Raw genomic sequence first — 143215 nt, 5'->3', positions numbered from 1 at the left:
CGCAGCCTCTACGCGGGCAAAAGTCTGCGCCGCTGTGCTGGAGTTTGCCCCACCAGGGCAGAGACTTGCAGGCTATGGTCAATGAAACAGACGCTTTCTACAAAAGTCCATTGTATTTTCTACAATTTGGTATTTCCACATGGGAAAAATCTATAAGTATGGTAAACCTGAACACTTTTTCCTGAAAGGCTGCAAATCTAATATTAATACTTTCCTTAGCAGATTTATATTTTAAATATTTTTTTAAATCGAATTTTAAATGCAAATTTTAAAACCCACTGAATCAGCTAGCTTTGGCTGCAATGCCAAAAGCCGGCGATGCAGTAAGTGCTCTCACTGCATCTATTTTTCTTCCACAGAACCCTTTAACACCACGCAGTTGTAAAAGCTGAGGGAGCTTATGCCAGGTCATGATGTGGAGACAGGCTCTCCCAGGGAAACTCCCAGCACTGACATTTCAGCAACAGGGCTTTCAGATATGTCAACTTGAGAGGAGAATTAAGAGATCCAGATATCATGACTGTGCATGAGATCATCCTGGGGGACAAATTCAGGTTTTGTAGTTACGTTCCTGATGCCTATGCACACTCCCCTGTGCTCTGTCAGCTGAACACAGCAACATCACATATCCTGAAGAACCAGTAAATGGAGAAAAAACGCACACAAAAATGCATATTTTTAAAAAATTATTTTCCAAGATAAACCTCCTGTGTTTCATTATTCCGAAAGCAGTTGCATTTTTTGGAGGGGTTTGAAATGAATGAAACAAAAAGCCAGAACTTCTGATTTGAAGGTGAATAATAAAGCATTGCAAGAACTTGCCAGTATGCTATTGGAGGCACAGTGAAACACTGCACGAAAGTCACTGTGCTCATATCGTACCTCAGAGGAGTGTTCAGTAAGTTTTGGCATCTTTTGATGTTTGCAAATACTGTAGCACAAAGTGTTGTCTGATCTTTTAAATTCTAGTTTTCCAAGCAGCAAGCCTTGAAAAGACCAAGCCAAATAAAGCAGGTGGCTTTTGTTGTTGAAAGTCTCGGGTGACTTTTTAGCCTAATTTTAGAATTAACAAGAGTTTCTGATTCTGCTGATGCCAAGGAGTTAAATGCAGCACTCAGGAAGTATTGCAGTTTCTCTGTCCCGCTGGAACTTGGTGCTACATACATACAACACCACCACACACTACGCTGTCCTGCACCGGTCCAGCTCCAGTCCAATGGGTCTCACAGTCAGTCCTGGTGTAGCCTGGCCCCTTTTCCTCACATGATGTATCTGAACACTCACCTTTCAACTTAATGCAAGAAAAATTAGTCTCATTAGGCTAATTGGGTTATTTCTGAAGTCAGAACAGGACATTCATTTTGAAGGCAACATAATTTGTAGGGTTTTTTTTCCCCTAAAAATTTCAATGGTGTTCATTAAAAAGAGACCGAAATTCTACCTTAAGCAAAAGCGTAAGACAAGGCACAGGAGGACACAGCCTACTTTTGGCCAAGCAGATGGAGGTCCCTAGAAGTTTCCTGAAGAACAAACATAGCACTGAGGTCTTAACCTTGCACATTTTACAGAAGCCACGTCTGCATGTGTTGACCCAATGGCTCGTTTCTCATGCTGCCCACTTACAGACAACAGCTTGTGTGCTGGGGCCTCCTGTATCTTTACCAGCTATGAAATAAAAACAACCAGGGGGCTTTAGAATAAGCTTGTTCTGCAGGTTGGCTGCTTTGCACAAGACTTTGCTATCAGGTTTAGTTTATAAATTGGCTCAGTTCACCACGTAAACCAATTTTTACAGTTCAGTCACCACATTTCCAGTAGAGCTTCCCTCCTCATTCACCTTAAAGACCAATGCATCAGAGCATATGACCTGGGCTAAACATTAGGGGGAAAAAAAAAAAAAGCTTTCCAGGCTAAGGGACAAGTGGGCACTGTGACAGATTGCCCGAGGAGGCTCCCACAAGCAGGTTAGACACATATTTGTCAGGTAAAACTAACACTGAGTTCACCCTGCCCAGAAGCAGGACAGACTAGATGCCCAGACAAGGTCTCTTCCCGTCCTCTCGTGTATTCTGTGTGTGTTCTTTGACAGCAGCAGGGCAAAAGGGTTTGCTTACAAAACGTTCTCAGGAATAAAACTGTTAGATGTCTAAGAGCATCTCTAAGGAAATTATTAAAAGGAAACAAGCTTCTTCTGACAGCTGATTAGACATCAGAAAAATTGAAATCCTACTCACTGCCACTACCAAAACTACGATATTTTTATTTAATTTACAAAGTAAGGGAGATACAAGCTTCTGCTCTTCCAAACATCACTGGCCCTCTGTAGAATAAAGATAGCTTCTGGTACAGGAGAAAAGTCACGACCCATTCCTGGTCCTTGTTCACTGCTCATTGCCATAACCTATTGCACAGATGTGATGGATTTTTGAACATAAGATCTATTATGTTTCCTGCCAGAAGCTCAAATGTGTACAGGCTTTCAAAACACCTTGCCAGGCAGTTACTTTTTATACTGATGCAGTATTTGCCAGCAGTCGCTGCCAAGCATTAGCTTGAGTCTTACCACTAAGTTGGGGAGTTAGCACTGCTAATTAAATTCTTCATATTATCTGAAAGATCATCCTCCCCACCATCCCAGAGCAAAATGCAAGCAGTTCTCACACACGAGAACCTACCCCAAGGGAAATGAGTTGGAATTTGTGATACACAAGGCAGAACTGGCATCACCTTTTCTGCCCCCGTCTTGCACCCAGCCCAGTCCCACAGAGCATTTGTTCTGCAAAATACTGCTGGACTAGAGCTGCCTTATTGCCCCACAGGGGAACTGAGAACCTTATTTCTCCACCCTGGAGACCCTGTACTTACACACTTGGACTTTCGAGCCCAAGCTCTCTCAGCATGACCTTGGGAACGAAGATGGCACCGTCTCATTCTGCCTTGCGCCCGCCAGACGCTGCAGAACATCACAAAATGCAAGGGAGGTTCTTCCCTTCCACAGCCAAAGCCAAAAGAGCCATTTGATAATTAACCACCCGGATTGAGCCAGACAAGCCATGACGATGAAGGTGAAGATCGCTGTGCTATCTCACACAGCCTGCACCCCGTGGGGTGGCCGGGAGGAGGTCGGGGCTGACCCCAGCCCTTGCTCGCAGGCACAGCAGCAGATGCGCTGGGCTTCCCCATGGTCTCCCCCTTGCCTGGCAGATGCTGGCCTCTCTGGGAAAGCGCTAAATGGATTCTGCTGAATCACTGCAGCAGATGGTTCGTAACACCACCTGGATTGCACCAAAAAAAAAAAAAAAAAAAAGAGAGATAAGGAAGGTTGGGGAACAGAGAGTACCTAGTGTGTGGACTGAGTTCTCCCCAGGGAGAAGTAACCTGTGGATAAGGTAATTTGAACTTCTGTTTCCCCAAATTCCTATGTCACTGAGACTGATAACATCTTTTTCATGGCAATTTTGTCCTGAGGTCTACAACGTATATTGCTTCAAAACACCTTGGGATGCCAGGGCTCACCCTCTGGCACTGGTAAATGCTGGCAGCACCAGCCTTCATCCCTGCCTGCGCCAAACTCCACTCACTGGGGCTGGGCACGTACCAGGCTGATGCACAGACAAGGCCCAAGAATATTAACAGGGGATTTGGGTGGGAGGGTGAGTTTGGTTTTGTTTGTTTTTTAAAAACCAGGTTGGCAAGTATTTTTCTTTACAGCAACAGATGATTTTGATAGGGCAGAGGAGCCAGCTGTGTACAGAAGCATGCAGCTGCGCGAGAGGGAACAACAAACAGGAAACAGGTAACAATAACCAACGCGTTTGCTCGCTCTCCTCCTGTTAAACAGCATTCGTGATTTTTTGTTTGTTTGTTTAATCAGGAAGAAAAGAGCCAGGCAGGAGGAGAGCAGAGGGCTACGGCACACACACAGAGGGTGCACACTCAGAAAGGGCTTGGCATCCTTCTGCAGCAGCTCATACCCACATCTAAGTAAGAAACCAGGATCCCTCCGTCCTGTCGTTACAAAAGACACCTTGCTGCACAAAGTTGCTCAATCTGCGGCACTTCCAGCCAGGTCCTTCCCGGCACAAAACATGAAGTCATTTGAGACAAAATGTTCTCTAGGCAGGTCACTCACAGCCCCGCTCACGATTCCTCCTCCTCCTCCTCCCCCCAGGACAAAGCATCTTCACACACCAACTGTACTGTAGGCTCAACTTCGTTTCACTTGAGCCCAGCTTTGTCCTACATAGGCTGTTTTTGCTGGGTCACACCTGCCATCGATTTCCTCAGATAACAGCTGCTGTTTCATGTTCTGCTGTTCACCTTCCTCAGCAAAACAGCACACAAAGATACTCACAGGCAAGCGAAGCTCAGGGTGGCACAATGCAACCCTGAGCTCCAGTAGAAGCTGATGGTGACAGTAATACCAACAAGCTGTGGGAGACAAAGATCCCTCTACCCCAACTACTTCTCATGACGGACCTCGCTCATTAACATGTTTGGAGGCTTATTTCACCTGCAAGAGTCTAATTCTAAGTCAATTCGCAGAGTGCTTCCCACAATATAGGATCCAACAGCACTGGGCACCTCACATGGGACATCCCTTTGGGTTAGCATTACCTTTCTTCAGTGCTTGGGAGGTACCCTGTCCAAACCTACACCCCACCACCTAAGCTGGGAAGAAGCCATTCCTCCATGGTCTCCAGCTGCATGGTTGCATTTGGTGACACATGGCCAAATGCACGCAGACATCCGCAGCCACTCCTGTGCATACCAAGGCCAGACCACCTCCAGAAGGCACCTAATGCTTTAAAACAAAAGCTAAAAACAAATAAAAATGTTTCACAACACTCATCCCAAGTATAACCAGGCCTTGCAAGGGCAGCAGGAACCCAAGCTGCTGGCATTGGTAAGACTGATCCTTGCCAACCTAAGGAGCCCATTACGTGCTGTACTCCTGAAAGATGACAGCCCTTTCAGCCTGGGGTTAGGACAGCAGATGCCCCAAGGGGTCATTCCCCTTCCCATAGGGAAGGGCAGGATTGGGCCCAGTGTACCCATGAGCTGGCCAGAGGGACCCCATTGCTTACTCAGTACATACGCACCCCACACCCCCTTCATTACCAGTATCCTCTTAGTGGCCTGGTTTCTCCTCAAAGCTTTTTATATTTCACATTCCTAAGATTTAATTATGTTATCAGAACAACAGGCATCAGGATTTGGAGTGCCAGAATTCACATTAGCAATTGCTATCAACAAAGAAAATGGGCACAGCATGCCCATGCCAGAGTAGATGTGGGCTGCTCTCAATCTACTCACAGTTATTTATAGCCTGTTTGCAAGCCATCCACCTCCCAGGTTTAGCTTCCAGCTTGCTTCTTTCTGAGTAACCCCTCCCTCAAACAAAAGCCTTTTGCATCCCTGTTCCTGGATACATTTAGTTGGTTTTGGGTAGGGGAAACACCTTTGAATCTTCTTCCATACATCCACAACAAGCAGGAAAGACTGAAAACAGACTACCACAAATATGCAGCTGCAGGGACATCCACCCCCACCAATGGTAGAAATAAAAATAAATAAATACCGTTTCTAACACTTCACCCCATTGGAACAGGACCATGGCCCCCCTCCAGCAGCTCTCTGCCTTCCCCACAGATGAGGATGGAGGCAGCAGCTCCACAAGGCAGGACACATGCTCCAACGCAAAAAATACCTGCCTGTTTTGAGATGATTGCAAAGCAGCAGCTACATGATAGCAGGAGAGACAGTTGTGCCTCCACACCAGCATTAACTGTAATTTGCCCATCCCTCAACCAGCACCGTTTCAATGCCGTCTGATTCTGCCAGGATCCTTCGCCTCCAAATAATTAAGAAATATAAGACGCAATGCACGTAGTACAGGTGCAAATCTACCCACCAGCTTATTTTCCTCCCCTGAGCAGCAGCTTGGCATGCGCAGCTCACACCTTCTTCCTCCTAATCCCAGCTCCTGCTAAACCCAACCCAAGTTTTAAGAAGGACATTAGCAGGAGTTGGGTCAGACCTCAGCTCTCCCAAGCCTGGGAGAGATTCAGTGCTTAAGAGAACCCCTTCATGCAAGTTCACCGACGTGGCTGTGGTCAGGCATCAGGCTGGGCTGGCCCTAAGCTGGTCCAGGGCATCAGAGGCTAAGAGTTCATTTAAACCTTCTTGACACCCTGGTTAAAATGCAGAAGTGCTGCAGGGTTTAGTCCTGCCCACTAACGAAACGCCCGGTCAGGCTCTGACGGAGGCACGGCAGCTCCTCACATGTCTAAAGCTCCACGTGGCCCTGAAAACAAAAGAATTATTAGAGTATATAATAATAACCATTAAAAAGCAGCATAGCCACCTGCAAGAGATTAATAATAAAATAATTATTAATAATAAAAAACCCAAACACCACACCCCTTCCACTAAAGGGAGGAGGAGGAAGAGGCTCAAGCTTACAACTCTAGCACATTTTATTTTCTGCAAATTTATAAAGACAACAATCCTAGTCACGATTGTCACATTGTACAGCACATACCAATACAGTTGCAAACAGAACTCCACGCAAAACTAAGCACTAACAGTAGCCTGAATCACTCTTCCTGCGATTGTCGTATCTAGACTAACAGTATTACACTAACACTGAAGAAAAAATAGTTCACTATAAAACAGTGATAGAACGTTTTTATAAAATATATTCCATTCCAATAGCTTTTCTACATACTGTATACTATAAAACTCTCCCACAAAAATTAGTGTCTTTAAATATACATATTTAATCTGAACTGCACCAAGATTAAAAACAATTAAAAATATCTATTTTTTTTTTGTACATTAACTTCACAGTATTTGTTTGTAGTAGAAGACAAATCCAGTGTTTAAAATGCAGAGCAGGACTATCCCCTACAGAGACAGCAACCGCCCCACGGTGAAATAGGTTTTAAAGAGACGAGCGTAAGTGTGCAATGTTTTCAGTACTTCTCCGTAGAGTCACGAACCATTTTGAAAACATGCTCTGAGCTATTGCAACTTAAAAATAAAGAGAGACACACAGAGAGACAGCCAAAAAAAAGTCACCTTAAGAACAAAAATAAGTGCAAACATTTTTTTTTACTTTAGAAATTCAAGCTATGAGGAGCAGGAACACAAATACCAGACTATGAGAACAGCGTGTTCATGGTGTAGTCAAGAATGAGAAAGTCTTTTTTTGTTGTTGTTTTTTTAAAAAAAAACCTTTTGCCCCACATTTACCGCAGTACAGAGCATGCTCATAGCATCAGTTTAATGAATTATCTCTATACTAAGATCAAACACAAACTTGTTTCAACTTTTCCCTGCTCCATACACTAATGATGTTCTTATGGCACATCCTATTTTATGATCTTAAAAAAAAAACCCAAAAACAAACAAAAAAATTACAAAACAAAAACCCCAGTAATTGAAGACTGAAATGCAAAAAAAAGTGTCACAAGAACGCAAAATTAAGATTACCAGCTTCAGTAATGCTGACTCTACTTTAAACTCTTTACATGTTGTTCAACATGCAAAACCCATTGTTATAAAATTTAAAGTGAAGTGTAAATTAACTAGTTTTGAAATAGATTAACAGTAATAATTCCACTTCAAAAAAAAAATCTAATAAATACTATATCAAGTATCTTCAGGAGAACAAAAATAACTTAATTTTAGTAGAAAGAAAAATAACTTAATTTTAGTAGATTTTGTTCAGTGCTATTTCCAATCACAGCAAAAAGAAACAAAAAAAAAAGGAAGAAAAAACTGATTAAGTAAAATAAGACCACAGTACCAAAGCCACTTATATTCAAGATACAGTACTCTCCCACAACTTTCATATGTAACAGGTTCAGCAAAAATATTTTACAGTCGGAAAATTAGACCGAAAACAAAAAACCTCAAAACTATAAATAGAAGTAAAATTTCACATTACATGTACATTCATAGTTTAAGAGATGAATAATAAGAGGATGCTGTAACAAGTAGATCCTGATTTTCCTAAAAGAGGAGGAACTTATTTAAAAAACAGAAATCCCATATTATTTATGTAGGTAGTGCTCAGTTTTTGGACCAGAGGGGAAAGGCATTGGGAATTTTTTTCTTCATAAGATGAATTACAGTATTTTAAGCACAACTTGCACAACTTTAAAAAACAATCTAACTCAGTGCTTCAAATTAATTTTAAAATAAACACTTAAGTTTCATAAAACAACTCCAGGAGTGTCAGGAAAGCTGGTGAAGCAATGTTAACGCAGCAGAATGACATGCAAAACCCTCACATATTATTATTATTATTATATTTCAGTCTTGTGTACATGTACCATGAATGGGTAATTTGACTGGAAGGGAATAATCTGATATTTACTGACATGCACAGACCAAAGGATGCTCTATTAGGCAAGTAATTGAGTTATTTGGAGTAAAACTTGTTATAGTTACAGGCAGCCTCAGTTTACAAACAAACTAAAACAACACCTAGAAATTCCCCCAAACCCCTGAAAAGGTAGGACATGGGGAAAAAGTTGGGCCACGTTTTCCCTCCAGCAGTTTATCTTCATCCTGCCCCTTTAAAACACCAACAATTGCACAGAATTTGGTCCAGAGGGAATTACCAACTTCATAGAGAATAAAATAAAATTCCAAGCTGCTGATTTTAGCGCAACAGCAAACATTCTGGACCAGATAGCAGGGTATCTCCTAACACATGTCGCATGAGTTATAAGACTGTCCAGGAGCCTGGTATCAAGGGGGGGTTATTTAGTTGTTTAGGGCTGCTGCCATCCCCCCGCCAAGCGGGACAGGATCAGCCGCTGGGCATCAATATGGTCACGAAGATACTAATGTATCTCTTGACTTTTCATATGTCCTACCACACATTCTTCAACAATTCAGGAGTGAACACAGCGCAGACAGAAAGAGTTTTTCCATCTGCATTTCATGCTCAAAAGCAGCTTTTCAGTAGGTCAGCCCACACATGAGGATGGATGTGAAGGGAAAATTTAAGTCAAGTCCCAAGGCAAGAACTTCTCATTCAGATTTCAGGACCGTTTGCAGAACTATTCTAACATTAAAAAAAAAAAAAAGAGTAAGAAATGACCAGTACCAAAGATGCAGCCAGGAATCCTCAACCCCTTTTACAACCAGGACTAATTTAAGGGCTTGTCTAGGCCTAGAAAATAAGAGTACGGCCGCTTGCTCTGCGATATGCAGACAAGTTTCTCTACACTGAAATGTATTTAAATCATAGTTCATCTCTTCGGATGTTTCTATGCAACACACAGAGAGCATTAGGGGAGCTTAATGGAATCCAAATTTTTCTCCGGAATCCGCTGATAATATTTTTTGAAACTGAAAGAAATAAAATAAACACCAACCCTGACCATGAAGCACATACTTCCAGCATGAAAACAGACGCTAAATCACTGCAGAATTACTTAGATCATTTCACATTAATAATGTAACATGGGTGCGCAAGAGAAGACCTAAAGGACAGGGCCGAGAAGGGAGGACAACAGGGGAAGTGAGGAGATGGGGAGGTGGAAGAATTGCATTAAAAGGCCTCTGGAGTGTATACCTCTGCATCTTTTTAAGATTGTATACCTGAAGTGAATATCAACAAAATAAAATAAAGGAGGGCGGGGAAATAAAATTCAGATGCTGCCTTATTTTCCTGGTTTGTCTTAAAATGGGGGGGGGAGGGGGGAATAAAAATAAAAAAAAATGAAGCGTCTCAAACAACCAAGGACTTTACAAGGCCACAATGAAATTTGCGGATGTGTCTGTACAAATCCCCAGACTGCGTGAAGCGTCTCTCGCACCACTTGCACCCGTGGGGTTTCTCCCTGGTGTGCACCACCGCGTGGCGGCTGAGGTTGTGGGAATACTGGAAGCTCTTGCCGCACTGGCCGCAGGTGTAGGGCTTCTCCCCCGAATGAGTCCTCTCGTGCCTCTTTAACGTGTACATGCAAGAAAAAGTCTTTCCGCAGAGGGTACAAGTGGGGACAGACCCATCGGGGGACAAGCGGGTCCGGGAGCCGTCCTTGTCACGGAAGTGAGAGCTCAGGTGCAGCTGAAGGATGTGGGGGCTCGGGAACACCTTGCTGCAGAGCGGGCAAATGCAGATATGCCCAGGAGGCACGAGGACACCCGAGGAGGAGATGTCCGAGGAATCCATGTCGTCCTCGCTCTCATCTCGCTCTTGATCTATATCCTCCTCTCGGGCATGAGAGCTGCCATTCCCCGCGAACATGTGTCCTAACCCTGTCACTAGGCTTTTGGCTGAATTCCCAAAATGCTGACTCTCCGGACTCCTGGCTTCGCCGTCCTCCTGATCTGACAGCAAGTCTTGTTCATCTTTAACAAGTGGCTCGGTACCCTGCTGCTGGCTGTCGGAAGCCAGCTGTCCAAAGACATAGGAGGGGTGTAAGGAATCTCTCCCCGGCACGGGCTTGAAAGACAAATCCAGCGCACAGTCCACATCACTCGAAGCCAGGGGATGGTTAACAGACCTTTGGGACAAAGGTCCTGTGGAACTATTGACATTAGCCTTTGTTTTTCCAGCTGCTGCAGCGCACGGTTCTGCCTCTGTCGGCACAGAGCTGACACTTATATGATCAGAGGACCAGGCAGGGTGACTGCTGACCTTTTCTTTGCCTGCTGCTCTCTCATATTCTGCAACGCTGAATTTTTGTTTGTTTCCTGGGTCAAACTCGTGGACCAGGGGCACTCCGGCGTCTAGAAAATGCTCCGCTTTCTCCAAACCAGCCGCCTCATCATTAATCTTCTCTTCCAAACATAATTCTTTATCTTTCAACTTGCCCTTGCAGACTTTCACAATGTCATACATGTGAAGGTAGCTAGCCGCAGCCAGCACATCTTCCACCGGGAGACTGTTGAATTCCAGCTTTCCCTCGTACATGAATTCGAGCAGCAGGCTGAAGGCAGGGGCTGTGACAATGTCACTGTTCAGATGCACAATATCCCTTTTGTCTAACTGGTCCCTGTAGAAAAGATGGAAGTACATACTGCAAGAGGCGAGAACGGCTCTGTGAGCTCTGAATTGAGCTTCTCCAACTAAAACAGTACAGTCACACAGGAAGCCCTGGTGACGCTGCTGACTCAGACACTGCAGCAACTGGCGGCTATGGTCTGGAAACTCCATTCTTCCTTCATAACCTGTTCAAAACAGGAAAAACTTGAATGCTACTGTAAACTAAAGCCTCCTAGCAGCTGTAACAAACAGATCGGCTTTTTGGTAACACAAGCCAAAGAAACAGCCTTGGAGATAACATTTACTGTTAATTGTCTGTAATAGTTTTATGAGGGGGGGGGGGGGGGGGGCCGGGGGGAGAGGCAGAAAAAAACCCCAACACAACACAACATGCTTCTCATCCTTTCGCACCTGCTCCGAACAGGAAAAACTTGATTGTAAGTAAACAAAAGCTAGTAAAGCAGCAGCCCCTCCAACCTTTGTTTCTCCCACTAAGCACTTTAGTAAAATTAAGAGGTGGAAAGCTCACACATACACAAACGCAAAAAAAAAAAAAGCATAAACTCCCAGGCTGTCTTCCCAGCAATGCTAACTCAGGGCATCTTCTAATAAAGCATATTACCCACGTCACACACATACACACATGCACATTTAAACTTTATCCTCAGTCGTTATGCACCGAATCACAACAAAACAGCCGCGGCTGGCGCTGGGGAAGCGGCGTTTTTTGCAGGAAAGGAGCAGGGTGGGGAGGGAGCAGGGTGGGGAGAAGCGGCCCCGCATGCGGGAAAGGGGGCAATGGGAGGGGGGTGGAAATAAAGGGAAAAAGTTTCCCTTGAAGTTATTAAAAGCCAAGGAGGAATATAAGCGGCGTAAGGACAGGAAGAGGGCAGGGCTGAGGCTGCAGCCGGCTACCTGCCGCGGCCGGGCGCTTACCTTCCCGCGGGGCGCGGCGGAGCCGGCCGCGGGCGCGGAGCCGGGCGGGCAGGAGGGAGCGCGGGTGCGAGTGCGAGCGAGGCGCGGCGGAAGGGAGGGCGAGAGGCGGGAGGGAGAGAGGGAGGGAAGGAGGAGTGCTCGGTTTGCTAATTACACCGCAAGCTGGAGAGTCAGCTGCTCTGACTTCACTGCGATGGAAATGCTACCTCCAGCTGTGCGCCTTTTAATGCCATATGTTACTCCAAATCTCGCTACCAGCCAACCACAGCTTGCTGCCTTTTAAAGTTCCAGCAGCCCCATTTATAGCCCGCGATTAAATCCCTCAAACTTGCCCCGAGCCCGCCCCCCCCACATACTCCCCCCCACCCCGGACCCCACCTCCCTCTGCAAAGTTGCTCCCCGCAGCCCGCCGCGGTGACCTTCGCCGGCGCCCGGCTCCGCGCAGCGCTGGGTGGGGGGTGTTACCGCGGAGCCGCTTTTCGGAGCACCCCCCCACACCCCCCTAGCTTTGCAGCCGTGCTCCCCAACTTTGCAAGGAGGACTTTGCCGGGGGGGAAGGCAGCGGTGGTGGCTTTGACCCTCCCGGCCGCCCCACCGCGTACTTACCGTCTTGCGGCGGCGGGGCTCGGCGTCCGCATGTGCGCGGCGCTCCGCGGGTGCGGCGCGGGGCCGGCGGCGCGGCGGTGTTGTGGAGCAGGTTGTTAGCCGGCCGCTCTCGCGATACTTTCCCTCCGAGCCGCGGGTGTGAGTGTGTGTGCGTGTGTGTGTCCCCGTCTGGTGCACACAATAGCCCCCGCCGCCCCGGCCAGCCCCGCCGGCGGCGGCCGGTGCGCACTGCCGGCTGCGCCCTCCCCCCCGTCCTTCTCCTCCTCCCCTTCCTCCTCCTCCTCCCCTCCTGGCCGCTGCATTGGCAGCGCCGCCGTCCCGCTTCCAACTCCGCTGCGCCGCCGCGGAGAGGGCGCGCACGCCCGCCCGCTGCAGCCCGACGTGCCGCGGATGGGCGACGGGGTGGGCTGCCCAGCGGGTGGCAGAGCTGCCTCCGCACCCGCGGAGGGCCAGAGGGAAACGGGAGGGGAGCGTGGCAGCGGGAGTTGCGCGGCGCCTGCCCCGCGGCAGGGATGGGGCGAGAAGTGAGGCGCTCTCCCGGATTTATCTTTGGTTGCGTGTCAGCTGATAAATACCAGATGCCTACGGATTTTTCAAGATGACCTTTTCGATAGTTAATTTGAATTTTAAATTTTAATTAGCTGTAATCCCATCAAAAGTGAGCGCCTTTCGGGGTGGGGGGAGCGTAGAAGCGCGTAGCCGGAGTTCCCACCGCAGCGCTCCGGGTCAGACCCGGCCGCTGCCGAAATCTGCTGCAAAACTCCGGCTGCTGCAGTCCTGGGTGCTCCCATCGCCCCGCTGGAAGGGGGAATATCGCTGCCATGGAGTGTCCCGGGAGCCCCCGGGCTGCAGCGGCGCCAGGAGAGTAGGCAGAGGTGACCGCAGGGGTGAAGCGTTGGATTTGGGTACAGGGTCCAGGTTGATGTTTAGGGGCTTTGGTGCCCTTGAAAACAAAAAAGGTTGAGTTTGAGAGTGCTATTAGGGTTGGGTGAGTGGAGGGAGGAGTGGAGCACTGGGGTCACCTCAGAGCTCCTGTGCAGACACCACCCTGCAATGGTGCTGATTCTGGTCTCCAGCCGGTGCTTTAGGGTCCAACAAGTAAAGCAGGGAACTCCTTTCTCTTCCTTTCTCTAGGCTGCCTTGTCTAGATTAGAATATCTGCAGGATAGCAACTTTCAAATCTTTTTATTTAAATGTGTGTCTTTTCCAATGCACAATGATAGCATTAGCACCTTAAAACATCACTTTTATTGCTTGCTATATTTGTTTCTAGTTTAACCCAGTCCATTGGTATTTTATGTGTAGGTTTTGTCACAGAAGTCAGGGTCTACATTGCCGACGCTGCTTTTCTTTCATGGAACTCAACTATTTAACTCCATTGCAGTGAATGCCAGGATATTTTGGTGTTTTTTGATCATTAATGACTGCATTGTCACAAAGCTCTTCTCTAGTATTTGGTAATAAGTGTTCAAATCGGGAAGCTCCAGCCGAGAATGTGGAGCTACCCAGCTCCAGCGAAAGAGTTAAAGGTCCTGGGGTTAAATCTGTCACCATTCAGTAAAGCCTAGAGCTTTATCTATTTGCCCACAATCACAGACATGACTGGGGAACAGGAGCTCTCTGTCCTTTTGAAGACTTATCCCACAGTTGCAGCCTGTGGGAGCCAGGCTCTACCAAAAGTGGAGCAATTTCTTCCCCAAAGTGCAAGTGCAGTTTTCATTAAGTTACTCTGTGAATGTGTTGACTTCTAGAGTTTTGCTGTCTTTGTACACTGGAAATGTTAGGCAGTCTCTTATATGAATTATGGTGCTTGGCAGAAATAATTTATTTTGTGTAATTAATTGTTATTTTTTTCCCCCTCCCCTTTAATAATAAGAGGAGAAATAATAAGATGAAAGATGTTTTAATTCTTGTTTGGGTTCTGTAAGTTAGGAATAATTGTCTACAATCTAGCAGTATCTTAGTTTTAGCAAATCAATTATAATTTTACAGTAAGTCTATGGTCATTACTGAGTTTGAAATGTCAGAAAATGCAACAGCATTCTCATTTTCTCTAGGTATCCATTTTGTGCAATGTTCGCTTGCTGTTTAAAAACTCAGAAATACTATACTTGCTTTCACACCAAGGCAACGATGGGTACAATACAGGTGTTGTACTGATTTAACTACGGTTGTATAAAATACTGGTAGTACAACTCTCTAATGTAAACAAGCCCGAAGTGATTACTGGAGGCAAGGCAACAGGAAGAACTGCCCCAGAAACTATTCCGAGAGCTCCTGCGTTGCTGAAGGCCCTCGGGAAAGCACAACGTGGTAAGTAAACCGTCTGCTTTCATCGCTCTGGCCCCCGAGCCCTTTGCAGACAGGAGGCTCCCCCACCACAAGCCCAGAAGAGGCTCCATTTTCAGTCCTTCCCCGAGGGAAGGGAGCCAGGCAGCAGCTGCTTGGCTGATAGGAAACTCTCCGACCAGTGTCCGTGCTTTGGGGAGATCACGACCATCACGCTGCCAAACATGAAGGCAGCTGAACGCGAATGGGGACTAATGAAAGACATTGGGAGCCACCATGTTGGGCATCCTTCTATGGCCACGTGCATTCCTGGGCCCAGCTAAAACTCTTTTGGCTGCCAGCAAGCCTTTTGCTGTGGAGCCTTCTGGAGTTGAACAGAAAGCCTGGATTTAGGGCAGGGAGAGCAAAAACCAGTGGTGCTGGCAGGGCTCTCATTTGCCAAGCAAGGCTAGCCCTGCTCCTGGTTGTTTATGCTGCCTGGAGACCAGCCAAAGCCCGCAGAAATTAGTAGAAAAACCTACTGGATCAGGTCCATAAAGCTTGAGGACTCTCTTCCACTCCTACCCCTTTGATCCAACAAGAGTATATATTTACTGAGTGGGGCCTCTCTAGCCCTCTTTGTTGGCCAAATGCAGAAGTGGTAACAACAGGTTTTTCATGTGATTTAATAGTTTTTCTCTCTCACTGCATTGGGCAGAAGCCTCTTTGTGTTTGTTTCTACGTGATTTCAATGCTTTTATGTTCCTTTTTTTTTTTTTTTTTTCTGTAGGGCATCTTGTTTGTGGTATCCAGTCACATTTCAGAGGGAGAATCAAGGCCAGAGATTGATACTTGCAGAATTGAAGATATTTTCAGTGCATTGATCATAGTGAGGTTTACTTGTAGAAGTTCTTCCACGCTTTTCTAAAGGTTGATTTATCCCATGCAGACAGCAGCAGGCATTAGAAAGACTGAATGCTTCATTCCCTCCACTGAAACAAGGAGGAATTTAACCCCAAATGATGCTGAGCCCTGTAGTGTTAAGAGAAGGAGCTACCATTCATGTCCATGAATCTTCCCGAATTTGCAATCTACTCCAGCAGTTACCCTGCAGTCAAATCCAAGGTCAGCATTTTCGGGGTTGCTCTGTTTGTAGTCAAGTCATAAAAGTGGGCATGACCTTCCCAAAGATCTTTTCAAGCACGCCATCTAAGACTCAAGGAAGCATTAACTTGCACTATTGCCATTCCAGACATTAATCAGAGCATATATTGCAGACGGTCTCCTGAGTAGTGTGCTTATGTGAGTCGTATTTGTTTTATGGCCATCCTGCTGATTTCTCCCTGATAATGAGACCCTGTGTGTGCTGGAGTATTTGTGAGTCTATACTGTAGCAGCTAGGGCCGTTGTCAAATCATCCTCACAAATGGGTAGGCTCATAGCACTAAGCCGCATATTTAAATTACATATTAACTTGTATTTGCTGTAACACAGCTATCAATAGGGAAACACCAATCTAGTGACATGCATTAAGAGCACAAAGGACTCTGCGGAGGTACCACTGTGGCACAGGTCACATGTGACTCTGCAGCAAGAGCTTGGAACATCCCTGTCCGAACCAGCCAGGCATTTAATATCACACCTGTACTTGTCAGCAGCTGGGAGACAGCCTCCTCTCAGTTATTCATCTTCCATAGTTTCACTCAGCTTGCCTAACCCTCAACTTCTGCTTGTTTTTGTTACAATCTGCCGTGTTCTGGATTTCTAGAAATGGTAAATGAAGGGACGTTTTCAGCTGAAAATAAAAAATATTGGGGTTTTTTCCATGAAGGGAACATACTTCTTGGTTTGCAGTGGTGAAGGAAATTTGCATTTGGCACTGAGAAAGCACACTGTTCTTTCAGAGGTTGTTTTTCCCTCTTTTACCTTTGCTTATCACCCTGGCAGCCATATTGTAATGTTGTTTGTGTTTTATTGCACACCTTCAGAATACAATATAAATTTACTTTAAAAGAATCTAATACAATAAAGCAAGTTATTTCCTTTTTAGTACTTGTTTTATCTACGTATCAATTCTCAGGAAGGAAATTTGAGACCCGACATTATAAATTAGCAGGGGTATAGAAGTTTGTAGCAGGATATGTAGAGAATGACAATGAAACACTGTAAATAAGTGTGGACAGTGAGAGACAAAATTGGTGTCTGCTTTGGGACCAGGCGTGAGATTTATCAACCCAGGCAAAACTCTTTAAATCAGAAGCTTATGTATTCTCAGATAAGCTGAGCAACACTGGTAGGGTCTAGTGCAGAGTTACTATTTGCTTATTAAACAAGAGGTTCTTAATTGGCGTTGCTCTATTTGTAAGCGAATAATACACCATATTAACAATGCACTTTTTTAGTAACTCCCAGAAGAAAAGAGGGCTAAATACTGTAGAAGTGTTTTGCTAGATTAGGACTGGAAAATCTCACAATGGAAATACTTGCTAAGCAAAAATATCATCTAAAATCAAGGGCTTCATACTAGTGATGTTCTGGTGCCAGTTTAGCAGCAGTTCTTCAGAAAATGTTTTGTTCAGGATAAATTTATTTTACCTCCAACTATTACTCTGAGCTTTGTAAGGCAGAGACTTGGTGTCCCTATCCCACTGTCTGCAAAAGGTTTCTCAAGCAGGATCTGTTCCTCTCTTGGGACTTGTGGGCTTGGCTGAACGTATTCATAGAACAAGTGTTGTGATCTTTATTAGATAAAGTGGCAATCTCAGGGCATAAAAGACTCTATCTTTTCCCATGTGTGTGGCCTATAATCTCAGTCTTCTCTTGATTTTTTGCCTTTCCATTGGGGTTTCCAAATTAACCCAGCATAAGCAAATATAAACAAGAATAAGCACTGCAGGTATGAGTTAAAAAAATAAAATCTCAAACATTTCACTTTTCTTCATTTCCCATACAAAAACCTTCAAGTGCTACACAGTTCACACTATCGTTGCTACAATCTCTTTATTCTTAGCCTAAATGATGCCCACTTCTGCCCTCTTGAACCCATCCAGAAAGCTGCAGCAATCACCTCTATTATTTCTTTATCCTTTTATCAGCCACTGAATCAAAACCTACCTCCAAGACCCTCTGTAATTTGGAGCGCTTGCAGTGATGTCATCTCGCTCCCTTTGCTACCCTCCTTGGGCATTTTTCGCTCACTCCTGTATCCTTCCTGTGCTGTCCTTTGGGACTAGAACTGCCTCCATGGCTCAGGGAGCCATATTTCTTCCATTACAATCAGTCTTTCTGTCTCCAGATGCAGAAACTACCAATTTTGAACATATTAGGTCCCTTCAGCATATATATTATAAATATCTCAAGGGTGGGTGTCAAAAGGATGGGATCAGATTCTTTTCAGTGGTGCCCAACAATAGGGTGAGGGGCAATGGGCACAGACTGAAGCACAGGAGGTTCCATCTGAATGCGAGGAGAAAATTCTTTACTTCGAGGTGCCAGAGCCCTGGAACAGGCTGCCCAGAGAGGTTGTGGACCTGCCTGGACGCATGCCTGTGTGATCTGCTCTGGTGAACCTGCTTTAGCAGGTGGGTTGGACTAGATGATCTCAAAGGTCCCTTCCAACCCCAACCATTCTGTGATCCGGCATGGGCACCTGTCCTCCTCTTGGCCATGCCTCAACCCTTCTTTGGTGTCACTATTAGTCTAGTTGGAGAAGCTGGGATGAAGATTTTGGGAGAAGTGGCACTGGGTGGGAAGGATTTTGGGGTGAGCCTGGGAGCTCTGTGCAGAGAGAGGCTGGGCTCGGTGTGCTCCCAACTCCTTGGGGAACCTGGGTGCCAAACCTGCACCTCTGAGAGCAGTCCAGCCTCAGGCAGTGAAGAGAAAAATGAGGGACTGGGGATGGGGAGAATAAGACAGATCATTTTTCTAGTCAAAAAGGGCTGCTCTAGCCTTGGGGCTGTATAGTAGCCACGACACTGGTCGCTCCACTTCCCTCTGATGTATTCCAGGTGGAGGGGAAGTCCAGAAAATGTCATGTAAGAAATGCAAATAAAAATATGTTTCTAGACTTCCTTCTCTTATGTGCTGTCTGCCAAAATGTTTGCTCCCCTCCTTTACTGTTTTGCCTATGGATGTGTTTTATGCTTTTATCTTTCTCCTCTGGTAAAAGAAGAAGTACTTGCTGGGAGTTTACATAACTTGCCTTTTACTGCTCTGGAAATGAATGTGGAATTTTGGTCTTAATTACACTCTCAGTAGAAGTCCTGTTTTAATGAATCACTGGAATATGTGAATAACATAAGCTTCAGAATATGGCCACAGAGCTGGATACTTAAAGCTGGTCACCTGGCTGGGTCTATGGGGAGATGAGCACTTAGCACCCAGGTGAAGATGGAGTAAGGAGGGACTCCCCGAAACCTCAGTAGGTTTGAATTTAGCTGCACGTAGACCTGTGGAAGAGTTTTGATTTCAGAGCCTGTACTTGTGTACTGAACTCTTTGCTCCTGCATCACAGTTTCACTGTGGAATGAAGTGACAGACTTCACAGCTTCGGGTATTCAGGCTGCAGTTTGAGATCCAGGCTATTGCATTACTGAGTTCATCCTGCAACGCAGCAAGGAGCCTGAGCTCCACCCGCACCCATGGAGGAGAAGGTTTTTAGTAGTTTGCTCTTGGAAACAAAATGGTGTGGTAGTGATATCAGAAAAAAGTGCAAAACCTTGGGAAAAAATACCGGCTCGTTAAGACGTACTCCTGATGCTTTTGCAAAGTGTCAGTCTTGTCTGGCAAACCTGGTGACACGTAATAAAGAGCATTTGGAAAAAAAGGCTTCCAAAAGACACTCAGCACTGTGCTTGGCTGGAGGTCAGCCTGGGCCGGTTAATGAGTGAAAGGAAACAACCTGAAATGGCAATCACCTGCCAGGCGCCCGTGGGGGTCACATGTACAATGTCACCTGGTCAAAGCAGGGTGGGGTAGATGGACCACTGTTGTGGAAATGTTGTTGGTGACAGTGTTGTCCATTTGGTATACAAAGGGGTTTCGCAGAAGTTGACACAAAGGCTAAATGTTCCTTTGCAGAAAACAAAAAATGGACTAAACTACAAGTAAAACTTGTAGGAGAGTTGCAGAAGAAGTAGCAGTCAGCCAAAACGCTGTGGTTTTTGTATCTCCCTTAGTTTGGCTGAGCTTCAAGACCCAGACTTGAGGATGTGACTGGATGGTCCATTTGGCTGCGTGACTGTAGGACCTTGGTTTGTATAGTCAGTATCGTACACAAAGTGATGTAATGCTGGTCATGTCTGCCTTTAATTCCATAGTCCAAAAGGCTAAGTACTTATTTTCAGCCGAGTGAAGCAGACATAGCCTCCAGTTCAAGTCCAGAGCAACGTTCAAACTACATCTTGGTGACTGGGATACTCTCGGGCTCTCTGCTGTGTCTTAGGGATGAAGATGGGGGAGGATTTGTGACTACACATGTTTAGACCAGACTTATAAGAAGGCAGGGAAAGAAAATAAAAGCAAAACAGAGGTCCTTTTAAGATCATTTATGGGGGAAAAATAATTTTGTTTTTTTCTTTGATTATTGGGAGTTACACCTGAACTCTCCCAGCTCTTCTGCATTTGATGCAGAAGCAGTATCGAGAAGAGTGGCTTTGATGCAGAAACTGAAATCCAAACAATCTCTGTCTCCTAACTAGGAGATCAGATTATTGATTTAACTCATGTCTACAGGTAAGATGGGCAAATGTAGAGAGATGTATATAGAGCAGAGATTGGAAAGAAAGAAATTGCAACTTAAATAGTGTTTGAAATGATAGGGAACTCTGGGGAAATAGGCAAAACCTGAAGAGCAGCAAAAGGATAAGAATGGTGAAGTTCTCTAGAGAGGATGAAAAAAGTACATTTTATTTACTGGAAAAATAAGATGGGTAAAGGCTAAATCCCACAATCCCTTACTCATGCAAGGAATCCTGTTGACTTAACTGCTTGTGTAAAAGTATTTCTGTGGGTAAAGGATTTGTTGGCCTGTGTCCAAAATCGGGTTAAGGTTGATGTTTTCACAGAGACAGCAGTCTTTCATATGCCACCCTATGTAGTAAACGACAATCATGGGACACATTTTACTGGATGCACCAAATAAATAAAGAAGAAAAACCCTTTGCCTAAGTGTGTGGGAGGTTCGGGGTGACAGGGGGGTGACAGGGAGCTGACAGGAAGGTGACTCAGTGAACCAGGAGCCGGGTCGGTGGTTACGACTCTGCCGGGGCCGAGCGCGGACCCTCTGCCGGAGAAGGCAGCTGCCAGCACAAACTCGCACAAGTTGTTTTGGCGCCTGGCCTAGAACAACATGGGGCTGTTTTTTCCCTTTTGTGCTCAATTCCGTTGCACTGGAACAATGTAAGATTTTTAATTTTATACACTCAAAGAAGAATACAACCTTTTAATTTATTTTTTTTTCTCCCCTGTACTTATCTTTGCATGTGGCAATGTTATAAAGCCAGGCCAGCAAATATTTTTTTTCGGTGACAAGTTCTCATGCAAAGGCTGCAAGGGGCATCCATGAGTGACCAGAGCACCTGTAATAGTCACAGGCGGAAGAGAAAACCCGTGATGTGCTGCCCGCACCTTTAACTTTCTGCAGTGGGTTCTTCAGCTGTGGCTGCCAGGTCCAGTTGATGTGGAAAGAGCAACAGAGAAACAAGCAGAGCAGGAGGGGGAGGTTTTAGGTGCTTAAAGCCCAAATGACAAATGAGACAGAGAATCAAAGAATCATAGAATAGTTTGGGTTGGAAGGGACCTTCAAAGCTCATCCAGTCCAACCCCTGCCATGAGCAGGGACATCTTCACCCAGATCAGGTTGCTCAGAGCCCCGTCCAACCTGGCCTGGGATGTCTCCAGGGATGGGACATCCACCACCTCTCTGGGCAACCTTTAGCAGTATTCTACCACCCTCATTGTACAAACAGTTCTTCCTCATGTCTAGCCTGAATAATGAATAAAGGGGAGAATCCTGTCCCCCCTGTGCTGTATTCTTGGCACCAACAACTCAACCAAGTTGCAAATCTTGCACTTGTCCAGGTGTGCCTGGGTGGAGATGAGTGACTCTGGTCATGCACAACACTTCCCACATCTTCAACTGATTCTCGCATGTTCACTTTCATGTAATTAAGAATCAGCTTCAAAACTGCAAGTATGTGTGCAAAAGAAGATCATACCCTCTAAAACTTCATTTTAAAAAAAATGTAAGATTGTTAAGTGGTTATAAAAAATAAACAAGACAGATAGTAAGGGAATATAGACCAAAGGTGTTAAAATGGAGTTTGGTATTGGCATTTAAGTCTTGAATATATGGTCATCATTGGTGAATTTGGTAGAGTAGTGATGACTTGGAATGGTTACAGTTCTTCATGCCCAGCAGCACCAGGCAGGGCTCCACTCTGCCTACATGAACCCGCTCCAAGGAAGCAGGAGGAAGAATTGCTCATCACCTTCATCCTTCTCCAGGTCTTTGCAGAAGGCTCCATGAACATGCACAGTCCTGGTGTCATTGAGGCTTAACACTGGGCAGGTGCTCCCTGGATCGGGACCTAAATGGTTAATTTTCAAGTGGCTTCTTAGAGCAGATGTTCCCATGTGTATCCCCTCCTTCCCTCTTCTGACACATTTCCTACGCAAACAGCAGATTGCATTGCTGCTGTCCTTTTGATCTGTGGGAGGGGGAGGAAAATCCCACACAAATGATATTAGTTCTCTTTTCAGGCAGGCTGGTGATGGTGCATGGCGGGCATGTGCCACCCTCCCACCTCTCCCTGCCCAGATGTCTTTTCTGGGACTTTCTTCTTTAGCCTCTGCCCACTTCTGGAGCTGCTTTTAAGGCTGCTTACCTTACAGCCTGGAAAGAAAGAGGATCTAAGGTGGGGCAAATTGTGAAAAAATTATGATTCCAAAACATTGGTGTCTGTCTGAACACATAGAGAGGCTGGTGAACAGGCTGAGCCATCTGCTGCCACACTGCTGGTGCTCATGTGGTGCCTGGCACTTGTATATCTGCGCTCCTCGCGGGCACTGATGGACCAAGCCATGCTGCTTGGGTGAGGCTTAAGACCTTCCCAGACAGGAGACTGTCTTTGAGCTTGTGTCTGGGACCATTCCTGATCCCAAACTTCTGCTCAGACCGGTGGGATGTCGACCTGCACGCCCATGTAGCTTCAGGGTGGTCACAGAGGGACAACAGAGCACTCATAGCCTCGGTGTGAGGCAGCTCAGGGAGGGATGGCAGGAGCCTGCAGGATCCCATGAGCATGCGGAGATCAGTCCTTCCCTCTTTCTTCCAGGGCAGGAACCAGGGACAGCAGATAAAGTTGGCAAGACAGCAGGTTCAGGATTAATTAAAGGGTATGATTCTTTATGGGATTGTAGTTGGCAGAGTATATTCAGGGTGCCAAGACTGCATGGGTCTGAAAGACCACAAGAAGATTTCATGGTCCATAAATTCACCAAAAGCTGTTAAACACAATGCGCTGGGTTTGGCTTGGAAAGCCATGCAGTGTGAAGAATATTCTGGGGAAGTATTACTGTTTGCTCACCATCCTTACATTCATCCCTCCATATCACTGGTGTTCTTAGTTAGCAAGAACACACCAGAGTAAGAGTATCTTTGGTCTGTCCCGGGGTGGTCTTATTTACATTATTATCTCTAGATTGAGACAGGGAAGAAAGCCTGGTTTTGCTCTGCTAATGGCTTCAGTTGCAGAAGTCGTGTGTTGGAGCTGATGGGGGTAGATGTGGTGGCCACCAGTTTTTCTAGCATCGTCCTCCTTGTTCCATCCTGTGACTTGACTGGTGTGAAAATGCAAACAGTTCTGCCTGAGCTCTTTCATGGAAAGATCAGACATGGTTGTTCAGGAAGAGTCTTGGGACAACTGGGATGCTCAAAGCTGCTGCTGTCAGTGGCCTTGCCACAGCAGCCAGGTGGATGCACCAACACGAGGCAGGACATGTGTGAACCAGCCTAACGCTCAGCTGGATGCTGCTGAGAAATCTCAACATAGCCAGTGGAATTTTGGAAATTGGATCTTTTTCTTCATTTAATTTTGTCATCTTTCCCTGCTTTAGCATTATTCTCATATCTAACCCTGAGCAGTGGGCTTATAGTATCAGGGCTCTCTCCTGTTGGCTTTGGAGGCTTCTATAACAAACACTTGATTATTACGAGAATGATGTTTCTTGAGGCAGGGGGTGCAAAGTCTCAAACGTGACACTGTGACCAGCCAAAACAGCAAGCCAGGGAGTGACTTATTTAGATGATCTAAATAACAAATTCTTTCAAACCAAAAACAATTCCAAAGAAACTTGACAAATTTGCAGATGTTATTCATATAGAAGGAGAGTCAAATATCATCAAATAACCCACTAAGCCTGACTTGTTCACTGGCTTAGAGAGGATATCCTAGGCTTCGTGCTTTATTTCACTTGGTTTCTTGATCTTGTAACCAGAACCAGGCAGTTCGCAGCAGTCAGCCCGCATGTTCAATTCAGCTCCATTTTCTGCAGTTAAAATTGTTAAAATTGCTCACGAGTATGTAATGAACTGCTCTCTGTGTGGCATTTCTGCAGAGGGATGAAGTGCAGGTGGATGCTGGTGGGTTTGTGCAGCGGGGTGTACCGGGCAGGGTGGGTGCAGCGATGTGGGCTGACGCTGGTACCTCAGTTTCCCCAAATATCTGTCCCCAGCACAGGGCACTGGCAGCAAGCAGCGATGCTCCCAGGCGAGCCCGGCCTTTTGCAGCAAACGGGCAAAAAATACACATAGCAGCAACAGGCAGCAGTGGGCAAAGAACAGACTTATTACACTCCTGGAAAGAAAAGTGTAGGTTGTTTTATTTTCATAGTGTTTCAAATGCAGCAGCTTTTCCGGTTGTGTTTGTGGTATTTCTTAGATGGCAATTTTCTGATATCCTTGGATTTACCCAATTTCTGATGCTCAATGTTTCCCCTTGACTCCAGGGGAAAAAAAAAAAAGAAGCCTGCCCAGTTCTTTGTCTTCCCCATTCACATTTTCTCGTTATTTCTCCATTGCAACTTATCAAGTGAGCTCTCGTTTCAAAAAGTACGGGGGTAGAAAAGCTAGATTTTGCTGTACTTTCCTTTCCCTGTAACTTTTCTGAAGTTGATGAAATTATGTGAAGTTAGAGACTGAAAAAGAAAAGCAGTCAGGAAAATAGGGACAAATGAATCCTCCCACTCCTCACCCTGGCATCTCCCCAACATCTTTCATTTTAATTTGTTCAGCAATAACAACAATAGGAAACAGAATTATTTATCAAGTAATCAAATGTCCTTTGTGAATGCTCAAAAAAAGTGATTATTTTAGTTTATTTCCATAAGTATTTGGCTTTTTTGCTATACATTCTGAGGGCTATTCAAAAGGGGAGTTGTTTTTTGGGAGCACACATTTAGTTGAAAGGACACCACAGTTGCCTCAAGCAAATTCATTTCAAATTCAGATGAAATAAGGTGAGGAAGGGGGAAAAATGGGAGAAGTTAAAAATAAAACCCTTGTAGAAAAGCAGGTTATGGCAGGTGCTCAGGCTGAATACAGGAGACAAGGATTCACCCGAAAGCACAGAAAGACCTGGGTCTCTATGGACCATGCAGATACACTTGCTCTTATATCTTATCCTGTCCATCAGACCATGTTCTCTCTACGATATCAGCAAAAGCTGAAAGCAATTTCTTTCTCTGTGCTTTTCTCAAAGCTGCTGGCATGCCTTGCTCCCACCTCACAGCTGGCCCATCGTATGGTCCAAGTTCTCCTTCCCAGCTGCTTCTACAGGTTGTCCCAGGAGTGTTGCTAGAACTCAGGGCTTAGGTGTTTGTCCTTCACGTCAGGAAACCATATGATGCATTTCAGCATTTAAAAATATAATTTTATCAGTTTCATTGCCTTGTGTGTAATATATATTTATGAAGTGTGTGTCCATATGATTTCTACCAGTGAGCTTCTAACCCTGTGGCAGCCCTAAGGCTTAGTAGACTTACACACAGCAAGACTCAAATTCTTTCCTTTTAACATCAAATCATTTGTTATTGTGTGATTTATTCAAAGGCTGCAGCATGGAAAGTAAGAAATGCCCATTGTTGCCAAAAATATAGCAATAAGTGGAGCTTAATCTTGTAAACATGCACAAGTAAAGTTACTTACATATCTAAGTCTTTAGTCTATGCAGCCATTTGAATGGAAACTCCTCAGCCTGAACGTGCATCTGTACAGTATTTAACATGACGGGTTTGAGCCAGCCTGGGGTCTTTGTGCTAAATATATAATTATTATTATAATGAGAGTATTAATGATTTGTTTGTGTGCTGTTCTTACATCCAGTGCCAAATATTCCACAGAATGTGTATCTGGGAAGAATTTAGCCCTTCGTATTTTATATCTGTAATAATCCATGACTGAGTTGCTGGATTCCATCTCATTTGTATATGCCATATTTTTTTCCAGAACATCTGTTTAAACCCACACTGGATAGCTGCCAGATTAGTGGAAAGGATATGGTATAAAGAAGACTTTTGTTTCCTCCAAGCAAGGAAAAAAAACAAGTTACAAGTCGGTGCATATTGCGAGAAGAAGCAACTTTTTCTCTCCAGAAGCAGATGTCCTGTAGTGTTTGAAAATGAAATGTTTTTGTGTCTCGCAGGCAAAGGTTTTGTGCTTCAACAATATTGATTGTCAGTTAGTACAGGCTGTCAGCCTGCCGTGGTTAACCTACCAGTTGTTGGAGAGACAATCATGAGCAATTAAGAATCACATTTTGCAGTTACAAATGCATCCATATTGCCACTTTATTCAAAATCCTTTTTTTCTTCATGTTGGAAAGTACATTGGTGAGAGAGAAGGAGTTTTCTTTCTTCCCCCTGCCAAACATATTTTCATTGCTGGCCAAATTAAGAGAGATATATATTGCTCATAACCTTGCTGCAGTTTCTTGATTAAAATCTTACGTGCAGCACTCCTTTCAACATCAATCTATAATAATAAGGAGGGAACACATGGCATTGCATGTCTTTGTGTTGTGCCTTAGACAGAAAGCACCAGGGAAGAAGCATCAGGGAAAGATTCAGCTGCAGAACAAGCAGTCGTGCAATGAGAAACGGACCATTCTTCACAAGGACGGACCTTTGTGATTTGAAATGGGGAAAAAGATAGGAAGATTAAAAGCAAGAAGAGCCGAAGGCTTCGCAGCTGAAGTTACAGCAGTGCTGGTTTTGCTGCGATGATGGGAGCAACCGATAGAAGCCAAGTGCTGAAATCAACCTGTTACACCAAGAAAAACAGCCCACGTGAGATGAAACACATAGTGCTACACAATTGCAAAATCAGCAGTGCCTGGAAAGCTTGTGTCTCTTGTCACCTCTTTGCCAGGCACCTTCCAAGGCTTTGGTAGCTGGTGGCCTTTTAGAGGTAAATATCAGGGACACTGGGTCTGGGCACTCTCTCTCTCCAGGCACTGCGCAGATGATGTTGCCACAAACTGCATTCATGCAGTCACCTTGGCTGGTGATTTTGGTCCAAACACTTGGGAACCATCTCAGAACCATGAGGAATTTACCTAAAGACAAATCCTGCCTCTTTTTCCACAACTTTTCCAGACCAAAGCGTTCCCTAAAAGCAACAAGAATCCATCAGTTCTTCCACACCACTTATAGCCTCCAAAGAGGTTTCTGACCATCAGATGTCTCTTTCCATGGGATTTCTCAGCAACGCCTCCCACACCTCTGCCACCCACCTCTCATGAAATCCATGTGTGGTCTGGATCCATAGTGCTCAGGAGAATGGGACTGGGAGCAGCACCAGCAGGTTCCCTGGTGGGAACATGCCCCTTGCAGAACACATGAGGTTCTGCCTTACACACAGGGAAGGCAAGTGAATGTCCAGTCCTAAGCAAAACTACATGCATCATACAGAGATTGCCAAGAGCAGCTAGTAGAAAATGTCAGCACACCCTTCACAATTAAGAGGCTCAGAACAACAAGTCTGTGAACCTGTCCACGGAAAGGATTTCATTCCCACCTGTCCATCCCATCCTCATTATAAAAACCCCAGAGTTTGAGCAACATCAAAACAGACCAGGTTGAGTCCCACAGTGCTGCCTTGGCATTGCAGCACTGATGATTAATCAAGCAAAATCTTCATGATATGGGGTCTCAGCACAAGTATTTCAAAAATTATCAACAATTTGGGGCAGCAGTACCAGCACATGAAATGTGCTGAAAATGGGGAATCACAAGAAAAAAGGGAAATCATGTAGCTGAATAATACTGAGAAATCATGTCCCACGCACAAATGTACACACGTTCCGATACCAAGGCTGGTATGACTATAAAAGTGAAGAGTTTCACCTTTAGTAAGACTTTGTCAATTCCAAACTTCAATAAGAGGGATTTCTGTGCAGTGGCTCTCTCTGACCATCTTCACCTCTCCTCTGTACAAAACACAAGTTTGTGGTTTCACAATCACATTTTCCTATTTTTAAAACATGTTTTCTCTGCCGTGCTGCTTTGTGAGAAAGACACTGAAACTGCAAGAGAAACTGTCTCAATGGAGGAAGCTGAAATGGCTTCGCGTATGACATGCGAACAACAGAACGAAGTAAACATTGACAAAAATAGAAAGCAGTGCTTTATTTTCTCTCTGATCTTTCATTTTCAGGGGATATTTGTGATTATGGAGATCTTCCAACATTTCTGGCAAATGGGAAATTTTTAAACAACTGATATAATGGAGAGCTTAGGTGTTAGCATGCAATGCAACAATATCTTATTCTTACTGACAGCAGGATACAAAGATTTCTTTCATTTAGGTCTCTTCCTGAAGCTAGCAAGAACAATGGATAAATGTCTTTAAATGGACTGCAGATCTTTGCATTACGCTCAAAAACTGAATGTTCTGTCCCTCTGATCCTTCTGGGATTAAACATTCAAAAAAACAAAACATGATTTTCCCCTCTCTGCCGTTTTTTTGAGTTGAGGAGAAGTTTTCTATCAAGCGATTCAAGCTGTGGAAAATGTCAAATACCCTGAGCACCTTACTATGATTTATGATCCCCAAAATCTTGATCCTGATACTGGAGATTAGAAACTTGGATCCGTATTGAGAAAATGACTTGGTTTTACACTAATCTCGATGACACTGTTGACACTGACATTAAGCAAACATACTAGGGTGTAATTACATTTTACACTCTTCTATGAAATATTCATGTAGTAATAACAAATACATATATGCAATCATACAATATCATAATCATAAGCTGCGGTCAAATACATCTGATATTTGCAATGCTTATAGCTTGTTCATATAAATAAATATTCATTAGAACTGAAACTAATTACTGCATGGTCGATGACAGCTGAGAATATTAAGCACCGCTACTGAATTATGCCTTCAAAGGCAATTTGGAAATGACATTCATTTTCAAGTTGTGGGTTAGTTTATTTGTCCAGCTATGATAATATTTTTTCCAATGGGAAAAATAATGTTTATACTAATTGTCATGAGAATGTCTAAGCATTTTCTGTGACTCGTAATCAAATTAGGGAGCTGCGAGTGTCTGTAAGTACACCAATGTTAGTCTATTTTCATATTTAAAATTGGCCTTTCCCACAGCTCATTCAAGTTTATGTTCTAGCCACATGTCCCACAGATAAACAGATGCTCTATATAAAGAGTTAGATCATATTCTGAATGAGTGAGGAACATATGTCATCATTAAGGGAAGCTTCAGTGCCAATGCTGGCATTAAGGTAGAGGAAAGAAAACAAGGAAGAACTTGAAATAGAGCAACATAATCCCAAGGAAGTTGTCAAAACCAGAAGAGAGGTTATTTGCACTAAGAGTTGGCAAGAAAATCTTGTTCAGCAGTTTTTGCTGAAAAACAAAAGAATAGCAAGAGGAATTTTTGATTTTTAATTAAAAAAACTTCCTCTGTTGTTGGTAGTTTTGGGCTGAAACCAAAAATTATGTTTGTTCATATTTTTTTACCTCAATGTGTAAAAACCTTAAGTTTTGTTTGGAAAGAGCTTTTTGTGAGGGACTTAAGGTATCCGGTTTTTCGATGAAAACAATGACAAAAGGAGTAAAACTTAAATTTCTCAAGAATATTTCTCTTTGATGGAAATATTTTTTTTTTGGTAAGAAATTTTCATTCAAGTGTTTTATTCACATGCCACTGATGAAAGAAGGATATCCACATATTGCTGATAATAGATCTTTGCTGTGTGAATCAAACTAGATGACATTGTTTTTATTGCTACTGTTGTGTTCTATACTTCATAAGCAGAGACTGGAAAGACGGTTCATGCCCAAGAGATCATTGTAATCTAAATGTACATCTTTATTAATAAAATTTACAGAATCAGGTTTTTTTTAATTGCATGCATTAATATTGTTCAGAGAAAAATACTGTGCATGCACACACACAATTTTAGTTCCCAGGATTTGGGAAAACTGTAAATGAAAAATCATGCTAAAATTAAAAAAAAAAAAAGCAAATGTCTTCACCAATTTATCTGCAAATTGGTCATAGCAAGTGAGCACAGGACTAACACAGAAAACCTGGAGGACACCAAACAGCTCCCTGAAGTACCAGAAGAGGGAGGGGAGCCCTTGATGAGCAGAGGACAGACCATGGATGCAATTAGAGGGTTTATGTAGGATGTTGTTTCAGGTGATGGTTGGTTTCCAAAACCACACACTTTCTAAGATACATATGAAGGAGCATTCCATACATCTGGAATATTGTGTCCAGTTCTGGGCCCCTCAGTTCCAGAAGGACAGGGAACTGCTGGAGAGGGTCCAGCACAGAGCAACGAAGATGCTGAAGGGAGTGGAGCATCTCCTTTATGAGGAAAGGCTGAGGGAGCTGGGTCTCTTTAGCTTGGAGAAGAAGATGCTGAGGGGTGACCTCATTAATGTTTATAAATATATATAAAGGGTGACTGTCACGAGGATGGAGCCAGGCTCTTCTCGATGACAACCAATGATAGGACAAAGGGTAATGGGTTCAAACTGGAACACAAAAGGTTCCACTTAAATTTGAGAAGAAAATTATTCACAATGAGGGTGACAGAACACTGGACCAGGCTGCCCAGGGAGGTCGTGGAGTCTCCTACTCTGGAGACATTCAAAACCTGCCTGGACACCTTCCTGTGGAACCACATCTGGGTGTTCCTGCTCTGTCAGGGGGATTGGACTGCATGATCATTCGAGGTCCCTTCCAAACCCTGACATTCTGTGATTCTGTGAAGGTGCAGTGAATAATAATGCACAAAGCACTGGAAGGACAGAGCTGCTGTTACATGAATTTTTCTCTCTAAATTCCTTTAAAAAGTGTTTATTTCTTGGATGAAATCCACAAGAACTGGGGGATCCAAGGGTGGGAAGGGTGAAATTATCTCGAGGAAAGGAAATGACTCATTTCCCTGCTATCAGTGTAACATGGTGGGGAGCCTCTGGCTGGGGGTACCTTCTGCATCTGCACATTGTGCACCAGCTCCTGAGGAGCTGCTGCATTTAGCAAATGCCTTTGGCTCCCGGTTGCATCGGTCAGTAGCAGCGTGTAAAGATTTGGCAGTACATGGCCGGATCTGTGTGAGACTTGGCTGCCTGCATCATCTTTTTATGCACTTAATTTGAGAAATGAGTACACGACAGAAATTTCTGATGGCTTTGATGTGACAGAAAACATCCACTGCTCTGTAAACTGAAAACACCCTATAAAGCCCCAGATCCAGGTGTAGTCCTATAAGAAGGAAATACTCACCTGGCAGTCTGGATTTGGAAAAGAACTTTACTGGGGAAGCTGTCAGAAGGTTTTATTTGGAGCAGGATCATTCACATCAACAAGCTTTGGGCTGTTTCTTGTCCATGGTTGTGCAACCGCCCTTCTGCCCAGGTCTTCAGCGCTGCCACTAAACAAGACACACACTGACCAGCCATTGCCAAGGGGTCCAGAATGTTTGGGAGTGAGGGAAAGGGGTAGCCTGGTCCAGGTGGTCCACTTTAGCTGTCTTCTCTAAGTCGTCGTGTCCATCAGCATCTGCTCTGCATCGCTTGGATGGGCAGGTCTCCTGAGGTTGACTGGCAGGAAGGCAGAGCTGTGCTTTGCTGAACGCAGTCAGTGGGTGCTGGCAGCTGGTTGGTGATAGGGTACGTCCGTACCTCATTCCAGCTATTTTGTTTATGTGACAGTTTGTGGAAAACATCTGGCACAGCATCTGAGTGACACGTCACCAGCTACAGAAAGCTGAGAAAAATCAAAGCAGCCACTAGGGATAACAAAATGTGGTTTTATGCATCTTAAGCCTCATTCTGTTTTCTCAGTCACCAGACTCGAGCCAGGAGGAATTCAGCTACAGTCACTGAAGGACAGGCTACTAAAGATAGCATGAACTTTGGTTAAAATGTTCCTGCCTGGTGAGACGATCCCTGAACCAGGCCATCCAGGTTCCCCTACTTGCACCATCACTGATTTTATGTGCGATCCTGGGCCAGTCATTTTGCTTTCCCTCACTGCAATTTTTCTCTAAATGATGGAAACAAAAGGGTGCTTTGGTCATGCATGTTGGTATCTGCCAATGCAGTCTAGAAGAGATAAATGTAATCGCAGCTATTCTGACTCCATCAATGATTGTACATAACTTTTGGTGACCATCCAACAGCCATAGGTAAAACAGGACTAGGAGCTGGAAGGTAAAAGGTTTTCAGTTCAGCCTGAATGTGTAGAGCATGTTTTTAGGGCAGGTGGTGAAGCACTACGATAGCTTACCAATGACCATGGTGGATTCTCCATGCAGAATATCTGCAGGTGATCTGTGTGGTTTTTTGACATTAAAAATTGAGGTTCTATAGGACTAGAAATGCGTTTAAACATTCAGTTTTCTTTCATCTAGCACCTAATGTCCTCACTACTATAAATTAAAGATAATACTGTTATGTGAGAGAAACCCGGGTCTCTGCAGGGCTCAGGTACACGATCCAGTTACTGCGAGTGAACAAGCTCCCTCATGTCAGCTGAGATGTGGTAACTCTGTGGGTACTTGCTCCTACAAGCAATAACAATAGCTCCCTACAGCAACTGTGCGCTATTTCAGTGTTGCTTTCCCCACCACAAGAAGTGCCATACCATTGCCTTTACCAGAGATGAAGCGTGCGTGTGGTTACAACAGTTGCCCATCTTGGGCTGACAAGCGCTGGCTTGTTGAATGGCAGTAACTCAATCGAATGTCTGAGCACTAATATTGAAACTCCACTGAAAACGAGAAGACCTTTTTAGAGATTCTTAGGACGTGGTAAAAGTGGATGTGGTTGCATGACAGAGAACTTCAAACAGGTAGCCCACAATCTTCTCCCCAAGTGTACGTGAAGCTTCATAACCAGTCACTGCTGCTGTGATTCAAACCTGCTGCTTAAAATACTCTCTGCTGTTGGAATACACCAAAACAGCCCTTCTCCTACAACCAGCCCCCATACAGAACAATCTAAAGGCAAAGGAATTGACAAAAAGAGTGGTTTTGGAAATAATTAGGTCAATTAGAATGTAACAAGGAGAGTGGTCTAGACACAGACAGCATTCAAATGAGCAACAAGCTGCTCCATTTGGGTTCTTCACCTATTTAATCATCAATTCATCTATGTGAATTCCTAGCAAGTTAGAGAATTTGCTAATTTAATGTACCCTGAAGGTGGTGACTAAATTATGTATCAATGTCACTGATGCCTGCTCTGTCTAAGAGAGACGCAGCCAGGCTCTTCAGAGAGGGGCTTTGGGGTCACATGTTCTCCAAGGATCACATAAAATACAAGTGTTTTAGAAAGGTCTGTAGGGTTAAAAAAGTCACTTTGGTTCTGCATTAGCCAATCTGAATTTCAATTTAACTTTCCCCACCCCAAACTGAAGTCTCTGCACAAAGCATCTAATGAAGTAAATTTAATTCTCAACATGTCCTCTACTCCAGAGTTGCAGGTGCCATCTTTGAAGCCAAAGGTGATGAACAGTAATCACTTTTATAAGTGATATAGAATAAGCAGATCTAAAAGTGGGAGATGATACAGGAAACCATAGTGTCCTCTTATATGGTATGATAAGAAACTAATCCTGTGGCTTGTATAGCACTTCTCCCAGGCCATACAAGATGACATCAGTCTCTCCTAGAGGGACTAACCCTTACCTGGGTGAAACCGGCTCCTGTGGAAAGCCTGCACAAGAGTTATCCTTCACTCAGGCTGCTCCTCTAATTGCAACTGGCACAGAAAAAATCTGTTCTGGCTTTATCACTGACGCCCTGCCAGAAACCAAAGTGTCCTTCCTCCAGGGCTCAGACGTGATCCTCTCATGTCCTTCTTCAGGACTGACACAGAATTCAGTGGGATTGAAATCAAGCTCCAAAGGAAACAAGTGGGTAGTGTGTCTCTGAAAGGGATCTTTGCAGAAAACATGGCTGGGGAGGGAATGGAAGATGAGGAAGCTGGGTGTGGAACAAATCTGGGAGGAAAACAAAAGTGGGGTTTTTGAAAAGTCTAATTTCATGATGCACAACCTGCATGTTTTACCCTCTTTCCCATTCACTTTCATTGTAGACTCAGCAGTTTGAGGAAGCCCCTACTGTGTAGTCAGTAACAGACTGAGGGTTCAATCTTGGACTCTGCCTAGAGCAAAAAATATTATATTATTTGTCACATCAAATAGCTCTTCCTAAACATCCCCTAGAAAAGGGCAGGCTCCTGTCTGGCAAGACCAAGCTGACAGTCCCAGAGATCCTTTCAGGTGTGGTGGATGGAGTGGTACCTCTACAGGTAAGAGGCAGCATCGCTCCAAGGTGAGGTGTGCTTTGTCAGCACACCGTCATCTGCAGGGGTTTCTGAGAGGTTACGTGGTGACTTGAAAACAGGCCTGCTGTCAAAGGGTTCAGATGCTTCTGAGTGGTATTCAAATGCCTAGAGATATAGGGATGGGTGCAGCCTTGGCAAGATTTTAAAAGCAAGATAAGGAGAAATGAATAATTAGGCATCTGAGTGGAGCTGAAAATTCATGTCTCTCCTCAGGACTGGTGAGCTGCTTTGGCTAAAATAAGATGTAATTTGAATTTTTGCCAGTTGCCTGTATTAAATTGAACCCTTTTTTTTTTTTTTCTTCCCCTGTTAAGATCAGAGATGGCTTTGTTCAATGTTGGAGCACGTCAGAAATTCTTCTGGGAGCCTTGGAAGTCTAAGTGAGGGAGGATGGAGAAGGAGTTACCATACTGCTGCATTTGGTACCAGGTGCAACTGGGCGAATGTTGTTTCCAGATCTGGGTCTGTGATTCCGCAAGGATTTTGGTAACTTAAAGAGGCTGCATAGAAGCAGGTACCCACCTCGGTCCCCCTCCATGTCTATCTTAGGACATTTTGCTTGGTTGAATACAAACTCCAAAGAGTTCACTCTACTCACTCCAGGGCTGGCTGCTTGCAGAGAGATTGGCCTTTCAGCTGAGCACCGCTCACAGCCACCACCTTTCTTCCATAGCTACTTGCTGGCTTTAAAATACTTGTTCCCTTCCCAGATGGGCCCAGGGAGCTGGCTGGCCCCAGGCCCTCGGGGATGTAGAAGGTTTCAGGCACCACCGCTTCAGCCCAGAGCAGAGCCAGGAGAAGGGTTACAAGAAGAACTCCCTTTGACCTCAGCAGCAATAAATTACTACAGCAAATATATGCTAATGTGGCCAGATCTGAAATGAAAATAAAGGCATTTGTTCAGCATTCCTTCACTTTACAGAGCCTGATTGAAGAGTTTGGTCACATGGCAGGAAATAAGGTCTTTTAACAGAAGCTCATTCGTATTTTAAACTGGTCACATGCCTTTTCATTTGTCTTCTCTGACATGAATCTCCTCTTCCTTCATCTTTATTTACATTGATCTGTTTTCATATTTTGCTTTGAACTGCAAGAAGACTTTTATCTACTAGCCAGTTTGAAAGGGCGGCAGAGGCATCCCCACTGACCTCCTGTTTGCCTTGTGCCCAAGAAGAATAATTTTTCATAAGAAAGGAGCCCTATAGCAGTCGCATTGACATGATGCGTTTTATGCTGACTGGTGAAGATCAAGTCTAGAAAGAACCTGTAGCATGCTGGTGTTTGGACTCTTCCATTTGCTCTGCAGTCAGGCACACGTCAAATACATCCCACGTCACATCATGGACCAGAGCAAAAGGTTTTCATCTGAAACGGTGGGACTCATAGCTAATGTTATCAAAAGTGTTGCATAGTGATGCCACTGTAACAAACACAGATTTCTATTGAAAGAACATCTATCATGCTCAGAAGGATAGCAGCGTTTGTAAGAGCATGCAGTGTATAATGAGAATTTCATCATGCAGAGTGAGGAGATGTGTTGACGGCTACAAAGCAATAGATTTAATTCATATCTGAGAATAATTTACTCTTCAGCTTTCCTCCACACTACTTACTACACCCAAACAGCTTGTATGAGCTATTGACGGGCAGAAATTGTCAGGGAGTTATGGCTTTTTAAGATCTGACTTTCTCAGCAGTTGCAAATGCAAGAGCAGAATGCTGATTAGCTCTAAGATGACATATGCATAAAAAAAAAGGACCCCAAGAATATAATAATTCAAGGCTACTTGAAATGAAATGTGCTTTTGAAAACATTACGCAAATAGTGATTTGGGGAGTCTGAGCCCTGAGCCAAAAGCCAGGCTGGATGCATTTCCAGGGAATATGCAGTTAGTACCTCAACCATGATTACAATGAGCATTTTTGACTATTGCTAAGTATAAACAGCAATCTGAGCTGTGTGGGTCAACGTGGTGACTCAGCAGTCAAAGTTACTTCAGCCTGCTGCAGTCAGAGGGCTGCAGTTTGGTTTCCAGCACCACGTTTAGGATTTCCAGGGGAAGAGAAGATGAGTCAGGGAATTAGAGCAACCTTGCATTACTTAGCTAGTGCTTGTGGCTTGATCAATGGCACTGGGAAGGCTCTGCTGTAGGGAACCCCTGCAACAGTGTCACAGTGTGCTCGCTGTTACGCAGCGCTGTGGAAGATGTCAGATGAGGGGGGGAAATAGGGGAGAGAAGGAAAAAAATATATGGTCAACAAATAGTGTCAGAATTTACTGTAGCATCACATAGCAGATGATATTTACCTTACCGTGCATGAACTGATGCACGCTCTATCACAGCTGTGATGTAAGCAGGCACAAAACTTTATATCCTGTGGCTCAATAATACTGCTGTTTTCAAGGTACAGCCAATCGCCAGTAAACTGGAATGCACACAAAACCCACAGCGTTCCTAGAGCAGGAGTGTGTTCTCACCGGTCAGCTGCAACATCAGGCGGGTAATTAACCAATGCCTGGATAAAATGAGCAAAGTCTTGTTTATCAATCAACATACTATTAACTAGCTTATGTGTCAATTTTAATTGAAGTGATTTGTATTCATAATGGTTGTCTGTGCAAGTTGTGTGGCATACCTGCAGGGATCTGTGCTTGCTCCTGGGCTTAACTTTTGGCAAATATTCTAACCTAGGAAATGTCTACACAATTTCAAAATACTAATATTTTGAGAGATAACTAGCTGTGTAACTAATGGCTATTTATGAATAGAACCTATACATGGAAAACCATCACCTAACAACTACGTCTGAAATAAAAATAGAGTAACTGTTATATAAGAAACGGTCTAGCTGAAGCCATGTCATAAAAAAGCTCCAATGACACACATAAGGGGGGTAACATTATTTGCAAATTATAATAATAGCTTTCCACATCTGTTCTCATGAAGAGGGAAAGCTGTGTGGCTGCTGGTGTTTTATTTAAGGTTTGAAGCCATCCATATTGATTTACATTTTGTAAAAAAATCTATGACTCTCTTCATTTTACCTTTTCTTACTTTGTTAAAGGCAATGCTGTAGCTCAGGTTACTCTGCGGTTGTCACCATCCCAGGATCAGGTTGAGCTTCTTCTGGAACTGAATTGTCCCAGGTGTGCTTTCAATTTAAAAATTACTCTATGAGGACAAATATTAGGGCAATCACAGCTGCTCCTGTGCTATGGAACATGATTGTTATTCTATCATTTACGGGATTACCAGGGCTCCCTGGTGCTGTGTGGTGTTCTGGCACCTCACAAGAGGCAACATCTGCCCCAAGGAACCTGTAATCAAAAACCAGAGAAGGGGCTGGGGGAAGGGAATTAATCAAGGATTGACTTTCTCTGCATTAAATACAGGAGTGTCTGAGGCATGGAGATTAAATGACTTGGCTAGGTTGTGCAGAGGGTCTATAAAAGAATTGGGAATTGAAAGTAGCCCTCTTCCATCTAAATTTAGACATGTTGAGTCATCAGTCAATAACAAGACTGATTTCCATGGCAGTAGCGTTTGGAGGCTTTAATCAGGTTTCATGTCCTATTATGCTGGGTATTGTGTAAATGTAGAATAGCAGATACTCTCTGCAGGCATGTCCTTAAACAGATCCCCACTGATTTCAGTAGAGCTCTACAGGTCCAGAAGGATACCCTGGGGAGGATCTGATTTTCTAAATGGGGATGAGATGCAGCAGGTGGGAGTAAAACCTGCAGGATTTATAGGGAACAGATTATAGGTAATGGGATCACAGGGAGGCCTGTGTAAGGTATGCAGTGTAACAACTTTGCTGATCACTTGTTTTATTTTGGAAGAGGGTAAATGAGCAAGGGAAAATCAAACTTTTTCAGTGGAAGTCTGGTACCTATATGCTTTAAAGTATCCGAGTAATGGTGTTTACAGAATTGCAAACTTTTGCTGCCCAAGAATAAATCAGAAACACTTAAAACAACTGCAGCAAAGCTCTTTTCCATTTTTTCACGTAAGAAGTCTTTAGCGAAAAGTAACGTCTTTGCTGACTTAAAAGATGGGATGGTGAAAAGTAAATGGAAAATAAAGATGCTATAATGGGAAAAACCGTGAGCACATTTGGAGGACATCTGCTGAGATGTTATCAGTGGAGAAAGAGCCCTGCCATTTGGTGACATCATTTTCTACAACTTCCAGCCTGTCCTGGCAGGCTCAGGGGCTGCAGCGGGAACACTGTGCAAGAGCCAGGCTGGATGCGGCAGGAAAATACAGCCGGACTAATTCCCTCCAGGCTGGCAAGGAGTGTCTGGCCAAGGCGAAGCCGCTCCTCCAGCTGAATGCAGATGGCAAGGCTGAGGGCAGTGAAGACCACAAGGCAGGCCAACAGGTTGATTTCTTTCACAGTTGCCTTTATTATCTTAACATCGAGTGTGTGTGTTAGGCAAGCGCCAAGAAGCTCCTGCAGAGACTGTGCTTGGCACTGGACATGGATGTGCCGAGGGGCAGGTCCTGTCCCACCAGCCCCGAAGGGATGGTCGCATCCAGATTTGCACAGGCTCCTGGTGGACCCAGCTTACTGCATGAGCTGTTCTGTTCAAGGCTGGGATGGGAACTTCAGCAGACAGGCAACGTTATGTGCTGAAGATGGCGAGAGGTGGGGTAGGAAGGGCAACCAAATGGGTACTTGTTATATCAACACACATGCAGAGTTTTTTAGCCTGAATTTTGCAGTGTTTGTGCATGTGCTTGATTCTTACTCCTAGTATCATCTTAAACTTCTTCCTGATATCTTCTTAACTTCTAGACACCATCAGCTCATGTAGCAGCAGTGTTGTCAATGCCTGTGTCTACATGAGCATGTTAGACTGGACCAGGAATGTGCTTTCGAAGCAAATCTCATGCTGCTTTATTGTGCTTTGGTTCGTATCGTGGTCTGCTCTGGGGGTGCATGAACTTCCAGTGAACCTAAAGCAGTGAGATCCTTCAGACCAGTTCACATGAGCTCTGGCCACCACTGGGCATGCAGTGGGCATCCATGAGACCCTGTTGCAGCCAGGTCCTTGACACCAGCCGTATTACTCCAGAAAACCTCTCCTCCAGGGCCAGGACTGCTCGGGCAGACCCAGCACGTCTCAGCTAGTTGTCCACAGGAAACTTCAGGCCTTGGGGAGAGCAAGAAAGCTTGGGCTTGGAGGGGAGCCCTGCCCCTCAGAGCAAGGTGGGCACAGCTCACTCTGGCCACAGGGTGCAACAGTCACAAGCCTGTCTGTAGGCACAGCTAACAAAACCAGTGTAGATATAGACAAAGGCCAGTAAAAGCACTTGAAAGTTTTGTGACAATGAGAAGTCAGGCAGAAAAAGAGACCTCAGTGATTTCACTAAGGGCAAGCAGTAGTATGAGCTCAAACCTGATTAGACATCAAAGAATTACAGGAGAGAGATGCTCTAGCAGCCAAAACAAAACCTTGATATATTTAAAAAAATATATTATTATATATGTGTATATAATTTGTAAATTATTACCAGGGCTGTCCTTTCATAGGACTGCTTCTTGTATTATAAATCAAGCAGAAGCTTCTCTCTCTTGTTGCTCCATAGGCCATTGCTTTTTGGTTGGTGTCTGCATGACTGCAGAAATACGGATGCAGTGGGGCGCTTAAGTAAAAAAAGCACTGAAGATAGGAATTTATCTTTTCTCTCTTTTCCTGCTTTTCTTCATGGTAGTGTCACCCCCTTTACGTATGAGGTGTGAATACAGGTGAAGACATCACTAAGTGCAATTTTATGGCTGCAGTAGTCAGAGGGTCAGACCAGAATGATGCTGAAGAGGCCTTTTCTGCCCTTAAAAGTTTCCCAACTACACAATTTTGAGGAGGTAATTCAAAGGGTTGCAGATTTTCATGTGCATGCAGATACCATTAAAAATGGACTAAAGAAATTAAAAGCAATCCCTGCTCTTCTAGCATCAATATACAAATAATAAAAAAATCTGTCAGTCCATATGTATATACATTTTGAAGGATCTAGGAAGCCCCTGTCACCATAACACCTAAAACTTTGACCTCTTGATTACAGCTCTTGATCTCAAGGAACGTGCAGACATCATGAGGAGGACTGACCTACTCTGTGCTGGCTTCCACCTGGAGCTCGCTGCAGCCAAGGCCGAGAACCCATCGCTGTGCCCGTGTCCAACAGTACAGCCTCTGCTCCTTTCACCTTGCCATGTGGGGATCTGCAGGGGTAACCAACCACTGAAACTGCACCCAAGTTCATATGCCCACATTGTACTTAACTCTGTAATTTTAGGTGAAGAGCATAATCAGCATTGGGTATGAGAGCTGGGAATGCAACAGGAACCTGAAAGTTTTTACCTTTGTTTTAATATGTGTATATAACTTCAGTATTTCTGTCCCAGTAGCTGAAGATGTCCCTGCTCGCTGCAGGAGGGATGGTCTAGATGACCTTTACAGGTCCCTTCCCACCCAAACTATTCTATGGTTCTATAAGATCACAGAATCATAGAATCACAGAATCAGAATAATTTTGGTTGGAAGAGACCCTCAAGATCATCAAGCCCAACCATAACCTAACTCTGGCACTAAATCATGTCCCTAAGCACCTTGCCTATGCACCTTTTAAACACCTCCAGGGATGACAACTCCGACACTTCTCTGGGCAGCCTGCTCCAGTACTTCACAACCATCTCTGTGAAGAATTTTTTCCTAATATCCAATCTAAACCTTCCCTGGTGCAACCTGAGGCCATTTCCTCTTGTCCTAGCACCTGCTACTTGGGAGAAAAGCCCAGCCCCCTCCATGCTACAAGCTCGTTTCAGATAGTTGCAGACAGCGATAAGGCCTCTCCTCAGCCTCCTTTTCTCCAGGCTGAACAGCCCCAGCTCCCTCAGCCGCTCCTCATAAAATCATGGTGTTTCCTCACACAGATCATTGGAATTTCAGCATTTTCAGGTATCTTCCCAGAAGTTAGAACTCATGACATGTTACTTCATAAGCAAGGGGGTAAAAGCAGGGGTCTGAAGTGGACTTCAGACACTTCAGATCAATGACTGTGTCTTCTGACATGTCTCTACAGTACCTAATGGTGCCTGGTCCAGACTGGGACGTGCAGTTATTACTGTAACAACAAAAGCAACTGCGGTGGTATATGGGACAGAAGTGATATATTTGCTATTTTTGTATGCTCTACACCTAACTAGTGTGTTTTCTGTACAAACCGATTAGGTTCCTGCTCATGTACCAAATTCCCCACAGGGTGTTTGCTGCCCCGTGTCACAGCTCTCATTATTCCTGGTGAAGACGACTGTACAGCTCTCACTTTGGAGTTTGTCAACACCATCCACGACTCAGCCAGAAAAGCTTTTTGCAGGACCGTGAAGCGTGACTTCTTCCTCCAGCTGGAGAAACCACGCTGCCATCCCAGGGCTGTCCAGCTTGGGTACCCTGGTGACCAGGAACAGGGGCTGGAAACTAAACCTCGGTCTCCTGTCCTACCTTTCCCAGGGCTTTTAGCCAGCCATTGGGAAAAGAAGCTTCAGCGCTTCACTTAGTCTTGTAGGAAATTCATTTCAGAAGTACAAAAAAATCCATACCTTTATTTATTCACAAGATGGATTTCTAAATAGCAAAATTACAGTGTTTCAGTGTGATTGTTATTTTTTTCCAGATAACATGCCATTGTTTTGCTAATGAGAATTACACCTTCAAATGTTGGATTGGTTCAATTTTAGAAGCACAACTATGTTTCTTATATTTGGCCCTGTGAAATGCACTTTTAACTTGTATTTTTACTGAGCTAGATTTTTGTCTGAGATCAAACCTGAGTTGTTTGTTTAAAAGCTGTTAATACCTAGACTGAGATGCTAGCTCTGTAATTCCAGGATGTCATATAGTCTTTTTATTTGAGTACAGTCCACCTTTTAAAAAGAGAGGAAGAAATTCACTGTTGGCCCATAAAAGTGCTCTCATTATTTGCAATTATGGAAGTTACCTGGGGATTACCTCAATAATTCCACTTCATCTTACCATCCTAGTCTTTCTTCCTATGTCTGACTGGACAAGAATGATTTTTATCTAAAGCTGCATAATTTTAGTGTTTTAAAATAACTTTAAAAAGTTACATCAAATTATATGTTACCTATATATATTTTTAAAAATGAATGAGAACAGGAGTGCCTGCTCCTCTGGTGTGGTATTGACACATTGTCTGGCAATCAATCATCCTTTGCCGCTAACCCCTCCGTTCAGTATTTTTTGGTATTATAATACTGAGGGATAGTTGATGCAACTTATCCTGAAGCACTTAATAAACTAGAGTCAACAGATGTGAAATTTGAGGAAGCGCTCAGGGAAATCTAGGGACTTCCCTGAAAATTAGCGTTTATAGACTATAATCCCATTAATGATAACTGAGTGATAAAACCCACATTGTTTGCATTTGTAACAATTCCTGAGTGATTCCATTGTTCTCAGAGAAAAAAAGAAAAAAAAAAGCCTGCTTTTGTTCATTGTTGGTACAAAGTCACTCTTGTTTTTGTACACCAGGGACTTCCTACTTTACCTGGGTATTTTTATCCACAGCATTTTGCTGTGTTTGAGAGGTAAGCCCTTACTCCAGACTCCGAATTGCACTTCCCCCTCAGATTTAGGGATCGTCAGATCTGGATCGGGATCCAAACTTTCTAGTTTGGGCCTGTCTTTCATCATGGTAAATCAACAGTCAGCAAATCTAAACAATCTGTTCGTGCTAAATTTTTTTTTTTTTTAATTGTGCTTCCCTTCAAGCAAATAACGGAGCTTTATTTTCTTCTCTTCAGGACAGAAAACTGTTTATTGTATGACCTTATTTTTTTAAACTGCTGCTTCATTTGCAGGGGGAAGTCCTAAAGACCTCGCTCACCACGCAGCCTGGGAGCTTATCAATCAGGGCAGGGTTTGGCAGGAAGGGAAGAAAGCTCTTCTGCAATCAGATCTATTACCAGAGATCCCCCTACCTAGACAGAAATGTCTTACAGCCAATAAACTCCTGTACTTACATTCACTCTTTATTCCTACTAGGTTTACTGCAGGCTGTAGACTCAAAAGTAGTTAATAAACAAATATTCTTCTGTTTTTTTTTTTTTGCTAAGTTCGATACATGTCTTCTGAGCTGCCTGCAAGCTTTGCACACTGTCGATTAATTGAATTTTAAATATATCTTTAATGCCTACCAACGTTTTAATCTACACTAAATATTCTGTATGTAATGCACAGTAGGCCGAAACATGATCACAAACCCAGATTTTTCCTTTCCATTACCTTTGCATCTTAGTTCTCACAGCCATTTTATTCTGCCCTGATATTAACGGAAATCTTTCCACTGACTGCAGCAGGTGAGGATCTGACCCTCAACTGGGTAACTGGACGCGTACCACAGGGTCTGCTTAAGCCACTAAGTTGCCGGAAGGGTACATTTCAAAAATGGTACTGAAATGTGCGCCATTATACCTAAAGGAGAGCCATAGAAAACACCACGCTGGTGTAGCAGCTCTGCCATGAGGAACTGGTCTGCTCCATGGTGGGAAGGGGGATCTTGCTCCTTCTCCATGCAGCATGAAGAAGAGTGAAGCCTTTCCCCCTCTGCCTCATCACTGGTTCCTCTAGCACACTGGTATACCCAAAATCCAGTGATGCTCAGGAGCCCTCATTACAGGTATGTTTAGACAGACCTAGGTGATCAAAATGGAAGAGGAAAGTGAATTTCACTAAACATGTATAATCACTCAAATGATGTGACAGAAAAGCCTCTTATCAAATAGGTTTGCTACTCGTGTAAAGGTAGTTGTATTCCCCAGCTTTATTACTGTAAATGCATTTTATGCACCTTTATGTTTGTAACGGTGCAAAACTGCGTGAAGATGTACTGTTTTCAGAATTCCAGCTTGCTTCTGATTGCAGAAATGCAATAATCGGTGAACACATTTCTGAAGAAATCCAATCAGTTCTTACAGCTCAGTTAGCATTTATGGCCCTGTCAATTAGAAAATAAACAAACCCCCTTAATGACCAAAGAGAGCAAATTTTGATACTGGATGCACGCAGAAATAATAAATCGGTCAAAGGCTTTTCCACATCGCCTTTCTAAGCAGAATGGCTGTTTAAAAATCTCACAAAATATTGCCATGCTGTAAGGAACAGTTCAAGTGATTCCTTGTTGCCAGAGCAGGACAAAGCAGCGTCCATCCCCACCACCTCAGCCCCTTTGTCACCCTGAGTGCCCAGGGAATTGCTTCCCCATCCCACATCTCACAGCCCACCGTGGAGGGATATTGCAATATCCTCCAAGGTACCATGACACCGAATTATTTTATCAATCGGTATTTCCCAGGGTGAGTGGACTGGCACCCCTCGCTTCCAGGGAAGCTCGCTGGTGGCACCTCAAGAGGTTTACGGGGGCTTGGCTCTTCCCAGAGGTTGAAACACCAGGGGCTGCCCCTGCCCTACGGTGAGGTCGAGCCCCCGTTTTTTGGGGCAAATCATCCACACTCCGGCCAACAGGATCCTGACAATGGGGACTTCCCGCAGAGCTGAGTGAGGTGAGGCCACTTCATCTCGGGGCACCGTGTCCCAATCGCCCGGGTCAAGGGCCGCAACAGCGCCGGGAAGGCGACCCCGCCGCCGGGCTGCCCGGGGCCAGGCCAGGCCGCGCCGGGGGCCCGGAAACGCGGCCCTCGGGGCCGGGGGCCGGCCCGGCGCGGGGCGGAGGGGGGCGGCTGGAGGGCCGCGCTGGCGGGCGCTGCCCCGTCGCGGGGACGGGAGCTGTGAGGGCGGCGAGGCGGGGCCGGGCAGCGAGGCCCCGGCGGCGGGCGGCGAACCCTCCCCCGGGGAGCGACGCGGAACGGGGCGGCCCCTCGGCACGGCGGGGCGGGCGGGAAGCGGCGCGGCGGCGGTAGGACCCGGTGGCCGCTCCCCGGAGGATGTGAGCGAGCGCCGCGGAGACGCGTGTGGGACGAGCCCGGCCCCGGCTGCGGGAGCTCGGCCCGGTGGCACGGGGGGAGGCGGCGGCGCCGGCGGAGGGGCTGCTGAGCGAGGCGAGGGACGGCCCCCCCTCTCGGCCGGAGGCAGGGCGGCGGCAGGAGCGAGGCGGAGCGGCGGGGAAGGCAGGCCGGCAGCCGGAGCGGGCGTGTGAGCCCCATGGGCCGAGCGCCTGCGAGAGGGGGAGGAGGAGCCGCCCCACCGCCCGCCGCCCGGGGATGGTGAGGAGGCGCCGGCTGCCGGGAGCCCAGTGAGGCCTTCGCTCGGCACCCGCCGGAGAATCCGCCTCGCTAGCCTCCCCCTTCCCCCTGCTCACTCGCTGGGTCGCTCCCCCCTTCCCTCCCCTTCCCCTGCCTCCAGCCCCGGCTCCCTTCTCCTGCCGCCGCCACCCTCCCATCACCTCCTCCCCGGCCTCCAGCCATGTAAGTGACCCGCTCCCCCGGCTGGGAAGGGCTGGGGGAAGGAAGCGCCGGGGCCGGGGCCTGCTCCGCTCGGCCGCGCCGTTCCCGCCGCATTGTGCGGGGCCGGGAGGGGAAGGAGCGGGGCGGGCGCCCTCCGCCTTCCCCGGGCGGCGGCCGCTGACCCGCCTAGGCCGCGGCGCCGGGCGGGGGGCTGCCCCGCCGCTTTCCCTGGGCACGGCCGGGCTGCGGAGCCCCGGGGCAGCCGGGCGGGGTGGGGGGGGTGAGGGGGGCCGGGCTGCGGGCGGCCTCGGCCGGCGTCCTGCCGTCGGGCCCGGGGCGGACAGGAAGCAGTTGGCTCCCCCGGGATGCGGTGGATGAGAGGGCGGCGGGGCGGGGGGCTCCTCCGGCGGCTCTCGGGCCTGACCCCGCCTCGCTGTCCTCGGGGCCGCGGATCGTCCAGCGCCGGCGGGGCCCGGGACGTGCCCGAGCATCCCCCCGGGGAAACAGGGGTGGCGGGGAGGGGGCGGGGGAGGGAGAGATGTTTCTAAAACTGTGGTGAATAAAGTAGCCAAGTGCCTCTGCTTCTTCTCCCACCTCACCCGCCCCCATTTTCTCCCCTTGTCTTCTGTAGCCGCGTTGTTCAGCCCAGCTCCGCTTTACGGACCACGAAGTGTTTGCCGATGGGGGTGTGATTATCTCCGTGGGCATTTGGCGTGTGTAGGTGGCTGTGCAGCGTTTGTGGACTTGATTTTTTTCTTTTTTCTTTTTTTTTTTTTTTCCTAGTCGTGTTTTGCAGAGCTGTAGGGAGCTGTCTGCAGATGCCCCCTACCCTACCACCCCCCCACCCCCCCCGCCAGGGCTTCCTGGAGACTTCTAGGACTTTTGCTTCTGTTTCTTTGTAAAACACCTAATTGTAATCGAGTATATGAACAGGGTGGGAGTTTATTTTACTGACAGTATGCAACTGATGCTAATGCAGTTTGCACCTTATTGGTATCCCACCGCTCCTCCCACCCCCCTGGGAAAAGCATTTAGCTGTTTTGCTTTGTTTTCCTACCACCTCTAACATATAAGAAGCAAATCCCTGATTTGCTCTTGTTTGTTTGATTTATACCACAGGAGGGATGTACATTTCAGAATACAGTTATAAAGGGAAGTTACTAACACTTAATTTAGAAGAATATTTGTTTACAGGTAAATAGATTTGACATACTGCATGACTAGTAATTACTTTTATGTAGTAGTTAATTTCCTGATGACAGCCACAACATTTGTCTGAGTTAATAGATTTAAAGACACTGTGAAACTACCTTTGATTTTTTTTAAATAGGAGGGTTCTTATTGTGTGTGATGTTTACAGAACTGTCTTTGGTGTGCAGCAGTGGTAAATCAAATTTAAGAATTAATCCAGTGTCTGCAAGTAACTTGCAGCTCTGGCATTCACTTGCCAGCTTATAAAATGGCCTGTAAGGGACTACATTAAGAATTAAATAGGTTCACAACTGACTTGATTTGTTTGGGGACAGAACAAAACTTCTGTTATAAATACTGTAAAATGGAATTTGATTAAATGCATCCCAAGTTGGTACAGAAGTTCTGAGCAGCACAGTTCTTAAATTATATGAGGAGAGACTGTAAAAGGACTTGTTCTTGTATGGGGACATAAAGAGGATTTTGTCTGGCCTATGTCTGACAGAGAGGATATGAAGAAGTCTCTTTTCTGCCATCAGTGAGTTTTGAAATAAGCAGCATAGTTTGTCCTATCAAACTATAGTTGTGGTTGCAGCTTGGGCAGCTGGATGTCGTAACTCTGGCCCCTCACTGGAACAATATTAACCTCCTGTCCATTGATCAGCAAAGACAAGAGAACGCAAGTGTTTCAAATGACAGTTTTGTGAACGTAGGTTAGGCTAACAGATCGAAAGAAAAGTGGATGTGGCTTTAGAGATTTTTATTCTCCACTACGCGTTTTACCCATACCTTTTAGTATCAGGGAAGCGTTTCCATGAAATAGCAGTTTAGATGCGGTGTCATTCTATGCAGTACATGCGGTAGCAAACACTAGTGACCACGCCTAACTCGTGGCCCACACTGCGTTTTTGTAAACTAAGCCAAGATGCTGTAACAAGCTGGTCCTTCTAAGCTTTCTTGAAAGCTGTCTGCCCAGATTTGGTAACTGGGTCACGGTGCGGAGCTACTGTGGGCTTAGAGAGCCTTGAACGCGTTGGAACCGCTGCTGCTCCCGCAAAACACCCATGGCAGGATTTGCATAATGCAGGAGATGCACTTCACTGGTCAGAGCCTGGTGGGACACCTATCTGTACGCTCCACTTGAAATGCTGGCTGGAGCCCAACTTTGTTTTGTCTGTGCTGCTCAGGTGCAATTGGCTGTTGGCTCTGAGCAGATCTGGGATCTGCTGCGAGAAGAGAGCTTACGTCGCTCATGATATCCCATGTAATGGGCCTAAACAGGCACCCCCTGCCCCGCTCCAGTTCCTCTGTGTCTCATCTACTCTTCCGACAGTATCATGTGTTCAGGGGCAGCTGGATCCTTTTTTGCTCGGTCCTGCTGTTGTGCGTTATGAGAACATGTAAGGGTGCGCAGCACAATTGGGGCTCAGCGTGTCCGGGGAGCGTTGTGGCTGTGCCACACCAGGGCAGTGGGCATCGGTAACTGGCGGTGCAAGGGGCACAGTGTTAGTCCAGGAGTGTGCTTTGCTGTAACCTGCTTTCTGAGCTGGGCCAACCGGTACAGCCTGGACACAGTTTAACATGCCAGGTAAGGCAGCAGCAGGACTGCGGTTGGCGGGTCTGATCTTCCTTCAGTCTCTTGCTTAGTCTCCTTCATAAAGATGAGGTGATTACCATAGATGCTCCTGCATCCTGTAAGCTTACATTTCAGCTTCAGCCTTACAGAAGAATTCCTTTTCCTCCTGCTCTGCTTTAGGATGCGAGTAGAAACAAATGTAAAATTTCATCTTTGAAAGAGGGCAAGGAGGACAGATTCAGCTCTTGATTTTGTGAAAGAAGGTGAGCATAATAAATGTAAGAGGAGAGAAGGAGCTCTAACGCGACTCTCCAAAATACATAGAAGATGGTTCTGCTCCACCTTCTGTTGGATGGTTGGTTTGACTGACTCCTTAAAGTACATTTCACTGCTGCACTGCCTAGGGAAGTGAATTACCTCATTATTTTGAAGAAGTTGTTAACCTTTAAGGAATTAATATGCGCGTAAAACCAGCATCACCGTGATACAATGCTGATGTCACACCATTCATGATTTACTGTGCTTGAGCCACATGAGGAGTACTTTGGTATTGAAAAAGGTATTACAGAAATGCGTATTAAAAAACAAGCAAACAGAAGGCTAAGAGAAAGATGGGGTTGTTTAGCTTTTGACAGTGCTCAGTCATGTGCAGACACAGGCTGGAGCAGCCAGGTCATGCTTACCTCAGATGCCCTCTGTTCACTGGGAACCATTCCTAGATGGCCATAAATGAGGACTGTATTTTTTTTTTCCCCCCCTCTAAGGATTTTATGGAAAAGGAACTTTCTCTGGTTTACGCATCTTCAGTAGTACATTGACCTATAGTTAGCTTGCTCTTCTATTCCGAGAAATTACTCTTACTTGCTGCCACTGTCTTCAATAGCGTCTTTTACTAAATAAGATATACTAGGCACAGCTTGAGCGTGTGTTTTAAAATAAACCAGGTAGAGCGGGTTTGCTGCTGTTGGAGCTGTGTCTGTGAACATCTTGTTGGACAGTGAGAAGGGATCCCCAGCTCTTCGCAGCATGAACTAAAAATAGCTTAAGATCCCCCTTATGAAATAAGCTTTCTGGCATAGCTGACTGAAGGACTGAGGTGGAGCCCATGCTGCAGGCTGGTGTCAGGGAATGTTCAGTGTTTTCCCGCTTTGTTGTCCCATACTGCCCAGTCTTCTGTGCGTGGCTCCTTTATAATACCCCCTTTATAATACCTCTCCTTGAAGGAGATAGGTGGGTAAAGACATCCCTGATATCAGGGCTGTAGTAGCAGATGGGGAGTGTTTCTTTGGTTGAAATTGTAGGGAAAAGGCAATCCAAACCTTTTGAACGCTGCAGAGTAGAAAAAGTTGTTCCTCTGAACTTTGGATTCCTTTGTTGATCTGCTTTGTTGGGCTGTATTGTCATTCAAATTCAGATTATGGGATGACAGTTCAGCCGATGAAAAGCAGGAGGTTGCCAAGTGGCAATCTTGGCAAGCGTTAACCCAGAAAAACCTGGAGTAAGTTAGCTGCAGATCGCAGAATTTTGGGCCTTCGCACTATTTTCTGTTTTTAATAACAGGATTGTCCTTTTACAGACTACTTCAGCTCATAGCTTCCTTTTTTACATGTGGCTATTGAAAAGGATATTGATCGTTCAGTGCAGCTAAATTGTTGAATTCAAGCCGCAGAGGTAGATTACACGGTCTGTTATGGCACAGTGTTAGAAGCGTTAACTTTCACACTGGGTGTTGCATTTCCAGATGTAAGCTGTGGTAACTTAGGGGTTTTGTTCAACACTTTGCAAATTGCTCGATGCTTAAATGCAGCCTCTAAATAAGGTCTAATCTCCTCTCAATATAGACAAGTTAGTCTAGCTTGCATGACTGTTGTGCATGCCCTTTTGAAAGGTGAACAAAAACCTGCCATGTTCATCAAGTTCTGTCCTAACTGGTCTGGATCTAAAAGAGTTTGTTTCAGGATAACTCTGACAGCTGTGCATTACTGGTCTCTATTCTGCAGCATATGGTGTTCTCCTATTTATTTATGAAATTAAGGAATTTTTACATGTCTCTTGTTCCAGTGTCATTTTTCGTGTGTTTTCCCTTCCTCAGGCAAATGTCGTATCTGTTTCTTGGAGTTCATAATTACAACCACTGAGATATGGCAGATTTGTAATTTGTGGAAACAACAACAACAACAGCTTGTTTCTGGGGAAAAAAACTAGAAAAGTGTTACTGGAAAAGCTGAGGAGTAGTGATAAAGAGTGAAAGTTCATAGGCAAAGTATCGAGGGAGCGGCCTCTGTTCTCCCCATCCATTTCTGCTTGCAGTGATGGAACTTGCTCAGATTTGGCCTCCTTGCTTTGAAGGCTGCCTGTTTCAGAGCGCTGGTGAGGTACGGTGCAGAGTCCCCTGTCCCTGCTGGGGTTGCAGTTCTAGGTTGGATTAATTGTGACCACCTGTTCTTCCAGCCAGGATTGTGTTTTAGTGAGTTATGGGGAATTAGTTGCTTTTTAATCTGGTTTCTGATGGATGGCTATCACCTGCGTGTTCAGAGGTAGCTGATGCAGGTGTGCCAAATGCATGCAGAGATGGTATATATTTGTTAGGAAGGAATGTGGCATCTGTGTGGTTGGAAAGAGGCTCCAGTAAAAGCCACGTCTTTGGTGGTGAGTTACAAATGCTACTGCGTTCTGTTTTATTAAAATTCTTGGTTATTGCTGGGAGTTTGTCACCAATTCCATGTTTTGATCACCCAAGTAATACTAAATTGCATGGCGGCATGGACACTTTGGAGAGCACAGAAGTCATTAAAGAAAAACAAACAGAGAACATTTGTACCACAAGCAGAAAAACAATCAGATTCAATTTAGAAAAAATAATAAAAGCTAATGCATTAGGGAAGAGATTACTTTCATTGAGGGAGAGAAATGCGAATAACATTTCTGTGGTAGTCAGCCATGAGCTCGACACATTTTCAATAAGATACGGCAATTTTGAGCTATTTAGATAGGGACTGCATGTCATAAAGCTGAGAGGTGAAAATCCTTATTTGTGCTTAGGTGTAATTCATTGCAAGAAAGACAGCAGCAAACTGTGGTGCGTTCAGGGAAGTGCAATAAAATTGATCAGGGTGCTATAAGGACTGATTTAGTATAATAGAAAGGAATGTGAGCTTATCTGAGATTCTTTGTATGCCTCTAAGGAGAGGCAGAAATTATAAATACCCAAGGCAGAGGAGACACTTTTTGGGTGAGTCAAGATCCAAGTGGGATTAACAGGATGATGCTTAAGCTATGAAAATTTGAAGGAGAGAATTAGGAATTTTTACTGTTAGAGGTATATTTTTAAGATGCATTGTGTTGATAGATGGCTATACATTGACCTGTAAAGAAACCTTCCAGAAGACGTTTTGGAAATCTTCTTACCAGGAAGAATTTAAACCTAGACTTTGTGAATCTCTGCATTTTTATTGTGGTGAAGAGTGAGGTGGTGTTGCAGAGATGGTGGTCTTCTGAGCAAGGTCTTGCATTCACTTCTGATCCAGACAGTGTCTGATGACGTGAGTCTTCCACAATCAAGCTGCTCAGTGAAGAAGCAGGACCTTAGCAAGCATGTGTTTTGGCACCTCTACCCGCCAAGATATAAAAATCCTTGTGAAAAGCAAAGCCCTCATTTAGGATTTGTAATAATAATGTAAAAAAACCCCAAACCAACAACCCAGCAATGAAAGCTACTCCCTGTTGTATCCTTTACTGTACATGTGTGACATGCTTCAAAATGATGGTGCACTCTTCTTTTGATCCTTTTAGAAACAGCTGAGAAGGAGAAAAACGGAAAAAAATCCCCCGTTCCTTTTGTGGAACCTTCTGCGGGAGTTCGGAATTTCAACAGAGTGATCTTTTGGTATAAACTGCTTTTTCAAGAGACATTCCTGCCATTATGAATGAAGTAGCAATAGTGAAGGAAGGGTGGCTTCACAAACGAGGTAAGTGTCTCTTCCCTCCAGGACAGTAGATTGGCTTTCTCTCTCCGGGTGATCTGTCCTTTAATAACCTATCTTCAAATAGTCTGTTACTTTTCCATTCATGCTAATGGGAAACGGCATACGAAGAGCGTGCGAGACTTTCTCTAGGTTTGAGAAAAGGCACATAAAAGGGTTTTCTTTGGATGTGTGTGTTCACCGAAAACTGTGTCAACTGCTTTGAAAATGATGATAAAGATAGCAACTGAAGGAGATGCTACTTGTAGTGTTAAAAGTTAAACTGTAGCAAATAATTTTATTGGTAGGTCTGTAGCTTTTCTTTTTATGTTACAAGGTAGAATTGTCTTGGAGTGAATCGTCATTTGAATGGTGAAAAATATGCCTGTATGTTGTGCACAAGGCTGTGCTCTTGCAGAGACTTGCTGGAGAATGTGCTGGTTTGTTTGTGTCTGAGCCGCTCTTGGTACCAGTGTCCTAGACAGGAAGAATCGCCTGGAGTTCGTGCAATCTCTGCATTTCTGTCTTACCACTAATGACACTTGATTTTTATAAAAAGTCTTGACTGGGTGGCAAAACTGAAATAGTATAGTTATGTGTACTGTTATGCTTTTTTCATTCTTAAGTGTTTTATTCCCAAAACATTGGGTTTGTTCTTTTTGGGGGGGTTAGGAGGGTGTTTGTTTTCAAGTACTACGGCTTTGCTCCTATAAGGTACTTGACTTGCCTGTTTCTTTGTATTCTACTATTGTTTCTTGGAAAGGAGAGAGCAGCATTAGGTACTTTCCATAATATCGTCATTTTTTTGGACCAAAACCAGAGTCTTTGTGCTCCAGCACGAGGGAAGCTCACATGGTTCTACAGACTCAGGATTTTTCTAGAGAGTTTGCAACAACTCGCCTGAAGGTGCAAAAGTGTAGCAAACTTATTTGTTGAAGAAAGTGGAAATAAGTTATCATAACCTTGATAAAGGCTGATGGTTCCACAACAATAAGAAATTTCTAAGAATTTAAAAAACTTTTATAATCTGTGTTTTGAAAAGGTGGAAACATACATTTCTAACAGCTGGATATACAGCTTAGTTTAGCTTGATGCTTGATGTAAAAATGTTTTGATAAAGTTATTTAAATATTTTTTTTTCCTAGTTTGAGTTAGAGGTGCCTTTCCACTTATTGTCTTAAATAACTCATTCAATAATTCTGGTGTACCAAGGCTACCTTGTTCTGATAAAGTCTTTGAGAATTATGCTGTGTTTGGATAAAACAGGAGGATTATGCTTCCCTGTCCCATTTATGAATCTGGAAACTCTAAAAACACCTTTTTGATGTGAGGTTTTAAATGATGGTTTTAGGCCGAGTTGTTTTGTGGTTTTTTTTCTTTAACTGTCTATTGTTACAATTCTTTCTGTGCTTACCTGTAATTTAAAAAAGAAAAACAAACCCAACAACCTGTTTTATTATTTCGGGGACAAACATTTATTTTAAAAAATAAAAAAAATGGAATTGTATTGTCAGGATGATTCAGAGGCAGATGTGTCTGAAACTTTAAACCAATCATATTTTCTTTCAAGTTTGTATTTATACTTGGGAACTGAGTTTTCGTTGTTTCTAGGATTGCAATAAAGCTACTCTGAAGTAAGGAAACCTCTGGAGGAGCTCTTAGTAAAAGATGCCCTGATCTCCTGATCTTTTTTTTTTAATTACCTTAGAGAAACAGATTATTATCTCTGACGGTTTGCTGATAGTATTATGATGAGATTATCTGCTGAACACATTTCCACTTCCAAAATGTTACTCTGCATATTCTGCATATTTGAGACTGCAAATTTGTGCCCAAACTGTTAAACCCATCTTGGCGTTTTTTGTATGCCAGGTTTCCTAATCTTTTTAACCTGTTCCCCAGTGCCTTTTTGCCTTCTCGGTATGTGTGGTGACACCTATTTCATTCCACTACATTGACTTTGCAACTGTTAGCTTGGCATTGTCCATACGAGGAGGGTTTTAGAAAGCGGTGCCATCTCCTTGGTTTGCCAGCTTGTCTGCTCCGTTACTCTCTTGGTTTTTGTAGCTGTTTTGGGATCAGTTGACAACGTTATTTTGACTGGGGGTGCTCATGGGGGGAGCTGATCCACTTGTGTGCTTGTGTGTTTTGTAAAGGATTTCTTTTTTTAATCGTCTACATTTATTGCCAGACCCTATCAGTTTGCTGGCTCTGCAAGATCAAGTGCTTCAACCACAGGATGTTTCCAAAACTGATGTCTGATACTGAGCTTCTGAAGTTAAGGCATAAACAGTAATTACTGCAGGGAGGGACTGCTAGAGGAGGATTTTAGATATAGAAAATGTGTATTGTTTGTCTTTTGGATCATTTATAAAACTGAACGTTGCACTGCATGTGTTGTTTAAAGATCCTAGGGCTTTCCACATGCAAATATTTTAAGTAGCAACTGGCCGGAATCCAGATTGGGCAATGATGTTCTCTCTACCTAACGTTCCCTCTGTAGCTTTGGCTGGATCTGGTGTCTCTTGGTTCACGTCCTGAGCAGTTGAACAGTGTGGCTGTATGCAGTTAAACAGTTGCTACATCTCACCCAGCAGTGGCTTAATTTTGGAGGTTTTAATGATTTGTGTAGGTATAAATCAGGCTGTGAAGTGCTCTGGAGCCCTTCTGGATGGCAGGTGTATATAAGTGTAAAGCCATCATTAGCAGTAGCAGGTGTTTTGGCCTGGCAGGGAAATAGCAGGGCTTTCTAGAATTGTGGGGTTGTTTTCTTCTGTCAGTGTGCTTTACATTTCTGGTTTTGTTTCCAAGATTAAAAACACAAATGGAGAAACGAAATTAAACATCGCTGCCTGGCCGAGAGCTCTTGGCAGTTCTGTAAGTCAGTTGCTTAAAGGAAGCGCTACTTCCAGTAGCGCAGATGTTTGTTTGTGCAGGGGCCAGAGTCATCTCTATGACATGTCTAACCTCAACCGGGCAGAAATAGAAGAATTCATGAATGAACTTTTTTTGTTTTCCTCCTCCCTCTTCCCCATTGGCAATGCTTGGTGCTGTTACTTTAGTCACAGTGAGGAGACAGACTTTTGTGTGAAGACAAAAACAGTAGTTAAAATACTAACCGCTCTTGGGATAACTGCGTGGCTGAAATGTTCTGACATGGATGTAGAAAACATGAAGAAACTCTGACTGGATGTTGGTGATTGTATGTGTATGGCCAGAATATGTAGTCCCTGATTGTGTTACATTGAAGGTTTGTTTAGTGGGAATGGATGGGGAAAAAGGGGCGATGCAAAGGTGCTGTACTTGTGACTGAGTATGTGAGGGAAAGAGAAAATCATCTGCCTAAATCACTGCTTGTTGAGTTCCAAGATTACAGATTATCTGGATGTATTTCATGAGTATCCTTTTTGTCATGTGTTGTGAAACTTTTTGGATAAAAGAAGTACACTCAAGTATATTTTATTTATTTACTAATCCATTCTCAAGATTTCATTGGATTTCTTGCATCTTTCTGCCTGGCCCCTGTTTATAAAGGTCCTTCTATTGTCTTCAGTCTTCATCCTGTTTTTTTTTTTTTTTTAAGTCTTCTGCGAGGCTAACAAAGAGGGGGATTGTGCGTTTTGATACTCTGTCATCTCTGTCTTCCCTAGCGTGTCCGGTTTTCTTATTACCGCATAAACTTGTATAGAAAAGGAGTCTTTTGGAGGCAGGGAAAGAGGGGGATGGAAAAATGTACACTGACATTTCAAAAAGGAAATAGAAATCTCAATTTTTCACTCTGAAAACTCTGAAGCAATTACAAGCAGTAGGAGGGACTTCTGTGTTCAGCCGTTAATATTTAGCAGCAAATGTTGAGCTACTTTTTGCTTTTGGTTTTAAATAGTACATAAACACCTCACAGTAATTTTAAGCATGAAAACCAAACCAGAACATGTCTTCCACATGTTAGTTTGTGTGTACTTTAGGCAGGTAAAACTATTTGACTGGTTTGGAGGCTGGCTGCCCAGCTGATCAAAATTACTAGAGGTCCTTAAATGAGAAACTATACAAATTATATGAAAAACTATACAAAAGATACTTATTCCACTTCTGGAAATACTACTTTTTTTTTGTTAAAAATTATTTCTATGATGAAATGGAGTATTCCATGGTGATTTGTCTTCCTGTAACTTCATTGCATAAAATGAATGCAGGTTCCATATGTAAAATACGAGCCAGGAATTAAATGCCTACTGTTTCTCTTTTAAATTTCTCTAGCAGAATAGCACTGCTGGTGAACTTTAGCTTTGTTGTTCTGAGCACAGGTTCATACTTTCAGTATTCTGCTATTATGAATCAAAACAGGATCTTGCAAGGTATGACCAGAAGTTAACTTTTTTTTTAGCCAGTGGGTCTCCTGTGTTACTGTTCTTCACTTTTTTTCTTCTCTGTTTTCTATTCTCACCATGTTACCTACCTCTGTGTGTGTGTGTGTTTTATTTTGGAGTGGTTTGGATTTTTTTTACCTTGGCTTCTGTCTGTCCCTGGGATGTAGCCGTGCACTTTCTTGATGACCTGTGTAACCAGAACCTTTGAGGTTCAGCTTAGTTCAAGGCTTGTCTGGCTTTCATGGTATTTCAAAGGAGTGGCTGTGGCTCTTGATACAAAGGATCCTAAGACACATCTGAACTCCGAAGATGCCGGCTATAGAGGTCACAGCTGCTTCAGAGGAAAAGCTGAGGGGAAGAGGAAAGGTAAGAAACAAAATAGGGGCTGAACAGAGAGGGGAAATAAATAAGAGGGAAATAAGCTGATGCTACTTCCAGAGCTGAAGGGCTGGGTTTATACGGAAATCTGTTGCTCTTCTTATTGGAAACAAAAGATAAGCTGTGTCAGTTTGTGGTTTGTGTGTCTCTTTTTCAACACAAGGGGCAATAGTTTTGCAACGCTAGCTCTCGGTTGCTTTCATTTTGCTCGCGCTGTTCTGGGAAAAGGGGACTGGGGAGGAACCAGGAAATCGTCGGCCAATAAATCTGACCTTGGTGGTAGGCAAGATGCTAGAGACATTAAGAAAGGATGAGATCACAAAACATCTGGAGAAATATGAGCTGATAATGGCTAGTCAGCTAGACTTTTGGAGGGTAAATCTCATCTGATGGAATTATTTGTGGAGAGATCATAGGAAACAGGCTGGATCCAGTGTACTGTAAAAAGTCTACTTTGGATGATGGGGTAGTCAGATGCTGAGAATTACCTAGTACAGTGTAACTATACTGGACTACATCTTCGAAAGACCTAGCACAGCCTAGACATTGCTCATCTTCGACTCAGCAGACTACTTAAGTCTTTGACCACCTTTGTCGCTTGCCAGTGTCCTTCTAGAAAAACCTTTCTTCCAGAATATTTTTTTCATGTAGGAAAACCCATTCTTTAAGCCACAACTTCAAAGTTTTGAAGGGTGAAGTCCAAATGTTTCTTTTTTTCAGTAAAAATTACTCCCAAAAAATCTTTATTCCAACATTTTCCGCCACCTTTCTTGCAAAACACTTTCAGTTCTTTAGAGAAGTCATGCTAGGTCAGCTGTTTTTCTCTATAAACTGTCTGGAACTTATATGCAAGTGACACCCAACACACTTGTGCTTTGAATGGCAAAGAGGAAGAGCTCAGATGTTGATGCCCACATTATTTGTGTCAGTCTTGGAAGTTTACTTTCATATTCTGTTTTATTGTACATCAGAAGCGAAACAAACTAGGTCTCAATTTTATCTCTGAAAGTGGGGTAGCATCATAAATTACTGTTACTTGTTGTTAAAAGAGATCTGAGAATGAGGGATCTAGGACGTTGCGAGCCCTGTTAAAGTGAGCCTGGGAATGCTTGATACAGTGGATCATGCAGAAACTGCCTGCATTAGCTTTCATCCTCTCTTCCACGGTTCCTTCAAAAAGGAAAAGGTAGGCCTGTGCAAAAAAAAAAAAAAAAGCTGTCCACGTGTGGTTTTCTGTTCTTTTTTTTTTCTTCTGTCAGTAGACATATTGAGAAGTCATCAGGTTTGAATTTAGGAAGAAAGAAGTACTAAGGGAATATGCTATTTTGAGGTAAAGAGAGATCAAGAGAGTAAAGCTTGCTCGTTCTTGTGGGAATGCTTTTAGGTGAGGTGCTGTGCCGTGCGTTTTAAATTCGGCACCTTGTCCTTGCTTGAAAACGTCCTTCCCTGCAGCCCCTGTGTGGATGCCAGAAGGTTCCTTCCCGGCCCGCATTCCCTGCTGACACTCGCCCTGTTCCAGCACCCTCCGTCTCACCCCTGGCCTGCGCCTGCAGCTTCCCCTCCCTAAAGTTGCTCTGTGTTTGACCCTCTTAGCCCTCAGCTTCACCATCTGAAAAAGCTGGGGAGGGCTTTGCTCTTGGAGCAGTACGTGGTGACATGTAGTGTATCTCCATCTATCCGCTTTTTACGTGAGACTAATAATGCTCTTAAAAATTAGGGTAGTTGTTGGTCTCAGACTCATTCAGGAAACAAACCTCAATATGTGGTGGAAAAGGGATTTGCTTAACTTTTGCACATTTAATTCCAATACATTGTAAAAAATTCCTGTCAGCCTTGCTTTTTTTTTTTTTTCCTTTTGCATATTGAAGTAACTGATTTACTAATAGAAAAAAAAGACTTCAATCTTATTTTAAAAGTCATGTCTCATGGGGGGAAGACAGAGGAAGGATTATTATTTTCAGATGTATTATGTTGCAGGTACAATGTGCCTCTTAAAGGGGGAACAAAAACCAGGAAACTATGTGAGGAAAGAGGAAGAAAAAGAATGGAGAAAGAATAGCACCATATTAGGTGTGAAGTAGTGTGCTTCTGTGAGAAATATTTACTGCAACTGAAAGGGGGAAATAATGAAGACCGGCTTTGAGTGCAGTTGAAAGCATGTTACGGAACTCTGGGATTATTGTCCTACCTCTTAAAGTCGAGCCAAAAATGTGAAAAAGATAGCTCGTCAAACAATGTTGTGAAATTTGTCAATTTATTCAAAAGTGCATGGTCATATTTGAGGACACCCGAGTTAAACAATCATCACAGACTATGGGCAAGTCAGTTAGTGTTTTCCTGAGTGTCTTGGGTAAGTCGGGAGAGCGTGTTTTGAAGTGCTGTCCAAAGCCCAAGCCTTTGGTGAACCGCACGTAGAAATCCACTCTGGAGTCAGTGGTTCTGTGAATGACTTGCAGTGTTTTTTTGTGCTAATATTGAGACTGAACACAGCTTCTGAACCATTTATGAGCCTGTCAAATCAATCTCCTGTGCCTGTGCTTTACTAATGTACTCTTCATGAGTAGCACAGAACATGGATGCCAGAAAAGTGTGTTTTGTGTTGGTTGTGAACCATGGCCTTCGTAGGAGATACCTGTTTTGGGAGGGAGCTTCAGGCCTAGAATGCTTTGAGTTGGAAGAGACCTTTAAAGATAATTTGGTTCCAACCCCCTTTCCCTGCCCAGGGACATCTTTCACTAGATCAGGTTGCTCAAAGCTCCATCTAACCTGGCCTTGAACACTTCCAGGGATGGGGTATCCACAGCTTCTCTGGGCAGCCCATTCCAGGACCTCACCACCCTCAAAATATAGGATTTATTTCTTCTATATGTGTAGTTATAATTGACTCTCTGATAGTTTAAAACCATTAAGTGTTGTCCTGTCTCTGTAGGCCCTGGTAAAAAGCCTCTCTCAGTCTTAATATAAGCCCTCGGTATATATTGAAAGGCCGCAATGAAGTCTCCATGTTGCCTTCTCTTCTCCAAGCTAAACAGCCCCAACTCTCCCAGCCTTTCCTCATAGGAGAGCTCTTCAAGGCAAGTGCTAGTGTGGAAGTCTAACTCATGAGGCTGACACTGGTTTCTTGAGTGGACTTCAGGGCTGCTCACACCAATTGCTGCTAATTCTCAAATGCTAAATGCAGCCCTTGTGTGTGTGGTGTCTTTATAAATCAGTTCGCACCTGTACAAGTCAGAAGATTTTGAAAGTTTTGCCCCTTTTTCTTTCTGAAGCAGGGGAGCTTGCTGATCCTCACCATGTAGAGAAAAACCGGAAAACACAACCTGAGCACCTTCTGCACCATTTAGACTAAGAAAAAGGGCTGTTTAATTACTTTTAATGACAAATCTGAAAAAAAAAAACAAAACAGAGGATTTAAAATAATTTATAATGTATGTTTTTATTTTTTCTGAGCTCTTAGCCTTAGCAGTATACCCTGCTGTTTCTGCAATTGTGTCAAAGGATCTGGGGATCAAGAAATGCATCCTGACTACCCTTCAGAAAGCAAGTGATATGAAAGAGCAACTTTCACGTTTTCTGGAGCTTTGCAGTCAGAGTCTAAGTTACAACCTTGAACAAACCTGTTAAGCTGTTCAAAATCCATTGCCAGGCCTCTTCATAGGTGCAAAATGAGAATACTACCTTTTGTTTGCTGGTTGCTTCTCAGGGGCCTCTGGACATGGCTGTGTGGACTGGTGTGTTCTCGTGTGTCGTACGTATCCCTGCGCCTGTCTGTGGTCCGCAAGCCTTCTATAAATAGCAGTCAGTTAACTAACTAGAAGTGTTTTCTCTCTAATGTAGATTTTCAGGGGTTTTGCTGTTTGTTTTCTTGTTTTTTTGTTTGTTTGTGTGTGGGGTTTTTTTGTTTGTTTTTTGTTTTGTTTTTTTATTTTTAACTTTTGATCATGCAATCTCCTTCCCCCTCTGTTCTCATGAAGTATAAATTAAATTTTGGGAACATGAAGAGAAGGCGTTTATTTCTTAATTCAAGACTTGACTTATATGTGCAGTTTTATAGGTTTAGCCATACTATATGTTTATTATTCCACTGCAAGCTTATTCATGGAGCAGACTAGAATCCAGTTGTGATAATCTGTGGTGACAGTGCTTGTTGTAAGGAAGTATTTTAATAGGTGGAAATTGATTTCTGGACATGAAGGGATATGAATCCTTTGCCACTATAAATTTAGTAATAAAGTCATTCTGTGAAAAGTGTTCTTTGTGCTGCTCTGGCAGTGTCTTGAGAAGACCATGCTATAGATGGGGAGGTTGAGTGCCACTAATCATCATGGATTTTTCTTCAGTAGTTTTTAAAAAAAGAAATCTTGCGTTTTTACATGGTTGTTAATATAAAGATGTTTTTTTGGCTTTAATACTGCTTTTGGGGATACTTTCCAGACTGTGAATGAGTAGGATAGTAGTTGACTTTTTCAACTTGAAATTTTCTTTGTATCAGAGATCATTGTAGTTCTGGGTCTTCTTTTCTGGTAGAGATACGTTTTTGCTACAGCATTTGAAGGTGTATAACTGATGTATCTCCTGGTGTGGAAATTGAAGTTGCCTTGTTACTCGCATGAATGGAAAAGTATTTATTCTAAATAAGAATTAGGGAAAAATTACTTTTTCATACATGGAAAATCACGACAAACTTGCCAGCAACAGCCTTCGGACTTGCAGAGATATTGCCTATTGAACACTATTGTGACAGCTTCTTTCTGTCATTTTCGCTGTGAAGTTCAAGATGTCTTGATCTGAGAGATGGGGAGATAGTTAAATTACATCATCATGGAAGAATACCAGCATAGTTAGCTTTAAAGCCATTCAAGACTGCATTGGCACCCCTTTGTTATACAGTGTAGCTGAAAACGAACTGCAGCAATAATGAACCAATCCATCTAAATCACAGCAGCTGAACAACTGACTGTTCTATCTCAAAATGCAAATGCCTTGTGCAGAATGAATTTAATTGTAAATGTTTGCTTAGTAGGGAATATGAGCCTTTTAGTTTGCGACAATAATCATGAATACAAAGACCCACAGAATTTTAGGGTTTACATAGCTTGTCCCTGTTCTCATAACAATATTTCAAAGTCAGATTTTTAAAATTTGTCTTTTTTCTAGCCGGTGAATAGAAGTCTAATGCTCAATCTCTAAGTGGTGTTTCAAAAACTGAAAGATGAATTTAGACCTATGTGTTTAGATCAGGCAGAATTTTCTGTTGTATTTCTTTTAAATCTGTGTTAGGGCTTTTATAGAGCTTCAGATAATAAGAGGGAAAAATGCTGACTTTCAGAGCTTGGATTTGTTTTTGCTCTGCAGAAATGCCAAGTGTAACTTAAGAGTATTAACATTTTCTGTGAGATTCTAGTAAGGTGCCTCTGAAACAAAGAAAAGGGTAAAAAGCTCAAACCTCCCACCTCTATATTAAAATCTCCATTCTTTTTTAAATTCTTGAAATCTGGCTGCTGAATGCAACTCGGGAGAATGAAACTCTGTCACCGATTTGAATGAATTCAAATAGAACATCATTGCCGTTTTATAGCAAGGCAAGGAAAAAGCTCTCAGAACTTCACTAGCAAAAAGAGGGAAAGCAGAAATACCTGCCCCCAGGCTGCTCCTAGGAATCAGTCTGTGTAAGGAAAGACAGGTAAAACTTCGAAAACACATATACACACACAGAAAGTGTGCATGTTTATTATTCTCTTGGCATTTTGTGTGCTCTTTAATAGCCTTCACGTGTGGATTAGTCCTTCTGGAAAAAAAAAAGCAACCAAGCCCCCTGAAGAATAGGCCTTTGTGACACTGGACAAGTTTACTGCGCCAAAGTTATGGTAAGAATTTGTAAATTTTGGCTGCTAGAGTACTTCCTTCCCCTGCTGTGTTTTAAATGTTGGAAACTTGTTAAGTGTGGATAGAGGGTGTTTTTTGGTTGTGTGTGTTTTTTTGTTTTGTTTTTTTCTTTTTTAGATGACAATGCAAACATTCATTTCACAAACTAAACCACCCATTCACATGACGCTGCCGGCTGTATATAAACACCCTGTTGATCTTGTTCTGCAGAAATCTTTGGGCTTCCTGAGTCATACAGAAATGCTCCGCTGCTCTTTTTGGGGCTGTGCTGTGGACTTGGGCTGTGTATGCTCAGATGTAGTTTGCAAAATTAATGTCCGTGAAAAAAATGCTTTTACTTGGAACAGGGCCCTCAAAGCCAGGATGTTTTTCTACGTCTCTTTTTCTCTGTGTGTTTAAAATACTTCATTCTGCTGTCTTGCGAATGGTTTTTGTTTTGCCTGTACTCCAAGGATAAAGCTGAACCTGTTAGTGAGATGTTTAGTATTTCTTAGTTGCAAAACCATCTTCCTCTTACATATGTTGTTTCTTCATGCAGATCTTATGTTGGATGTTTTAGTTTGTGGTAGGCAAACCAGCTGGGGCTGAGCGAGCCCTGCAGAGCACTGGGGGCCAAGAGGATGCCGATACCTGCCCTGCCAGGTGCCTTCCCGGTGGCCTGGGACATGGTGACGAGCTGTGCAACACAGTTGACTTCACAGGGGTTTTCTGTAGTAACCAAAGGCAGAATTTGAGTCCAAGGCTAAACTGTCATGGTGACAAAATATTTAGAAAACATTTTCTTGCTCGAAACAAAAGCTTGGATTGTGCAACACGAAGTACCGTCCCAGTGTAATAAACAACGTTGTGCCTTTTTTAAAGGGTTCTGTGTGTTCCCTGACCATCAGCTCTTGCCAGATTCAGTGTGTTCAGGTATAACGAGGCAGTTTTCCTCTGCACTGTTGGTTTTACAAGCTGGGTCAATTCTCCCCTTTTACACAGTGGGATTGCAAAAATGGAGCAGCCAAATCTGACCTCATGTTTTGAACATGGTGGACAGTCCTTTTAAAGACAGATGCTATGGAGCAGCTTCTGCAGCCATGGTTGCTCAGATGCATTAAGAGCAGTCGCTTTAAACTTTTAACTTGCCGTTCGTGTAGACTGATCTGATCCAGAAGGAGCTCTAAGACTAGACTTGGTGATCGCTTTTTTTGGGTTAGAACATGCTGTCCTTGTTACAATAGGAACCTTTCGTGCTGTAGGTGTTTCATCTTTCCATAGTAACTGCTATAACTTTTTTTTCTTTTAATGCATGAGGTTTTGAGATGTCCTGGCCTTCCTGATATCTACCCTCTGACTTAAAAGGAAGCCGGAGGCCTAAAGTGGCTGTATTAGATTGTTCATTGGGAATAATATAAAATGATTTTAAGATGAGCAAACCTGTGAAAACTGAGTGAAGACTACTAGCCAGCTGTGTACAATTTAGTTCAGCATAACTGTGCCATTTGGAGTTAATGCATTTTTTTCCCCAGTCTAGTCTGTCTTCTTCCTGGGTAATATGCATTGTAATTTCAGAGAAAAGCATGATTTTACATGTATACCGCCCTCTCTGCTTAGAGCAACAGGTGGTCAAATTTCTTTCTGAAATAGGAATTTCTCTCAACTCTACAGCAATTCTTGTTGTTTGCGGAGACTGTATTTTTCGGTCTTCAAAAAAGTGAGTGTTTTCAAAGTTGCTGTAGTTGTTGGAGTATACTGTTGTTCATGAAAATGGAAAACAAAAGCAAAACATGGAGGGAGGGAATATGCGTTTCTAAGGTTTGCATCATCTTGCATCTTTGTATGCTTGGCATGTAACCTTGTCCCATTCAGAGCGCTGCTCTGAACCGGGCAGAGCTCATTCTTTGGGCTGTGGCTTTGTTGCTGTCTACTGGTTCCTCTGTTGCATTGAGCTGCAAAACCAGCTGCTTTTGCTTTTCATACCTATTCTTACCATCTCTAATTTGCTGTTAAGATGTTAACTTCTGCCTCCAGTTAGCTTAGCATGTCTCTATACCAAGACTACAGCATGGGGACAAGCAACCACTTCTGTGCTTTCTCTTGTGCTGCCCTTTCGCACTCGGGAAATGGTCCCTGTAAACAGCTGCAGAACTGCTTTATTATCCTCTGTAAAACCTCTCACTCCTTGTGTTGCTTATAAAAGGCCTTGACGGCCTTACAGTGCATGTGTACTGAGGCTGCCATTCGCTGCGGTGCCCAGTATCACTCCCCTTTTTTCATGTGTCTGTCTGGCCTTCTGTTGTCCCCGTCCTACGACAGTAAAATCTGTGGAACAGGGACTGTCACATTATTCTGTTTGTACAGCAGGTGGTCCAGGTTCAGATGTGTATCTGAAATTGCAGTATTCTGCAGTAGTACAAATCATTATCACCTAGAAAGCTGTATCTAGAGCAGGTGAAAAAAAAACAGATCAGATTTACTGATTCATGCATTTCTAAGGGGGTTTTTTTGGTGGGGTTTTTGTGGTCTCTTTTTTTTTTTTTTTGAGGGGGTTTCTTTGTGTTTATTCTCTGACAGGTTAGTGGCAGAAATGTGCAAAAATCGGTATATATGAAGTTTTCTTCCCACTCTAGGGAATCTTCCTCCCTGTGGGCAGAGGAAAGCTTTCTTCTCAGCACCAACTCCAGTCTGTTAGGAGCAGGCTACTTCACAACAGCTCGTGTTGGTGTCTTGGAGAGGTTTGTTTACTGCCTCTACTAAACTGGGTGTAATTATGGCCAAACCTCATGTTTCTGGAGACTCTTCAGGCACCATTTTAGACGTGGAATGATACAGAGCAGGATGTGTGTGGTTGTAGATACATGTTCATGTTTCAGAGGCCATGCATACCTTTTTGGCCAGGTACAATCCTGTGCTATTTCTCTCATCATTCATGTGGTGAAATAAAACATGGAGGAACACAGAATTCATGTCTTCTTTTTTATGCCCAGTACACACACAGAATATTTACTGATATTCATCTCCTTGCTGACTCTTACGATACTCAGCCCAGTTACTGGAGACAAGGAGATTAAAATGAAGACACATGGCCAAGCAGACTTGAGGTTTTGTTCCTCAAATTTGATTTGAAAGTTGCAGTTTGATAAAGTTGCATTCATTCTGGGTTTTGCCTTTGTATTTTTATAATTCTCCTGAATTACCTACAAATACTATTAGTGTTAGGATTTCTTTTGTAGGGTTTTGAATGGCCCTGCTTTGAGTGGACGATTAGACCAGATCACCTCTAACGGCTCCTTTCAACATAAAGTATTCAGTGATTTTATGATTCTTGATGGTTTGATACTGGGAATCTCATGAAAAGCTCAGCCTGATTTTTGGAGGAGAATAACCACCCCATTTGTAGAAGTGTTTGGTTTTAGTTTTGATATTCCTTGTGATAGCTGTCAAACAGAAAATAAATAGCAGTTCCTCTGTTGTCAACAGGCCTTTTCATTTTTCAGTGTTGACTGATCTGTTCAAATACAGAAGTTGGAATTTTTCAAGGAAAAGGTTCAAAACATGCAATAATAAACAAACCTTGCTAATTTACTCTTGTTAGTGCTCCGAGTCTCTGCTTTGGAGCCAAAAGTTGCTTTTTACTTTAATCACAAGAATGTCTGGTTTACTCAGATCGCTGTGTAGCTGTGAAGCTGTGAAGCTGCAGGGAGTTTTGCTTTCTTTTGTTTGTTTGTTTGGCCCTTGTTGCTGTGAGGCTCGCTGTCAGAGAGTAGAAAACCTCGTCCCAGCCTTTCTCCTTCACCGTTTTGTAGCCCTGGTGGAAAAGAAGGGTGAGAAATGCGGGTAGCAGCATGTGTGGTGGGGCTAGAGCTTTTCTTTCTGGTCCTCTCCGAGCAAGACTTCAGTTATTTTGTATCACTGATGGCAGTTTAATTTGATGCCTTGATGGTCACCTTCAGCAACAGCTGGTTGGCTACAGCTCCTTGAGACTGAACATGGCAGAAATGTGCTTTAGCTTCGGTGGCTGAAGTTCAGCAATAGCCTCTTGTAAAAGTAGAGGCCCTGGCCATAAAGTCCAGCTTATTGGCAGCATTTGACAGGATAGTCTACTGATAGTAGAGGCGACCTGGAAGCTGAACATGGCTGATCTGGTGCCCTCAGCTCGCACTGACTCACAAACTTCTTCCTTTGTCTGAATCAGCGTAGTGACTGTGTCCTCCATCAAAGCCCATTTGTGCTGGTTTGGTAGCCCTTTGTCATCCTCTGACCATTACCATTACCTTTTGGAGTCAGACTCGATAAACCAGGTGATCTGTGTGGTAGTGGATCTCCATGGTTTGTTCCAGGGTAATAATCACCTCAAAGAGTTTATACTAAATACTGCTTTATGAATGCCCTTAAGTTGTAGAAGCTTGTTTCACAACTGGTGCTCTGGGTGGCTGCAACTGGAGTCCCAAAGGACAGAGTAAATTTTGGACCTGATGTGACATGTTACTTCGAAACGAAAGTCTTTGAGAGCAGTGTTGAAGTCTGGGTCAGCCAGAAATAGGAAACCTTGAGCAATCTCCAGCCTCTGGAATTTGTTTTATCTGAGACAAGATAGTTGTGTGAAGTCTGGAGTCAAGGTCTCCATATGAAACTACATCAGATCTGTGTTTAGATCTGTGTCTGAAATGAGATAATTGTAGTCCAAAGGGATTTTAAAAAATTTCTTATTACTTTATAACCTAAAATATCCAGAACAGGGAGCTTCTTGAAGGGTACATGTCTAATACCACCTTCGAATTAGAACTTTCACATATTATTTTAAAATTGTACTTATGACCTGCAATTGATTGAGTTTTTTTAATTAATTTTTCTGCTTTGAAAACTTGATAAGTCTTCCTTCTTTTTCCCAGAATACCAGGATAGTGCTAACTATTGCAGAAATTGTTTTCTTTGTTCAGATTTGCGTTTCTAGATGCAAACAACACCTGCGTCTGATACCCTGTTCCATTTTTGCTGGACCACCTGTTAACAAAAAGTGTAGATATTCCCCGTTCTTTGTTGCTCAGGGAAGGCAGGTAGGTCAAACCAAAGGCAGAGCATCTAGAAGCTGAAGAAAGTGGCTGGTGTCTTAGAGGTACTGTCCTGGAACTGAGAATCGAAGCCAGTCCTCCCCAGCTCTGCCACAAACTTCCTCCTACATGATTGTCTCGGATAAGGTTATTTTTATCTCTCTGTGCCCCAGTTCCCTATCTGTAAAATGGTGATAACAGCACTTCCCTACTTCACAGGGATGTTGTGAGGACAAATGCGGCTCAGGCTGTGGTGCTCTTGGATACTGCGGTAACTGGGGCCATAGATGGAAGAAGGGAAATGTTCTGCGTAAAAGCTTTCTGTTCTTTGAGCCCAGCTGTAGGTTACAGCACTGATGTGAGGATGGTTTCCACTGAAATCATGGCTTGACTTGTGCCATGTCTTTTCCCCAAGTGTTTCCTTTCTCACTACTGTGTGCACACCAGCAAAGCACTTAAGGTCCTTGCTAAGTGCAGTTGTTTGCATCCTTGGCTAAAGGCTCCAAGAGCCTGGGTGAGACTTGCTACTCCCGTGTTTGCTGGCATGGGCTGCTCACAGTGACTGAGTAGAGAATGTGCTTCTGGCAGCAGCCACCCAGTGTATTTCACAGACTCACTCAGGCCCTGGAAGTAGTTAAAAATACGTATGAATGGATCTTCACTTCTGAAATTCAAACTACTGTAGCAGTTACTCTGAACAAGCCTGACCAGAAGAAAGCAATTGTCCTTGACACAACTGGTTAATTTTCATAGAAACCACATCCTTTGTGTTGCCACTGACAACATAACATTCCTTAACGTTTGATTTCAAGTGGTGCTTTATTACCCAGCTGTACATGCAAAGATGTTTTCTTCGGAAGAGTTTCTGTCCAAAGACACCACAGAAGGGTGCAAACCTCTTTCCGTTTCAATGTGGACTTTGTAGTGTTTGTTTATATATAGGACAAGCAGGTAAGAGACAGGAAATCTATCTGCTTAACATTTACATTGTCTCATGTCCAAAGGGAAGGCTGTGGTGAGTTGAATATTTGTTCAATCAAATCTTGCTCATGCAAATTGAATTGTGTTTTTGGAGAGCTTTTTGGCCAGGAGATAGGAGTGTGCTTCATTTATTGCTTGCTCTTTGAAACATGTGGCTCGTGTCATCTTCCTTGTTCACCTGCTTTGATAAATTCTATATTTAGTTGTCACTGCCCATCCACTTGAACAGGACAAAAATAACTTCAGTGTAATCCATCCTCTCTGTCCTTTCCACTGCTTCCCTCCCCTTCCCTTTCCTGACACTGGGTTTAGGGCGTTCAGTTGTTTGAAAAGTGGTGGATTTTTTGTTTGTTTTGCTTTGTTTCCTTACAAGTAGGGTTGAGGGGCAGGAGAAGACATTTATACCCTGCAATAAAATTGTTGTGACGAGTATGCAAACTGTCAGAAACACTTCCTCTTGGAACATTTGCTGAGGGGTCAGAGTGTGTGCAGAGTGCATGGAGGGAGGTGGAGCAGAGGGGTTGGGAAATGACTTGCATGTGGCATACATCTGTCTGACAAAAAGCCAACCGTGCCAGGGGATAAATGGACAAACAAATAGTGTTTCAGTTCTGAACTCAGAGGCTGAACCTGATGTTTGCGCAGGAGCAGCTCTTCAGATAAGTTTCCGGTGGACCTTGACTCCGGTTGTGCAAATGTGTAGCAGGTAGCACAGAGGAGACTGTCCTCTCAATCCCTGCTCGGGAGAGGATCTGCGCATAGGCTGTGCTTTGCATGGCTTCTCCTGCATCCCACAATGGGCACAGATACACAGTCATCAACACTAGCCAAAACCCCCCAGAAATGTTTAAACACCTGACCCCTTGGCTTTAGCATGAATTAAGCACCAAATTAGTTAAGCACTTTTGTTAATCTAGCTGTGGATGTTGACTGTTCTTAGCTGCGAATTGGATAAAGAATGTCCACTGAACTTACCAAAATATTTGCTGCCTACGTTATCTGAAATATTATTGTCTTTCACTATTAAGCTGATCGGGATTTGAGGGAAACTATTGTTTTGGTGAAACTGCTTTAAGCCTGCCGAGTTCTTGTATCTTGAGCTGAGTGTTGGGTATGTTGTTGTTCCTGACAGACACATTGTCTGGATGTGTAGGGGGAGTGTTTGTTCTCACCCAAAAAAATATTTTTTTGTAACTTCAGCCATTTTTAGGTTGTGTTAAAGGTGGTGATGAGGAACAGAGAGATTGAGGGAATACTCTGTAATTGATGCCTGACAGAATTCAAGTTGTTCTTTGATGAAATTTTTCATTCACTATCTGTTTTTCAAAAGAAAATGAGAGTTTTTCTTTTACTTTGCATTCGTAGAATTACTGCAAGACTGGAGGAAGAAAAAGTTGGTTTTGAAAACCAGTGACAATTTTAAAGATTAAAATTCTCCTTTCTCCCTCCTCTTTTGCCAGTGTCCCCGTGAGTGCCCAAGCCCCATGGCAGGGTGACGGTGCTGCCCCATTTTGACCTGCAGCACCTGGGTGACACAGGCACGGAGGACAACTGACTGGAGGACACCAGATCACATAGGAACTTCTGAGACGTGACATGTGTTGGGCAGCATAGTGGCATGGCTAACCAAACCTGGCTTAGGAGCCTAAATCTCTGTTTGAACCCCCAGGCTATGAATTTGTAACAGGACTCGCTACCCTGCTACCTCACTTCTCTGCGGTGGCATCCAATTGCCTTGGCCCCCATCCTCTGTCCTGCTTTTAAAGTGAAGGGCACTTGTAGTTTTCAGGAGCAGTAATTCCTGACTTCACAAGTAAGAAGTGTTGGAAAAAAGCAGGCCCCAGATTGTGAGTGCATTTCTTATGCTTGCAGGCGCAGTGTGATCCTGTGAGTGGTCTGGGTTGCCAAGATCGCACCGGGCAGGCCAGGCCACCTCACAGGCATCTGCTGCGCTGCCTATCGACTCGTTAACATCCCCGAAACTGTAATTTTCACTGTAATGATGGATTACGCTTCTCATGGTTTACAGAATTTTGTCTTGTGCGTTTAATAAAACAAAACAGATTCTAATGCTTATTATTTCTGAAGTCTAAAGCTCAACGTATGCAAGACAAACTACGCTTTAATTTTACAATTGTCTGATGGGACTTGGCGATTTATTTGTTGTTACTTCCTTAATGATGTTGCAGTCAGAGGCACTGTTTTGCTAAATGTTGTGTAAAAAGTAAATTGTAGCACAGCAGATGTTGGTATTTGGATGGATGTCGGTGCAATGGGGGGACAGCAACAGTCATCTCTGTCAGCTGTCTTCAGGCTCGGCAGGCCTGCTGCGTGGTTACTTTGGTGTGTAAAAACAGCTCGTTTTGCAACTGGGAAGTTTGGCATTACATTTGGCACCGAGCCATGTAACTGGCTTAACACAAGTGTTTATCCAGCGATTTTCTCAAAATTGGTAGCTCGGAGAAAATGTTTATTAAACTTCTGTACAAAGAAAGGGGGGATATACAGCTGGATCTCACATTTTTAAAAGGCTTCGATGTTTGTAATGCTGAAAACCTTTTTTATTACTATTTTTATTTCCCCTACCCCTGTCTGTCTTTGCTCTTTTATCATCTGCCTTTTTGCAGCTTACTGTTTATAATTTCCTTTTTAAAGATTAAAAAAGGGAAGCATATTTGATGAAATACAAAGTATATAGAATGTTGTAACTACCTTTCTCTCCATCCTGTGTGCTATCATGAATACAGTGCAAAGAACTGAGGACTGCAAATGAAGGTATTTAATTAGAACCCACTTTGCCCCCCTTTTGTAGAAATTCCAACTAAGCGTGGAACGGGAGCCCTGATCTGCAGAGCAGCTGATATTTGTATGATAAATTACTGTAGATTTTACCTTTGGGTTAAGTACAAGAATCCCTGCAGGCCATCAAAAATTTTTCACAGAACTACTGTCAATATCGGACACATTTCTTTATGGAAATAGCATTTTGGACTGCATTTTTAATAAGGGGGTTAGGGGATAGCAATAGTTTTGCAAAGCAAGAGCAGTTTCAATCAGATTTTATGCCTGAAATTGGGAGCCTGTTGATTTAAGGTTCATTGGGAAACTTTATCATGATGGTGACATTTAGTTTGGATTAATTTTTCTAATCCATTTTAATCTGGTATTGCCCCTGTGATTAAATAATTAAATGTCTTCATTGCTTAGAAAGGCTCCCCTTTCTTTTGTAAAAGAGAAGATGATTAAACTAGGAAATTTGGATTCTCTGGTGAAAGAAGGAAAAGTATGTGGAAAAGCTAGAAAAGCATATTTTCAAAGTAATGATGGTAACTCACTAGTGGACTTGTGCTTAGTTACTTTTGTAGTTGAACTGCAGTTTTATCATGAAATAAAATATCAGGATAGTAATTTCCATGTTAGTGCTTTGTTGTTTGTTTGTGGGGTTTTTGTTTTGTTTATAGAGGAGGGGATATTACCTGTACGTTTCAATTTCTGTGTCCAAGTGTGGCTTTGTTTAGAAAACCATCATTTGCAAGAAGGTCTTCCCGCTGCAGAGATTCATTTGGTGTGCTGTGGATAAATTAAAATTACAGATTAGCCACTGCGAGTGAGCAGTGGCTGCTTTTAGGAAACTTGTTTTTTGTCTCTTAGCTTGATATTGAAACTGTAGTTCTGGTGTTAGAATGATTTTCTCACAATATGGATGGATAGGGGGAGATAAATGCAAGACAGCATTAATTTGGGAATACTCTAAACTTCATAGCTTCTCCAGAGCAGAGGTTGGGCTGAGGCTTGGTGGCCAGCCTGACCTTTGGAAGAATTCGCTGTGAGCGTTGGCTCTGCCTGGGAAGGAGAGGGTCAGGGTGGCGATGGTGTGTGCTCGTGCCCTGGCTCTGTGTTGGCTCTGTTTAACGTACATACGTGTATGTGTATATTTAAAGGATGTAGCTTTGCTGTTATCTTGGTCGGATTTGGCCATGTTTCAAGAACAAGGTCCTGAATGAGGAGCAATGCTCTCTGCCCATGGGCTGCACACAACTTGTCCTTCCAGCTGTCCCCATTGCAGCTGGGACAGAACCAGGACCGGTGGCACAGGCACAGCTGGTATGGCCTGGGGTGGGGATCAGGTGCTGCCTCCCCCAGCACCTGCCCAGCAGAGACCCAGTGCTGGCGACAGCCTGGCTTTGTCCCCTTGTCAGCATCCTCCTCTCTGATGCAGCAGACTCCAGCCAGAATTGTGGCAGCCATTACTTGGCTCATCTCTACCGCACTCTGCCCCTGGACATGATGCTTCTGTGTGTGTGTGTGACCCTGCCCCATCTTCTGCTCCCCTCTCGGTTTTCAGAGTGGCTTTGCTTGACTTGACCCTGTGGTGGCGGAGAAGCCCCCAGCAGCTGCCGCCTGAGCCGACAGCATCAGGTCAGGGACCAGTGAGAGAAACTACGGTAACCAGAGTATGTGCTAAGCATGGAACAATAAAGCAGGGTTTGCATGCAGGGTTTTCTGTATGTGTGCATGTACCTTCCTTTGCAGAGTCCCTGAGGCACGAATGTGGCCCCAGATGACCTTCTTCAGTAACGTAACCCCCGGTGAATTGTAGATTATTTCCTTTTTTTATTTTTTTGATATATATAAGCAAACCAAAACACGTTCAGTTTAAAGCTATATTATGGCTTTCTCGTGTTCTCATGCTTAAAAGTATGTGAATCTAACTCTTGTGGATGGTTGCTGTAGTTGTTGCAAGTTCTACAGACCTGAAGGGTAGCGATAACCTGGCTATATAAGGGGGGGATGTGTTTTAGTGTTCATTTTGCTTCTGTTCTTTGTGGGCACATTAGGAGGTGTGGGAAGATGAGCTACAGAGCGTGGACTGTGCTCAGTTATGGGATGGGGTTCAAGGTGTTAAAGGGGATGTGCATGGTGAGGTGTGTAGAAAATCAGGTGCAGAGGAGAGGTGGGACTGATGCAGCAGTCCCTGACCTCTGAAAATCCAGTGGGGCAAGTGCCAGGTTTGATACCCATGGAAACTGGTGTGAGTTTAGGGCTGGCTTGGGGGTAGGGAGGTGATGTTTGGTTTTCTCTTGGGAACAGGAGCAATTTTAAAACAGGAGATTGGAATTTTTGCCTTGTGTTCCCAGAACAATGCAGAGCACTGCGGGCTGGAAAGTCTAATTTAAGTTTCCACCTTCCCATGCGCATCTGCTTTTTGTTTCTGTGTGGTGTATCCCTTTAATTTTTGATGCTTTTTTAAAAACGGCTTTAAGGTACCAAGATAGTGTGACTTAATTTTCATGTTGCAACAGCAACAATGTCAAGGTAGATGAGTCTTTCAGGTAGGTTTTTATTTTGTTCCTCCTAGTATAAGAAACATTTTCATGTGACTCACTGGAATGCATCTCTCCTGGAGCTTGAAGCTGTTAGGGATACATATGATAAGCTTACTGTAATAGATGACTTTGGGGTTAAAAAAATAATAGTTGTGATTATATGTATTTGTTTTTAGTAGTACATAAATCTATTTCAATATTACAGGTCTAAATTGTGGTACCGCTGAAATCCAGCAGGAATTTTCTTGTTTGATTTTATTGAGACTCAATATTTTTAGTGCTTATTGTAAGAAGTGAATTGATTTTAGTAGTGTTTAAGGTGACGAAAGTGTGTCTGGCTGAGCTCGCGACCACGTCGAGGCAGCAGCGTGGATTGTGCTCTGTCTGCTTTACGGTGTTGACACACCTCAGTCCAAGGCACAAAAATCCTTGGCAAAGTTTCCTACGCCTGTGTTACTCTGCTAAGCTTAGCACCAGAGCTCCGGTGGCTGTTTGCTCTCTCATTTACCCAGTGGTGAAGTTGCTTTAATAAACTCTCAGTATGCAATTAAGTTACTTTGCAAAATTCCTACGAACTGAGGCAGGCCCTCCTGTTATCTGGAGGAGACTTTTCGTTGCTGAGTTTGGGGTGGTGACTCAGTGAAAGTTATCTGTGGAATACTAAATTTGGAGGCGTAACCAGGAGGTTGCCATGATAACAAATATTAGAACTTGCTTTCTGGGAAGTGCTTGTAATTTTTCCATTGATGGCCATTAAATGGCTCAAGATAAATGAAATGCTTTATTAGAATTAACATGGTCTCAGTGTGCTTGTCTACGGTTTTGTAGACTTACTAGTGACGAAATGAAGAAGGGAAATCCAAATTAAGCCCAGCCAGATAAGCAGCTCACCCCCTTTTTTTTATGTTGCTTCTCATTTTTGCCATTGAACTATTTGCTTAACTTGTCTCCTGTGCATCTTTCTATGAAGTATTTACCCAGGAGCTGTTTGTATAAACATGTTTAAAATTCTGCATTGAATTTTTTTTTCTTGCCACTTCTAAGAAATTTCCTGATGCACAGCATGGTCACACAATTACTGGTAGAGCTTTTATTGTAAGTGGCCTGAAACAACTCTGCGTATTTATGTTGAAAATTAGGACCAAAAGCCAGAAGCTAAAGGATAACAATACAATGTGTTAAGTTCTTACCCTCCATAAATTGCTTATTTATAAAAGTCCGTGTTCTGCAGCTTAGTTTTTACAAATAGAGCTTTTTCTCGGTTTCAAACCGCCTCTGAAGTTGGTCCATATCATCTGTTTTAGAAAAGCTGCTGTTTCCATAAATCTCCCCTAATGTCCCTTAGCCTTTTTCTCACCGTTTCTTTACAATTCCCCACGGTTTTGATTTGCTTTGTGAATGACACAATGATCCAGCAATGGGAGCCTGGAAGAGCGAGCCAGGGACTCACGAGTCCTTGCCGTGGATGTTTTCTGCGCGGCTGCCTCCTGCTTTTTCCCTCCCCTGCTCTCGCTTTTCCCCATATACACCCCCCAAGTTACCAGCTCCCCGCTCAGCTTCACCAACTTCAGGATTTCAGCAGGGAGCCTCTGCTGACTGCTCTTCAGGTTTAATGTTCGCAAAGCAAATAAATGCATCAGTATCACTTTCGCCTGAGCCTTTTTTTAATGGGACAGAGAATGGGGGAAGGGGCATAGAATCAATTTTTATTCAACTAATGGTGCTTTTTGTGTGCATCCCCTATGTATAAGCAGCTCTAGGAATACAAGCTAAAACTGTGCTTTCAGACTTACTTTGTTTAATCTGTGTAGGAGCTTGGGTTTGTGTGTTTTTCTTTGCTTTGTCCCCTCTTACACTGTCAGTCTCTAGACAGGATTTACAGAAGAACAAAACCGGGTATGTCATATTCAAATAAGGCATGTGTTCAGATAAGTGCAGGAGTCATGGCTAAGGATGCTTATGCTAAGAGGTAAAGTAATTAAATCAGCTTTTGGATGATGTCTAGAAAAGTCCTTCCTTGTTCAAATACACGAGGTGTGGCGTGTTTGTTTTTTGTTTTTGTTTTTTTGTCTTTGTATTTTTAGTAGAGATCATAAAATCTTTGGAGTCACACCCTTTGCATAAATACATGTAGTGTATTTAAGAGCCTGATTTGCAGAAATACTGATTGTATTAACTTCAGATCGAGCTTGAGGAACAGTTGTAGGTACCTCCTTCCTTTAAGGGAACATACTTGAAGAGTTGCAGAGGCTTATTAGCTTAAGTGCCTTGTTTGCTGCTTGTGCTATTTTCCATCATAGTGTCAAGATAAAAATTACTTGAGGAGAAAGAATTGTTCCAAACCTGCATAATTCAGTTCAGTGGACCTGACACCTTCTCTGTCATTTTTATTTATTTATGAAAACGAGAGAGAGCTGGGCACCCGTCAAAAGCAGAGGAATACGTGATGGCACTTTCTGTAACAGGAATGTTTTATTATTTTAAGATGCTGTAGCTGCTTGTGAGCATGTTACAGAAAAGACTTCTCTAATTGTGTTGGACACCTTGTGGTAGTTTTCAGTCCTTTTGCTCCCACCATGAGGTAGTGGAGATGCAATTCACTCTGAGATTGTTTTCAGTGTAGCTTAAGAAATTGGTTTATACTTTCCTGCGATTTACGTAGCTATACTTAAAACTGCTGTTTTTAATGAAACTTCATTTACATCTTCTCCCACTGGAGACAGCTGTAGGTTAGGACTAGCCTGACTAAGCTGTGCCAAAGGTAGGAGTAAGGAGTTTTTTACATGCTGATTAATTCTATTTTGCTCCTTTGGGAGTATCTGGTATTGCTTAAATTGATTGCTGTAAGCAATATGGCGACATTTTTGACCTTCTAAAGCGAAATTCAGCAAAAAAAAAGAAAAAAGCCTCCGTGTTTCAGTTTTACATAACCATACAGTTGAGATGCAGTGCTGAAAAATACAGAGGTGTCATCTTCTGTAGTGGTGGTGTTGACTGGTGATCTCAAACCTTTGACAGAGATGGAGTTGGAAGATGTGGTGGTTGTCCATCCCCTGCATGGACAGTATTTGGGTGGGAATCTGTTTGTCTTTCTCCATCGTCTGATCTCTCCCCTGGCCCAGCTTTGTGAATCAGAGCATCCATTCCTCGCCTGCCTTGGGTGTTGCCCATCCCTGCTGTTGTGTAACTAAAGAGAGAGGTAACTTCCAATACACATATTTTTCTACACAGGGCGCCCATAGAGCTTTGTGGGAAGTGCTAAGCCAGGGCTGTTTGTTGCTTTCTGAGGTTGATTTGCAGATGTGGGCTGCCAGGTGACCAGGAGTTGGCCTCACGGGGCTCCCTTTGTCACTCAAAGGCCAGACCGCTCCGCCATCCCCCTTTGCCCCAGCGCTCCTCTTCCTCCCCTCCCTCCCCAAATTCCCCCAAGATATGATAATGAAGCAGGTGCCCTGTATTGCAGCTTTGTGTGAGCGTGAGAAACGACAGTAGGTTTAGAAAAGCTGGAGCCAGGCTGGAGGAGGAGGAGGCATTTCTTCTTAACCTGTTGGCAGTCCCGTCAGTCACGGCCATGCGGGCTGCCGGCGCACTGCGTGCCCGTCCAGCTGCCCCGGCGAGAATAAAGCGGGGAGCGGATTTACCGTGCCCCGAATTAGCCCATTGCGACCGTGGGGACCCCATGTTAGGGCCATGACGGGTACGGAGGAGCGGGGCTGCGAGCGGAGCAGCGTTGGCCTGGCGCAGGCCGCCAGCTGCCCTCCCCGCCGGGGAACGGCCCTGACGGCAGCCCTGGCCGCCTCATTGAGATTCAGGGCACAAGCGGCGGCTCTGCAGCTGTACGGGGCGGCCGGGGAGGCATCCAGAGAGGGGCCAAAAAGAAAAAAATCATCAAAGAACCGGCCCCTTTGCTGCGCCTCTCAATAGACAGACAAACCAGAGGTCCTGTGCTCTCTGCAAGAGTGTTGGGAAAGACATTAGCATAGCCTCTTTTTTTTCCTCTCCTTTCTTTTTGCTTTCCCCAAGCTACTGAAAACCTGGCACTGTGTTTAAATATCTTGTTTTGACAGTTTGTTGAGGGAAGGGAAGAGTACTGCACCAGCCTGGTGGGTGTCTGTGCAGCTATTTTTTTTTTAAAAGAAAGTACATATTTGAACTGAGAGTTTTCATTTGGGTCACCCTAGGCTTGTTTAATTGTTTGGTGTCAAGTTGTTAAGATCCAGAATTAGCTCCTTGCTTTTGGAAAGGGCTTGCTTCCGGGTGCTTTAGAAATGCAAAGGTGTGTTTTCAAGCCCTGCTTTCTTTTTCCAAATCTGTTTTGATTTCAGCTGGGTTTGAAGTGAGTGGACACATATCCTATTTACTCAAGCAGCAGAAACTAACTGCGAAGCCTCGTCCCGCTCTTCAGCCCACACGAGATGGCAGCTCCCGAAAGCTTTGCATCTTTCTGGCATCTGTTTTGCTGAAACCTTCTTAGCCCGCCGGGTTGCAGACCACTTCTCGCAGCCATTGGAGTCTCAGAAACGAGACATTCCGCCTTTGACCGGAGGCGCGTTAGGGCTGTGACTGGCATAACTTTCGTGTTTCCCTCGGACAGTTCAGGGTGGTACAACCGAGGAATGTCGTACATCTTCAGAGCGGGTGGGAACGTAGCGAGGGCTTGCATAACCCAAAAGCTCTAATATTTTGTGTGTTAACCTTGCTTGTAATTAATGGTGCTACTGCTGATGCTCGTAGCAGAAAGTTTAATACGTTAGTTATCCATAGGTTTGTGGTAGCCAGTTGAGTGCATTTAATATAACTGAGACTTTGTTTTCAGTTGGTGCTTCTGGGCTTGTTCTGGTTACTTTGGGGCATAAGGAAGTTAATAGTTGGTCCAGTGCTTTTGTAAACATCAAGGGTATCATTGGATGCTGACTTGGTTAACCTAATGATTTTTTTTTGCAAACCATTGGTATGCATGAGTTGATTAAAAACAAAAAAAAGCAGAGGCTTCTTAAATATAGTCTGTTCTGAATTAAAGGGTGTGGTGTTGGCTTTGAATGAGCTTGATGCAGCAACAAGCATGCAGCAGTTGGTAAATAAAGATGGATTTTCTTTTGTTCTGCTAGTGCTTGCTGCTCATTATTCTCCACTTACCCCGTGAGCTTCCCAGGGAGTGGCAGCTGTTTCTGATGTTAGACACTCTATCAGTGGTAGACAGCTCCAGATTCGGTGAGATACTGTTGTGGGGAGGAGAGGAAAATAACCTAACCCTGCATTATTGTAAATCTTCAGTAGAATTAACTTTTCATGAACCAAAAGAGTTTTGTGTTTAACTTTTTCTGAAATATTCAGGCGTGAGCGTGCTTTGCAGTACATGTTACTGTGAAAAAGCTTTTCTGGCAAGAGATGGATTTACATTCTAAGTGTGTGTTAAGTGTTTTAATGTGCAGTGTGTGGGGGCAGGCACGAGGCAATAAAGGGAAATTGGTCTATAACAATCTTTGTGTGTATTTCCAGATATATACAGTTTGGGAATCTTTGCAATTTGGAAATCGCTTGGAGTAAACTGAATGGTACATAAAGATTTTAAATAATAAAGCTCGCAAGCTACAGAGGAGTTTGTTTGGTTCCAGGATTTTATATGTAGGATTTATAACCCATGCTTTTGCTTTCCTGTCTCTGCAGTGTTAGCATTCTGTTACTGAAAACAAAGAAGGCTCTGCCAGGGCATTACACAAGCAATGAATCACAGAGGAAAAAATGTTTTGCTTTGTAAATTGTTCACTTTTCCATGGTAGACCATTATTATTTTCTTTTTCTTTTTTTTTTTTTTTTTTTTTTGCAGTGTTGTCTGATAGAATTTGCCACACATGCTCGTATTTACTGTACTCGGTAGAATTCTTCTTGTGTGACCACGTAACTACTAATATTAGTGACTTCAAGTAACTTCGTGCTTACGATTCTTAAAAACAAAACCGCAACAGGAACAAAAAACACAGGGCAAAAATTGAAAGACCTCAGTTCACTCTTCAGGCATGACAGCTTACTGAGTATATCAGAGGAAGGAAAAGGTGCTAATGTTCTTCAGTCAGCTTTGTCCAGGTGGTTCCACATAATTATTTTTTGTCTGTATTGACAAACTCCTGCCCTGCCTAATATACTTGGATTTACTGTCGTGATCAATGTGGTCCTAGGCTGTACGAAGTTTGTAGTGTTCTAGCTAATCATAAAAATATCAACCTCTTTCCTAAGAATATGCACTTTGTACATTTTCTTGATGACTGTTGGTGAATCTGTGTTTCAGAACCACTCTAGAGGAACAATAGTTTGCTCAGGCTTGAATGTAAAATGATGTTTACAGGTGATCTGTTTGGGAAGTCGTACACCAGGTGATGTGTTGCCACTTTGTCGCAAGATGCAGAAGTACAACCTCAGTGTGTTATATAATAAAATTTATACCGCAGATGCTTCAGTGTGCCTCATACTGTCCTTGGCAAGAGCAATAATCAATAATATGTATGCTTGCCATATTAGAGGATTCATTGAACTCCAGGCATGTGAAAAAAGAAGTTTTAAATCATGTTCCTTATTTACAAGTTAAAAAGGTGGATTAGAAACCAGAACCAGCTAAAGCCATGGATAAGGGAAGGTCCAAGTAAGGTGGTCCTTGCAAAATGCCTGGCAATAATGAAATCCTCGATTTTTTCACACAGAAAGAGTGAAGAAAGAATGAATGTGGAGGAGGATGCTATATATGTATGGAATACACCATTTTAAAGACTATGTGATTAATCCTTTTAGATGATGTGTTTCTAACAGAGAAAAGGATCAGTGGAATCAAGCTGTAAGAAGGTATGAGAGCCAAACACAAGCATGTAATCTAAGAGAAGGGGTCTCTTGTGACAGTACAGTGTAATTTTATGTGAAATTAAGCATACTTCGCTGAAAATAACCAGCTAATAATTTCACATTCTGCAAAAAATAATGTCTCCTCTGTAAATACCAATGGAGAAGATGCATAGCATAGATTAGGGAGTAAGGGAAATGGAAACTGTTTTGCCCCTCTTCATCCCATCCAAGCTGGAGATGAGTTGGTTCCTAGGTCTCCTAGGTCTGCTTTATGCAAAAAAAGAAAACGCCAACGATCAGGTATGTAACAGCGTGTTCCAAAATCGTGGTAGTCTGGGCAGCTGCCTCCTGACATGCTCATCTGGCAAACCTCTAGGCAAGAGCTGGGCTGAGCCGCCGTGGATCTTCTTGTCCCTGTAGTCACATCTGTGGTGTAACAGAAGTGAAATTGGAGTGATCTCACCAATCTGGGCTGAGTTGGACTGATAATTTAAATGTGAAAGGCTTCATAATCTCCTACTCATCCCAGAAAGTTTTCAGCTTTTAATTAAGGTCAGATTTAAAAAGGCAATGGCAACAAGATCTTCTACATTTACTGCCTTGCTTATAAATGTTAAGCCATGACAGCTATAGGTGAGTTTTTCTGAAATTCCTAAAACAACGATGACATTTTTGTAAGCCCTTTATGCGTTGGTATAATGCAGCTGTAACAATCTTCTCTAAAAGAAAGACCGAGAGGGTTTGTGCTCATTCCTTTTCGTCTTTCTTGCCCTGTTTCATCAGTGCAAGTGGATGTTTTCTGCAGACGTGACTGCTATTGGGAAGTTAGTTCTGTGTGACTCTCCCCTCTGACTCATTAACTCTTAGTTTTTTGCTTTAGATAAGAAAATTAAAAGCCTGACGAGGGCTTAACAGGTGAAAGCAGCAGCCAGGGGTGCGCATACCCATGGCTGCACAGCGTGGGCCATGGGTTGCCTGTGTTTTTGTGTGCAGGAGAGAAAAGTGTGAGCCTAAATGGAGAAGAAATGACACAGCTGGTGCCTGAAGCAGGTTGAAAATGCACTGCAGATGGAGAGGAGGTCTGTGGGGAGAACAAGGAGGCAAAGCAGCTGCAGGGGAGTTCCTGGGGCAGGGTGCACATCGCTGGGAGAGAAATTGTAGGCAGAGGAAAGCCAAGCAGCAGCAAAAGAGGGTGTGAGCAGAGCCTGGGAGAACAGGAGAGCAGCAGAAGGTTGCCAGAGCCAGTGAGTCTGGGAGCCTTTTCTTCCCACTGCTTCTGGTTCGAAGAGCTCACCAGCAGATGACACCGTGGGCACTGGGTACCAGCCGCTGCCGGGGCAGCATCGTGGGGTGGGCGGGCGTGATCCTGCTGTGACAGAGTGAAAGCAGTTTGGTTCCTAGTCTGCACCCTCCTCCTCTCTCTGATGCTGAGCAGACAAATGAGAAATGATACTGGAGGGAGGAGGGTGTAGCTGTTGCCCAGCCGTGGGTGCTTTGTAGCGACCACTTCTTTTTAATTTTTTTTCTTTTAAATCAGTTGTTGTTGGGGTGAGCGAAGTTCAAAAAGTGTGGCTGTTACCTTGATCTGAATGGCACTTGGAGTGAGGCTTTTGTGATTTAGCCCAATAGAAACATTACTGCAGGACCTTGTAGGACCTAGAGAGCCAGCTTGAGACCATGTAAAGCTCTGAGGTTCTGGATAGTCTGCCTGAGAAGATGACAACATGGACAGTGGGCAAAGGGGGAAACTGAGGCATATTGACAAAGACACCCAGAGGAACTGCAGGTGGAACCCCTGACTTCCTTCCCTGAAACCTGAGTAAATCCAGTAAATAACTGAGGTTTTTAATTTACTCTTTCATTATTATGCTACTGGAGATTTTGAATGTGACTATAGCCTGGTCAATTGACTACTATCTGTGCAAGTTACTCAGATGAGCAGTAGCACAGTGTGAGCAGGGGATGTTTTCTCTGATAAAGTTGAAATATCTTTCAGAATAGATGTTTGTTTTCTTCTTTGTGGTGGTTATGCATCATCCAGTGTTTTCCCCTTCGTATTGTGATATATCATCTTGTGTTTCACGCTTGAGATGTTGTGAGAGGAGTGAGTGATGTTATGTAACTTAAGCAGAGAATGATCTTCTTATGTTCTAAAAGTGACTGTTGGTTTGATAAAGCAGTTGACTAATTAGTAAATTACCCATTGTTGTTTAAAATACTTGCGCTGCAAAATGTAAATGAAAAAAATTTCTCCACTTGTCAGTATGAAAAATGACAATAGCAAAAATAATACATAGGACATCTGCTCTGATTTTTTTAAAATTTAAAATGCGTTTAAGGCAGATGTTTCAGAATTTGAATGGAAATCGGAGTCGATGGAAGAACAAAACATAGCTGTTTACCTTTTATGAAGTCCCATTTTTATGGTTAACATCACTAGCGATATCTGACTTAGTGCCTATATTTTTCCATTGTTTGTAACAGAATGAACTGAATGTTCTTAAAACTGCTGCTATGTCAGGATGACATATAGTTTCAATATGAAAAAAAAAAGACAGTGAGTCAGTATTTTTGGGTGTTTTCTGATGATCTTTCCCTTTGCCCATCTTTTTCCAGGAGAATACATAAAAACATGGAGGCCACGGTATTTTCTTTTAAAGAACGATGGCACATTCATTGGCTACAAGGAACGACCGCAGGATGTCGACCAGCGGGAATCACCGTTAAATAACTTCTCAGTAGCTCGTAAGTGCTTTCACTTGCTCCCTCATCCGGTTTGGGGATTGGTGTCTTATTGGAGTCATAACACCAGTAAACTTCATCAGTAACATCCCAGTCTGCCCAGAGTGATGTGTCTAAACAATAAGTGTGTTTGTCTGAGATGATAAAACCCCCCTGTGTTTTCCAGGAATGGCTGTGATGTGGAGGTTTGATACTCTGCTTTTTTTTGCGGTTTTCTACTATTTTATCATTTCCGGTTATAGAATGAAGTGAGTTTATTAGTTAATATTTTGTATATCTGTTATTCAGCAAGTTGCTTTAAAGTGAAACTTAACCCAGGCACGTGTCTCAGGACTTGGCAGGTAGGCACAGCCGAAGCATTTCAGCATCTGTTCTGTCACCAGATCTGAATTCAAGTGGCATTGACACAGGTCAAAGTTATTTGATTGTTAGCATAGGGGAATGCAGAGTGAGCACCAGTTTTAGTGAAATGCACTCAGTTTTTCTTAATTTTGAACACAAACCCATATTCTTTTAGACCCAACAGAAAGGTTTGGAAATAATAACATTTCCTAACCTCTGCTCTCTGTCCTATGCAAACATTTCCAACTTCGCTCAGGTGCTGCGACACAGGATGCAGTAGAAGAATCTGAAGATAATGTCTTGCTCATGTTTTTAATTTTTTTCTGTATACTTCTAATTTTTTTCTCCTGTTCTTAATCTTTTCTGTCTCACGATCTGCCTGCTTCTCATTCCACCACTGAAAAATAGATCATTGTGGCACCTGTTATTAACAGTGATCTGTTTGTGTTCCTGGTGACTAGTGGAAGTGAAGTTCTGCAGAGAGAAGGGTAGGGGCTTTCTTTCTTAGTTATAGGGTCACCTGAAATATATGGGGATCATATTTGTAGTTGACCTTTAAGCAGATGGATTTATTTTGAGACACTCTGGGCCCAGAAGAGGCCCAGGCAGCACTAGGAATTAATACAAATGTTCTTTTTTTTTTCTGCTGGTAGCAACATATACCTGTTCTGACTGATGATGTGAATAAATAATGGTCGTTGTGTTGCCTGGTGCCTCTGTGCAAGGTGCCAAGAGTCCTTTGGGCTTTTTTGTGTCTTTTTAGAGAGAGAATTGTTGTAGTGTTTTCATTACAGTAATGACACAGTACTTTCCTCTTTAGACTGGTATCTCCATGTGGATCAAGAAAGTAAAGAAAAGCAGCAGAAAGCCATTAACTTATAAATTAATTCAGTACTTGGTTGGTAGCCAGAAGCTTTTAACAAATGCACTTTTTGCAGGACACTTCCATCCTGTTGCCGCTAACCGCATTACTTACAATGATTATTTACTGCAGCTCAGTGCTAAAGAGTAAAAAAAGATGTGTTCATTGCCTTCTCTTTGTCCAAGTTGCCTTCAAAAAGGGTTAATTTAAATCAGTTTTCATAAGAGGAACATGGTGCATTTTTTGGCAGATTGAGCCCGTCAGTCTTGGCATTTACAGCTAAACAAGTTTGTTACCATGGTGTTGGAGCATTGTCGAGAAAGAGCTGACACGTGCCTATAGAGCAAGGTGTAGCTACTGTAAGAGGGATTGCAGGCAGGGTGGTGGGTGGAAGGATGCTTCTAGCAGTGGTTCTTGCCTGCTAGAGCTGTGGCAGGTCGGGGACGCCTCGATGATGACTGGGAGGGTTCCTTGCTAGAAGTCACTATTGTGGTTTTGGGCTCACTGAAGCTGCGGTTGCCCCACCAGGATTTAATTTCTCGTGTAGGCACTGGCACACAGTGCTGCCAGCCCCTGATGTGCGGTTCCCTTCTGGGTACGCTCCACACTTGTGTCGTTTGGATGTGTTTTGCACCACAAGTTTTCCCTGTGAACCTGCTTGCTTGGTACTTTGGTTTGGGTTCACTTCTCCAGTTGGTGTGAGTGAACTGGAGCTGGCTGTGGAGCCTGCAGAAGCCTCCTGCCACTGCAAGGGGGCAATTTAGCTTGAATGTTTTGTAAAAATTCATCCCTTTTTTTTTTTTTTAAGAGCCCATGGTAGCCCTGACTTTTTTTGCTAATTAGTGAACTATATTTTTTTGTTTTAATGAGATGGCAGGCTGTCTCTTGTTGGTCTGTTCTTTGGAAGTGGTCCCATGTTTCGGATTAAAGTCTTTACCCTCTTCTCCTGTAAGATAATGTAGGTTTTTTTATCTTCATAAGTAAAAGGGGTTTTTTCATGACTAGGGCATTCTTCTTGCTTGTATTGTAAAACTCATCTTAAGTGATTTTGCAAGCTCTTGAGAGGTAGGAAATACTCAGTTCAGGAGAAAACAGTAAAAGAAGAAAACATCTAATGATGATTTGCCTTTTCCTTTAACAGGTATGAAGGAAGTATTAGCAATGAATGTATAGTGTGCTTTCCATGTGCTTGGCCGTTTCTTCTTCCTCCTACACTAGCCTTTTCCTTTCAGTCTGTGAGGGTTTTGATCATATATCTTTGGAAACTTGTTTAGAGTCCCCCACATGGCTAAAGAGAGGCTCACTTGTTCTTTAAAGTACCTTTTTCTCCACCTAATTTTCCAGTTAAAATAGCCATATATCTATGTTTGTAATTTAATTATATGTTTAAGGAGTTTGTTTCCTTGGAAGTTACCTGCTGGTGATTTATTTAAAAAACAAAGCAAAATTTCTGAAAGGTAGTGCCTGAGCATTTCACTGTGATTTTTGAGTCGTATTTACATTCATGTTCTGTAGTTCACCACTAGTAAGATAGAAGGAATGAAAAAGCCTGTACCTAAATAGCTCTGCTCCAGGGATCCTGCAGATAAATAAGCAATAGAGCCTATGTTGTAAATCTGCGAGATAAGTAGCCTTCATACTGATTGTAATCTCGGATTATCATGTATGTCTGCCTATTAGGTTATAAGCCTTTAAAACCATATAGCTGAGAAGAGAAGAGCAGTATGTTGTGAAAAACCACATGGAGGGAGAGGCCGTTCCTGCTAGAAAGAAGGGATTATTTCTCTGACTATCAAAAAGGTGGTTTTGTTGTACATCTGAAAACATAATTGCGGCACAGTACGAGTGCTCTTTTGCTTCTGTAGTCAAGCATTTATCAGCAGGCACAGCATGGCCAGATGAGTGGACAGACTTTTTGTGTGCTGTTACCTGGGGCCACCTTGGTCCAGGTCTGTACCTCAAGACTCCCAGCTCTTGTTTTTGCCAGGCTGAGCTGTTTAGGGGTGAATCTGTCTGGTGGTGCTGGCAGAAAACTAGCACTTCAACGTAATATTCCTGTTTGCCTTTCCAGAGTTTTATTTATTTATCATTCTTGCCTGATTTATCTTTTTCTTTCTTTTATTTTTTTCACCCTATCCCTTTCCTTAAAGAAACCAAAGCAGGAATGGGAAGGATTCTTCCTTGACCTTATCGTTCTAAGTGTGATGTCATTATATAGGGAGCAGAGTTCGACACTTTTCATTGCAAGTAATCTGCCTTTTAGTTTAAGTGCTGGGGAAGCAAATATTGTGACATTTTAGAAAGTCACTGGGATAATACTAAGTGTCTTTCAAATACAAAATGGTAATTTACATTTCAATGCCTTGGTGTCTATTCCTGTTAGGAACAATTTCTCTGTCCTACTTACTTTAAAAGACCAAAGCCAGGAAAGAATCAAGAGGTTCTTTAGAGCAATTTAAATCATTTTTAACAAGCTGCTGTTTATAGCACTTACTTTGTTGCAAATGGGGAATACTTACATTGGCCTGTTTGACAGGAAAAACTGTCTTCAAAGCGGGTGAGTGACCCTCAGTCTGTATTTGAAACGTCGATGTTTTTATAGCAGAACCCCCAAACATGCCATGAATCAGACAGATTATACAGCATCTGTATCCGTGCTCTGCTGTAGTGGTGCATGTTCCAGTACATGATCACAGAAGGCAAGTTTGGTGCTTTTCTAGCTTGCCAACCACAGTAAAGACCAGAGAGTTAATTTTAAAAGTAAGAAGAAAAAAACAACTACTGCTTCATCATTTTGTTGATAAAATCCATGTCATTGTTGTATATGGGAAGAACAAAGTGGTAGCGTCAAACTTTCGGAAACCTATGTGGTACAGCACTATGGTAAAGCAATTTAAAAATAAAGCCTTCTGTATTTCTCGATATGTGCTGTTATGATTGAGCAGGGTAATTAGATAGCATATTGTTCACTAAACAAAACACTTCTATGTGACATACTTGAATTATAGTGGTTATTAACTGACAAATCTCTATTATTCATCTTGCTGTATGCCTTAAAGATTGCTGGATCAGCAAGCTCAACAAATATCAATGGACAGTGCTGATTTAGGGGAAAACTAGTGATGTTTAATTGGTCCCCTTCTATGACAGAAAATGCCTTGTATGGTTTATTACACTGAAATTAAATGGTTAAAGTTTAGAGTTCATGGCTAGTTTAGTATCTGTGCTGCTACTTCAGAATATGTAATCTGAGGCACTAAATGTGAATTTAAAGGCTGTTTTAAAAAAGTAAGCGAAACCTCTCAGTGTGTTTCTTGATCTTGTTGCACTTCTGGATAAGTAACGGAGAGGTTCTGGATTTGCACGAGAGTACAAATAGCCTGAGATTGTTCTTTGAGTCTTGAGCCAAACTCAGTATCTTAGGGCTGCATTGTGCATAGAGGGCAACCCCAGCCTTCATCTGACCAGCGTAGGCAGACAAAAACGGGAGACAAAACAAACCAACCAAACAAACCAACAAAAACCAAACAATAAGCTAAGGTGGATGATCTGGGAGCAGGAATGGTGGGATCTCGTGAGCTCAGTTTATCAGAACTGGCCTTACTGGGCTGTGCCAGCTTGTGCATTTGTGTTCAGCCTTACCTGCCATTCTGCAAAAGAGGACAGAGGTAGCAGGAGGGCTCAATACAGCGCTTTGCAGGCACGTCTGCCTCGCCGTGTGGAAGTTCTTTAATCTTGGTGAATGAAGAAGTACCGTTTATCACACTAAAACCTTTTCATGACTCATTAATAAACTTTCTTTTATCTAATTGCGGTACTTTAGTAGGATGCAGTATAACCTCAACGTGCTATTAAAGAAAAATTAGATTTTCTTGTCATGAAAAATGCAAAGTTACTCATTGAAAGGCTTATAATTTCAGTAGCAAATGAGGCATGAAATATATTGCCAAAAATACGGCACCCAAAACCACTGACGGTAAATATTTTATCTTGATACTAATTAAGAGCTTGAATTTAAAACTGAGCGTTCTAAATTCTCACAATAATAAAATTACCCTGACGATACCAGTGTAGCCTTAGTAACATGCAGTGTTTTTCTGGCTGGATTCTGTCCTTTGCTTTCGTGTTGCTGATGGTGGAGGATGTTCATAGCCCTAGTGGTAACCTGAAGTTTGTCCCTGTCTTCATAGGACCTTTTTATTTACTTGGAAGTTGATTTAGAATCAGAAGACTAAATAATAGCGAGCTTGTGGTTTCATTAACTGCAAGAAAGAGAGTTGAATGTAAGAAAAAACCAAACTGATCTCTCTCTTTTACTCACCTCCCCTGCTCACTTGTTTTCCTTAATTTGACTTTCTTTTAACAGGAGCTGTTTAATTAGTATTAGAGTTTCTACTAAAATAAATCTGAAAAATGTGGTGGTTTGGTTTCTGCTGTTATTTCATTGATTTTGTTTTTCTTTTTCTTTTGTTTTTCAGATTCTCTTTTTTAGTATAGCTGGTGTACCCTTAATCAGGTGCCTGTTTCAGGCCCATATTTGAAGGTTAAACATTCGTGACACCCCATGAAGCATAAAATGTGGTTTAAAAAAAAGTAAATAAAATAAAATAATGCTCAGGTCGAGAGAGAGCATTTTTATGAAGTGGTGTTTTTGCATGTAGCTGTTCTGTAGCCTTTTTAGGTTGTGCTTAAGTACAGGCAGTGATGGAAGCGGTTGGCTGTCTGTCCAGCTGTCTGTCTGCGCCGCAGCTGTCCCGAGGGCGTTTTGAACAGGGTCTGTTCTGGGGGTGCCTCTCCAGTTTGATGTTCCCTCTAGTGTTTGAGGACTGGAAATGCTGAGTGTAATCTTTGTCACGTCGCTGCAAAATGGCCAAACACTCCCTCTAGCAGCACCTTGAAAGCCTGGGACAGGGTTTTATGTCGGGAGAGTCGAAGGGAGGGAATGTGGGGGCTTGGCTTTAGTTTCAGCGGGTGGAATTGCTGCATTATCAGCTGACTGTGTCCGTGTCCTCTGCTCTGGGTGACCTTTGGAGTGTTGGACCTGTGTCTGAACAGCTTCAGTGTCATCACACCACATTTCTACTTACTGCTCTGGGCAGACCAAATGCAGAGCCTTTCTAAGCAGAATTTGATTTCGGTGCTACTTAGATGACTATCTCCCAAGCTATTTATTGGTTTCATCAATACAGTAAATTGTCTCAAGTCTCCTAAAGAAGTACTTACAGAGATTTCTATGGCTGATTAATCACAACAGTTTGCTAGATAAGAATAAAGACAAATGATTATTTAAACCTGCTTATGCACCATGACTCTCTCTTCCTTCATTGTGGTAGAGTGCCAGCTGATGAAGACAGAACGACCTAAACCAAACACATTTATCATTAGATGCCTCCAGTGGACCACAGTAATTGAAAGAACATTTCATGTGGAGACTCCAGAGGAGCGGTATGTTTCATTCATATTTAATACATAAACTACTTGCAAAAGCAGATGCAAGTGTTCAGCATTAATAGCGAGTCCTTTGCTGGAGCTCTTATTTATCAGATGATGTACATCTAGACTGAAAAGCAACAAATAATTTTTGAGCGCCTCAATGCGTGTTCCAGTATAAAAAGTACCATAAAGGGTGTTTCGGAGAGTGAATTTTGTATTTCTGGTATTTGTAAATGAAATGTTGCTAGGTTGAGTATCTGAAAGGGACAGGTGCAGGTGTGTACTAGCACACAGGTAGTTATTTGGGGAAATTCAGGGTTAATTTCTCACTGGAAATCTTGTGGTGTGTGAAATGAAGGGTTTCTGACCCGGGAGTTTCTGGAAGGATGAGCACAAGTGAAACAGAGATTCAGGCAAAGTTGGGTTTTATCAAAATACTGACCTTTTAAAGTCTTTTTAAACCCCTTGTTTTTAAAGGAAAAAAGTTAGTTGCATCATTTCTGATTGCTAATGGTTTATGCAAATTAGATAATAAAGGTGATAGTTATCTGCTGCAGGTGCAGGTTTCTGTTTCAGCTGTTAGGAAACAAAGCTAAGAGCGTGCATCCTGTGCGCTCAGCATTGGAGAATTGATCTCTTACCTCCTGGGAAAGGAGTTTTCCAGCACAGCCATTCTACAACTACAGGGTATTTAAATATTTACTTGCTCTTCAGGAACTGAACTTAAATTTTTCCAATACCATTGCCCTACGGGAGGAGGTATTTTAAAACCTGTGTCCTCCCTAGATATGATACTGGCACACATTTCCTTTATAGATCAGCAAATTCTACCTAATATTCTTTGTTTATTTTTTTTTTTTATTTTGTAGGCTTTGCATACACTGATTTAAAGATTGCTGTTTATTGCTTTTGATTCTATTACAATAATCAGAAGAAGATGAAATCGAATTAAAAGCAAACAACAATAAACTGGTCCTTGTTTCTTGTAGTAACTTTGTGGTCAGTGACCTCAAAGGGACTGAATAACAGTTTCCACTTGGGGGAAGATTGTGTTTAGTCTTGTTTTGTTCCCTCCTTGTCAACTAAATCAGCTTTGTGACACTTCAGGACTCGGGGTGTTAGTCACCTCTGTTGTGTACGCTTGAGACATAAAAGCTGAGGGTTTTCTGGTCTCCCAGAAATCAAGGACATTAACTTCAGGAGGGCTGAGATCTAAACCAAGTCGGTAACAAACCTTGAAAGAGATGTGAAGGTAGATATGCCTTTAGCTTTCTCTGTGCCTTTAGTAGCAACATTTGTTTTTTCAGAGAGATGGAGAGATATAAATGCAGAAGAAAAAAATATTTTGGTAAGAGTTCTGAACATGAAAAATAACTAGTAAATAAAGGAATGTGTTTGTGATGGTGAATGAAGAGCTTTCTGCTGGGAGCATAGGGAGAAAGAATGTTCAGCATTACCTTGCTGCTCCAGACATGGCTGGATAGTGCACAGACAAAATCCAAAATAAAAAATGGACAGGGCAGGAAAGAACTTATGTGTAATTGATGCAGTTGTTATTAGAATCTTGTACTGGCTACTTTTCCCACTGGACTTTGCTGCATCTGTGGAATGATTTGCCTCTTCCACCCATCACAGTCTGAAATTTGCATGTTCAGATATGATTTTTTTATAGCCTAGTGTTTCACTGTATAATTTCATAGCATTGACATTGATTAGGATAGGATGGCTTCACTGCTGATTATGTATGGAGTTGTTCAGCATTGGCTCCCGTTCCTGCTGTGGTAGCAAAGTATTTTACCTGAGATGTCCTTGGGAGAAGAGTTAGCCAGTGTCCAACAAATACCAACTAAATCACTACGTCCCATTATGTACAGATACAAAACACAGTAAAACATGGTAAATTCACATAGTCCACTGAACATGTCTTCAGCCCCTGTATGCCGTAAAGCCTATCCCAAAACCCTGCAAGCCCTTAGGAGTTCTATGCTTTATGTTCAATAAATGTGCAGTGAAATGAAGTGAAGGCCAAGAACTTTCACTTCAGTAGTTTCCAAAGGTGTGAAATTTCCCAAAGGACACTGGAGTGGAAGAGGTCTCCATCAGAGTTGAAGGGGTCAGAATTCAGAGCACCCGTTGCTGAAACAGCTCTGGAAACTTTACCGTAACCAAGACCTGTGCCTAAGATAAAATGTCACTGCTTTTGCTGACATTCTGCTAAAATTTATGCGGGAATTGCTGTACTTCTGTCATCATCTTTACAGCATGGGAATAATCTAAATATCCTGGGCTTTAATAACCTTCTCCTGGAACACCCCATGCCATTAAAATTTGGGATATGTGTGCGAAGAGGTGGCATAGTGCCCCCAGCAGTTGCATATATGTGTTTCAGTGCACCATAGGAATGGAGAAGCTGAGTTTAATTGTTTTGTGCTGCATGGGAGCCATTTGGATTTGGATTTTGGCAAGACTTTTTTTTTAATGTAAATCTCTGTATCACCAGGTCATATCTTGAGCTGCTGACTGAATACCTATTAGAAATTCTGTTTTCTGAAAACCTCGTATTGTATTCGGACTGGGAGGACTTCAGTTGTGTCTTGTTTCTAGTATGATTAATAAAGATGTATGTTAAAAGTGCTCTTAAAAATGTGTTTTTACAGTGCTCGAAAGTGCGCATGATTCATTGTATGTTGTATTGTTTCATCAGAGAGCATTAGTTGCTCTGTATTCCTTGGTGACTCCTGCCATGGCAGACGGTAATCTAAAGTCACAAGTAACAAACATCTTTGCTTATATTTTGACAGGGAAGAATGGACGAAAGCCATCCAAACAGTAGCAGACAGCCTCAAGAAACAAGAGGAGGAGATGATGGATTTTAGATCTGGCTCTCCCAGTGATAATTCAGGTGCAGAAGAAATGGAAGTTTCTATGACAAAGCCAAAACACAAAGTGGTAAGTGAGCACAGCAGAAATAACAATATTTTTTAGGCCTTCTTGAATGTAGACAAGAAATAGCCATCAAGACACATCTGTTACCGTAACAATGACACGGTTGTAGATGCAGCTTCTGGAGGGAACAATTGCCTTAGCTGAGCAGGTACCAGGCACAGCCTGTCTGAGTCCAGCAGAGTTCTGAGTTCAGGTGTCCTTACTGGATGGCTTTCAAGGCCAGCTCAGGTCTGGATTTGGTTTGCCTGTTTATCTGTGGTACACAGCCTGAAATCGTAGAGCCTGCTGGGCCTTGTGGCTGTGTAAACTCTTTGCAAACTGGTGCAAAGATGTTCCAACAGATTTGCAGGACTTGAGTTCAGTCCAGTGGATTTAATTGCTCTGGATTAAGGGTTTAGGTGGACTCCCAGGCATCTATTCCAGTGTCTGCCCATAGTGTTCCTAGAGCTTGGGTTTTTATCAGGCACAGCATTGTCTGAATATACAGGACCAGCTCAGCAGTGGCCTTCCATGAAGAGAGTATGTGCCAGAGGAGATCTTTGCTCTCTAGAACCCTTTTAGGTATCTATCTTCAACCTTCCTTCACTTCTTTCTACCCCCTATTTGGGTTTCCATTGTCCAAAGCATTCCCACCTGCTCCTGTAAGAAAGAATTGATAGAAACTTCTCCCATGTGATTGCTCTGTCTGCAGGTTGTACCAAGGCATATTGTGTCCTTACCTCACCATTGTCATCCCCACTTACTTTCATAAGTTTATTTCAGTTTGGGGAAAACTGATAAAGATTTTAAAGAAAGCCATCCACCAGTGTCATCACTAAGTATGTGTGCCAGCTTTGTTTCATGTCAGGGTTTTAGACTGATGTGGGTGGCTATTTACATGTCACTGAATTATAGCTGCCCTGAGCCTTCTGTGTCCTTGCCTGAACAGGTACCGCTCTCCCTGAGCAGCTCTTCACAGAAATGCAAGAACCACCTTGCTGTTCAAATAACACACCGTCTTCTGAGACAGTGACTCTCTTTCTCTGGGCATGTTAGTGAGGATAACCGAAATGATTATTGGGGTTCTGGCATCAACTGTATGGCACAATTAACAGGAACTCTCCTCGGCCAGCTCTAGACAAGAATGTGGAGGCAGTTTGCTGTTGGGAGCTTCTTAAAATTTTTCCCGACCTGAGGCTGCAGTAGCCTTTGGCTGCCTAAGTCTTACGATTGCCATATTGGCGACAGTAGAGCAGCAATCCTCAGCTTGCATCAGATTCTGATTTTCTCCAGCATTTTTCCTAATGGCAAAACAAATAAGAGCAAATGGCCAATCTGTGAGGCAGTCGTTTTGGCTGTGGGCTTTGGTGCTGTTCAATGAAGCACAAGAAAGCTGGTTCCCAGAGAGGAGGGGAGCATCAGAGTGAAGGTGTGGGTTTAATCCCTGGAAGCAGAGCAACGTGTGCCTTTTAGTGATGTGTTCACAATGTCTATGGATTTAATAGTACTACGTTGAGTGGTATTGGCGCAGTTGAATGTTGAGTTGTGCAAAAGTGTTCTGTTAATTGAAAGTTTATGGTTTTCCCTAAATAGTTTGGACTTTGGGAGTGCACTGATATTCATTTTTATGGAAGAATAATTTCTGCTCCTGAATTCTACTAAGCAAAAGGATTTAAAAAAGACATATGCAACATATGCCATGTATTGTCATGTGAATGACAAATTCTAGTCTAAGAATGATGTACTTGTTGTTTGTCCATGTACTTCAGTTCTTGCTTATCTGTATCATTAACAGACCATGAATGAGTTTGAATACCTTAAACTACTGGGAAAAGGCACTTTTGGAAAGGTTATTTTAGTTAAAGAAAAAGCAACCGGACGATATTATGCTATGAAAATTCTGAAGAAGGAAGTTATTGTAGCAAAGGTGAGTAGATGGGAAACTTGGGAATGTGGTTCACCCTTGACACAGCCTTTGGAAAGGTCATACCAGGGGCTTTCTGACTACTTGTAAATGATTGCTCTATTAGTGTTTGAAACAGACCCCTGAGCTGGGGAATCACTTTGCTGATTCCTTCTGCTTATGTTTCAGGATGAAGTGGCGCACACGCTGACAGAAAACCGTGTTTTACAGAACTCACGGCATCCATTCTTAACAGTAAGTGTTTCTCCGTCTGCTGAGTATAACTTGACATCATGGCAACCAAGAGTTTTCCTTATTTTTTGTTGTTTGTAATATACATTTGAGATCTGTGTTTTCAGAGTGGCTGTATATTTTCGTACCCTTCCGTTTTTGGGAAGCACAAATTAAAATGCTTTTTTAAAGTCTTCTGAGTCTTGCAGAGCCAGTCCTCAGTACCTCTTGAGGACAGTGTTTCAGAGTCTGGTTTGGCTTTACAGCTCAGCCATTTAATGGTTTGCCATCTCTGAGAGAAATGTCTGCTTTCCTTGTCCTCCAAATGCTTGGTCTTCTCTTTGTAGCAGAGATCAGGGTGACCCTGATCTTCTGACAAACAAGTTCAGGAGGACATAGTGGAGGGAAAAACCCTTTAATTTTGCCTTTCTTTGTTGGTTTTTTAAGCTTCCAGAAGCAGTTCACTATGGGATCAGAGCACTGGTAATGCCAGCCAAAGGACAGTGGTGGAAGCACATGGGATGAGACAGGGAAGAGCAGGACTGTGCTTTATCTCCACTTCACTTTTGGATTGACTTAGCTGTAAAATCAAACTATACTCTCAGTTTAGGCTTCCAACACCATCAATCTCTCTGGTTGAGTTCAGATACCTAAGTTACACCTCAACGTTTTGTTTCTAGTATTTATTACCAGGTGGCTCTGAACTGTTGCCAGCTGCTTAAGCTCTCATCCTGTGTAGGATCCCGGTTGTTTCCTTTGTCCAAGTACACAAGGGCTTAGCTGGAATTGAGACCTTTTAAGTGTGGTCTCTGGAAGTAAATATTGGCTCTATTGGGTATAATCAGTAAATGTTTGTTGATGTGCCTAAAACCTGATCCTCCCTTTCTCTGAAAAAGTATGACAGGTTTAAAAACACCACCCCTAGTAATGAGGGTGATGATATGCAGTATTTTCTTTTTAATGCTTTCATAAGCCCAAATATGCAAAACAAGAGCTATCTTAAGAAGTCAGCTACGAAACTGGGTTATCGCCAAGAAGCTGAAGACTGTGGCAAACAAGTTGATGTTTCTCTTGCCACAGGAGTACACAGGACAGGGCTGTACAAAGGCACCTTGTGATGCTCCATCACACCCTCCATCCAGTCTGTTTTTGTCAGTTGCTCACAAATCAATACTGAGAGCGTTGCTCAGTCCCTGGCAGGCCAGCAGCAGGGAGTAGGGCAGAAACCAGGGGTCTGCTGTGTGTAAATATATACACGTTTCATGTAAGAGGACTTGTGGCCAGTGTGGTAAAACCTTGTGCTCTAGGGTTTGGTTGTGGCCTCTTGTCCATACAATTAAACTGTAGGAGCTTGCGGCCTGAGGAGGGGACTTCAGAGCCACTATTGGTACGTTTTATATCACTGCTAACAGGCCAGAACTTAGTTTCACAGCATTATAGGCATTACTGATAGCTTCTGCAAGGGATCGTTTTAATGTTTTATTAAATGTATTTAATGAAATAAGTTGGTGGTGGTTCAGTCCTCAGATGCAACAGGAAATTGTAAGTATTATAAAAGAGCCAAGGACAAAAAGTCCACTGAAATAGAAAATTTCATGTCTATCTCAGTTTCTGAAAATCTGTTGAAAATGCTTCTGTAACTGTCAGTGTGATCTGTCTTCTAAATTTTGGTTTAAATCTGTTTCAGGCTTTAAAGTATTCCTTTCAGACACATGATCGCTTGTGTTTTGTTATGGAGTATGCTAATGGAGGGGAGGTAAGGGAATTGTAATAATGTTTAATAATTTAGGATTTTCCTGTACTACTTACGCTTGACATTATTTAGCTAAGGTCCATGTTTGCAATTCTGATTAATCCAGATTGTCCCAGTTATGCACAGCTGTTGCAGGTTTAACAAATGTTAAGAATTGAGACTTGATTTTCTTAATTCCATTTTTAGAGAATAGAGGGTTTGGGTGTAAGTTCGTGTTTTACATGATAGCAACATATTGTAATCTGAGCTTTAGTAATTCAAGAGGGCAAGATTGCTTTCTCGTTGCTCTTCAGACAGCTTTTCACACTTTTTAATGAATATTGTGAGCACATGTTACTTTGGAGGAAGAACTGGAAGCTTAGCAAACTACTGTTAGTTAAGAATGAAAAGTGGGAATATCAGCTGTAGCTCTGATATAGAACTGTAGTTCAGTCAAAATGAGTTTTTATAATTTTCTGTACGTACAAGAATGTGCAACGCACAAACTGGTTATCAGTCTGCATCTGTGAAGGTGAGATATAATTATCATTTAATTTGTGATGCTTTGTAACACATTTGTGAACACAACTGGGTAAGGATGGGAAGGGGTTTTCTCTTAGATAGTATCTTGGTCCAAGCAGGTTGGCCAGTAAAGTGCGAGACATAACTCAGAAACCTGTGCAATCTAAATGTAAGAAATTATTGTTTTTGTAGTTGTTTTTCCATCTGTCAAGAGAGCGTGTCTTCTCTGAAGACCGGGCTCGGTTTTATGGAGCTGAGATTGTTTCAGCACTGGATTACCTACATTCAGAGAAGAACGTGGTTTATAGAGATTTGAAGGTATGTAGAAAAATAGTTTCATAGGCTTTTTGGTTTCAAGCTTTTTGGTTGTTAGTTGCAAAAGCAAATGGGTCGGAACTATAAGAAAGCCTTTCCGATCAAACTTCAACATAACAGTTATTGCAGCTGTTGGACTTGACTTTACAGGATGTCTAAATGCTTTTATAGTCTAAGAGCTTGTATAACGCATTTGTCAGGACCCTGGCAGCGTTTCAGAGAATATGAAGGGGCACTGAGCTACCTAGGTTGCATTTTCAGTTGCTTGCTTTTGTTTTAAGAGAAACTTTGCTTGCTCTTCTCTGTGGTGGAACATAACCCTGGGCTCTTCATCCCAGGTCTTATCAGATAGATACAAATTCATATTGTGTGGATGTTCTCCTTCCTTGCAATGTGTTGCACAGCACTGTTTCATAGTACCTACTTACAGTTAGCAAATTGGATAAGCTTCAAGTTGCTTATTTCTTCAGTGAGCAGAGAAGGGAAAAAAAGGAAACCAAACAAGAAATCTCAGGGGGAAAAAAAAAAGGAAATTCTTGAGGAAAATGCAACAATACCTCTTTTTCTTTTTTCCTGAGAAGTGTTTTCATGAGAGGATGATGACATACTGGTAGTTCATTTGGGAGAAATCTGAAATGAAGCATGCTGTGCAGTGTTTTCAGGCTATGCCAGTGTAATTTTGGGATTCCTGCTGGGATTTTGTTTCCCGTATCACTTCCCTTTGAAAGTGCACTTTATTTCATACACAGTGGAAACTCTGTCCTGAAATCTGGATGGCTTTCTCAAAAATTAGTGGTGCTGGCTAGGACAAATACCACGAGCTGAGTAAATGTAGAAAGTGATTCTCACGTAAAGGGTCTCTTTGGAAGTGGTTCCTTAGCCTTGCATTTGATTTTTGTTTCATTTCCTATCCTCTACTGGTACAGAATATTTCATAAAATCACGTGGAGCAAAACCAAGGATGAAGTTGTGTGAGGAAGAATACTTAATGTACTTTTAAAAGAACTGGCGTTCTGTTGGTGATAATATTTTAGAAGCATAAATAAAATGTCTACATTTGCATTCTTTCTGTATATATGATCAGTTACACAAAGACTGCAAACAAATCACCTGACATTCCCTAAAGAACTAAGGAAAGTGATATAAATGTCTATTTACATCATGTATGCTTTGGCAACAACTGTGGTTCTGACCTCAGTGAGAACAAGGTTGAAAACTGATCTGCAGAAATTAATGTATTTCGTTGACTTGCTCAGAAGCAGCGTATGTTATACGTAACAATGTCTTTCATTTGGATTTTCATCTCAGTTGGAAAATCTTATGCTGGATAAAGATGGACACATAAAAATAACAGACTTTGGACTATGTAAAGAAGGCATCAAGGATGGAGCAACAATGAAGACTTTCTGTGGCACTCCGGAGTATCTGGCACCAGAGGTATGGTTATGTTGGCTACTGTATTAAATGATCTTCTGAAATGCCATCTGTGATAACAGTAGTGATACAGAATAATTCCCGTGCCATAATGTGTTCGTACAGTAACTACTGTTATATAACATCACACGCTGAGTATCTTTTATTCATCGTGTTCTGCGGCATCGCTTTAGCATAATGATAGGTGATAACTTTCGGGCAGGGTTAGTATCTACCTTCCACTTTAGAGAATATTTACATTTTACTGTAGCAGTGCTTTCTTGTGTCAGAAATCTAATTTTAAAAGCACCTTTTAAATCACTTCAAAATCTCCTTGATGGATTGGTGACTATTTAGCAGTTTGTTTGCTGTGCATTGGCCTATTTGAAAGCTATCAACAGGATTTTGCTTAAGAAGTAAAAGTATTGCCCAGTTCTTTTTGAAGACAGTGTAAGGTGACATGTTTCAGGAGCAGGACAGACCAAGCTTCTTCTGCAGTATTTGGCAGGATATGCATTAAAAGTGCCAACTGTTCTGTGAGTGTAGATGTTTCTCAATTTATGTGAACTTTTCAGTTTCAGAGGAAGTAAGTCCAAGCAGAGGATCTAAGTCCTCAAACTGCATGTTTTGGAGATTTTTTTTTTTCTCCTAATATTTTTTAAGTGTAAAGCGTACATGTGTGCTTGGAACTTTCATCCTGGAAAGACTCCTTCTGAGAGCCGTGCAACACGTCCATCCTGCTCAGAGCACGGGCAGAAGCGAATCTTGGGCTGCCGGCAGGTTTTACGTTGTTGGTGCAGCCAGGACGTGGTATTTCCCCACGGTGGGAGATGTGTGGGCATTCCAAAGCCCTCTGGAGCTGAAGTATGCAGAAGTACAAAGTGTGGAAAGCCAAAGCACAGGCGGAATATTTCTGCTGCGAGCTGATGTCTTTGCTGATCGGCGCCTTTGCTCTCTCTGCTTGTGTAGCTGTGGCAGTGTGTTTGTGTTTGTTTTTTTGTTTTTGCTTTTTTAAACTCCCAGCTGCGTTCAAGGGCCTCCGGTCTCTCCCTGATAATGAAGAATGTGGGCACCTTCGAAGTAGCTTGCGGCAAGAGCCAGTCTCATGATAGCTGCTGGCTCTCCATGGACCACCAGAAGTCTTCAATGAATCTAAATTGGGGTCCATACACCACAATTTGAGATTTACTGATGCAGCATGACAGCATGTTTATTATTCATAAACATGGCTTTTATTTTGCTTCCCTCTTAAAATCAATTGCTGAACTTCAGTTTCTCATCAAGGATTTTATGAGGAGACTAAAAATATTTATTGTTTTGGTTTTGTTTTTTTCTCACTTGGAATGTGGGGATTCCCTGTGCAGGCGTTATGTTTTTCTTTCTGTTATATTATTTGCTATTATTTTTCTTTTTAATATTTATGATGAGTTAGCTCATCCAAAACCCTGAAGGATAAATCCTTCTGTTTAACCCAGTTCTCTCCCTTACTTCCAAATCCCATCTGTGAGTTGGAGTGTTAAATTCTGGAGGCTTTTGTCATCTGGTCGATAGCATGCGAAAAATCTGGAAATTGTGCACAAGTGATATTCTGTGCATTTAAGGTCATACATCCTTAAAAGCAGGGGTCTCAATCTTCTCGTCTGCGTTTGTAACTTGAATCCGCCATAGCGGGGTGTTTGTACAGTTGCTGGATCGTTGTTTTTAGGTTCACGCTGGAGTCTCGTGCATGGCTGACAGGTGACTGAACCATGTCACCTTTGATGTGTCAGATGCATTGACGCTGTGATGTTTACAGCTGTTGTGCCTTCTCTTTCAAATTCCATCTCAACGCACTCTAGAGCTGCTCATTAGGAAACGATGATCCTTTAAAGTGAAATGACCTTGTTACTTTATTGCTCCCCAGCTATCCTGCATGTTGCAATAAATCGTGGATGAGTGCAATACTTTTTTGGTTAGGGTATATTTTAGATACTAACACCATTTCTCTGTTTTGTGCAGTCAATAATATGGGCGTATGCTCGTTGTGATAAAGAACTTTGAAGAAATAAGCATTTTAGAATGCTTATTTAGAATTCCATTTAGAATTAATGCAGGTGAAGGAAAGAATTGTAGTTAGTAATATAGATTATAATGCAGAATTATTAATACGCTCCCTAGAGTAACGTTTGAAGTATGTCATAGAATCATAGAATGATTTTGGTTGGAAGACACCCTCAGGATCATCCAGTCCAACCATAACCTAACTCTAGCACTAACCCATGTCCCTCAGAACCTCTTCTAAACGCCTTTCAAACACCCCCAGGGATGGTGACTCCACCACTGCCCTGGGCAGCCTGTTCCAGTGCCTGACAACCCTTTCTGGGAATAATTTTTTTCCTTATATCCGATCTGAACCTCCCCTGGCACAACTTGAGGCCAGTTCCTTTCATCTTATCACTTGCTATTTGAGAGAAGAGACCAACACCCTCCATGCTCCAGCCTCCTTTCAGGTAGTTGAAGACAGGGATAAGGTCTCCCCTTAGCCTCCTTTTCTCCAGGATAAAGAACATTTCAAAAGCACCTGTAGCATTCATTACATACACAACAAAGCCTCTGTGGTTTTGCTTTTCTTTCAGTCCTCTCTTATTGCATCTCTTACAGTAGTTTAAAAAATAAAAATCAGAGGCCCCGTGACTGTTTTATTTTAGGTAACCCAAGCACAGCGGAGTGCGAACAGGAAGCGTTTATTGAAGGGGGTGACTCGGAGAGCAGTAATTGCGTTGTCACACAATATGTCCTGTGAGCTGAAGGGCCGCGATGCCTCGGGAAGGACGGGGCCAGCTCCTGGAATCCTGTCTGACCGGCAGCTGTGTCGGCCGTATACATATACGGGGCAGCTGCAGAGCCAGCTGTCGTTTGGTGTGAATCATACGGCAGGGGATGCTGTAAATAGACCAACGTGGGGTAATCTAATACCTGGCAGCCTTTTGATTTTTACTGCAGGCCCTTTCCCTCGTTCAGATAATTAAGGGGAATAATTAGTGAATAAAGAGAGGCAGAGCACAAACTGTTGTTACATGGAGTGTCTCAGTGCTTCTTTTTGTGTGCGAAACCTTTAAAAAGGTTTATGAGAGATTCAGATCCTCCATTCGTTAAACTTGGCATCAACTTCATTTGTCTCTTTCACCCTTTAAGTTTTGAGTGTAAAGTGTTCTGTTGGAACATAAAGCTCACACAGACACCATGCGACAATAAAACATGCTGGTGGCATGGTCATGGTTTGTGCTCTTGGCAAGAGTAACAGCTCAGCGCAGATCCATGGAAGTGTAAAGACGACAACTAAAACCTGAGGACAGGGGCTGGAACATGAGACTGTTGGTGTCAGCTACAGACAACTGCGTTGGAGACACAAAGTCTAGAGAAGTCCTTGGAACATCCACTCCATAAGCCACAAAACACTCCCCACTCCCTTCAGCAACCTTCAGTGCAGAAGATCAGAAATGCTCTATAATGGGGCTTCTATGGAGCAAGCGGGAGAGGTGGAGAGCACTGGGGTCTCGAATCCCTGCACCAGACAGGGCCTTGTCAGGTAGAAGCGCCCAGAGGAAGGGAAAAATGAACCGTGCTGGACTCCTTCCACTGTGAGACCTGGCAGAAGTCCACCCCACTGACAGCTTCTGGGTTTGCAGCCCTCTAAGCAGAGGCAGGAGTGCTAGAGCTAGTGAGCGATTGCTTTTGGAGGGGCGCAGAGGGGAGGAGAGGAAACATTTCCAGGCGATTTGCCTGCTGTTCTACAGCCTTACAGCCGGTCAAAAGCTAGGAGTTGTGTTCTCTCTCTTAGTGTTTGATGTATATTAGTCATTCAGTATTTGTGGGTGGTCTTTTCGGACGTGCAGAGCCACCCTTTGCACGGTGCAAGTTGATACGAAGATGATGGGGATGTTTAGCTTGTTGCTTGTGAAGTAACAGGTTGATGGTCTTTTCTTTCCATAATGGCTCCTTGGTGGTCTGGTTTTTAGTTTTGGTTTTAGTTTGTTTTTTGTTTTATTTTGTTGGTTTTTTGTTTTTTTTTTTTTTTTTTTTTTTAAATTTGATCCCATTTGAACAATTTGTGATGAATAAGCAAGAACTTAACAGCTGGCTTTGTAACGTGAGAACATTTCTCAGCCTTTGGGCTTTCAAAGGTTGTGCTTATCATGACCATAATATAAGGGAGGGTGGGAGGAAGAAGAGAAGGAAGCTGCTGTCATGTACCCGCTGCTTCCTCTTCCCCTCCTGCTCACCTAACACGGTGAACGTGGATACCAGTTCTTTTCAAACAGATCTTCTGCAAATGCTCTTCTGGTAGATTTGACTGTGACACATGAAAACATTAACTTGCTGGGGTAAACTTTGCCACGAGTTCTGTGTCCGTGCCTGGTTTGGGAATGTCTTTTAAAGCCTTTTTTCTTATGTTTCTGCAGGTGCTGGAAGATAATGACTATGGTCGTGCAGTGGACTGGTGGGGTTTAGGAGTCGTGATGTATGAAATGATGTGTGGCCGGCTCCCTTTCTACAACCAGGACCACGAAAAGCTCTTTGAACTCATCCTCATGGAGGAGATTAGATTTCCGCGCACTTTGTCACCTGAAGCAAAATCTCTCTTGTCAGGTTTGCTGAAGAAAGACCCTAAGCAAAGGTGAGACTGTTACTTAATAGTTGCACTCTTAAGCACTTGTGACCCTCAGAAATACCAAAAAAAATGTTAAAGGCTTCACAAAGAAGTTAATGGTTGTGCTATATACAGAGACACATCTATGAAAGAGAACTAACTAGCTTCAAGGCAACTGACTTAAAAGTGACTTTCTATTCTGCTGTGTGAAAGGCCCATATTGCGGTCATTGTAAAACAACTGAAAATGGCACAAAGGGCTATTGAATGCATGTGTGCCAGTTGTTTCTCTTTATTTAAAGTTGAGGAAGGTATTTCAGACAAAACTGTAGATTTGTTCCTGATCCGTTCAAAATGGTCATCCACCGAGATGCAGCAAGTGGACCTACTCATTTTTGGTTTAACCGTTGGCATGAGCTGACACTGCAAACAGCGACGTGAAGCAGCTTTGGTAATCAGAAGGCTGAACTTCAGAATGCAATGGCTGCCATCAACACAAAACTATAGCCTGGGATGAACCAGATTAACCCTGCCCTTGGTTGCTTACAAGGTGCTCTACTCGGAATGCTTTCACCTTCTGTCCCAGTTCAGGCTCCTGGCCATTTACTTGAATTTTTCTTTAAATCTGTGCCAGTGTTTCTGCATCCTGCTTTGGACAGTAGGTGGTGGTGTTTGTACCATGCTCATAGTGGAGTTTGTACCACGCTTAATCTGCTTGTCCTATTTTTTCCTTTTTTTGTTTTTTCTCTATGCTGTATTATGTAAAAAGTAACCCTTGGTTTAAAAACAAAAAAGACCAAAACAAACCCCAAGCCCTTAATGGCTAACAAACAGAAAATAAACAAGATCCAATAAGGATGTTGACCCTCACATGAAGATAAATGTCAGTTTAAAAAGCTGCCATCTCGTCAACCCAGACATTTTTAAAACAAATAATATTGTGATTCTGTCACTGATCTTCTGTCCTGAACCTTCCACCGTAAATGGGCCTCAAAGAGGAAATCTTTCATGTGAGGGGCAAGCAGACTATTCCAGTTTGCTTTCTGAGGTTTAGTCTCTGTGTGTGCGTGCACGTTGCAGGAAAATGGGGTTTGCCAGTACAGGGATACTTGCAGCAAGGACTTTTGTCGTCACTGTGGGCTATTTCCATCACTGTTTTTGATGGAAAATCTCGTTGAGGCGTCTTGTGATGCAAATCCAGTTTGTACCACTGGAGGATTCAACTTAGTGGTGACATGGGGAACTAGGAACGGTTGTAGTCGGGTACGTGTCCAGTTTTGTTCTAGGTGGTAAGAGCCCGGTGCCTGCGAGGGGACCCCCAGGAGCAGCCCGCCGGGCACTATCCTCTGCCAGCAGGATTCCTGTCCAGCAAGGCACTGGGTTAAATACAACTGTGACCCTTTCGTAGCTTATTCAGGTGGGGCCTTTCAGTCACTGGAAAAACAAGCAGCATCTGCTGTAATTTGTTCTTAAAGGAGCATCTCTGCTGAACCAAAATGCAATTTGTTTACAAACAAAGAACGCCCACTTGTTTCTAATTACAAGGTTTTCCCAGTGCCAATAATTACTCAACAGTATGCTCATTTTATACAAATAGCCACTTCTTCATATGTATCTTCTGCAGGCTTGGAACCAACGATGCTCTGGTCTTGTTGGACAGATGATTTTCATGCTGCTGATAGAAATAACTATAGACTAGACAAGGCTGCACACATGCCCACAGCTTGCTAATTACACTGGTGCTTCCCAGGCTTTTTGGATCATGGACCATTCTTAAATACTGGTTTCTCACCAATAACCATTCACCCAGCTTTTTAACTGAAGTTGTGATTCTGCAAATCCACTGCGCTTCAGGCAGTACGGGGAGCTGAGCTGCAAGCCCTAGGGGTACGAGTCCTGACTTCTGGACTTGTAGTTTTGTGTTCTTTTTACTGTGTGGTCTGTGTGCTGGGGTGGGCGCCTGGGATACTTGGTAGTTGACTCATAGTGAATTCAGGGAGCCATATTGAAGAAAAACAGCCAGATCGCACTGAATGTATTTTCATAGCTAAGTTAAATAATGTGCGATAGTCTGGTTGACATTAGCCGGTTGGTGATGCTTTCGGGAACCACTGTGTCATTCAACAGAAATCTCCTCTTCCACAAAGCCCAGTGGTGGACAGAAGCTGGGGTCATAATGTTGTCTGTGGCAAAAACATCAGAATTGGCAGCATTTAGGAACTGCTGATGAACTTTGGAGTGGGATGGAGGAGACAGCCAAAACCATGAGAGAAATGAAACTGGGAGATGTCCCTTCCCGTAAAATAATTAAAAAACCCCAAACAACAAAAATAGTTGATATAATGGAGCTCAGTGATGAGGATATTTTAAGTTAAATATCAAGGAGCTAGGGAATTGTGACCTGCATCAGTGAATTAAATCTTAAAATTTACCTGTTGTACCTGAACTGGTATATGTGTATATATATATATTTATATATAAGCAGTCTTAGCACTCTGTATTCAGTAATACCAGTTCAGTCTCATACTCAATGGCATATGGTGAAAATGTGAAGTGCAGTAAGTTGCATTCTGCTTTTAATCATGGCTGTTTTCTAAATTTGGTCATATCGTATCCGTTTTGTAAGAGAAAAGGAATTTTGAAGTTTCTTTTGGGATTGATATAAGTTTATTAATCTTGTAATGTGAGCCCTAGTTTTCCTAAGAAGGAAAAAATCTGCTCTGTAAATACTTCTTTTAATGTGACCTGAAATTCTCCTTCTCTGCTTTGTGACATGTATCAAATGGAAGGAAGTAATCAGAGCATTTTTTTTCACATGTAGAACAGTGGAGGTTTTAACTTTTATGTTTGTTTCTGTGGCTGTGGAGGCTGCAACCTGTGCAAGTGGGCATGGATCGGAGCACTTTGTATAAACGGGCTGAGTTTAGACAGGTGGGTGGGTGGGTTTGTAATGAGCAGAGTGTACAGCTTGCTGTAATCAGCAAGCTCTGAATCTTGGCAGGTGTTAAGCTTGAGAGAACTTCAGGATGGTTTCCTCTGAATTGCGATCATGTGTTTTCACTACATGCCTTAGTGCTCTCTGTTATAGGTCAGGGCTGTTCACCCTCTTTCTGATGGGATTTGTAACAAGCTGCTTCATCTACTTCTGTGGTGCTCTTGGATTTTGGCAGGCAGGAAGAAGATGCAGCATTTCACCAATGCCTTTTAAAAGATTCAGTGTCTTCACAGAGTTGTAGTTTTGGCTTTGGAGCACTGAAGGTGGTTGCTGGGGACTGGTGATCAGTCTCTGGAGCCACAGAGAGATCATAGAATCGTTTTGGTTGGAAGAGACCCTTAAGATCATCGAGTCCAGACAACTCCTGTGTCCTGGATATCACTTGAACTGCACAGTGCTCATCAAGTCTTCATACGTGTTTCCCCAGGTGCTTTGAAGTAGACTGAGGCTTAGCTGTTTTGTATGATAATTTTAGTCTAAATTGGTTCAGTCCAAAGCTGTTCAGAACAAGTTTGGGCAGACTTGAAACAGTTCACATATAAGAAATCTAAGTTGAAGCTGAGGAAAACATAAAAGGCAAATTTAAAGAGATGATTTTTTTTTTTCCCCCCAAGCCTCAGAATCCTCAAACATGTCCCCTTTGTGGTTACTAATGTTGGGAAGTGGGAGCTCTTCCACTGTCACTGGATCCACCATGTTCGTGTTGCACACACGTGGTTAGTGGAGAAGTAGGGAAGTAAAGCTCAGCACAGAGCTGGGAGTTGCGTTATGCTTTCCAAAAGCCTTAATCTCTGAGCAGGAAAGCCCCCCAAAGACTCTTTGTACAGCACTTTGGGAAGAATACAGCCTTTTCTGTCCAAATCAGGAGTCATCAAAGCATGAACTTATGAATGGGATTATTTGGCAGGGCAGAGTGAAGGCAGCAGTTTCCTGCTTTCCTGCATTGGAGCCTGGCTGGTCTTACAGTGGAATCATTTTAACTACAAAACTAGGAGTTTGTGGGTTTCTTTTTAAAGAGCTGGGCATGGACCTGGGTGCTGAGCACTGTTTACTTGTGCAGGGGCAAGTATAGAAAGAAGTATTTTTCCTGTGATCCACTAACTGCAAACTTCTGGCCTGTGATGATAATAATTTCACTGTTGATGGTGTGCATATGCACTATGTTTATATATATATATATATATATGTATATATATCTTAAAAAATTACAGTACCTACATGTTAAAAAATATTTGTACATGATTCCTCTCTGGAATGATAACTGATAACCCTTGACTGTGGAGCACAGACAATTGTCATTAAATGATTAAAGGAACTTCCAAGCATTACACAATTTTGTAAAAATTAAAAATGTGGAGGTGGTTTCAGTTTAATATTTATGTTGTGCTTATTAATAATTTTCTCCTTGGGATTTAGCTGAAACATAGAAGCAAAGGTTCTCAAATATAGATGGAATTTAAATGAATAACCAGAATTGTTTGACAGGTATTTTTTAAGGAGACCAATTTAGACTGAAGTCTGGGTTGTTTGTTTGTTTTAATTGCTTTTTTGCCTGTATGCTTTCTGTTGTATTTCCTTGTATACTGTAAATCTCAGTAGCTTTTTCTTTTTCAGTCCTGTTTAAACTGGTTCTGCTTCTGTCTGAAGACTTAAATGCATGGAATTTTTTATTGTACAAGAATCTTTTCAAGACTTTTATTCCTGGTATATTTTTCTTCAGTTGTTGCATGTCCTTACAAAAGACAAGCCTGCTGCTTTCTCAGTTATTTTAACTGCTATTTTTGCATTAGGTACTGATTTAATTTTGTTCTCCTTGAGAGGGTCCTTTCATAATAATTGTGAAAAACAAGAGTGTATTTTGGAGCAAGTCCATATCCAATATATGAGGTTTCTATATTTCCCCATTTGTTTTGAATGGATTTGTTTAACAGTATAGATTTTTAAAAGGTAAGTAAAACATCTGGGGCTTTTTGTTGGCATTTCCCTGAGAATGTATTTCATGGAGCAAGGAGTTGTATTAGATATGGGGTTATCCAAAGCCCTCGTACGTGGCTGCAGCCAACCGACCTTCCTGCAGGCTTCTGCAAAATGTGATTCAGGTTCTTCTTAGTCTGTAGCCGCTCCAGAACTTCTGCACAGAAGCGCAGTCTGTGGATGTTTGTGGATAAAAAGGATTGACTCCACTCTGTTCTTCGCAACCGTCATCATCTGTGCTGGGGAAGCGGTGAGGAGCCTGGTAGAGACTTGGCAAAGCCTCCAGACCTGTGGGGCACCAGCCAAGGTCTGGTTACTCACAGAGTTTGTCTCTGTTCCAGGCTGCTCTGCAGCTCTATAGCGTGCTGGCACGTGGATGGGAGAGCCACCACCCAGCGTGGTTTGGCCTCCTGGGCTCCAGGGTGAGCTTAATCCTGGTCTTAGAGTTTACCTGGGGAAGGAGAGAGTCACCCAAGACTTTGCTACTCGAAGGCTGGGGACCTCTTCCCTGTTCCCCTGCTCATTTCCTGAAGGAACGTGAAGGAACAAACCCTTTTGGTTGCTGTGCTGCTAAATGGAAGAGGGCCAGGAAACAAACCTGGACTCTGGTCTCTCTGGTACCACGATGGCCTCTGCCAGCTTGTGCTCTCTGAGGATGGTGTTGGGCACGGCTGAGAGGGCTGCACGCACCAGGATCCATTCCCAGCCAGCAGTATGGACGAAGTGTCAGCCTATTTGACTTCTCCGCACCAAATGCTGTGCTCGTAGTATTGTGCCTTCAAGCTACGTCCCAGAGCCTGCAGTGCAGTCTCAAGCTGTAAAAAAATACCACTTCAATGGCTTCACATTATCTCTGATATTTTGAACCAAAATCCTCCCTTGTATCCCCAAATAATCATGCATTAGTGCCGCAGGGTTACCACATGTGGCCCAGAGGAGATTCATGGCCAACTGCTGTGCAGCACGGATGAGGCCTGGCCAGGCAGTTTGAGTTCAGGTTCAAAGAACAATCCTTGGCCCTTGTTCTGTACCGGTGTAGCCTTGGTCACATAGAGCCATTGCTCTGGGCTCTTAAAATAGGGATAAAATTTCAATTTGTCAGTGACACCAAGCATCCGAGAACAGGCAGATACTAGAGGTCAGGCTGGATGAATATGGTGGCACCTCTTGTACTTAAAATCCTGAGCATCTCCTTAACCTTGTTACCTGAAAGTAAGTCTCCTGCTGATTGCTCAGTAAGTATTTTGTTTTCTTATTATGTGCCTTTGCTTGCAGATGTGGTTCAGTCTTTTAGAAAGCATTTTAACCTCCACAGCAAAACCTAAGCATCTGCTAGCTCAAGACTGCAACTAAACCGATTGCATCTCTGAGCTGTGTGGACAGTTTTATTTTGGAATGAGAGTGCTTTATCTTGATATACCTGAAGTCAATAGAACACCCTCTGTGCTTTCGTGAAGCCGAAGAGGAGGAAGGATTTGCATACAACACGATATTATCGCTGCAGTTGTCAACTGTTTTCTTTAATGGAAATTTAAATCAGGTTTCATAAAATGGTTTGTCTTAAAATTCTTTGCCTCTCTTATGCTTCAAAATCAAATTCAGTTTTACTGTTGGCATCATTCTGCTCTGGAAAATTGTGAGGGGTAGTCACTTGTTAATTTAGAAAGAGAGAAGGGTGGGTGGCTCAGACCTTGTACAGGCAGGATCTGCTGTGGTCCTTAACACAGCATCTTTCTTTATGGTCTTTTGAATTGTGATTATTATTTTTTTTCTTCATTTGTTTGTTTAATAGAGACCCTCATTCTAATTCTGTTGGCTAGCTTGTTTTCAAATCTCTTGGTGGAACTGTGTTGCAACCTGAAATAGACTGTCCTGCAGCCCTTGCACAAAAAACAAATGCGAAGCAAATGCTAGAACTGCTCCCAAATGTATTATATAAACTCAGAATTTCTTCACTACCACTTAATAAAAATTGTATGAGGAAAAATAACTGTACTCAAACATCTAATTACTTATTTTGCCCCAAACAGGTTAGGTGGTGGTCCTGATGATGCCAAGGAGATTATGCAGCACAAATTCTTTGCTGGCATTGTTTGGCAAGATGTATACGAGAAAAAGGTACTTTTACAACTGTTCTTGCAAGGTGAATTATAACTGTGGGTACACTGAGTGTTTCAGATTTTGTTGTCCTCTGTGAGGTACCCAGAAACCCTCCACAAAAGAGGTTTGTAAGTGTTTTTAAGAAGGGTAAATTGCTTTTTGTTTCTTAAAATACTGTAATCGAATGACTTTTGAACCAAAGCTTTTTTTTTTTTTCTTATTGCAATGAGAGGTGTATCTCTCAATGAGATAATTGTTTCTGTGACTGAATAAATAGGATGTAACCAAAATTGCTTCCAAATTTACAAAAGTGTATAAGCCTTTAAAATGGCTTTTCCCATGAGTTCTTGTTGCCGTTCCTTGCTGTCAAGTGACATATTGCTTACAAGCCCAGGAGTTATTGTTGGCTTCTGAGCATCTGGAAGCAAAACTTCCCAGAAGCAGTAGTGGAAGATGGGCTGATTGTTCCCTTTGCATTTTTCTCTCTTGAGTGATGAAATTAGACTGAATTAGACAAGTGGCTTTTACATCAATCCAAACCTAATTTTTTTTTTTTTGTAAAAGAGGGCTGGTGTGAAGTGTCTGCACTTCATGGAACCCCTCACTGGTTTTCCTCAAGACCCGCTGAGTTCGTAGGCTTCCTAGTGGGACCCACTCAAGCTGGACCCCAGCCCTTTCCATATGAGCGTGTTTCATCAGTTGTCTGTTCCTCACCGTCCCTTCGTTCACAGATGATTTGTTCCACTCCTCCAAGATGCCCTGCTTGGTGCTTTCACATCTGCTGTCATCCTCTCCCCTTTGATTCTCACCAGCCACATTTTCCTTAACGCTCCCATGAAATGCAGCTGATTAAACCTGGGTCTGGTGATTCCAGGCTCTACTGGTAGCCCATGGTCTCACTCAATCGCGGCCTTTCCTGATTTTCCTCCCTTCCCCCTGCAGCCCCTCATGGTATCAGCTCTCGTTTGATCTCTAAATACAGTTTAGTTCTCCCTCCAGTTGGTGGGAGCAGGTAAGAAACTTAGCAGAAACTGAGCTTTAATTCTTTGGATTCTTTCAGTAGAAATAACACACTGATCTATTAGCAATGTTTCTATTCTTAAAGAAATTGAGCATAACACTGCTGGTTTCCGTACCATAGTGGGAGAATTGTCCAGTGCCTGTGTACAATTAGAAAGAGTGCTCCGTTTGCTTCTCTTCTTTCACTTCCTCACACATTTGCCTGGCTAAAGGGAACTGAAAAATCGTTAAGTAAGTTTTAAGATGCAGTTTAGACCTCTGGCCTTTCAAAGCATCCCTCGATAGAGAGCTGCGTGTAGCCATGAGGGCAGGAGGGAGTTGCATTGAGCTTATCAGTATAATGTAGAAAAGTATATCTGAATTATTGTTCTAAACAGGAGGTTATCCTCATTTTCACCCAGCTGGCAAGCTCAATACTTGGGGTTTTGCTGGGTTTTTTGCAGTTTAAGATAGAAAGTTGGTAACAGGACTCAAATGTCTTCAGTGAAGTTGTTATTTGATGGTAGTCTTGCTTCCCTGAATGGAGGAGGAATCACAAAAGCTGGAGGCAATTTATTTATCTGTAGGCCTGAGAAAACCTTCATAGATTGTCCTTTAGAAGTACTGACTCAGATTGTTGTGGAAGCTACCAGGAAATTCCAAATGTTACATATTTTGGAGAAAAGTGCACTAATTGAGACTATTTCTGACCTTGGTGTATCCAAGGGGGCTGGATTCTGGTTTTGATCCTGTCCCATTAGCATGTGCATCTGAAATTAGATGTAAACCATTACATACTGTAGAAATGTCCATGCTGTGCAAATGAAGAGATTTCAGAAAGCCCGTCAGTAATTGCTGTCTACATTCTGGGTGTTCCAAAGAGGATCTTGCAGCATTTACCTGAAATGCAGTCTCATGGATAAAAGCTGAATTTTGTCAGCTGCCTAGAGGTGTTTATGTGCTAAGCTTGGTTACCCACTATCTCGATATAGTGGTGAATATGTTTATGAATATAGGCTTGGGGTAATCAAGAACACTTACTTTGTAATTAAGCTTTTTGGAAACATAGCTTTGCTTTGAATTGTAAGGAGTTTAGAATAACTGGGGTTGTCCCAAGAATTTAAAATATTCATTAGACTCTCCTGGAAGATTGTTGTTTTTTGTCTCCAGTGCAAAGAAAGGTGCGATTTAATTTTTACAGTATTTTGCCTACCCACAAGCAAAGCATACGCAATGAGATTTTAATCACATGGAGTTTTCTCTGGCTTTTTTTGGTCTCTTTAAACCAAGATAAGCCTGTGGGTATCATGCTGGTCTGCAGCAGTGGGAGGCTACAGGTGGCACCTCCCCGCCAGTTGAACTGCAGAGCTATTGCAGTGACAGCTTCCCAGGAAAGCAACGTATTTGCTTGGTAAAGCCAGTGTTCGAGCTTTCTGCAGCTTCCCCTCTGTTTCCAGCTCAATGTTCTGAATTTGACAGCTAGGGGGAAAAAAATGCTCTTGTGGGTGCGCCATAATCTGTCTCAAATTGCTTTTAGCAGATACTAAGATAAAAGGGAAGATGCTAGAGGCAGCGCTAGCCCGTTACATGTGTGTTCTGAGCTGGATGTTCTGACGCAGGTGGCTCAGGTCCCCGATCAGGCGGGGGTCACCGTGGGTGCCACGACCCCCCTGGCTTCAGAGGACACACAGAAGTTCACCTGCACACACGGCTGGTCAGAAACACACCGAGGTTCCCTATAAGGAGCAGGCAGAAAATGGCTGTAAGGAGAAAGAGAATAGAGTTAAAACGTGAAAGGAAGAATGTTCGTCCTCAACAGGATTTTTATTCTCAATCAGGTCACACCAACATATTATATATAGTGTTATTAACATTATAATGTGAAGCATTCCCTCTTCAGTAGCTTCAGCAGGACTGTCAGGCTCAGAGTGACTCGCGATTTGGGCATATCCTGTTTCCTTTTCCTTTTTAAACTCAGGACATAAAAACCACTTCTAATCACCCAATTTTTTTTTTGTTTTTTGACAGGAACATTTGCCAGGCTCCTTTAAGCTATCCTGGGGCACAGAAGATTATTAGTAGTTAAAAAAATGATGAATGCATACTATAACTATGCTCTCTTATAAGAAACAGAATTTTTGTGTTCCTTAATTTTAAAAAAATGGCTTTAAAGTGTAGAATCTTTCTTTGTATTTGGAAATACGACCGTATGTGTAGATTACACTTCTTAAAGGCTCTACATTGAAAATGGAGGAGCTTTATTGGACTGTAGTTTGTCAGACGGGGCAACATTCTGTTAGGTGCTCTCAAAACAGATCAGAAACATGATCCTGGCGATCAGGAGCTTGAAGCTTAGTGCTTTTCTTATTAACTGACTTACCAAGCAAACGATTCTTCAGATCTAAGCTGCAGGAAAAGCTGGGGGTGGGTGGGGAAGAGGTGTTTTGCACACTCGAGATGTGCTGATTTTTTTCCAGGTAGTGATTTCTGCCAGTGCTGTTCTTATTTCTGGAAGAGCAGAAGTGCGAGTCTCGGGGTCACTGCTTAATTTACCATTTGCCTTGATAAACCTTTCTCTGCAGTTTCAGCTTGGAAGCCGTTTACTTCCTCAATCACGCTCCGAAATTGTTGCCCGGTGTGGCTCAGCGCTATTAAAAGACGGCCAGGCTTAACCCCAGGGGTGGGCGAAGTGCAGCCCAGCGCTCAGCCCTATTACATGTCCTCCGTGGAGGGCTGAGAACGGTGTTTACATTCTGTTTGTGCAGCGGGGAGGTGAGCGAGGTCTGAATCCCAGCTCTGTTGCCCTCCAAAATTGTCTGGGCTCCAACTCGGTGCATGTGTAGGTGCCCGGGCACGTCCCTGAAAGAATATTAATTCACCACTAAGCACGCTCAATTTTTTTGTAAGCACTCCAGATTTTCTTAATTCAGAGTTGATACCAAACTGCTGTTGGGGACCAGGAGTAGAAACGCCTCACGCTGCTGCTGCCTTGTCCTGAATTCTCCCGGGTCGGTCTGACCTGCAGTGCAGTTGCGGTCAGAGCTGCACGGGCACAGTAACTCCGTAGCCAAAATGTTTTTGTGAACGTTACAGCCTTGTGGTGTTACACAAGTCTAGCTGATCAGTTTGGTATCACTGAGTGTCTTTCTTATTCATTGTCATCCTTCTCAAGCATAAATCTGACTAGACGAATTTGACAATTTGTATATAATGAGGAAGGGAATTGGTATATATGGTTGAAGAAAAGTTAGGATTTTAGGTTTTTCTTTGTGCAGTTAAATCCTAGGAACAAAATTACTTAAATGCCCCATAAATAGGAAGTGCATACCTAAATAAATACTTTTGACTGTCTATGGTTCCTTCTTTTTGAACTGGCATTATTTAAACTTATTTTAGGAATTTAGGAAAAGGCACTGTAGCTTATAACTCCATTTCAAATGCTCCCTGTTGTAAACAAGAAACTGCAAGAACCCGTACATGGATGGTAATTATTTTTCTTTTTCTTTTCATAGCTTGTACCTCCGTTTAAGCCACAAGTTACATCTGAAACAGATACAAGATATTTTGATGAAGAATTTACAGCACAAATGATAACAATCACTCCTCCTGACCAAGGTAAAGTTTTCTCACATGTTGCCCACTGTATTCTTCTGACGACCAGAAATAATTCACTGTAACGTTACCCAGTCTCTTTAGACCATGTGAAAAAGCATCAGTTTAAACTTGCTGGTTTTCCATATGTGTGTTTGACCAAGAAGTTGGTAAACGGATGTGAAACTTGCCACATGTCTTTCCAGTTTGGGAAATGAAAAACCTGTTGTAGGAGATGGTGAAATGATTTGTACTGTTGTCTTTTCCAAGTTTGTTTATTGCCACTGGAAAATAATTCTTTTCCTGAGTTTTGCACGTGTACATCTGCACACAAACCGAGTGTGCACATAGTCAGTTGAGTATGGACTAACATCCATATTCAATGAAAAAATGTTTTATTTGCATGGAAACGAAGCATGTTTGATGCTCTGAAATAGCAATTTCCAGAAATCCCAAAAAGTGAACATGGATTTAAGCAGCGCAGCTCCTGGCAATTTTAAATGGACGTCCAAACAACTATTTACATGCAACAATCAGGATCTTCTGTGATGTCCATTTAATGGGGTGAGATTTAAGAGTTCCTGTTTCTTCGTTCGTTCAAGTTGTGGAAGTAAAAGGCGACAGTGAAATTTTCTGAAATAACTTTACCGTGGGTTATCTTATTGTTTGTTCACGTAAAAAGGTACCAAATGTTGTCTACTCGTTTCTTCATTTTTCAGATGACAGCATGGATTGTGTAGATAACGAGAGAAGACCTCATTTTCCTCAGTTCTCCTATTCAGCCAGTGGAACCGCTTAATGTTTTGCAATGTTTTCCCATTCAGAAACAAAACAGACTGCATTTTGGGGACCTTACTTCAATGGACACTAGAGAACTTTCTATATTATCTGAATTACAAACTGTGTTTGTATTACAATTTAGATGAATTTGTAGGAAGCCTCACAGATTCTGTATTTAAAACAATTCTTTGATGCATTTTTGAGAAGGAAAACAAATCCATTCTTAAAGTGTTATGTCAAGGCTTTTATGCTGAATGACCATAGGTTTTTAAGAATATACACCAAAACTGTTTACTTTAGAAATAATTAAGGTATTCAACATATCAGCAACTCTGACCAGAAAATCCCCTTATTTTATTTATTTCATACAGTTCATTATCTAAATATAGAATCTGCACTCTGAACAATTAGATTTCTATAGGAAGATGTAAGACTTTAGTAGCTAGTGCAATAATATAAGCAACAAAGTGAACAAACTCTGGAGGGTTACGGTTCAAACGCATTTTGGACAGCAGTGAAGTGTCATCCAACTCCAGAAAACCAACTATAGGAACAGCATTAATGGCCTCAGTGAGGTAAATCAAAAAACAAAAGTTATTTTTGTTATAACATCTGCTACAAGACATTACATATCCAACAGAACCCAGTGGAATTGCCACATCGTACAGACGAGTATTCCATTCTAGACAGTGCATCTAATGATTCCATTTGCGTAGAGTTTAGGAATACTTCATAGGATTGGCTTCTCAGAACCTAGAAAACGCTTGATTTACCGATCTAATATGAAATGCAACAACGCAAAATCACCCACTTTCACCACTGTATAAAAATATCATGCAGATCTAAGTGAGAAATCATCTTAATGAGCGAGTCAACCAGACAAAGTACATTTTGGCACTGAAGTAATGACTTGTTGCCGCTTTTTTTTTTTTATGAAAAGGTATATGAATATATATAAACACTGAATGATTTTTTGCATCATGCCAGATCATTTCTTCTTGAGTGTGCATTAAAGGTATCAGCCAACAGTTCATGGTGCCTTCTCACTCTTGAAAATTCACCTTAACAGTGTTTCCCATGTATAAGAAAAGAACTAGGTTGAAACTTCATATGTTTTTGAATAATAATGGTGTTCAAAAAGTGAATTCTTTTTTTTTTTGTTTTTCATTTTTAATCTTAGTGGAAAATTCCCCACACCCTATTTTTGTTGTATCATGTTTCTTTGTAATTTTCATAAAAGCAGTCTTATTCTGTCTCTGCTGCGGATGAATTTATTCCATTGTAGGTTGCGTTCTCTTGAATTGCTTTTTTTTTTATTTTTCGTTCTCTTGACTGTATAAAATTGATGACATGTACTGCAGTTAACTAGCATTTAATTTTTTTATTTGAAAGGGAGTATGTTATGAAAACCCTGGCTTCCCCTTTCCATCAGAAGCTGCTGTTTCACAGACAGCCCGTTATCTTGACTTTTTTAACAACATTCAACTCTAGTATTTTTACTCATGATATGAAAGTTTCCCTCCAAATACTTAAATAAAAATTGCTTTAACAAGTTAGGTTCTTATTTCTTGCGGTAGGAGCCTTCTGAATTTGTAGAGATGCAGAAGTGCTCCAGTTTCTTGAGTCTGATGTGAACATCGCTGAAGGATTTAGGCTTTTCTCCCTCCACTCAGTTGTTTCATCTCTGTGCCCGTCATGATGCAAAGATAATTTTGGAAAATGTCTGTTAAAAGAAATACACCCCATGCCAGAAATAGTTTGTCTTGAGGTGAATGAGAACGGGTCTCATTTGCCGTCGTCCTTGTGCCGGTGAGATTGTGTTACCGAGGCCCTAATCTTCAAAGGTGTTTCTATTCCAGTCACTTGGGCCAGTGTCCAGTATATAATTCTGCATTTTCCTTTCTTGGGACTAATATTATTCACTTCTAGGAGGTAGTTATACATGGCTGGAATGTCCTTTTTCAAGAAAGAATACCGAGAAAAATACAGGAATGTCCAAGAACACTGCAATACGCTTCAACCGAGCACACAAGTTGCAACTACAGTAAGTCATTTAACGTACAAAACTACTTTTAGTTCAAAGAATCAGCTGTAATTCCCAGTGGAATTTACTGGACGTTCTGTGCAAGGAGGGAAGGTGAAAGAAGGGCTCTGTGTCTGCGGCGGGTACCTTGCGCTGATGCTGGACGGACTGTCCTGTTCTGCAGGTCTGACCTCCTGCTCTCGTTGCTTTGCATCCAAACCTTCAGCTGCGTTTGCAGCCAGCCCGGGGACGAAGTCCAAAGAACTCTTCTGCAAGTCTGCAAGCCCCGACAAGTTCTCACTTTGTGCGTCCAAATAAAGGCAACGTGAACAAGCAAAGGTTTCCAGAATCTGCCCCAGGAAAATCTGGTCTTTCAAATGCAGGGACATGGTTGTTTTGTTGAGGCTGATTATGTCTCAGAACAGTATTTTTTCTGCCAGTTGTTGCTAAAGGATGTTTGTTTGAATTCCCATCTATAAAATGGAACTCAAAAACCAGCCAAAAAAGTCTGGGGATCTTAGTGTTGTTAGCAACAGGGAGATGTGAGCACCACACCTGAACGCAGGGTCTTCTGCATATTTTCCCTCATTTTGCCTGTGATTATTCAAAATGCCTTGCCTGTTGTTTGTAACTGAATGATTAGCAGCGTTACAGCTGTCAACCTGCACATGTAAAGCATGTTCTTTAAATTTTGATTTAGCATATCCATCACTGTTAGCATCCTGTTGTCTTTCCCTACCTATCACAAAACTCTGTGACCTGAGTGTTATTCACCTCAGATTGCTTTTGTATTATATATGCAAAGACTGCTTAAATCTTGTGCATTCCTTTAGTTCTTTTATTTGAAAACCCCAAACTCCTTTACAGCCAAAACCTCCTCATTCTTCATTGTGTCATTGTCAAATGTCACCTTGCTCTGCTGTCACATTGCAGCAAAGATGATGCATCCCAAGTGCTACAACAGAACAAATGCTAAAACATCTACCTGCAGAACACTGCTAGTATATACATATATATATTTCAGCCCAGGAACTCAGTTGTAAACTCAGGTTGGGAGAAAAATGGGAACAAAAAAAACCTCTCTGCAAGTCAGTAACGTGCAGTTTTCTGTGCCCACAATAAAATAAACTGCTCTTCATTTTCCTTTCTACACCATCACCCCTCCAGAAGGGAACCTCCACCTGTTTTCCAGCTGCAAGCCTCAGGTATCTCTTCTGCTCTTTGAATTTGCCTGTTTTCCACCTGAGAAACAAATTACGACAATTTTCAGAGGCTTGAGGTAAAAAAATTCCTTGATTGTTTGAATTAAGTGATCTTTGCCTTAAATGGGGGTGAATTTTCATGTCTGTTACTTTGGATTGCTTACATGCATTTAAGCGATGAGTACAAGAATATTGTATTCTTCATCTTCTTAGGTGCTTGGGGTTTTTTTAGTCTTTGCAGAGAAATTACTCTTTGCTTTTTAGAGAGCATGTCAAGTCAGATTTTATTTCCAATAGCAGGATTTAGTATGGGGGTCCCAAATTAGAGGTGAGACTTTAATTTTGGATGACAGTTTCCACTCCAAGGAGACAGAAGCAGCCTCATCGTCACTTTAAGTGCCTGTGAGTTGTGTGGAGTTTCTGCCTGAAAAGTTTGGGAAATTGGAAGTTGGGAGGAAGGTTTGATTTGTTTCACTGTGTGTGAAAGAGCTCCAGTGGTAAAAGCACATTTGAAGAAATGGGCATATGTAAAAGCATCTTGTTTCTTCAGTGTTGCAAATGAATGTGTTTGTCTTCCACTTTTAGCTCAATTTTCTTAATAACAGGGAGGTTAATTGCCACTAGAAGTAAAACGAAAAGAACACGCAGTGCCTATAGCAAATGGGAGCTTATTATCCCCAGTGCAGCTGAGTGTACAGACGTTTGGTAGCTCTGTCTAATGGAACATATGTTGCATTCTAATCAGGTGATGACTGGTTGCTCTGTGTCTGAAATAATTTTAAACAAAAAAGTTGGTTTTATGGTCATCCCTGCCTATCACTTTTTTTTTTCCATTTTATTTTTAACTGCTGGTCACTGTCCTGGTTCAGTGAACATTGTGGGTCGTCTCAAGAACCAGGTCAAGGACTTGGTATGTGACAACGCTACTTTCCTCTCTAGTTTTCAATGTGTTTGTAGCTCAGTTCTCAGTTTCTCCTTTGCCAAAGTTTCATGTGGTTGTCCACCTGTTCCTACTCACTACCTGCTCCCCCAGAGATGGACTTTCGTGAACTTTCTGTGTCACATGTAACCTTGGTCTGTGCTAAGATTCCATTCTTATGATGTTTTTCCACACAGTTTCTCCATGTCTTCTGTCATACTGCCATAACTTCTTGTGTTTGTTTCAAGAAGACAATGACAACACAGCAGTTGCTATATTTTCTGAATTCTGAGGGTTTCTAAAATGCTTCATATATTTAAAATATTACATAACTTTCACCCCACTGAGATTCTAGAACTGAGTATGAGCAAAAATTATTGACAGAAACAGACACATTGCCTACCCTAAATGTTGTTACCTTTAGGTGTTTACAAACTCTACCATATCTATTTCCTTGCACTGTTATGTTCTTACAGTACTGATGCTGTTGCCCAGAGAACTGTTGTGTAGGACAGAGAAAACCTGTATTGGAACAAACAGAAAAAAATAGTGACTGTGATCTGCAGCACAGTGCCTGGGAATTCATTGAAACTGGATAAAAATGATCAGAAAATATCTGCTTAAACATTATACTTGTTTGGAAAAAAAAAAAAAGAAGCAAAACCAGTAATACTGTTATTCCTTCAGCTGATGGAAAGACAGCGACTGGAACGAACAGGTGTTCCTCCAGGGAGTCTTGCTGCCCATGCTTGGAGCACTGGGCTACACAATCTCCAGAAGCTCCCTCCAACCTCAGCTGGTCTGTGATTCCATGTAATGGCTTAGGTCCTGAAGGTGAGAGCATGGGCTTCAGGGAAGGAGGTTCTTCCTGTGCTTTTTCTGTCTTTGGGATGTATTTAAGCTTAAAGACCTGTATACGACATTCTTACAATCTATGTGGCTCAGCTTTGAGATGCTCCCACCTTTATCTTGTTTAATAGCATTGGTCCCTGGTCATCCCAAGAACACTTAACTGCTTTAAGCAAACTATATATCTTTGTTGAATGTGCACGTTTTATTGCATTACAGTTTTGTCAGTGATTTTCTCAGGGATGCCAAGAGCACTTTTATGCTAGTATATTGTCACTGTCTTCTAAAGCTGAACACCAGCACTTGTGTTGCTTGAGATGGGCACAGGGACACTGGATGCTCTCGGGTTCCTCCTGGCATGACCAGGAGAGAAAACCCCGAGTCATATCTACTCTTTCAAGTGGAGGATGATGTCTGCTTTGCGTTAGAATTCCCACTCCAGCAGGATACTTTGGCTCCTCCATAAGCTCTTTAGTGAACTTTAATAATGAAAAGTAGCGTGATACTATTCTGAAGATGGTTGTAGCATATAGTAAGCTTTCCATATGATAGGTGGAGCTGCTGCAATTCTTCCTTTTTCTGATATTATTGGGGGAAATTAAACTAAACAGGGAAACAGGAATATCTGCAGATCGTCCAGGAACGAGTATAACATGAAACTGCATGACAACAAAGTGGAAAGAGCAAGTTCACCTGGTGCAACTGCAGACGGGAAAGTTGCACAGGAAGGGAGGTATAAGAAAGCAGAACAAAATGTACTTACTTACACAGGTGAGGTTGTCATAAATGTGTAACTAAGATAAAGGGATTAAACTTAGTATCTCACTTTACTTGAAATTACGTTACCTATCCAAAGATTTACTTCCTGTGCTCCATACTCAGCTGTTAAGGAAGTGCAGACCAAAGGTGACTGCGTGTCCCATCTGTGCTTTGCCAGAGGTGGGACAGGACTGCAGGACACTGCAGGAAAGCACTGAGATGGACGCGGTCGGAGTGTGAGTGAGGCAGCGGTGTCCGGGTTCTGCTGTGCAAAACAGTCGTGTCAACTTTCATCTCAGGTCACTGCTGGTGGCCCACTTTTTTTAGCAACTGCTTCATAATGAAAAAACACCAGCATATATTACAAGGAAGGAAAAGTACTTTTCAGACATGGAGGAAACCCTGGTTATAAATGCACCTATTTTTTTAACAGGTCCAGCTGGAATTTTCGCAGTGCTGGGGTGCGTGTGTGCACATGTCTGAGTGGCAGGTGATGGGGTGGGCAGGCTGGTGGCGGCCCCAGGGCTGCTGGAGAGGGAGGTTGGAGCAGCACAAAGAGGCTTCCAACTCCCATCTGCAACCCCCCCGAGGAGCAGCGGTGACGGCAATGCCATCTGTCCTGCTCCTGCCGAGCGCTCTCCTCTCCCGGGAGCAGGAAAAGCTGGCACACGGAGCTGGGCTTTCGCTTCCCGGCTGCACAGAGGCTGGATGCAGATTGCTGCGTGGTACCTGTAGAGACCAGGCTGCTTTCTGCTGTCCCCTCTTGCTTTTTTTAGTCAGTTTTGTCTCAACTCTAGTTCTATTTTACCTGTTGACTTTTTCCTTATGACAACTTCCTCCTTCCCCTCTCTTCCCAGCAGACAAAGAAGAATCGATTTCCTCCTATTCCCCAGCACTCTTTCATTCTTTTTTTATGCCATAACCTATTTCAGATCTTTTTCTGCAGTCCCTTCTAGAGGGTGTGTTATGAACTAACATCTCTTATTTTAAATAATTATTTTCTCGTGGGCAGTGTCCTGATACCGGATGCTCCCAGGGTCACTGTGGGGACCAGAGACCCAACGTACAGCTCAGCTCCCCTGTAAATGGTAAAAGGCAGCTGCAAGACCCACTTTCCTTGGTCTCTTGGACAAGTGCAGATTTAGTGAGCCAAAGGAGGTACGGTAGGTGGTCTGTAGCATAGTCCTTCCTCCTCCCATCACCTCCATCTGCTGTGGCACAGAGACTGGGACAAAGTCCTGGCCATGACCTCCCTGGGTCAGGGCTGTGCCTGCTGCTGGTCTGGGTGCAGTGACTTTCCTAGGAGAGAGAAAATACTGAAGACAACCAAGAATCTGAATTGAAGGATGGACATATAAGTTGTGCTCTGTCAATGGGAGTGGAGCATCTCCCTTATGAGGAAAGGCTGAGGGAGCTGGGTCTCTTTAGCTTGGAGAAGAAGATGCTGAGGGGTGACCTCATTAATGTTTACAGATTTATAAAGGGTGAGTGTCATGAGGATGGAGCCAGGCTCTTCTTGGTGACAACCAATGATAGGACAAGGGGTAATGGGTACAAACTGGAACACAAGAGGTTCTACTTAAATTTGAGAAAAAACTTCTTCCCAGTAAGGGTAACAGACACTGGAACAGGCTGCCCAGGGAGGTTGTGGAGTCTCCTCTGGAGACATTCAAAACCTGCCTGGACTCCTTCCTATGTAACCTGATCTAGGTGTTCCTGCTCCAGCAGGGGGATTGGACTGGATGATCTTTCAAAGTCCCTTCCAATCCCTAACATTCTGTGATTCTGTGAATTCAATCTCATTTTGGATACTACAGTTCCTTAATGTAGCAAAGCCAAGTTGCATTTTGTCATCTGACCCAAACCTGTAAGACCACTTTGTCTATGTATACCTACATCCTTTGGTTTCCTGAAGATTCTTTACTGATGTATTTTGGCATGAAATACTGGCCTAACCAAAGAAACCATTGAGTTTTAAAGCGACTTCCTAGTGATATTGTCAATATCAGTTCTGCTGTTAATTCTGCTGTGGAAGCACAACTAGAAATCAGTGGGGTAAAAAGAGGAGATAACTGCTCAGTGCCTTGCATCACGCCCTCCTGTTTCTTTAGTAGAGTTAGGAGTCAGCTGCTTTAAATATATATATATATATATTTAATTATATATCTGGTCATCCCTCACTGTCTGGTACCCATTTCTGTTCAGGGTATCCCCACCATCCTCCAGCTGGTTGTCAAGGTTTAAAATGTAAGAAACCCAGAGGAGGCAAACCAGATCATTCCTCTGCCCTTTCACTAGCTTATCTTTTCATTGTGGTATGAAGTTTAACCTATCCAGAGGTCTCTATAAAAATAGTTAAATCCCTGATAAGACATTGACTGAAAATTGTTGATAGAAGAGATTTACATATTTTCTTTAAGTCTTTAAAACTCTTAAAAATCAGGGAAACTATCACCAACCTTTTTTGGCATCCTCAAGTTCACTGCCTCAGTGTGTAGCCTGTACATCCTGAGACCTGTTTAATCCACTTTTCTAGTGGTGTGAAAGGATTGTGGTCCGACTTAAGAAAATCGGTTAAACTCTTAGACACGAGACTTTATCATGTCTTTCCCCATCCTACTTCTGCAGAACCACCGAGGCTTTCTGTCCCTGGCACCCATCCCTCGTTGTCCCCCGGGAACCCACTGATTCAGATTTTAAGAGGAACTGGGGGCAGGTCCTGCCAGGCAGCTCTGTGGACGTTGCCTAAGAAGTTTCAACACCCTATCCCTGGATGATACTGTCCCATCCTATAGTTACCCTGCTTGGCTCCAGCTAGTCTGCAGATGCAGCTTCAGAATAAAATCAAGACAATATAACCTCCATATTGCTCCCTCCTCCCCCCTTATTTAGGCAGCTAAATGAAATACAAACATATGGACTCCATAAATTGTTTTGGGAATGGCCTTGTGTTAAATACCCAGCCAAAGCAATGGTTATCATTAAACAAATAATGACAACACTGGAGCGTAACACGAATTACATGCAGGATGAGAGCCCCAGCTGTGTACTGGGCTGATGCACACCAGTCCTTGGTGGGAGTGCAACCAGCAAACAGCTACCAAACCAGCAAGGAATCCACATGATCCTCTTGCAAACCTTCGAGAAGTGCTCTTGCAGCTTGCCAAGCTCTGAATGAAATGAGGTTTTGTAGTGTTTGCAGAAGAACAGGACATGATAGCAAATCTTTCCATAAACAGCCAGTATGGGCAAACCAGACTAAAACAACTGAAATAAAATACTGCTGGAGACAGGTTTAAATATAGACTGACTCAAAAGCATGTGAAGAGCAGTTCTACTGCTGGGGCAAACTGTCTCTCAGGAATACAAAATGCCATCGGGAATGTGTCGGAATCATTTACCATAACAAATAAACACGTGCACACACCCTCCCCAGCCTACTGAATTTTTTTGGTAATTAATGGTAAATTCTTAAGTGCAATCTAGGTATTCCCAAAGCTTTCTGAACAGCAATGAAGCTTTAGAGCACATCACATTAAAATAAATACCAAATAATGATCTTAAATTTATGTCACACCTCCCAAGGATCTCAGTTCATAGCACTTTTCCTTGTGTGGCATCTGACCAGATCGTCACAACCCGTTCTTACAGGGTGCTGCAGGGTACTGTATCTTCAGTGATTCATGCATGCAGCTGTTGGAACCGCTTGTTGGGTTGTGAAAAAGCTCACGGTGCCAAGTGCTGATCTCAGAGAACTCGGATCTCCATCAGCCGTCTTGGCTCCGAGTAGTTACTGAACAACAGATGGTAGCACGAGTTAAGCAAACTAAGAAAATATTCTGAGTGGAGGAATAAAGTTAAAAGCCTCACAAGAACCAAAATTCTCGAGAAAATACAGAGAACAAGCGTTGAGGTTTGAACTAGTTTTCATGCCCAAGTGACGCAGGCTGAACAGTAAAGGGTAGTCTCCCTTCTGACGGTGTTTCTGAAGCACTCATTATTATGAAAGTTTTCATTTCACTTGGGCAGAAGACACTACCTGTGAAATTAAAGGTGCAGACACTTCAGATGCAGCTCAAAGCCACAACTCTTGCGTACTAAGCTATACTTGCACTGTAAAACACAACCAAAGACAATACTTGGCACAAAGGACGATGAAAGAACCCCAAATCATGTCATTTTGCAGTAGATTGCAAGCACCAGCAGCAATGAAGGGGCAACATTATGAGCTTCACCAATCTCCTCTGCAGAGCAAGGACAGCACCATGGTTCCACAGACGGAAAACTTGTGAGTGTTAAGGTGCAGTGCACAAGCTCTTGCTGCATCAGTAACATTAGCGCAGAAGGAACAGAATCAGAACAAAGTGTAAGAAAAAAGGTTATAGCAATGATCCTACACACAAATACACGGGCATACGTAAGTGCATGGAGCAAACAAAGAGTGGGGGACTTGTAGCAATGAAGAGGGAAAGTCCCTCCAACTTGTTCTACAGTAACTTTTAGTTCTTGGTCTCACTAAGGCAGCTTACTCCAGTATTGGATAGGCGAGGAACAACAGATATTTTGACTTATAAATGCTTGTGTTGAACGGTGCTGATGTGAACTCACATGAACAAAGCAGTTTCTATAGAACCTCTTTACTCCATGCTATGGCTGAACAAGAAAGCTCTTGCGTTCATGTGAAAATCTGACGTAAATACACAAGGATCTTAAACCAGCTCTGGAAGTAGCAACACACTGGACTGCACGTAACTGAGACCAAGTTCCCCAATTTTCAGAGAAGTGAGGGACTTTCAGAACAATCTGCAGTTAAACCACTCAGCAGAATATGAAACAAGGTGCAAAGGAAGTATTTGAGCTGGCTTTCTTAACACTTCTGGGAGATGAACACGAAAATTTGCTCATTGACTACATTTTCAGCCTCACATTTTACTATATCTTAACTCCTTATACTGTTCATCCAACATTACTACAGTCCCAAGTTTCTAAACCTGGTTTTACTGGGTTTAAAAATATTTTAAATTCAGTTTGGGGCAGTAAACAATCTCGCTATCATGGAAAGAGAAATCAGAACAAGAAGATTGCTCATTTAGCAAGGTATTACTCAGTGTGAGAAAGCGTGGGAGAAGTAAGCTCCTAAAACAAAACTCGCTGGGATTGAAATACATAAAAGCACATTAATTTCTGTACGCAAGTTACTTAGTTGAAAGCTGAATTATTTATTTAGGCTCAGGAATCTATATTCTGCAGAGTTGCACTCTACAGCATAGCCCCTAAAAACACTTAAGGGTATGAGTAAGTTTCATCATATCAGTAGTTCTAGCAGAGTAAACAGGGTGTAAGAGTGGACATACTCAGGCTGCATATCCTTGTACCAGGTCATGATTTCTGACAGCTGGCAGTGGTCAGTGCTTAGAAAAGAGGAAGAATGTGGCAGGTCTGAGAGTGCTGAAGAGTTTCAACAGTACTATGAATTCTTACATGTATTCAAGTCACCATAAATGAATATACAGCTTTGCAATCCCAATAAAAAAAATACTCGTGCTTTTGATAGACTCAGAAGAGCATAGATGTGCCCAGCCTGTGAAGTGAAGGAGCCAGGACTCCCGTCTGTCCGTGGTGTCTCTCTGCACTGTGGGGTTTTCAGGACAACTAGAGCCTCTGCACATGACAAGGACACTGCTGGACCTCACTCACACCCAAGGGTACCTGTGCTGCCTCTGCCCTTGTTTGCACAGCCCAGCAGTTCAGCTTTACCACGGCAAGGACACACTGTGATGTGCGTACAACTCACCCTCCACAGCACCCAGGTCCTTCCCTGCAAAGCTGTTTTAGAATCATAGAATGGTTTGGGTTGGAAGAGACCTTCAAAGGTCAAGTCCAACCCCTGCCATGAGCAGGGACATCTTCACCCAGCTCGGGTTGCTCAGAGCCCTGTCCAACCTGGCCTGGGATGTCTCCAGGGATGGGACATCCACCACCTCTCTGGGCAACCTAGACCAGTGTTTCACTACCCTCAGTGTCATAAATTTCTTCCTCATGTCCAGCCTGAATCTCCCCTCCTTTAGTTTTTTCTAGTCAGCACCAGTTTGGGCTACAGACAGTGTGACTGTCCCCATGGCAGGACTTCACACTCAGCCTCAGCAAACACAGGAGGCCCCACCAGGTACTGACCGCTGCCCACACCCAGCATCATCCAGGGACTGGCTAAGGGTCTGCTCTGTCCCATCGTCCAGGACATTAGCAAAGACATCCAAAAGCATCAGCTCCAGTAAGACCCCTGGGGAATGCTGCTGGTAACCAGCTGCTGGTTGGGTTCGCCCTGCATGTCACAGCCCTTTGTATCTGACAGTCCAGTGAAGCTTCTACCCACCTTATGGCTCACCTGCCCAAACCAGACCTCTGCAATGCTCCCACAGTGTACTGAAAGCCTTGCTAATATCAAGGTGAATAACATTTGTTTCTTTCTTCTCATCTGGTGCTGCTCATCTCATCAGAAACAGCAGTTGGCCTGCTCAGATATAATTTTCCCTTAATAAATCCATGTCGATTGTTCCCAGTTCTGTTTTTGCCCTTCAAGTGCTGGGCTGTAGCACTGGTCACAACTTTTGTGAGGATTCGCGCTAGAATCTTCCTGTGGACTGAGGTCAGACTGACCAGCCCATAATTCATCCGACTGTTCTCCTCAAAGAATGGCACAACTCTCACCTTTTCTCAGCCACCAGGACCATCCCGCTGTTGCCAGCACCACTCACAGGCGATGGGCAGCAGCCTCCTGGTGATGGCAGCCTGCTCGCTCCGCACCCTCGGGTACGGCTCAAAAATCCATCTCTACAGTCTTGCTATTGGCACAAAAATCACTGTGCTCTCCCACATCTCTATGAGAAGCAACTACGGAGTGATACATTAATTTAATACAACAAAACATGAAACGTGACATAAAGTGTTCAGTTGTGGGTGTTTCTTTTAAAGAAAAGGATTATATAACTTGCATATTTCCTGGCATATAAATACCTCTGTTTGATACTGATACCTTAAAATTCAAAGGAAAAAAATAATGTGATCAATTTATGCTTACACATACTATTTATATTTTGCTTTTGTCTTTGCAGACAGCAAAATAGTCCGTTTTGAATTTCAGGCTATATTTTATGAATGGTGCAAAGTATTTCGGATTTAAAAAAAAAATTCTATTTTGGAAACATTTGGTTTGGACCTCCAGATTTATGAAGAGGATATTTTAAACCACCACACACACACACTCCCGCAGTTCAATTCTAACAGCATCAAACCAAGCTCTGAGGACTTGAGGAAAACCCAAGAACTTGGGTAGCAATCGACACAAAACTAACATAGTGATGCCACCCTGTGGCTCTAACGCGAAGCTGCTGCTGGCGAGGCAGGATGAATGGTTGTGTTTTAAATCTCTTATCAGATTAAAGTGACCTGCACAAGGAGCCGCTTTCAGAACTTCAGCGTGAGTTTAAGAGCACATGTATGTAGAATAGATCAAGACAGTACCTGGTGAATCTATGTGGATTTTGACACCGCTGTGCAGGTTATCAGGTGGACATCAGCATCGCTACCTACAACAGTATTTGTCAACAAACAGGAAAAACATCCACATCTTACAGCATAAGTGACAACAGAACAAATAAGAAGGTGATTTTGATTTTAGCTGTTACATTTGAGGAAAACAATACAAGAAAATACAATTAAATAAATCCTAAAGTTTAAAGTATATCGTACAACCACAAAATGTTTAAGCAACAATAACCACTGCAGGACAGAAGTAATACAACAGCTATCACTGGGTTTTAATGGAAATCACAACCATGAGAACTAAACTCTCGTAATAAAAGTGTAGGCTATAATCATTTCATTCCAGCTGAGTCTTTTCCTAAAGGAAAAAACAAAATAATGAAAGCCCAGAATACACAACACCAGCAAACATCATTAAAACTTGTATTACAATGGCAGCAGTTCAAAAGGCAATCGACTGTAAAAAGTAGGGCATTTCAATATCTTTAGAAAAATCTATACAAAAGATAGAAAAGTTATGCACATAACTGTGCTAATCATTACATATTATAAAATATACAGTATCTGATCACTTCCACTCTATTGCATTTTTATTAATGTAAAATAGAAAGTAAGATTTAGAATAATTTTCTTCCAATTTTCTATGCACAAGCAATGCTGCTCTTTGAACTGAATAGTTGCTGTCTATTTTTTAAAGAGGCATTAATATCTTTTGAAGCGTTTTGGCTACTTTTAGTAACTTAACCAATTTGCTTCAATACAAACAAAACACAACGTTCAAAGCTTTGCTACCTTCCCCTGCGAGATCTAGTAATGAAGAACCCTAAAGAGACTGGAAGAAACAGCACAAGGAAACTCAACATTGCTCATTCCACGCGTGCAAAGCTGTAATACCCAATGTTACGTGACACAATCTTTGCTTTGCTGTAGCAGTTTTGTTCTGCCCGTGGAAAAGTGCTTCTGTTGGTTGGTTTGAGGTTTTCTTCCCCCTGCTTGGACAACCTCACACGTTTCTGCAATAGTTTGGGATCTAAGCTTAGTCTGACAATCGATGGTAAATCACTGCATTGATGGAGGACAAGCTCAACATATATACAATAAACTCTGTAGATATACTGCCACACTCCATACAAGCTAGAGTTTCCCCAGCCACTGAGGATTTCACGCCTAGGCAGTCATTCTACTGGAATCTAGATGGAAGTTAACAGCAGCACAAATAGTAAATAGTTGTACCACCTGACATGATGAAACAGTATTACAACTAACCAAAAACTACAAAGGAGCAGTATGTCTAAGTTTGTACACATACAGCCTAAGTGGGAGTTTAATATCAGCTAAGTTTTGCTAGGATTCAATTTTTTAATCCAATTACATCTTGATAAAACACAAAACCATCATGCAAATGTAATACTAGTAGAGTCCAGCATGGTGAAAGAGGGAAGTATTAACACGCATGGCTTGCACAGTGCTGGCCTTTGCTGTTGTCTAACAAATTCATCCAGGGGCTAGTTGTGCGTTTTAAAAAGAATCAGACCTAACAAACCAAGGCACAAAGATACTGTTTCCGTTTCTACATCTTGGTTGCAACTCTTCAGAAAAGATCTGGAAGATTTAAACCATCTGTAGATTGCTGTCACTTCGTAGTATCTCATGCCTGATAGTAGCAAATATATCGCAGAGTCAAAGCACAAATGTCTTATCCATATTTATAAAGAAAAAAAGGACATCTTTCACTTACACCTAAATAACTTGGATTTTGTGCTCTGTCCTGAGATAAAATACAGCTGCACCTCGCTTCTGACCTGCTGTGCAAAACATACAGGAATTACAGACTGCATGCACAGAACTACAGTTGTCTGTGCAAACACCAAAGTCTGATCTACCCACCGAGAACAGAACAGTAATATGAGGGATGCACATCATGGATAAATGCTATTGAACAACATAACTCAAGCGTGTTTGATCTTTTTACTGAAGTTCATAATATCGGGCGGTTTTGTTCTAATGCAGATTGTAAATACTGGAGACTACCAAAGTAATTTACCACCTTAGAGTGTCCCTAAAGGAATATCTGGTATCTCCAAGACCATACATTTCTAGTATTTACTCACATATTAGGCTTAAAGCAAATTGTTTTATCCTGATCAGTTTGGTTGACCTCCTTTTAGACATAAAACTGTGTCCTTTGAGATGTATTTCACCAGTACCACCACACAGGCCTCAGAAGAAGTTTCTCATCCATCTCTAAAATAATTGCTGTAGGATATTTTCACCCATCAATATGCTGGTTCCACAGCAGATCTCCTTCCCTCTGAACGCCAGGCAAACTTTGTTGACATTTGAATAGGAGGGGAAGAACACATGATAACAACAAAGTACACTATAAAAAGCAATTTCCTGCTCAGTTAATAAGCCAGACAATTTATCTGGCTCTCCCATGCAGTCCTAGGAGTACCCAAGGTACTTCTCTATGACAAGTGGCAATAGACGAGGCCTTGTGAGCAGGAGTTAATTACACAAAGAGAAAAATCTTTGGACCTCTCGCCCAAAGATTCTTCTCTTTCCATAGGTTTTCTCTGTAGGTAATATAAAGACTTAAAACCAATCCCAAGTCCTACCTCTCATTGCTCATTTAAAACTGCAGGACTAAAGCAGGAACTTTCCTCGGTAATGAGATTTGAGTCTTTTGGGACACACCAGAAGCAGTTTTTCATATCTGCTGAAGCCAAGTTAAGTCAATGAGCTGGTAACTACTAAAAAACCCCATTTCTTAAATGTATGCTGCACCATCCTGATCCAAGTGCTGATCAGACCGTTCTGTGCTCCTCACGCTCCACTCCTCCCAGCCTCTAACCATTCTCTTCCAGTCCTCCTGCTTTTCCTTCTCCCAGCTCTTCACTGTCATTGGGAATCTGTCCCAATGACCATCTTCCAGGGGGCAGGCTAAAGGATAACAAATAAGAACTTTAAGCCATGAAATCCATATGTCACTGTTTACCGAGGACAGCTTCCTATGAAGTACAGCAGTGACTAAATGAGCCAAAACCCCCCATATCTATCAACTACTTTGAAATACAAATCATTTGTAAACATGTCTCATGTCTGGGAGCCTAGAAGCGAAACAGTATATTTTCAGTCTCCCACCCTTGGGAGAGAACAAGCAGATACACATTTCAAGGTTTGTTTGAAAAATATGCTTGTCTGAAAAACATTTTTGTTCACTGCTTAGAGCGTCAAATGAAACAAAGCCAAGTTTTAAAATTCTTTCCTAAAACTAACATTTAGATGCAGTAACCTACAGATTCCTCTCTTTCATAAAACTCATCTTTGTGTTTTATGACCATTACTACAGGAGCAACATTTTATCTGCCCTGTGACACCTGACAGCTGGGTTGCTGTCTGCTGCCCTAGGATAGCTGGCAGCTGGCACCAGAGATGATCCACCATCCCCTCTTCATCTCTCACAGTTTTGAAAAGATGGACAGCACTGTGCAATTACTGCACACTCTGACTAGTACTTTTAGTGCTAGCTCACCTGACTGACAGACTTTGGTTTGGGGTGTAAACTCTTCCATTTTCATTTTAAACAGCTACAAAGCACACAGAACAGGAAAGTCTACCTCATGACTCTCATTTATGCCAGGACACAGATGGTTGGCCTCACCATGAAGTGACCCCACTAGGATACCCTAAAGGGCACAAATGCTTTTTGAAAAGTCTCTGCATAGTTACACAAGGTGTTATTACACTGGGGTTAGAGAGAACATCACTGTGCTCATGTATCCAAAGCCACACAGCAATGGCTGTCACCCCAACTTTTCTAAAGTATTTACAGTTTGGTTAGTTGTAGCATTCTGAAATGTAAAAAATACCCAGTATGCTCTCAACGGCATGTCAAATAAAGGTGCCTCCACAAGAGAGAATTCTCTCAACTGAGGTAGCAGTGCAAGGGCCTTTTAATTTCTTCAAATAGAAACGGCTAGAGGGGAGAGGAAGAGGTAAATAAAGTTACTCCATGCAAAACACAGTAATCAGAGTTGAGAAGACTGGGAAGCATGAGTTGTCGATTTTGCTTTGGGAATTCAGAGCAAATAATTTGCGAAACAGAGCATTAGCTCTGAGTGCAATGAAAACTGTTTTCTCTCTTAAATCTGTTCATTTTCTCTGCAGCCTGAAATCTGCCACTCCAGTAATCATGTCACTGTAGTTTTGTTTTACAAGATGAAAAGTCTGGTCTTTTTTTAATTTTTAAAAACATCGCAAAAATAGTGAAAGGAAATTACTTCGAGGGGCTCTCTAGTGGTACTTAGTGACAGTCTCACTCCTACAGCACAAACAATACCAAGCAGAGCAGTCTCTGCAGTGATATGAATGGAAAAGAGGAATGAGCTGGTTAGTGGAGATGTACACTTGGGTGCTGGCCATTTTTCAGACCACTTCCTAAGCTATTTGAGTGGATATTGAAGATAATATGAAGTTTACAGTGTAGATAATCAACTTATACAAATAAGCTGCTTTCCAAGAGAAAGACCTTCCAGGAAGGGTACAGGAAAACGAGTCTTTGACACTAAACTATTGAGAACAGCTCTTTTGCTCAAGGCCTGGTGTACCAGTGTTCTGTCACAGCTATGATGGAAATAAGAAAATCATTCCAGCTGTCAGTAATCATAAGATGCCTGCAACAGCTTATAAAGAATTAATCAGAAATCGGCAAATTCTCTATTAGAAAAAGCGTTTGGGCCTGGCTGATTATCCTAATTAGTTCACAAACAAAAGGTTGTGTCTAGAACAGATTTATGCTCACCTGAAAGCATGCAAGGATCTATTCTGATCCCACAAAGGATGCCCTGACATGAACAAGTGGAGAGATGCTGAATGGATATTCTGAATTTTATATTACTTAAGGAACACCACGTAAGAGCACAAGGTGGCCACCCCAGATAGGCAACGCAGACAAAGCAGAAAATTGACTCAAAATGATCTAGAAATCCTCAAAATATAAAAGTTTATTTTGCTACAATATTAAAAAGCACAATATAAAGATAAAAACATAGAAATTCCATAATTAATTCACATGCTAAAAGGATTAATCAACCAGCCATAAGGATGATACTTCATGAAATTTACAGACGTCTTAGCCATAAAAGCTATTTCATCAAGTTTCAGACTTGAAATATTGAGCAACCATTGCAGAGAACTTGCTCCCCCACATCACCGTAACTAAGGGAAAGAAAGAAAAAAAGAAAACCAAAAGAAACAAAGTCAGTGTGTCTGCTGTTTCTGGAAAAAAACAAAGAATGCCATCCTTGACCATTATCAACTGTACCCTCTGGACTCCCACACAACACTCTCAGTATTTCTTTATATCATAGAACTGCTAAAAATGACAGCAAAAGCTTAATTTTAACCCTTGAGAGTGCATTCATTCATCATTGGCCAGCAACCTATATTGCTGGTGAGAAAGCATAATGAATTTTTGCCTCTTAGAACATTTAAATAAGAAGTTAAACTAGACTTGCACTGATTAGACTACTCCACACAGGCATTCTATTTTCCATGGTTCAGACAGTTTTACTGCTGCTAAAACAACATGAAACTTCAAGTTCTTTACACAGATGAGCTAGATATCTTGTTAGGTCTTCATACGTTACAACAAATTTTCAGGGCATATATAATTAAAATAAGCTTAAAAATCCAAAAGGCACTTACTCAATAGTGGAGCACAAAGAACAGGTAACTGTGTTACAGCAGCTGCAGAGCCTGCTGCAGTTCTGGCAGATGAACTGGTCGCACTGTGTACATGCTTCCTTGACATCAGCAGTTCTTACACACGATGAACAGGCTTTGGAAACTCCCACGGGTGGAACTGATTGAAAAAGATGCAATTAAGCAGAGGTGTACCTTACAGCAAAACACAGAAAGCACCTGGAAGTTCCAAAAACTGCAGAGTGTGGTATCTCCACTCAGCATTACAGCTACAGGTGGCAGCACTTGGCAGAACACAGTTAGAATCACAGAATCATTCGGGTTGGAAGAGACCCTCAAGATCATCAAGCCCAACCATAACCTAACTCTGGCACTAAACCATGTCTCTAAGAACCTCGTCTACACACCTTGTAAACACCTCCAGGGATGGTGACTCCACCACTTCCCTGGGCAGCCTGTTCCAATGCCTGGCAGCCCTTTCCAGGAAGAATTTTTTTTCTAATATCCAATCTAAACCTTCCTTGGCACAACTTGAGGCCATTTCCTCTTGCCCTATCACTTGCTACTTGGGAGAAGAGACCAACACCCTCTATGTTATAACCTCCTTTCAGGTAGCTGCAGCCAGCGAAAGGGCCCCCCTCAGCCTCCTTTTCTCCAGGACAAACAGCCCCAGTTCCCTCAGCCGCTCCTCATCAGACTTTTTCTCCAGACCCCTCACCAGCCTCATCACCCTCCTCTGCACTCTCTTCAGCACCTCAATGTCTTTCCTGCAGTGAGGGGCCCAAAACTAAACACAGTACAGCACAGGGCCCATTGTGTATAGTTTTGTTCATGCTTTTTCTGCTGCATGACAAGACCACTAAGAGATTCTCAAGAATGTAACAGTTTCTAAACAACTTCTAAAACCCCTCGAGAAAGCTCAAATCAAACATTTCCTTTAAAAAAACCAAGAATAACGGAGGGACACATACACACACACACACACCTCGCGCCGTGTGCCGGGCAGGTCGCAGAGCAGCTCCGGCCGCTTGCCCGCGGCGGGGCCACTCACCCGTGTCGGTGTCACTCACCCGTGTCGGTGTGGCCGGGCCGCCTCAGCAGCTTCCCGTCCGGGCCGATGAGCAGCTGCCCGCTCCAGCCGCGCCCCGCGCCGCCGCCCTGGGCCTCCCTCCCCGGCTCCGGCGAGCGGCTGAGCGGAGAGGTGGCCGCGGGGCTGGCGGGCCAGGCGCCCTCCATGTACGCCTGGGCGCCCTTGAAGAGCAGCCGCCGAGTTCTCTCTGCCGGCAGGAGAGGAGAGCGGAGTTAGCTGCGGCTTCTCCCCCTCAACCCCCCCGCCATGCCCGGGGGAGGCGGCTGGGGAGATCAGCGGGTACAGGCCAGTGGCGCCAGTGGCGCCAGTGGCTCCGGCGCCTCCGCCTCCCCCGCTCCGCCCCACGCCTCACCAAAGACCTCCCGGCGGTACTCCTCGCCCCGCACGCCACGGCTCAGCTCCCGCAACCCCACGCGTGTTTTCCGCTGGAGCGGAGCCACCTCCCCGAAGGGACAGGAGCGCTTCGGCATGGCGGGCCCTGCCAGGGCGGGCCCTGCCAGGGCACGCCCCCTTCTCGACGTCACCGCAGGGTCTGGCCAATGACGGGGCGGCAGGGCAGCTCGAGGGGTGGGCGGTGTTACCTCAGGCTCCGCCCTCTCGACCTGCGGGGTTCCGGAGCCGGGCACCATCTGAACCACATCTGGAATATTGTGCGCAGTTTCGGGCCCCTCAGTTCCAGAAGGACAGGGAACTGCTGGACAGAGTCCAGTGCAGGGCAACAAAGATGATGAAGGGAGTGGAGCATCTCCCGTGTGAGGAAAGGCTGAGGGAGCTGGGTCTCTTCAGCTTGGAGGAGACTGAGGGGTGACCTCATTCATGCTTATAAATATGTAAAGGGTGAGTGTCAGGAGGATGGAGCCAGGCTCTTCTCGGTGGCAACCAATGATAGGACAAGGGGCAATGGGTGCAAACTGGAACATAAGAGGTTCCACTTAAATAAGAGAAGAAACTTCTTCACAGTGAGGGTGACGGAACACTGGAACAGGCTGCCTAGGGAGGTTGCGGAGTCTCCTTCTCTGGAGACATTCAAAACCAGCCTGGATGCATTCCTGTGTAGCCTCATCTAAGTACTCCTGCTCCGGTAGGGGGATTGGACTGGATGAGCTTTTGAGGTCACTTCCAATCCCTGACATTCTGTGATGCTGTGAACACTCCGGGCCGATTCTGGGGAACCGATTGCTTCGCCCGTGGGAAAATCTCGCTGTTCGCCGCCTCCTGAGGGCCTGGTGCTGCCCACTGTGGTTGTCGGGAGTGCCCGGCCAGCCTTGTCACTCCTCACGCGTGTCCACAGCTGGGAGTCACCTCCTCCATGCACCTTGTCCTTGGTGTAAAGAACCCTGCTGGATAAAGCAAAACGAGGCTCTGAAACTCGGGTTTGCCAATAAACCCTTTCCCCATGAGCATTTTCAGACTTGTCTTCCTTTCTGCAAATCCTGTGGGTTACGTTTGTGTTGAGGCTCACCTGCTGTGACTTACACCACCTGCCAAAGATTTAGCCATCTAAATGCTCTAGAACCAATGAGAATGTGCACAAGTGCAGGAATTCACTTTCTTCTTAAACCAGAGAGGAGGCTGGAGATTCTCCAGCTGGCTGGGGCTGCTCCTCTGCAAGAGCAGGTTCACCCTTCGTGGCGCTCAGGGGGTTTTCAGGGACAGATCCTGAGTTTCAGTTAAATCACAGAGCTCTGGAGCTTTCTGCTGTCATTGTGTGATAGGGAATTGCTACAATTATCTTTCTGCTTACAGGTGAGCTCTCTACAGCAGCCTAGGCACCAGTCCATGGATTAAAAGCGTCACGTTCAATCCCAAGTAGCAGTCAGTCTGGTTACTACATATATTTTCAAAATACATTGTTTTCCTCAGGGCAAACAAGACCTTTAAAACTCTCCTTGGTGTTCCTGACACAATGTTTGGTGTCATTTGAAGAACCTGATCAGTCACGATCGTTGTGTGTTGTCCAGAGGGATTTCTGAATTCAAACCTTCACCTGTATGCGTGCTAACATTCTGGACAAAATCACAGCCAGGTATAGGAGTGATTTTTCCATCCATGAACACCAAGAACATGCTACCACTGTCTGCTGAACTATTAGGTTGCAGGTACAGCCACACTGATTTAATACAAGTTAATGTGATTATTTATTTTTGGTAGAGCTGTCAGTCTGGTATTGTGCTCTGTGGAGTGGAAGCTATGGTTGTAATGCACAGTAATTCACAAAAATCCCTTCCGAGCTGGAAGGTCTGACTCCTGCCACACATTCTTCAGCTGTGAAGATTTCTTCTTTGGCTTTTTCTGCATGTACTCGAAAATGCATGCTTAAAGATGTTCAGCAGGCAATTTTTCCATGGCACCTTGAAAAATCATGGTCTTTTCTCTCTCTCTGAGGAAACTCCCTCATAAATATTCATTAGATGTACCCTATAGTGTCCCTGAAGCTCTCTGGGTAATATGGGTGGATCAGAACGTAATCGCAGTCAGACAGAGCCCTGTCAGGATAGAGCGCAGCAGGATTACACGTTTCATTAAAATGGCATAGGATAAGTGTGGATGCAACTCGACTGCCTAGGGACTGGATGAAATACAAAGAAAAAAGCTAAAAGCGCTGTTCTGCTTGCGGAGAAGGAGTGCTCTGAAATGCTGACCTTTGAATATGAAGCAGATTTGAGAGTGAGCAGCGTGTGCTGCTGGTGCTGTCACCAAAGGGCACATTTAAGGGCGCTTTCCCTGAGGGCTGAACACATTTGAGAGGTGCCAGCACCCCCCACTATGGGGCAGATGGTGAAATCTTCTGATGCAGCTGAGTCAGCCTCAGGTGCTGACATCTCTTAATTGCTTTGCAAGCCTCAACCTTAACTACATCCATTACTGATCAATAATTTTTTTAAGCAATACAGGCAAAATAATAGTTCTTGGTCTGTGCTGATGTACCTCAGCATCCTACAGGGAGGAAGTTCGTTCATCTGCCAGTCACTCTGCTGACTTGTTGGTTGCCCAGTAGGATGATTCGGAGTGTTTTTAGTTTCATATCAGTAAGTATTGAGGAAGATTTGCTTTGATTTGGAAGTAGAAGAAAGACTGAGATCTGAGCTGGCAAATCTTGCTGGTGTTGAGCATTCATGAAAATGAATGCTGACAGCTTCCCATGTTAGGTAATGAGACTATTTGTTACATTACACAGCTTCTGAATATGAAAAAAAACCCACAATGACCCAAACAAATCCCTGACCACTCATGGTAATTGTGAAATACAAAGTTTTTGGGATTATCCTTGAAAATGTGTTTGTGAAAAAAAGCAAAGAATAAAAATCACAGTGATTTTCTTGCTACTTTGCTTCTCCTGTGCCTGTGTGAATATTACAGGCAAATCACTGGGCTGATAGCTTTGTCACCTACAAAACAAAGAAAAATTGTGTTTCATTTTTTCCAATAGTTTTCATTTCTAGTAAGCAATTTTAAAGAGCAAAATAGACAGGATTATGCTCCTAATATTCTACTTCTACTGGTGCTTCAGGAAACTCAGGGCAGACACAGAAGGACTCCGGCCATACTTCACCTTCATTATTTAGAGCAGTCTGGAGTTCATAAATCTTCTGTGCCAAATTTTGCTTCTGGATCTTAATATTGAATCATTGTAAGTTTTCACACTCATCAAGAATTTGCTCAGTCCCCTTCTAAAAACTGGTAATGTTTAATTTCTTATTTTGTCTAGAAAGGACTATGACTTAGCAATGTATTATTTTAAAAAGTTCTTATGCTGGCTTATTTTCAGTTTTCCAGGTGTTAATTTTCATGGGTATCTCCTATGCCTGGTTTTATAAAATATAACAAATAGCCATTCCATATAGATTTTCTATATAACATCCATGACAACAAACATGTCTGACCTATCATCCTGCTGATGACACAAAACTGGGAGGAGTGGCTGAGACTCCAGAAGGCTGTGCTGCCATCCAGCGAGACCTGGACAGGCTGGAGAGTTGGGTGGGGAAAAATTTAATGAAATATAATAAGAGCAAGTGTAGACTCTTCTGTATAGGCAAGAACAACCCCAGGTTCAAGTATAAGTTGGTGAATAACCTGTTGGAGAGCAGTGTAGGGGAAAGGGATCTGGGAGTCCCGGTGGACAGCAGAGAAGAGGAACAGAGAAACTGGTGAAGGGTCTCAAGCAAAAGGCAGAGGGCTCTGGTTTCAGTGATTCTCTGGGCTTCGATGATTCTCGGCTTTCATGGCTTAATCCCAGGAGGCAGCTAGACATCACAGAGCTGCTCAGTCACTTTCCCCTCAGTGGCAGGGTGGGGAGAAAGCCAAAATGGGAAAAATTGTGGGTAGATCTAAGACACTTTAGTAGGTAAAGCAAGAGCTACACGTCCAAGGAAAACAAACTAAATAGTTCATTCATCACTCCTGTTGTCTGCTGATCAGACACCTCTTTTTGGTAAGCGTTCTGCCCCTCGGGGCCTTGAGTTGGAACCAGTGAGGCTGCAGCTCGAACATGGTGTTCGGTTTTGGGCCCCTCACTACAGGAAAGATACTGAGGTGCCACAGGGTGTCCAAAGAAGAGCAGAGAAGCTGGTGAAGGGTCTGGAGCAAAAGTCTTCTGAGGGAATTGGGGTTGTATAAATCTGGAGAACGGGTGGCTGAGGTAAGACCATATGGTTATCTACGTCTACCTGCAAAGAGATTGTGGAGAGATGGTTGTTGGTCTCTTTTCTCAGGTAACAAAAGACAGGACAAGAGAAAATAGCCTTATGTTGTGTCAGGGCAGGATTAGACCGGATATTAGGAAAACTTTCTCCATTGAAAGGGTTCTCCACCACTGGAACCAGCTAGCCGGGGAAGTGCTTGAGGCACCATGACTGGAGCTATGTAAAAATTGTGTAGATGTTGCCGTTAGAGGCACGGTTTATTGGTGGAGTTGGCAGTGTGAGATTTGCGGTTGGAGACAATAATCTTAAGGGTCTTTTCCAGCTGAAATGATTCTGTGAATCTGTGATTTCACTTCAAGCCAGCCTGGTGCGGAGTCAGGGCTTGGCCTAGATGGTCCTCGTGGGCCCCTTCAAACCAGAGATATCCTATTGTTATGAGATTGCCATTGGCAGCAGAGGATAACAACCCAACATAAAGCACCTCACAAGCTGCAGTGAGACACTTTTAACCCTGGCCCGGCCTTCCCCGGGACACCAGGGCAGCTGCGCTGTGGGCCAAAGGGCCACGTGGCGGGCGCCTGTGACATCACAGGGGACGAGTCCCCACGGGGCGGTTATCAGGGGCGCCAGCAGCAGCGCTGCCCCAGTCCGGCCTGGGCCAGCGGTGAGTGTGCAGGCGGGGGGAGGCCGGGCTGGACGGGGCCGGGGCAGAAATGTGGCCCCCGGGGGTGGGTTCTCGCCCTGCATGGAGGGCCCGGCCGCTCGCGGGAGCACCTTGGGCAGGGCACGGAGCCGCCGCCGTCGGGGCTGGCGCAGCCCTTGCTGCCTCCCAGCTGCCTCGGCCCCACTCCTGCCTGCCCCCAGCTCCCTGCAGCCCCCGGCTCCGTTACCCCTGCTGCCAGCTCACTCCCTCCCGCCCAGCCCCACTGAGACCCTTCTCTCTCTTCTCCTGCAGACCATGGCTCTCAAGGACATTTTCATCAACCTTTTGCAAATTCTGATCCAGAATGTGCAGTTGGTTGGCTATGAACAGGATGCGGAGACGCGTGAGCGCATGAAGCAGCGCGAGGAGATGCTGAACCGGGAGATGGCTCGGTTGTGGAAAGAGATAGAGGAGAGGGACCAGGAGCGGAGGAACCAGGAGCTAAGGAACCAGCAGCAGAGCGTCTCTGCCTGGGCATCCCTGTTCCTCGCTGCCTTGCAGCACTGGCAGTTCTGGGCTGTTGCTGCAGGCTTGGTGCTGCTCTTTGGGCTCTGCTGGTGGCTCAGGAAAAGGAGCCATCAGACAACCAGCAATCAGATGGCCAGCAATCA

The 143215-nt window shown here is 43.1% G+C and overlaps 4 protein-coding genes across 9 annotated transcripts in view; 2 read left to right on the top strand and 2 right to left on the bottom strand.

The window, feature by feature from the left end:
- Positions 1-6461: 6461 nt before the first annotated feature.
- ZBTB42 (zinc finger and BTB domain containing 42) lies at positions 6462-12669 on the bottom strand. 2 transcript variants are annotated; one of them, XM_065839144.2, is made up of 2 exons: positions 12554-12669; positions 6462-11196 (listed from the first exon to the last, which is right to left on the bottom strand). In XM_065839144.2, the coding sequence occupies exon 2, from the start codon at positions 11180-11182 to the stop codon at positions 9752-9754; it is 1431 nt and encodes a 476-aa protein (XP_065695216.1). In that variant the 5' UTR covers positions 11183-11196; positions 12554-12669; the 3' UTR covers positions 6462-9751. The 2 variants fall into 2 exon arrangements, with proteins under 2 accessions (XP_065695216.1, XP_065695217.1); XM_065839145.2 differs by lacking the exon at positions 12554-12669 and adding an exon at positions 11948-12027.
- A 32914-nt stretch (positions 12670-45583) lies between these two features.
- AKT1 (AKT serine/threonine kinase 1) lies at positions 45584-120003 on the top strand. 5 transcript variants are annotated; one of them, XM_071809710.1, is made up of 16 exons: positions 45695-46166; positions 46777-46862; positions 47265-47339; positions 52705-52880; positions 84294-84422; positions 90957-91068; positions 93858-94005; positions 95777-95908; positions 96074-96139; positions 97803-97871; positions 98562-98687; positions 99993-100121; positions 104540-104754; positions 111726-111813; positions 116307-116409; positions 117105-120003. In XM_071809710.1, the coding sequence occupies exons 4-16, from the start codon at positions 52835-52837 to the stop codon at positions 117182-117184; spliced, it is 1443 nt and encodes a 480-aa protein (XP_071665811.1). In that variant the 5' UTR covers positions 45695-46166; positions 46777-46862; positions 47265-47339; positions 52705-52834; the 3' UTR covers positions 117185-120003. The 5 variants fall into 5 exon arrangements, with proteins under 5 accessions (XP_065694075.1, XP_071665811.1, XP_071665812.1 ...); XM_071809711.1 differs by lacking the exon at positions 46777-46862; XM_065838003.2 differs by lacking the exons at positions 45695-46166; positions 46777-46862; positions 47265-47339 and adding an exon at positions 45584-45688.
- A 15444-nt stretch (positions 120004-135447) lies between these two features.
- SIVA1 (SIVA1 apoptosis inducing factor) lies at positions 135448-137743 on the bottom strand. Its single transcript, XM_065839588.2, has 4 exons — positions 137608-137743; positions 137236-137442; positions 136169-136325; positions 135448-135679 (listed from the first exon to the last, which is right to left on the bottom strand). Exons 1-4 carry the CDS (start codon positions 137723-137725, stop codon positions 135622-135624), a joined length of 540 nt encoding a protein of 179 aa, XP_065695660.1. The 5' UTR covers positions 137726-137743; the 3' UTR covers positions 135448-135621.
- Positions 137744-142646: 4903 nt separating this feature from the next.
- The window catches only part of LOC136101861 (uncharacterized), a 1310-nt gene continuing 741 nt past the window's right edge, over positions 142647-143215 (top strand). Inside the window, exon 1 of the mRNA XM_065838361.2 lies at positions 142647-143215. This exon is cut by the window's right edge and continues 741 nt beyond it. Coding sequence (XP_065694433.1) covers positions 142647-143215 — 569 coding nt within the window.

This window comes from Patagioenas fasciata, chromosome 5 (genome assembly GCF_037038585.1).
Source record: "Patagioenas fasciata isolate bPatFas1 chromosome 5, bPatFas1.hap1, whole genome shotgun sequence".
NCBI lineage: Eukaryota > Metazoa > Chordata > Aves > Columbiformes > Columbidae > Patagioenas > Patagioenas fasciata.
This window is presented reverse-complemented; position numbering and strand designations above follow the sequence as displayed.

Excerpts from the sequence above, each read along its gene's own strand:
- AKT1 (XM_065838003.2), top strand. The coding sequence starts at position 52,835 with ATGAATGAAGTAGCAATAGTGAAGGAAGGGTGGCTTCACAAACGAG. Across the intron at positions 84,423-90,956 it reads AAATAACTTCTCAGTAGCTC|AGTGCCAGCTGATGAAGACA; the intron begins GTAAGTGCTTTC and ends TCATTGTGGTAG. Across the intron at positions 104,755-111,725 it reads AAGAAAGACCCTAAGCAAAG|GTTAGGTGGTGGTCCTGATG; the intron begins GTGAGACTGTTA and ends TGCCCCAAACAG.
- SIVA1 (XM_065839588.2), bottom strand. The coding sequence starts at position 137,725 with ATGCCGAAGCGCTCCTGTCCCTTCGGGGAGGTGGCTCCGCTCCAGCGG. Across the intron at positions 137,443-137,607 it reads GTACCGCCGGGAGGTCTTTG|AGAGAACTCGGCGGCTGCTC; the intron begins GTGAGGCGTGGG and ends TCCTGCCGGCAG. Across the intron at positions 136,326-137,235 it reads GCCCGGCCACACCGACACGG|TTCCACCCGTGGGAGTTTCC; the intron begins GTGAGTGACACC and ends TTTTTCAATCAG.
- ZBTB42 (XM_065839144.2), bottom strand. The coding sequence starts at position 11,182 with ATGGAGTTTCCAGACCATAGCCGCCAGTTGCTGCAGTGTCTGAGTCAG.